Source organism: Scatophagus argus, chromosome 24 (genome assembly GCF_020382885.2).
Source record: "Scatophagus argus isolate fScaArg1 chromosome 24, fScaArg1.pri, whole genome shotgun sequence".
Taxonomy (NCBI): Eukaryota; Metazoa; Chordata; class Actinopteri; family Scatophagidae; genus Scatophagus; species Scatophagus argus.
In genome coordinates this window covers 12,102,431-12,223,646 of record NC_058516.1, presented here as the reverse complement: position 1 = coordinate 12,223,646, position 121,216 = coordinate 12,102,431, and the positions used below count along the sequence as shown (strand labels likewise).

The 121,216-nt window shown below is 39.8% G+C and overlaps 7 protein-coding genes across 10 annotated transcripts; 5 read left to right on the top strand and 2 right to left on the bottom strand.

Annotated features, from left to right (window-relative positions):
• The first annotated feature begins 8,440 nt into the window (after positions 1–8,440).
• LOC124055681 (DDRGK domain-containing protein 1-like) lies at positions 8,441–15,046 on the top strand. The gene is made up of 8 exons (XM_046382721.1): positions 8,441–8,651; positions 9,501–9,650; positions 11,424–11,542; positions 11,980–12,081; positions 12,164–12,286; positions 12,418–12,456; positions 13,425–13,530; positions 14,572–15,046. The coding sequence occupies exons 1-8, from the start codon at positions 8,564–8,566 to the stop codon at positions 14,730–14,732; spliced, it is 888 nt and encodes a 295-aa protein (XP_046238677.1). The 5' UTR covers positions 8,441–8,563; the 3' UTR covers positions 14,733–15,046.
• A 1,071-nt stretch (positions 15,047–16,117) lies between these two features.
• On the bottom strand, positions 16,118–23,851 carry cars2 (cysteinyl-tRNA synthetase 2, mitochondrial). Its single transcript, XM_046382291.1, has 15 exons — positions 23,560–23,851; positions 23,435–23,485; positions 23,234–23,351; positions 22,693–22,764; positions 22,486–22,591; positions 22,291–22,386; positions 21,686–21,815; positions 21,145–21,278; positions 20,304–20,371; positions 20,129–20,195; positions 19,592–19,730; positions 19,229–19,352; positions 18,413–18,511; positions 17,857–18,072; positions 16,118–16,456 (listed from the first exon to the last, which is right to left on the bottom strand). Exons 1-15 carry the CDS (start codon positions 23,790–23,792, stop codon positions 16,361–16,363), a joined length of 1,749 nt encoding a protein of 582 aa, XP_046238247.1. The 5' UTR covers positions 23,793–23,851; the 3' UTR covers positions 16,118–16,360.
• Positions 23,852–24,066: 215 nt separating this feature from the next.
• On the top strand, positions 24,067–33,056 carry atg3 (autophagy related 3). Its single transcript, XM_046382297.1, has 12 exons — positions 24,067–24,209; positions 24,500–24,541; positions 24,647–24,696; positions 25,072–25,142; positions 26,090–26,197; positions 27,029–27,081; positions 27,472–27,562; positions 27,656–27,690; positions 27,778–27,930; positions 28,203–28,330; positions 30,409–30,477; positions 31,083–33,056. Exons 1-12 carry the CDS (start codon positions 24,138–24,140, stop codon positions 31,162–31,164), a joined length of 954 nt encoding a protein of 317 aa, XP_046238253.1. The 5' UTR covers positions 24,067–24,137; the 3' UTR covers positions 31,165–33,056.
• Positions 33,057–33,399: 343 nt separating this feature from the next.
• On the top strand, positions 33,400–41,422 carry slc19a2 (solute carrier family 19 member 2). Its single transcript, XM_046382292.1, has 6 exons — positions 33,400–33,785; positions 34,937–35,497; positions 35,616–35,862; positions 37,050–37,242; positions 38,777–38,918; positions 39,025–41,422. The coding sequence occupies exons 1-6, from the start codon at positions 33,663–33,665 to the stop codon at positions 39,178–39,180; spliced, it is 1,422 nt and encodes a 473-aa protein (XP_046238248.1). The 5' UTR covers positions 33,400–33,662; the 3' UTR covers positions 39,181–41,422.
• A 2,259-nt stretch (positions 41,423–43,681) lies between these two features.
• arl6ip6 (ADP-ribosylation factor-like 6 interacting protein 6) lies at positions 43,682–48,841 on the bottom strand. Its single transcript, XM_046382298.1, has 4 exons — positions 48,259–48,841; positions 46,761–46,814; positions 44,803–44,926; positions 43,682–44,640 (listed from the first exon to the last, which is right to left on the bottom strand). The coding sequence occupies exons 1-4, from the start codon at positions 48,482–48,484 to the stop codon at positions 44,547–44,549; spliced, it is 498 nt and encodes a 165-aa protein (XP_046238254.1). The 5' UTR covers positions 48,485–48,841; the 3' UTR covers positions 43,682–44,546.
• An 84-nt stretch (positions 48,842–48,925) lies between these two features.
• Positions 48,926–70,227, top strand: arhgap1 (Rho GTPase activating protein 1). Of its 4 annotated transcripts, XM_046382294.1 has the most exons (17): positions 48,953–49,054; positions 52,077–52,140; positions 54,333–54,578; positions 54,810–54,908; positions 55,404–55,491; positions 56,410–56,541; positions 57,618–57,704; positions 58,708–58,806; positions 58,958–59,065; positions 59,172–59,248; positions 59,337–59,414; positions 59,771–59,899; positions 60,048–60,151; positions 60,246–64,957; positions 68,743–68,816; positions 69,500–69,622; positions 69,833–70,227. In XM_046382294.1, exons 3-14 carry the CDS (start codon positions 54,455–54,457, stop codon positions 60,411–60,413), a joined length of 1,293 nt encoding a protein of 430 aa, XP_046238250.1. In that variant the 5' UTR covers positions 48,953–49,054; positions 52,077–52,140; positions 54,333–54,454; the 3' UTR covers positions 60,414–64,957; positions 68,743–68,816; positions 69,500–69,622; positions 69,833–70,227. The 4 variants fall into 4 exon arrangements, with proteins under 4 accessions (XP_046238252.1, XP_046238249.1, XP_046238251.1 ...); XM_046382296.1 differs by lacking the exon at positions 52,077–52,140 and having other exon boundaries at positions 48,926–49,054; positions 54,333–54,569; XM_046382293.1 differs by lacking the exon at positions 52,077–52,140 and having other exon boundaries at positions 48,926–49,054.
• Positions 70,228–80,926: 10,699 nt separating this feature from the next.
• anos1a (anosmin 1a) lies at positions 80,927–106,757 on the top strand. The gene is made up of 14 exons (XM_046382290.1): positions 80,927–81,314; positions 83,662–83,709; positions 91,706–91,771; positions 92,610–92,832; positions 94,495–94,679; positions 95,591–95,720; positions 96,986–97,191; positions 98,835–98,961; positions 99,467–99,574; positions 100,464–100,552; positions 100,855–101,026; positions 102,270–102,493; positions 103,069–103,210; positions 106,059–106,757. The coding sequence occupies exons 1-14, from the start codon at positions 81,144–81,146 to the stop codon at positions 106,109–106,111; spliced, it is 1,944 nt and encodes a 647-aa protein (XP_046238246.1). The 5' UTR covers positions 80,927–81,143; the 3' UTR covers positions 106,112–106,757.
• The last annotated feature ends 14,459 nt before the right edge of the window (positions 106,758–121,216 follow it).

Genomic DNA, 121,216 nt, shown 5'->3' with positions numbered 1-121,216 from the left:
CTCCTGAACTGATTTTTAGAACCTGTTTAGATTCTCTGGGTGGTGGAAAATGAAAACTGAAACTGAAACATCTGCAGCTGCATAAGTAAGATGAAGGAACTCACTGTCAGCTACTGCAGGACTAAGCCTCCTCTGACCTCTGTTTCCATCTAGATAAAGGATATCAAGGGAGTTCATTCCTATAATTACCTTCTTCCTCTCCCCTCATCAGATAAAAAAAATATAATTCATTATTTTATGTCACTAACTGTGTGTCCAGTTGTCCTCTTAGTTTTGTGTCTCTCTGTATCTCTGCAGGTCTCTCTCCATCCAGATCTACATGTTGAACTGCATCCAGCCCTCTGACAAACCCAATGTCTGCTGTCAACATCTGCCCATGTTGTTCTTCTATGTAGTGCTATTATAACTAACTTAAACAACATATCAGCTAAAAAACAAATACATACAATACATAGTCTTCAGAATTCCAATTATAACAACCTGTCATGTTTGTCCTTGTAATTTATGATGTTTATTGTATGTATGTCACTTTCTCTCTCTCTCTCTCTCTCTTTCTCATCCTCTCTGTCCTGTCTACCTCTTCTTTCCCCCCCTTCACCCAGCCGACTATCAGCAGGATAGTTCTCCCTTGTGAGCCGGGTCCTGCTCAAGGTTTCTTCCTGTTAAAAGGGAGTTTTTCCTTGCCACTGTCTGCTTGCTCTGGGGTTCAGGCTCTGGGTCTCTGTATAGCATCTAGAGACAATTTTGATTGTATAAGGTGCTATATAAATAAATTGAATTGAACTGAATTGAAGTGTATCTGGATGATAAGCTAGAGTGAGAGGGAAACACAGTGTTCCACTGCAAGAAGGAACAAAGCCGGGGCTACTTTTTGCAGAGACTCAGTGGCTTCAGTGTCTTCAACAAGATGCTGCAGATGTTCCCTGTGGTGGTCAGAGTTACCATTATACTGGAGGACAGGTTTAGCTGGATGCTCTGGAGGCGGTGATGCAGAAGGATGCTGTACAAGTTGATTAGTAGAGAAGTGTCTTTAGTCAAAAATTTATTCCCCCAAGATATTCCACTGAACAGCTCATGATTTCATAATTGCCATCAGTCATTGAATTGTATGACTCATTCACGGTTTGTCATGGTATGGACATTTGTGAACGCGGAGGCTTCTTAATAATGGACTCGCTAATTAGACTATCTATGTTTCTGTTTAACCAACAGAAGAATTCATGAAGATTAAGAGTAGTAGTAAATACCACTTGTTTCTGTGACGACAACAAATTCATTGTCACGGATCACCAGTCAGTTGCATATAGTGTCAACAAAGTATGTTTTCAGAAGAGGACCATCTCCCTCTGGCCTGCACTTCATGTATCGTTTCTCACCATTGGTATAGCTAGAAATGAAATTGCAGCTGGGTCCAAATAAAAGTAATGAGCCACTTAATTCATTCCATAAATCAATAACATTTAAGGATCATTACAAGCCTTAAAGTGTTGTGCTATGCGCTGATCTGCTCATCATACTGACATTCCTTATCAGTCCTAAAAATGTAACCAATCCTCTTTTCAGTTAAGACAACAGTCATCTCTATTTTGGCATAATGCAGAGACATACTTTAGGCTACAACGGCAACAGCCTGACCAACTGACAGCTGATGACCGATGAGTCTGACAGTTCTCGTTTGGTGAAGGTGAAGCTGTTCAGATGAGGCCTTGACATTGATGTTCTCTGTTTAGTTTTTATTCAGTTTGTCTTTGAGAAAAGTCACGCCGCTGTACATGTAGATTTCAATAACCCTTAGCAGTACGTTGATTCTGGGGAAAATCTCTGCTGGACTTTTTTTTTGTTTTTTCCAAGAACTTCCTTTCAAGATGGATATGTCAAAACACTCATTTGGGCTCCTCAGCAGCAAACGATTACCAGATGTCTGACCCATGCAGCAGCAATATGGCCATGGCTGGCATTATTCCATGTATCTTCCCGAAACTTGCAATTCTGCTACATTATGTATGAACAGTATTCCACATTTGCTTTTGTGTTGCTCTTTATACTTGAGTTTTGAAGTGGTCACCGAAGTATCACTCCTTCTCACCAGCATTTTTATGCCTCCACACCAGCAATGCCAATTGTGGCCGGAGTCCACAGAGTCCAGAATCCACATGGACCCCAGGAAGAATTTATTAAATTTTGGTGGTCCAAGTTCCTTGTGATCTTCTGTTGAGGCATACAAATCTGAGGCAATAATTCAAGTTCTTCGATACAAGACATCCCAGTTTCTGATATCACTCATGCTCATCATCTCTTTAACAAAATCACCCTCTGTATTTTCTTTGAAGTGGTGAGGAAAAACTGCCTTTTAGAGGGCAGAAACCTCGGAGCTCAAGGTGGGCGGCCATCTTCCTTGACCGGTTGGGTTGAGAGACACAGAGCAAGAGAGAGAGAAGTGGGGGTGGAGGTTGAGAGAAGAAGCATACAAACAGAGACGCATAGCAACAGCAATAAGACCAGAAGTATTGGAACTATGGATAATGATGAACTATATAGAAGGTATTATGGTGATTATGATAACAATAGCAGTAACAATAATAATTGTAGTAGTTGTAGTCATAGTAGTAATAGTTAAAATTAAAATTAATTATAATTACTATTACTACTACTAAACAGTAGTAATCGCAGTAGGTTTCAAGCAGAACCAAAGCAGGAGCTCCAACCACCATCCACAGGAACAGGAGAAAGCACAAGGACTCCACAGGAGAAAGCACAAGGACTCTGGGGAAGAAGTTGAATTATAACATGCATTAATGGGACATAAATGTGAAGGAGAGGAAGAGGAGGCGAGAGCTCAGTGCATTGTGGGAGATCCCTCAGTAGCCTAAGCCTATAGCAGCATAACTAAGGGCCGGCCTAGGATAGCCCTAACTATAAGCTTTCTAAATCCAGTCACTCTGCCCTCTAATGCAGAGGACATGGTGAGGGCTCTCAAGGAATCCAAAATAAATTCAGCACCTGGGCTAGATAACGCACACTCAGGTTCTGAGAGGCCGTATCTCCTGAGGAAGCTTAACTCATTTGGAGTCAGCAAGTTCATCTTCCAAACGTTATACCACGCCTTCATTGAGAGTGTGCTCACTTTCTCGTTCATCAACTGGTTCCAATCCATCAGCCTCCACAACAGAACTCGCCTGCTGAACGCAGTCAAGGTGTGTTCCAGGATTACTGGACTACCTGTCAGAGCCCTCACCACCCTCTCTGAGCAGCAGACACTGAGACACTGAAATTGGCTAGCAGGAACCCTTCCAAGTCCTGTTCCTCAGTCCTGGACTCAGAGGAGGAGAACAACCGTTGATCCCAAGACTATTCAACTCCTCAACTCACAACCATCCCTGCCCACCCTTCCCCCCTCATCAGAGTTTTTAGCTGCTTGTCACAGTCTTCATGAGTGAATGAAACAAGGTCAAATGTCATCACGTCAATTCGATCACATAATAAGTCAAGTCAAGTCAACTTTTTTTTGTATAGCCCATTTTTACAAGCAGTTTGTCTCAAAGGGCTTAACATACTTAATGTTATCAAAAATGAAAACAAACCAGAGAGAAAACAAACCGGAAAGAAAAAGTGAGAGAGTGGTTTTGGGCTACTTCAGCTGTAGTACATGTTTTCTGACATGGGAAAAGAACTGTTTCCAACATGTTCTGGCTAATATGCTCTGACTGAATGTTTGTGGTAAGGGCTTCGAAACCATACTTATAATATTTCTCCCTCACACTGCAGTAAATCTTCAGCTTTTATCTTCAGCGAGGCCATGCGGTCCTCAAACGTCATCTAACCAAACCACTGAAGCAGACAATAGGAGTGTTTCCTAAGCATGTCATAATGTAATCTTCTGAAAACATGGAGTCTTTGTCTTGGAGGAGAGTCTTTGAGCAGAGTTTTTTTTGTGTGACAAAATGAGACAGCAAAGAGAAGTCAAAGCTAAAGAGCTGGAAATTTCAGTTGGTTTAGTTCGGTGTCGGTATAAGTTTGGTATAAATGAACCATTAAAATTAGAACACTATTTCTGGATCTCCACTGGCTTGTGAATGTTGCAATGTTGTCAGTAAATTCAGTGTAAAGACAAAAGCCATGGATACGCAATCCAGTGGGCTGTTCATTTTTAAACTGTGTGTAAATGTGTGATGTGGACATTCCCTCTGACTTTGCAGAGGCGTGAGGACTTTGTTTAAGGTTCACTCATGAACAGATCTGTCCTGCGAAAGAGTCACCTTGTCCCTGTAGAACATTACAGCCCTTCCTATCTTCCTCTTCCTGCTTCTCTGTCCAGCCCCCTCCTTTCTGCGACTGCCTCTCCTGCACCAACACAGTCCGCCACTGATCCCGGCTCTGCTCTCTATACATGGGACCGAGGCCGCACTGACCTCTGGAGGTTTGACTTAGAAACAAGGGACATCAGTCATAGTCCCACAACTCCTTGTCTGTATGTTGCAGTTTTCCTTTGCAAGGCCATCCCATGACAGGAGACACGGTAATCTCCGCCCTCCTGCAGATCACCTGAGCATTGAACCAGGAAGGAGGACTGCTGCAAGTGTAGCGTCACCTTCGAGTGCTCACCTTCAACTTTAGACTATTTCAGGCCCACATAAATTCTCGACCTACCATAAGATAGCATCGGATTATGAAGAGAATGAGTGGATTGGACAACACAGCCGTGCTTATCTGTAAGCAGAAACACATTTAGAACTCACACAAAAACAAAGAAATAAATAAAGAGCAGGGGTCTGCTGTGGAACAAGAATTGTGTCTCCACATTAATTGTGTCTTTTTCCAAGTAGTAAGTCCGATGACGACCACATCCTGCATAGTAATTGTAATCACTGGAGTAAAGATCCTGCAGTCACAGTCACAGACACATACGCACACACACAAACACACACACACACCACTGCCACCACCAAACACACATACATGTTTTTCAGCCAGCATGTAAAGTGTTATCAGTAGCTACAAAACATTTCCACGTACAATACAGAACATATACACAGAAAAAGAAGATAGGGAGGGAGTGTCAGATTGCAGTGGATGCACCAGAGGAGGATGTGACCTCCAGATGCCGCCAATGATGGAAAAGAACCATCACACCCATTGGAGCCTCAAATCCTTCTGTGGTAAAAGGGATTAAATGATTAGCTCGTCTTCGCTTTCATTTGCGCTCTGCGCTCCTGTTCTTATATTTTGCTGTTCTGGTATAAACTGATAAAACTGCTGAGTGAGACATTCCTTCAGCTCCTGCTGCATGAACAAGGAACAAGTCCACTTCAGTTTAAGTTTGAGTTACTTGTTCTTCAGTGAAGTACTTCCATTTGTGCCACATTGCACCTCACAGGGAAATGTTGCACCTAATGTCATATGGAATAACACATCAGGGCCATTTTAATATAGAACAAGTACTTTTACTTGTACTCATATGCCATGTGTTTAAATGACCCCACAAATTTAGGGCTACTTGTACAATGACTGTGCCTTCACTTAGCTTTATTGCAGTATCTCAGATTGATGCTGAGGTTTTAAGCCAAACTCTAAATTCATTCTCTAAAGAAAGAATTGAAAAGGCTTATGGTTCAGATTCAGACTATTCTAGTCTTTCTTTCTCCAAGGTAACCAAATCTATCCTAGTGTGATTTTATTTCTATGGTTGCGGTTTTGTAATACGACGGTTTCCGTACTTAAATTTTGTGTAATTGCTATAGAGCAGCGGATTGTGCTTTCAGGTGTGAGTTATTATGGAGGGTGCGGTGCTGTGAATGTGACCTTCTTTCTGACTTTACGGGAAGGTGTGTTTGTGAGTGGGAGTGTGTGCCTGAGGGAGAGAGAAAAAAATATACAGGGAGGATGTTAGTGGTTAGTTCACACATACATATATACTATATGGACAAAGGTATTGGGAAAATGACCATTACACCAATAGGGATTTTAATGACATTGCATTCTAAATACATAGACATTAATATGGAGTTGGCTGCCCTTTTATGCTATAACAGCTTACACTCTTCTGAGAAGGCTGACTGTAGAGTGTTTCTGTGGGAATTTTTGCCCATTCATGCAGTAGTGAGGTCAGGCAAAAGGACCTGGCTTGCAATCTCCATTTCAGTACATCCCAAGGTGTTCAGTGGGGTTGAGGTCAGGGCTCTGTGTGGGTCAGTCAAGTTCTTCCACAGCAAACTCATCCAACTATGTCTTTATGGGCCTTACTTTGTGCACTGGAGCACAGTCATGCTGGAATGGAAATGGACCTTCTCCCAAAGAGTCAAATCTGAAATGTCTTTGTATGCTAAAGCATTAAGATTTCCCTTCACTGGAAGTAAGGGGCCCAGCCCAATTTTTTGTCTATATAACGGAAAAAAAAAAAATGATGGAGGAAGAGTTTTATTTTCCTTGCCACTCAGGACCAGCATGTGGCGGTAGTGCATGAAAAAAAGGTTGTTAACCACTAAGAAACAGAAAAAGACTATGGAGCCAAAAATAGGCCGGAAATTTCATTAACTTGTAGGTGATTTCGTGTTTTCAGATTCACCTTTTTATTTATTTATTTATTTTTTACAATTTCAAATCGTATTTTTTCGGGTATGAGATCTTTTTTCATCTTTTCGGTTTCAAACTTTTGACCCGGACCTGGCGTCGGGTACGTGATATTAGCTTAGTGGGGTGTGGAATCATGAGTGACAGCACAACACAAGACTTTCATTGGTGGGAGAAGTATTCAGATCATTTACACATGGTTAAATTAGTCCCCCTTTTAGTTGCTCCTAGAATAAACAAACAAACATAGTTTGAATTATTGAACTGGCTTGATTAAATGATTTAAATTGACTACAGATTCCATTGACAAAAACAGTAATTTAACAGAGCAGAGCTGGTGATACACTGCTGCCTTGGTCTGTTAGTTACCATGTGGTACTTTTACTTGTGTAACTGATCTCAATACTTCTTCCACAACTGAAAGTCTCACAATAACACAAATTAGCTTACCCATTGAGGCAGGGATACTCCAGTAACTTCTGTGTCCAGTAAAATCATAGTTTTTCTCAATGGAGTCTCGCTGTGATTTCCAAGTACTCGTATTCTTCGTCAGTAATTCACAAAATCTTTGTTCCTGTCAATCATTTACATGGGGACAATAAAGGTTATCCTTTCAGTTGTGAACATGTTTTATTCGTCAAACAATAACTGATTTATTTGGCATGTTTTCCACCTGACATTTTGACCCTTTGATGTATTGATCTGCCGGACAACAATGCGTGACACTGGCCAGTAGACGCATATGCCGGCTAACTCAATCTGCTAGTCCTATGCTTCAGAATCAGAATTTCTTTATTTATCCCCGAAGGGAAGTTCTTTAACTAAATATCTTATTTTCCAGCTTTAGCCAATTCCCCTTAAGGTATGCTCCTATGTTACAAAAATTACCCATCATTATAACATTCGGGATAATTTCTCAGAGTATCTATTCAAAAAATAGCCGATTTCGTCAGAGCCGACACCATTGCTAGCCAATACTTCGCTGCGTCCTCAGTTGCATGTGGAAGTGAGAAACATCAGATGTTAAAGTGTGGCTGTTGAACTGCACAATCAGGCACAGTTCATTGCTCTTATATTGCGATTGGTATTGAAGTTCGGTTTAAAAGGGCTTGCTAAACAGAACCTTATCAATGGTGTCAGTTTTTTCATTGCCCATAATGTGAATGTGGTGTAGAGAAAGTGTGGCGTCATACTTCTCACAGTACCTATGTTCCCTGAAGGCAACGTGTTAGAGGAAGGTCCTCAGCCTTCTTTGTTATGCTGTCACTCATGATTCCACGCCCCTCTGTGGTGATACCATGCCCCCCCAATGCCAGTTGTGGGGAAAAGCTTGAAACTCAAAAGATGAACAAAAGAACTCAAAGCAAAAAAAATATCTGAAACCTGAAAAAATAAGATTTGAAACTGTAAAAAAAGAAAACACAAAATCAAAAAAAAAAGACCTCAAATATTGAAATATTTATTATATTGAGATATGATATGTGAAAGGGTGGCATGGTGGTGCAGTGGTTAGCACTGTTGCCTCACAGCAAGAGGGTTCCAGGTTCGAATCCCGGTCTGGCTACTGTGTTACCCTGATGGATAAGTGACATAGAAAATGGATGGATGAAAGTGAAAAATGAAAACAGATCATTTATTCAAAAGAATTTCAGAACTGAATAAAAATTATATTTAAACTGAGAAAAAAACAACTTTTCCTACACTTACTTTTAGTTCAAGCACAATGTTGTATTTTTCTAAGTTCAAGATCTAAATTATTTCTATTTTCAAATTCAAATCATTTTTTTTTTTCAAATTAATGAAACTTTTGGCCTTGATTTGAAACATTTATATTGTTTAATGTCATGAGTACACACTCCGATACAGTAGGTGGCGCCATACATCCTCTCTAACCTTTTGGCAGTAAACACGAAGTAGAGGAATGCTAATGTTATCTCATAGTCAACAGCTGGACATTGCAAGGGACAAACAGTAAAAATATCTTTCCAGAACAGCCATGGATATAGCACTTTATCTGATACCTGCTGCTGTCCTCGTTGTCTTGATTTTGTTTGCGTTGAAGGTGCGGAGGAAAACACAGGAAGGTAAGGAGACCTACAGCTGCTGTTAGACATTGGCAAGAGAGCTAATGCTAAGTGTTAGCATTACATTAGTGTTGTAGCTATAAGAGATCGTCACATCAATGTTTACGACACAGTGTCATATCGTTGACATTTTTGTAAATATACAGGTAGTACGATGACTCAGCGGTGAATCAAGCTTAACATTTTCTGAAATTACCTTTGGTTATGGCGATTTCAAGTAATGTTATCTGCCGTCAGTCCGTCATCAAGTACGTACGTCGCCTGGGATGAGCCACGTTAACTTAGATTATTTCTTCATCCGCCGGTAAAGCAGCTAAAAAAAGTTTTTACCGGAGACACAAAAGTAATTGAATCAATTTTGGTGAATGTTTTCTACATCATCCTCCTATCTATATTTTTATATATCCGTTAAAGTAATTTAAATTTAAATATTGCTCTTGTTTTTTCCACTGTATTTACAATTAGACGTAAATAGGGCGTACTGCACCTTTAACGTGTTTTTAACATAATATAAATTACGTAATTATTTAGTGTCAGATACAAGACTAAGCATTTGAATGAACTATATAAATTGGGTATTGAGATTAGTTGGGTGGCATTGAGATTATTGAAAGTACGGTATCCTTGTCCTCCTCTGCATAAAAATGCTCCCCTGCTCCATTACCTGGCCCTTGAGCAAGGCACTTAACCCCCAATTTGCTCCCTGGGTGCTTGATGCTGCCCACTGCTGTACAATGTAATTTGCCGGGTGTTGCATGTGTGTGTTGGGTTAAATGCAGAAGACAAATTCAATGTGTGTATGTAAAAATATATATACTGTCAATAAAGCTGATTCTTCTTAATGCTCAGCTGATGAGGAGCAGCGGAGGGATGTTATCAGGGCAGCCGGACCCCCGCAGCGGGCAGCAGAAGAGAGAGGAGCCGGTATGCCTCGCAGGAGGAGGAACCTTGCTGCAATGATGGCTAACAGACGACCACAGAGAGAAGCTGTGGAACATGGTAAACAGAGTGACTTTTATGCTACTTTACATAGCATAACTTTTTCTTTTAATAGACACTATCATATAATTATTATTTGTTTTATACGAGCTAGAAACATGAAACTTGACCAAATAACAATGTGCAAATTCAAGATGGATGGTGAAGAAACAAGTTCTCTGCAACAATTCCTTTGCTTTCTGTTGTGAATGTTGCTAGAAGTACAAAATTAAAGTATGAAAACCGGTCAAGGCAGATGGCCGCCCATCTTGAGCCGGGGTCTGCTCCGAGGTTTCTGCCTTCTAAAAGGCAGTTTTTCCTCGCCACTGTCGCCAAGTGCTTGCTCAAGGGGGAATGTTGGGCTCTCTCTATTTACAATTCAAGAGTCTGGTCTAGACCTGCTCAAATTGGAAAGTGTCATGAGATAACTTTTGTTGTGAATTGGCGCTATATATATATAAACTGAATTGAAAATTGAATTGAAAATAGAATAAAAGTTAAGTGCTTCCCAAGAAACATACTCACTGTTATTAAGCTTAAATACTCTTAAAATTGACTACACAGTCTAACATCATGAAGTACAGAAGTAGTATTGTGTTATTGTGCTGTATTGTAGCAGTGATATTACAGTCAAAAGTGGCAGTGACCTCTGCACTGGTAAATATGGCAGAAACTTGGCATAGAAGGAAGCTTGCGACTTCACAATGAAATTTCATGATAAAGTTAACTGAATCTGAAGGGTTGACAACATAACGTAAACTATATATTTTTCTGTCAGGTAGGGGAAACACTGGACCGTACTGAATGGTACACAAGGGTATGGCCTATCACTTATAACTCAGATTGCCAACGAAAATTCCTGTTAAAACTCAATGAAGACAACCTGCATTATCTTCTGAACGTGCATGCTAATTTTGTTCGTTGGAGGGGATGAGTGGCAAAGGTTTGAGTGCACAGTTATTGAAAAGCTGCAGGCTTGGGAATCCAGACTCCCTCTTCCCGCCTTCACTGGACAGCTACAGTCCCCCTGTGCCAAGTCACCTGCAGAATCTTCCAAAGGGTTCTGAGGAGCTCTGGGCAGCACTTATATACCTTGTAGGAATCTGCTGGAGCCATTTTTGCAGTATGGAGGCCACAGCTCCCAGTGCGCTAATTACCAATCGCACTATTGTTGCCTTTACTCACCACATCTTTTCAAGCTTCTCATGTTCCTTAATCTTGATGTCGCTGTCACTTGGAAGTGCTACATCTGTCACCACTGCCTTCTTCTTCCTGTCAACCGCCAAAATGTCCAGCTGGTTCGCCATCACCATCTTATACCCTGCTGTATCCTGCTGAATTGTCACAGGGGCATTTCTGCACAGCCTGCAGATGGGGTCCTGTCCGGTGTGGTAGACCCCAGCCTCTTGGTCTTTTACCGAGTGCCTGTTCTTGTGCTGCCATGATTAGTGCTTCTGTGCTGTCCTTCAGTCCAGCCTTTTTCAGCCATTAGTAAGATTTCTGGATTTCAGTCACCTCTTGTTGGTTGTCATCCTCCTCCTTGTACAGTCTCAGGGTGCTGAACCAGTGGGGTATCTGATGACTAGTAGGGTGTTGATGGGCCTGACCTTGTTCTTCCCATTCAACTGACTTTTAAAGGATCTGTCTCATTCTTTATTTGACTGTGGCTGAATTCCTTGTGGCCTTCTCATGGTTTCTCTGTAAAGCATCTGGAGACAATTTTGATTGTATAAGGTGCTATATAAATAAATTGAAATTTTAAAGAACATGTAAGAAGTGCGCTGTTGATTTCAGATGAGGAGCGTGAAGAGGAAGAGGATGCGGAGCAGCAGAACTTCCAGTCAACAGCAAAGGTTGGAGCGAAGAAGCAGAAAAAGCTGGAGGAGAAACAAGCCAAGAAAGCTCAGAGAGAGGTGAGGCATCTGAACTCCAGACTCAGCTTCAACCTTTGAGCAGCTATGAGGTAGACTCAAAACAGACAGTTTGCAGACTGATTTTATAGATGGACACCTCCACAATGCAGCCTGCAACTGAAATGGATTAGCTGCTCACTCTGCATAAATTCAAATTAATTGTGACTGGTGGTGAGACTACTCCAGAAATATATTGGAAAACACGCACAAAAAAAAGAAATCTCAGGTAAAAGGTTTGATGTCCCTTTCTGAAGTTTCACAGTGCCATTGTAAAGTGATACATGTGTAAATTGAGTACTGTATGTTGAGCATTCAGTCATGTGTGTTTGTTTTGAACATTGAAACTGGATTAGAAATCGTCTGATTTAATTGAAGTGATTGATGCCAACCTCTTACGTCTTAAGCCAACTGCCAAACTTTTCAAACTCCTAAAACAGGCGGAGATGGAGGAGAGAGAAGAGAGGAAGAGGTTGCAGGAGCTCAGAGAGCAGGAGAGACGCCAAGAGGAAGAGAGAGAACGACTGCTGGAGCAGAAACAGGTCGCGCAACTATCGCCAACTGTTTTTCTACCTGTGTGTTTATATGAGGAGGTGCTGAGACTCTGTGCTGATGTTTAAACAGGAGGAGGACAAACGGCTTGCTAAAGAGGAGCAGGAAAGACGGGAGGAGGAGGAGTACTTAAAACTCAAAGCATCCTTCATCGTAGAGGACCAGGGAGAGGAAGAGCAGCTCACTGAAGACCAGGTGACATCCCATCTGAACTCATGTCATTTTAACATTTTATTTTCTCCTTTCTCTGTCTTTTGACAATAATGTTTTTGTTTTTTTTAACAAGAATAATAATAATAATGAGTGTTTGTTTTCTTTACTGTCAGTCACGCAACCTTTTACAAGAATTCATCCAGTACATTGAGGTAAGAGCTGACACTTTCTACACCAGGCCACATTCGGCCTAGAGACAATCTCTGAGTGACCCAGTCCACATAAATCTGATACATGACAATATATGTAAACCGCATATTCAATTCAGTTTCAGTTCAATTCAGTTTAGGCATTTTAGGCATGAGGTTAAAGAGCGTTGGATAGTGCAGTTCACAAACCAGGCAGTGATACAGCTGCTCAGGATGCTCTCTATAATTCAATTCAGTTTATTTATATAGCGCCAATTCACAACAAAAATTATCTCATGACACTTTCCAATTAGAGCAGGTCTGGACCAAACTCTTTAATTAAATTGTAATACAGAGAGCCCAACATTCCCCCTTGAGCAAGCACTTGGCGACAGTGGCGAGGAAAAACTACCTTTTAGAAGGTAGAAACCTCTGAGCAGACCCCGGCTCAAGATGGAGCAGCCATCTGCCTTGACTGGTTGGGTTAAGAGAGAGAGAGAGAGAGAGAGAGAGACGGACAAGGAGTGAGAGGGAGAGGGGGGTGGGGCGTGAGAGAAGGAGCACACAAGCAGAGATGCATAGCAGCAGTAATAATACTAGAAATACTGGAACTGTAGATAATGAAGTATACAGGAGGTACTACGGTGATTATGATAGCAGTATTAGTAACAGTAGTAATACTAGTAGCTGTACAGAGTATATATAGTGTATACACTACATATAGTGTAAATATCCACATATGTATATGCTCACACCATATATCAACACTGATATATATTTTTTAAGCAGTTGCATATGTTTAAAATTTGCTTTTACCAACAGCCAGAAAAGGCTTTTAAATAGGCCGATGAAATGTCTGTCCCATGTATATTTCCTGGTTTTAAAATCTGGCCTAACTTAAATTACAATCGAATAATCCTGCTCTACACACTCCAACCTATACTGAGGTATCCGAACATAGCCTGTTAAACAGTGTCTCTTCTGTCCTGCAGAGCACCAAGGTTGTTCTCTTGGAAGACTTGGCTTCTCATTTTGGGATGAGGACACAGGATGCTATTAGTAGACTACAGGACCTTTTAGCTGAAGGCTCCCTCACAGGTTTGTGTGACCAGGTCTGGTATGGATGAAGCTCTTCTGAGTAAACATTTTTTTTTTTTGAATGAATGGCATACAGAAATATCACTTTGTCTCAGCTTTTTGTCGAGAAATAATCTAACCCCATTCATTACCAGCTTGATGTCTGTGTTGCAGAAACTTTCCAGTGAATACAAGTAAATTTTGAGGAAACAGAGTTGATGAGACATTACAGTTGTGACGCAGCGTACCATTTTTTTTCCTCTTTGGCCACTTACAAGTACAAATACTGTGATTTGGGTACTAGCCAACACCAGGCACCAGGATATGAGAACTCTATCTATGCCCTGTTGCCTAACAAAATAACCCAGTAATGTAAAATAGGGGTCATCAGGTCATTCAGTGTTTGCAGTAGACTCCTGAAAACTTTTTTTAAGTTGCCAGCGCTCTGTTTTTTGCGGTAGTGGGTTGGGGTGGTGGCATAAAAGCTGGAGAGGCCAACAGACCAAACAAGCTGGTGAGGAAAGCGCCAATTCACAACAAGTTATCTCATGACACTTTCCGATGAGAGCAGGTCTAGACCAAACTCTTTAATTAAATTGTAATACAGAGAGCCCAACATTCACCCTTGAGCAAACACTGGAGAGGAAAAACTGCCTTTTAGAAGGCAGAAACCTCAGAGCAGACCCCGGCTCTAGATGGGCGGCCATCTGCCTTGATGATATAGAAGGTCGTCAGGATGGGAGGTGGAAAATGGGCTTTCCTTAGCCTTCTGAGGAAGTAGAGCCGCTGTTGGGCTCTCCTGGTGTTGGAGCTTGTGCTGGCTCTTGAAATATTTTAAATATACAAAGTGGCTTCATGGCCACCTTTCAAATGTGTAGATTAACCAGAAGAAATCACTGTGCCAGTAGTTTGTAGTCGAGGGTAGTTTATTTGATGCTGAACTCTGAACACCGAATTTTTCTAGTGAAGTGACTAAATATCTACCATTGTTAGTTAGGGATTCTTCACATATTAAACTTAATTACGATCGCATCCTCTCTGATATTCTGTATTTTGCTGCAGGAGTGATTGATGACAGAGGGAAGTTTATCTACATCACACCAGAAGAGTTGGACTTAGTGGCTCAGTTCATCATACGGAGAGGCAGAGTGTCCATCACAGAACTGGCTCAGGCCAGCAACTCTCTGATCAACCTGATGCCTGAGAGCCGCAGCGCTGCCTGACACACACACACACACACACCTGGACAGGTTTTCACGTGACCACATGAAGAATAATCACGTTGATCTGTGTGAAGACTTCACTCATCTGCTGGTCAAAAGTACATGCTGTTGGTTGTTATTTGGTGCCAGGTGACATTCTTCTCTCTTTATAAAGACATCATTGCTTAGTAGTCAGTATTCACCAGAGTCAAGCTACTACTAGAGCATTGGTAGTAGAGTAAGTAGCTTATGATATTTAATTAACAAATCCATCAACATGACGTGATTTGTTGTATTAAAAAATAAAATATATATATATATATATTTTTGGCACATCTTTTGAGTTTCATCTTGTTTATTTACATAATTTTACAGCTAACATGCCATGGAGGTGTCCAGCACTTGTCTTGACCCTTTATAACCTTCCGAGTTGGCTCTTAATGTGATGCTTTTAGTTGTTAGTTTTAAGTTTTTAAGTAAAGTTTGCCATTCTAATGGAAAGTCAAGTGTTACCATGGTTTAGTTTAAGTAAATTTTCATTAACTAAAACATCTGATTACCACTGACTACCATCCAGCAACTACTTTATGAAGGCAAAACGTGAATTGGGCTTTACATGTGAAGGATTAAATCATACATTCAGATACAATTGGCTGTTCTAAGAGGGCATGTTCATTCATTAAAAACTCTGGATATGGTCCTTTAAACTGCATGTCGTTCTATTACGTAACAGGTGTTACTTCAGGTGATGTGTCTTACATTGTACAGCGGTAGACATGGTTAAAGAGGAGCAGTCAGACAGTTCATGTGATGATCCACCCCCCAATTAAGTTTTCTGATCATTAACGATTGGGAAAACAGATGTAAAACATCAAACTAATTTGAATATTTCAAATGGCTGGGTGTACTGTAACAAAGCAGTTCCAATGTCTTATCCTCATGTTGGGGTGGCAGAAATTTGTATGCAAGACATTAATTTTTCAATTTTCAATTCAGTTTATTTATATAGCGCCAATTCACAACAAAAGTTATCTCATGACACTTTCCAATTAGAGCAGGTCTAGACCAAACTCTTTAATTAAATTGTAAATAGAGAGAGCCCAACATTCCCCCTTGAGCAAGCACTTGGCGACAGTGGAGAGGAAAAACAGCCCTTTAGAAGGCGGAAACCTTGGAGCAGACCCCGGTTCAAGATGGGCGGCCATCTGCCTTGACCGGTTGGGTTGAGTGAGTGAGTGAGTGAGTGAGAGAGAGAGAGAGATATTAGGGATATAGTCTATTTGTCATGTTTCTCATAATGTCAGAACTGCTAATTTACTGTTCATTTGATTTGACACTTGACATATGTAGCAGCAACATTTTCTTAAGCCAGTCCTTAATAAGAAAAAACAAGGACAAACACATTGTGCCTTTTGTTTTCAACTCAACTTTAATCATTCACAACAAAATCTTCAAAATAATAAAAACACACAACTGATGGCAAATTAACATGAAATGGATTACACAACTGAAATGAGATTTTATTATAATAATCTGCACATCAGCCATTCAACCGAAAGTTAGTTTCTTTTTTTATGAAATCAGGATGGTTTGGTCTCTTGTTTTCTGAAAGTTTTTCAGTTGGTAAAGCAAGCCTAATTTTCAGGCTGTCAGTTAGATGCCTCCTGGTCCATATCCTGAACTCCCTGTCCCTTCAGACTCTGTTGTCCCTGAGTGATCTCCCACGTCGAGGTGGCTCCTCTGTCCTGGAAACATGAAAAATGTATCAGTACAGTTTGAATCATGAATATTTGAGATCAAAATAAATAGGCTTATTCAGGATGAACTGCACCTCGCCTGCAAAGAGGACAAGAGCAGGCAGCAGCAGCAGGGGGGCAGGAACAAAAATCTCAAGTTCAAGTCAGTCAAGATGGCATCCTTCAGTCTGTACAGGAAGTCAAAGAAGCACTCGCATCCTGTTAGATCTGATTCTGATTTATTAAAACATCACATCAGACCCATATCAGTCCCCAGCCTACTAAAATACTATATGGATGATCTGTGACTTTAAAGTTCATGTTTAAACTCTGTTTTACACAAATGTATGTAAATCAGAATTATATCAGACTATTGCTGTATATAAATCACATGAGCAGGCATTCTTCTCAAATGATATACATACAAAATTAAAACTGGTCTAAATATCTGACACATCAGTAATGAAAACTGTTGTGTTTCTTTTCTCTCTCCTCACATCTGCACAGATGTTAATCCACACACCCTACTTACCACTAGTTTATCTGTTTGCAAACACTTCTAAATTAAACCAACCCAATGTTAATACAGACTGCGTTTCGCTGCATTGTACTTGTACATGTGTAATGACAATAAAGTTGAATCTAATCTAATCTAAAACCTGTGTGTACAACTATGATATATTGTATGTAAATTATAATATGAATTTATTTATTCGCTCTCCTATTACTGATGACTAAATGTCACCAAGAGCCACCCAACATGCATTATGTTATCATAATAAGCCTTCAAAATTAGACAAATAAAATCAAAATATCTCCAATTAAACAAAAAAATAAAGGTCTCTATAAAACGTTGTAAGTTGACTTCTAATCCAATCAGCTCTTGGATCAGGCAACATTCAGGCATCATGCCCTGGGTCTTCAGTTCAATTTTATTTATATAGCACCTTATACATTCAAAATCGTCTCTAGGTGCTTTACAGAAACTCAGAGCCTGAACCCCCGAGCAAGCAGACAGTGGCAAGGAAAAACTCCCTTTTAACAGGAAGAAACCTTGAGCAGGACCCGGCTCACAAGGGAGAACTATCCTGCTGATAGGCGGCTGGGTGAAGGGAGGGAAGAAGAGGTAGACAGGGGTCTTGCAGTTGGTGGAGAGCAACTGCAGCTGTCTGGCTCAAAAACTGCATCAATCTCGCAGGATTATCGTTGCCCACGTGCGCGAGGTCAGAGCAAGATGGGATCAATTCGGACAGAAATCTAACTGGCATGCATTGTGTGGCAATTACCATGACGGATTCAGCGCAAATCTGGCTCATCTCCAACAAGCCTAATGCTGCATGTAGCCAGTTTTTCTGTTGTCAAACTATAAAATACCAGTTTTCATTTTGATGTGAGCCAACTTTGCATACCTTTATCACAACACCCAAGGGTGCCAGGTCATTTCTGAGGGTGTCACAGGCTTTGAGGAGAGGGATCCTTTCTGGGTAAAGGCCAGGTTTGCTGGGGGATCCAGTGGTTGGACCATCATGACGAGAGAGCGCGAATGCTCGAACTTCACTTCTAAACCGAGTCAGCTGCTCCACAACGCCCTCCAGAGTTCCACAATGACTCAGTGCACCACCCTCCTGCACATGAAGAGACAGCAGACCCGAGGAAACACTTGAGAAAACTTTCTAATCTGAGCTCTAATATAATTCCACAAATCCCAATTCCAAGTGAACAGTGAATGTAAGTACTATCAAGTACTGTGTGTGTGTAGCCTGATATAGCTTGTTCTTCCTCTGTGCCAGAGAGCTATATTGTTATTCAACAATTAAAAACAATTCCACTGTTGCACTGGGTGAATTGTTCCCTCATTATCATTAACACGTATTCTGTATCCCACGTACACTGTCCTGCTGCCAGTTGAGAATCTAAAAAAAAAAAAAAAAGACAAAAATCTGCATGCAATTCCAAAGTTCTGACCTTTGTCTGAAGCAGCTCGATCCCAAACGTATCCAAGACATCTCTGATGTAGGTGACCATCGCTGCAAACACTGCAGGACTCCGAGCTGCTCTGTCAGGCTGAACAAAGATACAACACACACACACAGGGTTCAGTATTTTACCTCAGTTACTCACTGTCAGTGCTTTGAATGGATCATTTGGATCCTGAGCCCCTATGGTCGTGCCTACTGCACTGATAGTGCTGCTGGATCCAGAACCCTCTCCATGGCCCTGCCTGGATCCTGCTGCTCCTGCTCTGCACTGTTCTCTCTATCCTCCCTGCCTCTCCTCTCTCCATCTCCCCCTCTCCTGTCTCTCTCCACCTCCCTGTCTCTCCTCTCCCCCCTCTCCCTCCCAGACGGTCATAGCAGAAGGCCATCTACACTGAGTCTGGTTCTGCTCGAGGTTTCTGCCTGTTAAAAGGAAGTTTTTTCTCGTCACTGTCACCATATGCTTACACAGTGTGGGATTTTGCCCTGGGACCTGATTCTCTTCTTTTTGGTTGTTTTTTTTTGTTGTTGTTGTTGTTTACACACCTGTAAAGTGTCTTGAGATAACTGTGTTATGAATTGGTACTTTAAATAAAATTGAATTGAATTGAAATCATTTTACATGTGTAACCGCTTGCCATACTGTGTGGGTATGTGTGGTGCCTCATTATTGTGTGAAATAAACCGTTTCCATATGACTGAAATCTGAATCTTTCCAATCACCACTGATACTCTTCACAGAATGTGTGCGTCCAGTGAAATCCCAGGATGTTTCAATGTGCATTTGACACAGTGAGTTAGTTACCTTAGACAAAGGCTGAAGTTGGCAATTTCCATGATAAACCAGATTCATGACAGCACTGATGGCTTGTGGGGTATTAAAGTCATCTGCCAGTGCTTCCACCACTCTGTGCTTAGTCTCAGCCAATCTGAATAAACACAAAAAAGATGAAGATCTCCCAGTCAGCTGGCTGATGAATGAATGTTGAGTGCCACATCCTGTGACAGCACACATCGCTTTCCTGTTCCCCACATCTAACCCACACCCACATGTTAGCTGTTAGCCATATACTGTAACTTCAGCTGATAACACAAACAGAAAATGAAACAAATGTGGTGAAGACAGTTTATCAAGAACATGAATGAACTTATCAATCTGTGTTACTACCTCTCCCAAAGAAAAGCATCTTGTACAGGAGAACACTGCAGCTGACCCTTCATATATGTCTGAGCATCGTGGATGAAGGTGGAGATGGTTCCAAGAGAAGCCCGAGCTGCCAACATGCTGCTATCGCTATAGTCAATACCTGTGGAATCAAAGCAGTAAATCATGAATGTTTTTTCCGTTCACTACTGAAAACTTAACATCTCAACATTCTGCTCCATTATTGTTAGGAATATTGAAGCTCGAATGTGTCACTGGAATAATTTCTCACTAGTAATTTACATTAATTTCCTGATAGATCTAGGGGAAAAAATGAATTAAAAAATTGATTAGTTTTGTTTTTGTTGTGAATTTTGGGCTAGTATGGGACCCGTAATGGGGAACACCTGTTGGATTGTGGGTGAGCTCCCTCTTCTTCTGGTCAGTGTAGCCATGTTGCTATGAGCGTGAATCCTTGTAATACAACAGTTAACGTTCGGTCGTAGTCTGGGTTATGATTGTTACATTCACTAACAGTAACAGTTCATTAATTTTCCCCACCTGATCTGTATTTGGTCAAAAGACAAAACATCCGGAATTCACTGGCAGAGTAGGACTTCAGGAAATCCTGATGGAAGACAAAGAAATACTGACAATTTTCTTCAGTATACAATATAGAAGATATAGGGATTTGTTTAATTACTCAATAATTGATGAATAAATCATGATGACTTACCTTTATGGTGACATAGTTCTTTAAAGATTTAGACATTTTCTCTGCACTGCCTTTTAGGTGTAAATGCCCTAAAAACAATTACAACAAGTCAGAGGGGGTACACTACAAACATATAGCATATAGGCTTTCTTTCTGTGAAGTGGCTTGACAAAACCTACAAACCCAGTGGGAGATCATGGGTATAACCATGGTGGTTATCAACCGTAAAAATATTTAAATAAATAAATAAAATAAAAATCTTAAGAGCACAAAGCCACACACAAAGCAAGAGAGGAATGAGAGAAATCTGTTGGCTGTAAATTTATAAGTTAATATATTTATTTACCACTCAACGCACTCTCAACTCCTCTCATTTATGTCTAACGTAAATATAAAGCATACATTTCATCTGTTAACTGCTGCCTAACTCTGAAAAAAAAAAAATCTTTTTCATGCCTTTTCATGCTTTCAACTTTTCATGCTGATATGTTTTGAACTGAAACAGGGTTCTGTAACAATCATTTCGAAAAGCAGAATGACAGTCACTAAATAAGAGTCAACTCTATGACCTGGTCGGGCAAGCACACACACTCACACCTAGGGGGCAATGTAGAGTCGCCAATTAACCTAATGTGCATGTTGTTGGGATTGTGGGAGGAAGCTGGAGAAAACCCACATAGGAACAGGGAGAACAAGGAAACTCCACATAGAAGGGCCCAGACTGGGATTCTAACCTGGAACCCTCTTGCTATGAGGCGACAGCGCTAACCACTGCACCACTGTGCCGCTCCACACAATTCCTAAATGTTTAAAAACTGGGTCCAATGTGATATTACACTGATTGAACTTTAGGGGGATTTACCTGAGTGGAGGAAGTAATTTGCCCACTGTCCACACTGGTGATAGGCTTCACTCTGGGCGATCTCGTTCTCATGGTGTGGAAAGGCCAGGTCAATGCCTCCAGAGTGGATATCCAGCTGACTCCCAAACACTGAGCTGAAACAACCACAGAAATAATATCAGTATAGACTGAGTGTGAAAAACATAAAATATCCCATAGAGCCCATAGTGATCTCTTACGTTTGCACATTTTGTTTGACCATCGAAAAAAAATATACATCAATCAATCAACACCAATCACTTTATGGGCAAAAATACTGTACTCACGTTTTGTCTTTACCACCTGACATGAACACTTCAGTTTCCCTTGACAACTTGATACATTAGATTATTAGTAAGTTATTAGTAAGTTACTCATGCGCCATTTCAGTCATAAAGACTTTCAGTTAAGTATTCTGTTATTTGAACCCTTTCTTAATTGCACTGAGGGTCTGGCTTTATTGACCTCAGAAAGGCCCAAAGAAAGACATACGGTACGAAGCAAACATCTTGGAAATCCAAACCTAGCAATGGTGGAGCATTCAATATGCCAGCCAGGTCTTCCTCTACTCCATGGAGATTCCCAGGATGGTTCCTGCGGTTTGGACCTCTTCCAAAGAGCAAAATCCCTCAAGTCTCTTTTATCTGTGTTGCCTGGAAAACCACACAGTTTGCTGTCAGTTACTAAAGGTAACATAAAGTCTGCTTAATACAGAACAAGCAGTGACAGTAAATAAAGTGTGTGTGGGTCTCAAAAAGCCACAAATTTAAAATGTTTAATGGTGTACTGAAACATGGGCAGAACTCTGAATGACAACTGCAAAAAATGTGGTAAATTAAAACAGAAGAACGCATGCAGATATTACTCTGTCACTAGTTAGTTATTTAGAGCTGATGCTAAAACTATGAAAACAAGACATAAGCCATCATAAAACGGAAAGACTAGACCGAGTTGTCCTTTAGACACTGAATATAACAGGGTCAGAGATTTCCTTTAATGGGGTAAAATAGTCACATCATAGTATGTCCCATAAAGGTCTCTCAAATCCAGAAAAGATAACAGCACTCTGTCCTCTCTATCAATGAAAAGACCCTTCAGCAATCCGTCTTTTTCTTCAATAATACAAACCTGGTTCTGGGTTACCAGGTTCTTCCTGACAATCCACAGCTGTCACAAACTTGCCATAACGATCGCCAATGGACTGGATGTCAAAATACACATCACCTGCAACCGAGACATTTGACAAATGTTGACTAAGGTACTGTCCATATACAGACCTTAATTTATAAGAGAAATAATAACCAAGAATTCCTAAATATTCACCTTCTTTTGTGACATAAGCGTGTCCATTTTTAATGATCCTCTCAATAAACGCAACAATATGATGCACATTCTCAGTGACTCTTAAATACACTGCAGGAGGAATCACCTCAAAAACAACGACAGAATACAAAGATATGTTTATAGATAAAAGAATTTACCACTATGTCAGCAAATTACATTGAGCTATTAGCTATGAACTCATCAAACCTTTAAAGACAACATATCCTTCTTGAATTCATCCTCATACATTCTGGATATGACTGACGGACAAACATTTTCCTGTAACACAAAGGAAACATTTTCAATTTCACTTCAGTTGATTTATATAGCGCCAATTCACAACAAAAGTTATCTCATGACGCTTTCCAATTAGAGCAGGTCTAGACCAAACTCTTTAATTAAATTGTAATACAGAGAGCCCAACATTCCCCATTGAGCAAGCCCTTGGTGACAGTGGCGAGGAAAAACTGCCTTTTAGAAGGCAGAAACCTCTGAGCAGACCCCGGCTCAAGATGGGCAGGAGAGAGGGTGGGGGGGCGTGAGAGAAGGTGTAGATAATGTTAATGAAGTATACAGGAGGTACTACGGTGATTATGATAGCAGTATTAGTAACAGTAATAATGGTAGTAGCTGTACAGAGTAGTAACAGAATTAAAATAGATTATGACTAAACATGGAAACATGTTTTGAATGAACACATTTTCAATCATCAGCAATCATAACGGCTTCAGCACTCTTGCAATCATACCTCACAACTTCTTTTGATGATTTTGTCATCAATGTCAGTGATGACCATAGCATGGATCACAGTGATCCCAAACAACCTGGACAAAATCCTCTGCAGGATGTCAAACCTGACATAAGAGCTGTAATAAAACAGGCGAAAAGCAATTTAGCTTAACTCTACAGTCTTGGGCTTGTACTTAAAGTAGAATATCTTTATCAATACCATGCGTGACCCAGGTGGGCATGGTCGTACACAGTGGGTCCACAGCTGTACCTGAGACACAACACAATATTGTGTTATTATGCGGTTAAGAATGCATACGGTTCTCGTATGACGATATTTCGTACCAGGTAGCTACTCCCTCTCTTGCCAGAATGAGAGGTTCTTTCTGTTTAGTCAGACTGTTGAAAGTCTTCAAGCCCGTGTCAAACCCGCTGGGTTTTATCCATTTCTTCCCTGAAACACCGCTACAGGATCCGTTTAATCTGGATTTGACAGTGTTGAGTGACTGAGCTCTACTGAGAACCCCACGTAGAACCTCCGCTTTCCGCAACACCGACCTCACCGAGTGTCTCCACATACTGAGACCGCTAGCTTAGCTTAGCTACCCCACTCGCACATCACAGATAATATATATTGTAAATATGTCTGCTTACAGATGAACACAGCCAATAGTCTGCAACGTTACCAAACTGCCTTTAAAAATAAAAGAATACACCCTAGTTCACCCGCTATTATCACGCGCATTCAAGCAACCACCACCACACTTCTCGTGAGAGTTTAATACCGGAAGTATTCAGACGTATCATGTGATTTTTCTCTTGTTGGTACTCTGCTTGAGTAGCTATGTCAAAAAAATCCTAATTTTTAAAGGAAGGATTTAGAAGAACGTCAGCTTTTTATATCCAAAAAGAAACTCAACAGGATGCAGAACGTCATAAACACAGTGAAAGGAACGGCTCTCGGAGTTGCTGAGTTTCTCACTCCAGTGTTGAAGGTAAACTTATATCACATGAGCTAGCTTGTTGATAGGTGGTGGCTACTTTGAGATGACACAAACACAAAACAGATGATCGGCGCTGTCCAATTAGCCTAAAGTGACATGCGTGACGGTGTTGATTTGATGTTTTAAAGCGCTAATTACGCACAAGTTAAACGACCTAATGGAATATCGACACTTCATGAATACGTTTGCACATCTCTGGTGAATGCGCAGTGCTTATATTTAAGGCTGGATGTTCATGATAGCCTTCTGAGATCCAGTTTTGGTTTCATTATTAATCCCAGGAATCGAAGTTCAAAGAAACTGGAGTCATTACCCCAGAGGAGGTGAGACCATACTCGTTAAAGGCTAATCTATACATTTGGATCATATATTCTATTATCTTACCTCTTGCAAATACCCCTGATTCATAAATCCCATGCTTATTGTAGTTTGTAGCAGCTGGAGATCACCTGGTTCATCACTGTCCTACATGGAAATGGTGAGTGTCTGCTTGGAGCTGAATCAAAGATATATGATTTCCTCTTGGTAAGATCCTAGTAAGATTAATGTGATTATTACGCATGGTTGATAACATGTGATAACATGTTGTTTTAAGTGTATGATCTACCACAAAGGTTCACTCATTGTAGAGTAGCGATGGACATTATGGAAAGAAGCACTTTTACCTTTTACCTTTACTCCTTGTCACATAAATTGGATAAAACACATCGCTTTTTAAGTCATTCGGCTTGTGAAATTTGAATTAAAATTGAATGTGAATTAAGTCAAGTTTAAAGAACGTTTTTGAACCGGTGGTTTTTAGCGACAGCGCTAAAATAATATGTTTTATGTTCGTGATTCCGTCTCCTTTCAGGGCCACCGGGGAAGAGGTCAAGGTGAAGCCGTACTTGCCCCAGGATAAACAGTTTCTCTTGACACGCAATGGTAAGAGGTGGATTTAGAGTGGTAACTTCATTTTATGTTTCAGGTTTCTCATTGTTCTTAACTGAATTTTAGCTTCTACTTGACTAAGCTACTCATGGCAACAATTAATTGGTTGCATAATCGCATCGCATTGCATAATGATCCAGTTCCCCATGAAAAGTTCTCTAATGAAGCATCTCTGAAATTCTATGGGTCTGAATTTGCTTTGCAGTGTGACACACTTTTTTTTTTCTTTTGAATTAAAGAGAATCATCTTTGAATGACAGTGTGGATGATGAAGAAAGAATTTTGAGAAAGAATGTAACTGCTTGAACCATAATAAAATTTAAGCATTGATAAGTCAAATGCAATAATCCAAGTTTTTTTTTTTTTTAAAGTGATTTCTAATTGACACAATTTGAGGTCTATTTTAAAGGATCCCTTTCTGAATGTTTTCAGATATTTAAAGTTCTTTAATAATGCCTTATTCATTTTAAGCAAGTTCTGATTCACAGGCAATGCTAATTTAATATCAGTGGAGCCTTCACTAATGAAAATCTGGTTGTGGAGTGCAAATAGACTGGTTGTATTTGTCTTCTATAACACACAAGTAAAATACATATGTATTTGGTATTGTGTAGCAAGCCAGTATTCAAGGAAGTAATAAAATTTTTGTGTTCTGTGTCTGCTTGTCATGTGGTTGATTTTGTACTCAGTTTACTCATAATGCTATTGATTGCAGCTACAAGTGATTGTAATTCAGACTAATTTCTTAAGCTGAAGATCCTCATATATGTATGTGGTCAGCCACCTAAAATATTTTATTCAGACAGTCACACCCTCATTGTGACCATATTTTATTTTGTTGATATTAAACCTCATTACTGGTTGAATTGATGAATAATGAAATGCCCCTGTTTGCCTCCCCACCTCTCTGTGTGTCGATTTTTTTATTTGCTGTCTTTCAGTTCCCTGTTACAAGCGTTGTAAACAGATGGAGTATTCAGATGAGCTGGAAGCCATCATAGAAGAGGATGATGGAGATGGGGGCTGGGTGGACACTTACCACAACACAGGTTGGACACCATCTCCGTATCAACATTGCACGTGTCCTAAACTTGACCACATATACTGTAGTTCTTTTTTTTTGGGGTTTTTTTTTCATGTCAGAAACCCATGTGAGGTAGCAGCTAACGCTAACATGTCTTTAGCATGGACGTTCTTCATTGTGAGTGAAGAAGTCCCAAAGCTACATGTAAGGCCAGAGTAAACTGTGGGGGACTACCACGAAAACATTTGGAACAGCAAATCTAATCAGCAAAATGATATAATTTGTTTTGGTATAAAATATCTGTTGCACCTGCTTTTGTTTGGTAAAGTAAAATATGTCAGATAAAATTGGTTGTACAGCTCATTTTCAGTTGATTGTTATTTGTTGCTCTTTCCAGTTTTTTCTTTTACTTTCAAAGGAAATTGTAAAGTTTAATAATTTCTTCTTTTTTTTTTTTATTAATGAAAGTTAAATTTGGCCTTGAAGAAAAGTTGATTTTTGTTTTTATTATGATGTCAGCTATAGTTCTTAGAAAGAAAATTGGAATCAGCAAAAAATCGGTATCGGCAGATCACACTTAAAGAAAAAAAAAAAAAAAATCATAAATTGGAATTGGCCCAGAAAATTGCAATCAGTTGAGTTGCACTATGACTCATAATAAAGACACACTACCTATTTTAGTGAAGTTGGAGTTTCTTTGTGTGTCGTGTTATATAGTGACTAGCTGACCAATTCCTAAAGCACTTGCTAATGAATTTTAGTTCTTATCATATGACGGATCTGATTAAAATGATACAAAAATAATGATACAGTTTTAGTAAAGAAGATCTGAATTGTTTCTGACTGACTTTTTCAGGAGTGTTAGGAGTCACAGATGCTGTAAGAGAAATTTCACTGGACAATAATAAGGTATGCCTCATGTCTTTTTTAATTTTTTTTTTATTTTTTGGTTTCGTTTTGATTTTTAATCCAATTTGAGATCCAAAAATTACAAAATTATTGTCTAGTACACTAATAGTGGCTGAAATCAATATTTTTTACAATGAATCAAATGACAGTATGACAGTGAAAATGTGATGATGTGGATTCTTAGCTGAAATCGCAGCTTCCTTTGCGTTCAAAGGGAGCTTCAGCTTGTTGTTTAGCTGTCTTCCCCACACTCTCACCTCTCTCATGGTGCCATACTTAGATGCCTCTGTGACCGTAAACTGAATTTCTTTGGGTTGTTGACAAAAACAAAGCAATCGTCAACAGTTGTTGAAGTCGCGAATATATCCTTTTTAATGTGAATTCCACTAGGACAAGAATATGAATGCTAATTCTGCAGCATGTTGTGATGATGATGATGATGAAGACGATGATGAAGATGGAGAAGCAGCAGATATGGAAGGTATTCATATCTTACTCATATCCCACCAGCAATAAAAAGAGTTGTTCTGTTTCCTTCAGACAGCTTATGTTGTTCTTAATGCTGTCTTTTCAGAGTATGAGGAAAGTGGCCTGTTGGAAACAGATGAGGTAGACAGATCACAGGGTTGCAGCATATTATTTATTGTGTGATCTAATATTAGTTATCATTGATGCTTACGCTTTTCCTCTGTCTAGGCTACCCTGGACACCAGTAAAATGGTAGAAACTAAAGCCAAAGCAGAGTCTGGAAGTGAGGATGCCATTCTTCAGACTAGAACATATGACCTGTACATCACATATGATAAATACTACCAGACCCCTCGACTCTGGCTTTTTGGATATGATGAAGTATGTACCTGCCCTAAATGAAATAACATAAGCATGAACGTTTTTTTTTTTGTTTGATAGATGATTTGTCATATAAGTACGTTTAGATAATCTCAAAATTTACACAATTGACTATACCTCTTTGTAACAGTCAAGTGACTCCTATTTTTAGGACAGATACAACATTTTGATAAACCATTGATTTGGATTTGATATTCTTTTGCTTAAAGCTGATTTTTGAGAGCTAGACTCAACAAACTATCACTACATCAAGCTGTTGTGGTGTCTCCCAGGACAGGCGACCGCTGACTGTAGAGCAAATGTATGAGGACATCAGCCAGGACCACGTGAAGAAGACTGTCACCATTGAGAACCACCCACACCTTCCTCCACCTGCTATGTGCTCTGTCCACCCCTGCAGGTGAGAAAGACTAATGTGAAAGAACCTAACCTTCCTTTAGAGGTTGTATCCTTAATCCCTTTAGTGGTAAAAATCATTCAGCTTTTTTTTTTCTTTAAAACCACAGAAGGGTACAAACTAAATACTTTTAGGCTGTACACTGATCAGCCATAATGTTAAGTGAATAATACTGAGTATGGCACCTGGCAGTGGGTGGGATATATTAGACAGCAAGTGAACATTTTGTCCTTGACGTTGATGTCTTGGAAGCAGAAAATATGGGCAAGCATAAAGATTTGAGCGACTTTGTCTGGGGACAATTGTGGTGGCCAGATGACTGGGCTAGAACATCTCCAAAACTGCAGGTCTTGTGGGATCTTCCAGGTCTGCAGTGGTCACAACCTAACAAAAGTGGTCCAAGGAAGAAAAACCGGTGAACCGGGCGACAGGGTCATGGGGGCCCCAGGCTCACTGATGCATGTGGGGCCCGTGTTGTATGATCCAGTAGAAAAGCTAGTGTAGCTCAAATTGCTGAAAAAGTTAATGCTGGTTCAGATAAAAGGGTGTCTGAACACACAGTGCATCACAGTTTGTTGCATTCAGGGCTGCATAGGGTGCACAGGTGCCCATGCTGACCTGTGTCCAACAGCAAAAGCACCTATAGATAATATTTACCTGGGGGTAATACTTACCTGGGGAACACATGGCACCACGATGCACTATGGGAAGAAGGCAAGCTGTTGGAGGGCAGTGTGATGCTTTGGGCAGTATTCTGCTGGAAAACCTTTGGTCCTGCCAATCATGTGAATGTTAATTCATGCACCACCTACCTAAATATTACTGATCCCTTCAACGGTATTGAAGGAGTATACTTGGTCTTGGGTGTACAGTGTTACCATGCCAGTGGCCTCTTTCAGCGGGATAATATACCCTATCACACTCCTTTAATGGTCCAAGAATGGTTTGAGGAACAAGAAGTTTTAGGTGTTGACTTCAGAATTCTCCAGTGGGATGTGCCGGAAAAACAAGCCAGATCCATGGAGTTCCCATCTTGCAACAACAGGACTTAAAGGATCTGCTACTGACAGCTTGGTGCCAGATACCACAGCATACCTTCAGAGGTCTAGTGGAGTCCATGTCTAGTTTGATCAGGGCTGTTTTGATGGCAAAAAGGGGACCTACTCCATATTAGGAGGGTGTTAATAATGTTATGGCTGGTCTGTGTAAACTTTAATATTTAAATGTTGTCCAGTTCCTCTTATCTGTATTCGTATCATTGACATACAGTATGTCAGGATGGAGACTTCTTCTTCTGAAGCTAAAATATCCTGCTTATGGGCTCTGTCATTTTGCACTGGTCATGTCATTTGGAGCCAGAGTGTGCAGTAGTGATTGGCAAGTGGAGCCAATTCCATGTACCATATTCAATTGTAGAAGGGGAGGGGTTTATTACCTACACTGCAGTCAGCTACCAGGGGGGGGCTTTTTAAAACAGTACTCAACAACACTACAAGAATGGGGTTTATTTAATGTTAACAGTCACAGTTTGTTTAGCTGAGGTCATAACGAGGCACATAAAAAAACTTGGTTAGAGTTAGGAAATGATGATGGTTTCAGGTAAAATGCTGTGTTCATTTTCTAATTACATGAGTGGGAAAACACAAGTATGTCAATGTCAACAGTTTGGATGTAAAACTGGTGGATAGTTAGATTAGATGTAGGACTTTCCTACAGGAGGTCAGGGTTCAAACCTCGTGCAGAGCTGTGCTTTTATAACCATATGGTGTCTTAATTCTGCCATAATCACAGGAAACTAAAATATATATATACGTGTGTATACAAGCAATCACATTGCACAGTTATCATGCTTTTGGGGAGCTGTCATTCATTTTTATTTTGCAGTCAGTAGTCTTTACCATTACAATTTTGAGATGCTACAGTCAGTGATTAGCATAGAGTAATATATGAATAAATGTTTCTTGTATTGCAGTGTCCTAAATCATGGATGTTTTTATAGTGTGATTGCATGTTAAAAAATGTTATTTTAGTCCTTTTCACAGACACTTTGATAAGAATCGTATCTATATTTTTCTCTTCAGACACGCTGAAGTGATGAAAAAGATCATTGAGACTGTGGCAGAAGGGGGAGGAGAGCTGGGAGTGCACATGTATCCTTTAATTGTAAAACATGTTACATGTCTTCTTTCACATATGAAACAATTATGTTTGATTATTAGTTAATGTACTCTTAGCACCTAGGAGGATATTTCCTAAGCATCTGAGTTCCATTCTGAGGTACTAAACAGGCAAATTGTGTTTGTCCTAAAGAACCACTGAAAATTGCATGTTTATTTTCATGTAGTGTGTATTTAAAGAAATTGATTGGAACAGTTCAGCTAAATTAACTAATGTTGTAAGATGTCACACTTCTGACTGGTAGCTGAAAGGTTAGAGGTCTCCGGTTAGATGCTAGATGAGTTGTGTTGTATGTCATACCCCTTTCTCCTCTTTACTTCCTGTGTCCCTTTTATCCAATAAAGGCAAGCTTTGTAATAAATTTCCTGAGAATGTCCTACCACTACATACAGTATATATCAATATATCCTGTCTAGGTCGAACCTTGGGTACTCCAGTAGCTTGTGTGGGTCCCTCCCTGTTTTTCCCCGAATGCGACTTTGTTGTTGTATGGGTCTTATAACAACATTAGTACTGTGTTAATGTACTGTAATGTGTTTCCTCACTCCTCTGTATTTTCTTTAACTGAGACTTTCAGGTATCTTCTGATTTTCCTCAAATTCGTCCAGGCTGTCATTCCCACAATAGAATATGACTACACAAGACACTTCACCATGTAGCTTCATAAATCCGCCTCTGCTAATGCAACATGTGTACATGGGAAAAGACCAGCTTTTCTGCCTCTGTGTTAAGATTATATCTGATCTGGTCCGTTCTGAATATAACCGGTTTGTGGAGTGTTTGCATTACTCTGAGACGCTTTGTATTTGTGCAGGACTTGGGCAATGTTGGAGGTATGTGACAAAACTGTTAATGGAACAGTGTGATGTGTTGGGAAACAGGGAAACAGATTTGTTTTTCATGAAACCCAGAGTCAGAGAAGATCAGTATCAGTTGAACCTGTATGATTCCAGTACAGAGATGGATGTAGTCTGTCTAACTGCTGCGAGCTTAGCTATGGTATGGAAAACACAGGTTTCATTGAACTCACAGCAGTCTTATTTTATTTCACCTGTGGAAACTAGAAATATAGAAACAACACACTTGGGTATATTTGTATCTAGCTTGCTAGCTAATACTTGTTTTGCGTTGTTTTTTTGTTTTTCCACTTGTGCTTCCAGTGTTTATGCTAAGCTATCTCTGTACTAGACATACAGCAGTTGAAACTGATATCTGTCTTTTCATCCGACTAAAAGGCATTGATTTGTCTCTAAAGTTGCACTGTTCCTCTAATTGTTTCTCTGCAGGTTAAAGTTGTGACCACAATGTGGTGAGATCTGACTATGGTCTTGTTAAGATAAAATTAAATGCTGTCACTCACCCCATTCCACATTGCTTCGCTGCTTCAAATCTAATAGTTTCTGTCAGAAAATAAATTAAACCTCATTTTGCAAGGTTGTCTGCTCCTCAAATTAGTAAGAATTAGAAAACAGCCCTTCCCTCAGTATCAGACTCAGAAATCAAAGCTCCACTAAGTGATTTTTTGCCACTTTGTAAAGTTGTTACGGCTAACACGTTCCAACACTTACAGAGCAATATTAGTGTTAATTTTTTGGTTTGCTCCTGTTGAATGTATGTTCATTTTCTTTCAGCTTTGCTTCTGGTCTTCTGCCAGTTTGTGAGATAAATATCTGGCTATTTAGCTGATAAATTCACCATTGTGTTCACCAGGCAGTCTCTAACTTGCTCGGTCTGCTGTTTAGCACATTATTTTTTATCCAACTTCAAGTAATATTTCAAAGAAAATATTCCGTCAATGTGGATTTTGACTTGGATAGCTATTGATGAGAAATGTATGGTTCCTTTCTAACATCACTTAATCTGTATCTGACAACAGTTTCCAGATTATTAGTACCGGTAATACTGATCCCATGCCTGAAATGCAATGTTTGCTTCCATTCTAATGCTCTTTGCAGGAGTAATGGCTAAACCTCATTATTTTAAATCATCTATGTATGCCAGTTTTGTCTTAATACTTTGTTCTCTGAATGTGTTGGTGGCCAGGCCCTTTCATTTATTGATGGTTCATGTGGTTAGCTTATAGTTTTTGTCTTTAATTTCAATTTTTTTTTTTTACAATTTTAACTCCTTTGCAATTTACGTCGGAGCCATTAGACTTCCCGTTTTGTGTAAAAGCTAAGGTTGGCTGTGACCTCACTTGTGCAGCATTTTTGAAAAAGAACTTGAGCATTATTTTATTGTGACGAGCCGTTCAGTGTACTTCAGTGAACCTTTCAAAGATTTTCTGGTCTATTTTGTTTCCAACACTCTGAATTATAAATTGTATTTGGCTTATTACAGTAACATGTTTCTGACAGTACTTTAGCAACTTAATGAAGCGTCTGCTTTAGTAATCCTTGCTCAACCTTGTTGTCTGTTGGCCGGATAAAATTTTCACTCTGTACTGCCTGTTGGTCCATTATCCTGATGTAACTTGCTCAGTGGTAAGACTTGAACATTTTAAAGTAGTGTACATTTACCAATAAAGAGTTTCCCCAAACATTGCAAACTGCTTTTTGTGTATTTATCCATTTTGTTGCTGGAGAGGCAGAATTTCAATTACATTTCCATTCAGTTTATTTATATCAAACATAACAAAAATTATCTTATGACACTTTCCAATTTGAGCAGGTCTAGACCAAACTCTTTAATTAAATTGTAATACAGAGAGCCCAACATTCCCCCTTGAGCAAGCACTTAGCGACAGTGGCGAGGAAAAACTGCCTTTTAGAAGGCAGAAACCTCGGAGCAGACCCCGGCTCAAGATGGGCGGCCATCTGCCTTCAAGGGAGATTTCAGATCTTTGATTTCACCACTTCCAAGTTCCTCTTCGGTAGAGAACGACAAAAACACCCGTGCCAATCAAGAAAACCACACAAAGCGAAATTGGATGCCTCACGTGAAAATATCAGACAAACGTATTGTCTTTTACTTTATGGGAGAACCTTGTCAAGTAGCCTGCTCATGGCACGTTTCCCCTCACTCAACAGCATGTTAGACCAGCTGGTGGCGACAGTGTGCCGAAAGAGCGGACATTTAACACCAGAGAAGAAGTCGAATTACGTTAGAGCATTCATGGACTGCAAGCGATGTGTGGAGGTCGTGTTTAGAGTTCACCATGCATGAGGTCTACCCGACTCTTCTGTTATGTGTGTATGGCTTCTTTTCCAACCTCCGGCCGTCGGAGCCTTTCCTCACCGCTTATCTGATGGGACCGGACAAGAACCTGACAGAGACTCAGGTGGGTTTAGCTTTCTGAGCTAAAAGCTACTAGGCGATTAGCATCGAAGAAGAACTTTCATCACGTTTTAACTTTTGACGTAACGTTAATTAACATTTGAGCGGAATTATTATTTTGTTTCTTCTGAGCAAATCTGTTCATTTCTTCCGTAAAGGAATGATAGCCAATTATTTTTATTTGTTTACGTTTTTTTTTAAAAAAAATAAATAAATAATAAAAATTTTTTTACATAGCGTCCCAACCTTTTGTGGATCAGGATATTATACAGACAGGTGATAAAGTTGGGTTTATCCACGTGCTACAAGAACAATTTCAGTGTGCCTTGGCGTTGATTGTACATGTCTCTGAACTCGACTGGAGGGAAGGAACACTATTTTTTTTAAAAAAATAGAGCTTGTTTAACAAATTGAGCGTTCTTTCTCGTTACGCCACCACCTGCTTGCGTCAGAGCTGGAGGGCATACACGCTTTCGTCATGCTGAACAATGTTTTCCTCATCATTTGGCCTCTGTAGTGCTTTTTTTTGTCTCTGCATTTCCGTTTGCTTTATTAGAAATAAAGCCAAACAAATGCTCACTGGTTTTTACATACAACAGGTTGTGATGAGGTGCGCTTAATGTGCTTAATAATTATGTTTTGTCTGTTTTTCGTGCTTGCTCGTGTCAACAGGCCCATAGATATTTGCCTCAGACAAAATAAATCCCTCTTGGGTGGGGGGGGGGGGGGGGGGAATAGCTGAATGCTTTGGAATTTCTGGTTAATCCTAAGCATAATTCCCTTCATCAAGTTGGAGGCTTGCCTGGAAAATTCTGTCCCCAAAACCCCCAAAATTCCAATACACAAATAAAAACCGAATTATGTTCATGATAAAAGATCAAAACATACATCAGAAAATGTCACCATCAAGATCCCTGAACTTGGTGCTGTTGGCTCCAAGCAGTGTCAAAGCCATTTCATTGTGATTCTGTACGCCAATATCAAAATAATCCTTTTATTAGTCCTGCTGTGTGGAAATTTACATTGTCACAGCGGCACAAAGATAGCAAATAAAGATACAGAGAGAAACATACATGCAATAAACAACATAAATTACAAAGGGCAAACATGACAGGTTGTTATAACTGGAATTCTGAATTCATCTGTTATCTGCAGGTTGTCAATGAAATCTATCCAGTATGGACGTATTCCTACCTGGTGTTGCTGTTCCCCATCTTCCTGGCCACAGACTACCTTTGTTATAAGCCTGTATTGATCCTACAGGCCACTGGCTTAGTAGTTACCTATGTTCTGCTGCTGAAGGTCCAGGGCCTTCTGGCCATGCAACTCCTGGAGTTTTTCTTTGGGTTGGCCACAGCCTCAGAAGTGGCGTACTACTCCTACATCTACAGCGTGGTGGAGCCAGCACACTACCAGAGAGTGACTGGTTACTGCCGCAGCGTTACTCTGTTCGGATCAGCTGCTGGATCTCTGACCGGTCAACTCCTGCTCTCTGTGGCCAAAGTTCAGCTGCTCCACCTTGTCATCATCACTCTAACTTCCGCTGCCGTGGCCTTCGTCGCACCCTGGTTTCTACCCATGCCCAAGAGAAGCATGTTCTTCCACAAGAGTCCAGTAGCGGCGCAGGAGAGGCCGCCGAGCACCAGCACAGCCTTGCTGGATAAGGCTGAGGATGCAGACATCAAATTGCCTCTGAAATCCCACAACGCCTCCATGGTGAGTGACAAGCTGCTTTGTTCACGTCACATCAAAATGTGAATATTTAATATTTGACATTATTATTTAACATGCTCAGTCACTTGGCCGCTTTTGACCTTCCCCTCTCCCCATGCAGGTATCGGAGTCCTCTGAGGCCGGAAGTCATAGCAGTGGTTTTGTGGATGTGTTGCTGATGTTGTTTAAGGACCTCCTGCAGTGCTACAGATGTCGCCCTCTGCTGGCCTGGTCGATATGGTGGGCTCTAGCCACCTGCGGCTACTTTCAGGTCATCAACTACGTTCAACCACTGTGGGAGAAAGTTCGTCCATCACATGACTATGAAATCTACAATGGCTATGTAGAAACGCTGTCCACACTGCTAGGTGAGGTTTCCCGATTTATCGGATTTAAAAATGATTTGAAGGCTTTTTTTTTTTTTTAAGATGTAGACACTTTTTCAAATTTGATGATTTGCTTTCTTGGAAGGAATTAACTGTAAATTTTAGAGCATTAATGATCGCACTTTTAACTGCATCTTACAGTCAGCAGATAGAGTTTAAGTTTAGATGAAAGTCACTTTTTGCAATAAACTCCAGGGGCCTTATTTTTTAATTAGTTTTTTTTTTGGCCATTCATGCCCTCCAGGAGCCTCATTTGAAAAACTGCAGAATGTATGCATAGGTTCAAAAGAGGAAATGAGCATGTGCTAAAAACAAAAAAGATTTACAAAGCCCTGGGTTCCCGTGCCAGTGTGCAATCCTTTTATAAGTCCTAAATCCACTTGGAATTGTCTGCATATTGCTCAGCTTCATATCCTACCTCTTCACGCCCACAGTTAACCATTCATGGTCAATGCAACTCTCAACCCAACCGGTCAAGGCAGATGGCCGCCCATCTCGAGCCGGGGTCTGCTCCGAGGTTTCTGCCTTCTAAAAGGCAGTTTTTCCTCGCCACTGTCCCCAAGTGCTTGCTCAAGGGGGAATGTTGGGCTCTCTCTATTTACAATTTAATTAAAGAGTTTGGTCTAGACCTGCTCAAATTGGAAAGTGTCATGAGATAACTTTTGTTGTGAATTGGCACTATATAAATAAACTGAATTGAATTGAATTGAATGCATAGAAATAAACCTGCGGATCACTGGTTGTTTCCGTGAATGATGGCAACGACATCTTTTTAAATCGAAAGGTACTTATGGAATAATTAAGGCTCACTACACATGCAAATATACGTTACACTGCTAGGTTGAATAATAATGTGGATATATAATTAGTGTTTGATAAGAAGTGAAATTGAATGTGTGAGTGGCATCATTACACAATCTGGCTTCGGGTTCACCACTTCACGATCTGTGATGCCAGTTCCCCCCCTGGTTTCAAAATGTTTGTGCACAGAGTTTCTGTAAATGAATGCACATTTCCTCATCAAGTTTTTTTATTTTTTTCTGCATATCCCAGTTTATGCTCAGAAAGTGGAACACGCTTTATTTGTGCATACGCAACAGTCACGAATGAATCCCCCCCCTAGGCGTCTGATGTATAAATGAACAGTCGTGTGTTCTGCTGGTCCACAGGGGCTCTGGCAGCTCTGCTTGTGTCCTACCTTCCTGTGTGCTGGACACTGTGGGGGGAGCTGGCTCTGTGTGTCCTGTCCCTGCTGATGGCCGTGTGTGTGTTCGTCATGGACACGGTGAAGAATATCTGGCTGTGTTACAGCTCATACGTCCTCTTCAGAGCCACGTACATGCTGCTTATTACTGTGGCCTCGTAAGTACATTGTTTATTTCTCTCTCAGTATTCAGTCACTGCACGTAATGGGGTCTTTTTTTGGTAACATGTTAAGTAACGATGTAATATTGTTAGAACCGAAATTACCGTATTTTCCAGACTATAAGCTGCTACTTTTTTTCCCATGCCTTGAACGCTGCGGCCTAAACAACGATGCGGCTAATCTATAGATTTTTACTCGCTAACGGCCTCCAGGGGGCGATCTAAGCAGGTGGAAGAGGTGATGCGAAGAGGAAGACGCTAGCTTTAAGCGTAACTTTTTAACAGTCATATTGCACGTCGTGTACACACCCTCATCATGGAAAACACTCAAAAAAAAATGCTTATGATGCAGCTTTTAAGTTAAAAGCAATCGAACTGGCTGCGCGAGAAGGACGTAAGCTTGGCGTAAGTGAATCAATGGTGAGACGTTGGAGACGGTAGCGTGAAGAACTGACGCAATGCAAAAAGACGACAAAAGCTTTCAGAGGTAATAAAAGCAGATGGCTTAAATAATCTTTCTGTTTACCATCTTTCTGTGTAAATATGTCATGTTACAATGTGGACACCTGGGGCCTATATATGTACAAATATTGTATTTTTTTTACAATTATTTTTTATTTTTTTAAGTTTGGTGGGTTCGGCTTATATTCGGTGTGTTCTATAGTCCAGAAAATACGGTAATTTTTTTATTCAAGTGTAATTTACAGTGCTGGAAAAGTTTGTTAACATGTTCACTGGCCCTTTTTTTCAGGCACATGTTGTTTCTTTTTTTTGTTTATCAGCCGTTGAGTTTGCAAACTGTATTTTAGAGACCGAGCCAATTTACACAGGAACTGGTCTGATCCTGCTGAATCCCAGCTTCCAACAAAAAACCAAAACAAAGAGCTTAAGCAAATAAATAGCTTAAGATTACATAAAAAATTAAACCAAAGTAAGTTTGCTGGATCATTCTGTTCTTTCTAGGTCTCAGGCTTCTGTTTGTACTAGAGTTTTGGCAGTAGGTTGAGGGTGTTTGAGGGAGTTTATTTATATAGCACCTTATACAATCAAAATTGTCTCTAGATGCTTTACAGAAACCCAGAACTTGAGTCCCCGAGCAAGCAGACAGTGGCAAGGAAAAACTCCCTTTTAATAGGAAGAAACCTTGAGCAGGACCCGGCTTGCAAGGGAGAACTATCCTGCTGATAGTCGGCCGGGTGAAGGGGGGGAAAGAAGAGGTAGACAGGACAGAGAGGATGAAAAAGAGAGAGAGAGAGAGAGAGAAACATACATGCAATAAACATCATAAATTACAAGTACAAACATGACAGGTTGTTATAATTGGAATTCTGAAGACTATGTATTGTATGTATTTGTTTTTTAGCTGATATGTTGTTTAAGTTAGTTATAATAGCAGAAATTGAATGTCATTTCTAAGTTTCATCACTGCTGTGTTGTTCATTGCCAAACTCCTGAGTAAACTGAGTACACTTTAGAGCTTCTTCATGGATTTCACCGTATTCTCCATTTGTATGCCCCGCTAACCCATCAGATATCAGATTGCGGCCAGTCTCAGCATGCAGCGCTACGCCCTGGTGTTTGGGATGAACACCTTCATGGCTCTGCTGTTGCAGTCTCTGCTCACTGTGGTGGTGGTGGATACAGCTGGCCTCAGCCTTGATGTTTTCACTCAGGTGAGGAAGTACACCTGCCCTTGGTTGCATATATGCAGGCACCTGTTCTGTTAATCCAACTTCCCATAGTAGTAGATTTGACTGAAAGCTGTCTTGCTTCCCTCAGTTCTTCGTCTATGGTGGCTACTTTGCGGTCATCTGTCTGGTCTTCTTCATCGCTGGGGTTTGTAAACTGGCCACCAGGAGGCGCTCCGAGCCGGCGGTCCTGGCCAACAGTTTGGCAGTAACCGAGTCACTTAGTGCCACCAGCTCCTGCTCATAGCACATAATGACAGGCGTTCATTTCCTTCTCACGTAATAAAGCTGCAAAGGTGAATGAGCACAGGGACTCTCTACAAGGTGAGCTTCAACCTCAAAGTTTCTCTGTTGTGTTAAAGTAAAGACACGGTAGAATGTAGAGGCTAAATCAAGAAGAAGAAGAATGGCTTTATTGGCAGTAATATATATTTTTACATACACACACTGAATTTGTCTTCTGCATTTGACCCATCCTTGGTTGAACACACACATGCAACACCCGGCAAATTACATGCAGTGAAACACACACAGGAGCAGTGGGGAGCAAATTGGGGGGTTAAGTGCCTTGCTCAAAGGCACATCAGCTGGTTAATGAAGGGGGAGGAGCATTTGTCGCATTAATCACTCCATCACTATCAAATTTTTCCTGCCCGTCCGGTGGGAGGAATCGAACCAGCGACCTTCCCATCACATGCCGCTTCTCCAACCTCTAGGCCACGGCTGCCCCCAAAATGGAAATAAATCTATACTTAATGAAACATTTGAGGGTTTGTTAATCCATTTTGGTCAGAAGAACTCCAGAACAAGCTGACAGATACACCCAGACATCACTATATTGTTGTTAGACTTGCACAAAGTGTATTTTTCAAAATTTGCTGGACTGGCAGTGTACAACGTACAGCTGTCTGCTGCTACTGGTAACTTGTTTTGTGATTTTTTTTAAAACATCTGATGAGGCCGCTGAGACTAAATCACGCATAAAATGTGCAATATAACCAAAACAATGAGTGAATAGAGCTTTTAAATTTGCACGGAGCTGCAGAGTTGGGGCGATTATTCTTCACAATACGAGGAAGTCGCTTTTAAGTTGAAGTCTTTTCATTCAGTGTGAACACAAAAGATCAATGCAGCTTTAAAAGACCACACCTCGCTTGTGTAGATTTCACGCAACTTTCCGAGTGTGCAGCACTTCATTTCTGTTTCAAAGCTTATTGAAGCTGATGCCTTAGACTTGATGTAAGTCATTCTTCACTGTATAAAACAGTAGGAATGTTACCTTATTAGCACAGCTACTCCCGTGTAACATTTGACACCAGCCAAAAAGATATGTTTGTATTTTTATATTTATTGTTTCCTCCCGATTGAATAAATCGTGTGTTGCTCACTCATTGATAAGTATTACTACTGGAGTATTGATATCAGGTTAATCAGTATCTAAACACAATGTTGTTGAAGCTTGAGATGTTACATTGTTGACTTGCATCATATTTTTAGGCTGCTTACAAGATGTTCACTACTGCTAAATGGTCCGCTGGTGGATTTGTGTGCCTTAAAAGGTCGAAAAATACTCGGAGCTGCTTCTTCCTTTTAAAGAATGAAGTCCTGAACTTATTCAGGAATAGGTTTCTTTGTTTTCAGCAAATCCCAAGGAGAAGACCGTCAGTCTTTTAGGCCGTCTCACAATACTTTCTCGTCTTCCTGCCCTGTCTGTGGCTCTCAGCTCCAATCCCATTGGATCCAACTGATCTAAATCTGTCTCTGAACAGCTCACAAATACATAGGCTTCTGTGTTTTGCTAAAATATATATTTTCTAAAACAACTGGATTTTTATTTTTTAAACAAATGTTACTCAAACAGGAGGAAAAAGTGTGTTTATTGGGGACTGTTTTCAGAGGCAGATTAATCCAGATGATCCACACTTAATGCTTCAGTGAGTGTGTGTGTGTGTTTGAGATTGAGTCAAAAATAAACTCAAGTGTGTGTGTGTTCATGGCAGTGAAGAAACATGCCACCCAGTGAGACAGTGTGACTCATTAAATAGTTTTTGGACAACAAAAGGTGGTTTGGGGCAAGACTAAACCCAAAATTGTTGAATGGCAAAAATGCACTTGGGGAAATAAAGCACTATATAAATTTACAATTTTTTTTTTTATTTTTTTAAAAAGAATTCCTGTTTCTTTTCTGATGACCAAATGTTAGCCACTGCTTTGGGTGGGGGTGGGGGGTGGACTCATTTCTGACTCATTTGAGTTATGGTTATGTATTGTATGAAGCTTGGTGTTAATCTGAATTTTTGTTAAATTCTTGGCACTGTTTTTTTTTTTTTATACTTGATCTTGTGTTTATTTCTGTTTGTGCAGTTTGGCACCTGCCAAAAAAAATGTAAAGGTGTGTTTTGATAGTACTGTAATTTAAACTGTGACCCACACACACACTTTAAAAACACTCAGAACACAATAAACAGAACTATTAGGCAAAAAAAAAAGTTTGATTTGATTTCTTTGTGATTGCACAGACCCAGCAACTTTGAATTTCTTGTGTGACTTTTCTTGTTTTATAACTATACGTTTGAATAAACAGAAAGTAATTATTTTATCCAGTGCTTTTCCTTTTTCTAGACTTTTTTACTATAGTCTGTACAGTGGTGCTTTTTTTAAAAAATTTAATTTATTTTATTAATCCCAATCACTCCACCACACTCAAATTTTTCCTGCCCGTCCGGTGGGGGAATTGAACCAGCAACCTTCCAATCACAAGCCACTTCTCCAACCTCTAGGCCATTAGCGCAGAGGCTAATGGGAATGTCATTAGTTTTGCAGGTGTTTGACTATAAACCAAAGTATTGGACAAATTGAAATATTTGAAATGTGGATGACATTTTACAATCCATCCTGAGGACAAAGTGAATGTCTGAACCACATTTCATGTCATTTAATAGTTGTTTACTAAACTGTCACCCTCATGGAGAAGCCTCCAAAGTCATAAAGATTCACCCTGTGGAATCCACAAATTCCTGCACCTCGCTCAAATCTGTGAAGTAGATGTTGGAAGATTTTAGTTTGATGTGATGGTAGTCCTGGATAAAAAAGAAAGAGAATGACTAAACTCTTTAGAAATCAGTCTCTGGGCCCCAACAAACTTCTTTCAACAACTCTCATTGTCATGCCTGGAGACACAATGCTAGCATGACTGAGCACTTTCTGTTCCTGGGGAGCTGCCATGGAGGAGGCACTGAACACCTGGAATCTACTATTATTATTATTATTATTATTATTATTATTATTTGAACATGTTGGCAGGATTTAAAATCTTGTATCTGGGATGATATATGTCAGTGGTTTCTGACCTTTCTGGCTATAAAGCAAAGCATTGTATGCTTGAGACCCTTTGTCAATGCAATGATTATCTTAAGCCAGACATGATGGTTTTTGGATGTCCTTGTGATGGACCCTGAGTTTGTTTTTGGGAACCACTTACCAGATAGATATTTTGTACTGATCCCATATAGATGAAACAAAAAAAAAAGTTTACTGTAATTTCCAGACTTTAAGCCTCTACTTTTTTCACATGCTTTGAACCCTGCGGCTTAAACAATGATGTATGAATGAGGTGCACTCAATAGTCTGGAAATTACAGTAATTATCCTTTATGTCATAAATAAACAGCCTTCAACAACTTCACAGAGTCAAAATGAAACTTTTTTGGGTTTTTTTTAAGTGATTTTTAAAGATCAAATGAAATTTCAAAAATTAAAAAAAAAAAAAAAAATTAAATTTCATTCTGTTTTCATTTAATTTTCATTCTGAACCATTCTATTCCAGTCTACCAAGTGCTAACAAACTAAAAGAAGAGCGAGTCCAGTCTGTACACAGCCACAGTCCTGACAATAGATCTAATCTCCTTCTTTTCTTTTCTTTTCACTGGAGAATTAGTTCACCGGATCACGAAATGTGGTAATCGTCACTTGAGGAAGGTGGCATCATAAGCTCATCATAAGTCGTCTGGTGAGTTTACAGGCTAACTATGGGAGAACACTGCCATCTAGTGGCCAAAACAGTCAACTTCCCCTGTAGAGTCTCAGATCTCTTTGTAAACTGATGGGTTATATTGTTGTCAGTATGGTTTATTAATTATGTCTTAAAATTGTATTTCAGTAAGGTGCAGAAATAAAAATGTATTCTTTTCATAATAACCTGATGGTTTTTAATTAGTAACAGGTACGTGCTAATATACCTATTGTATTACTTAGATGTTTTCAAAAATAACCCCAGCTATTAAACTTTAAGTTTTCTTACTTTTAATAGCAACAGTGCTGTCAAAAGTATTCATCATGACTAAATAATTTCGTGCTGCCATAAAATATCTTCCAAGTTGTTTTGAAAAGTGGCATTTAAATAAAGAATACTTGCATGCATGTATAGAAATAACAGACGGAGACAATCAAAACAATGCTGGTGGTGGTTTTTCTAAGCAAAAGTGTTAAATTATTTTCTGTTAATATCACAAATCTACATTTTTTTTTCTTTTTTTCATTTATCTGGTAAGGCCGTGCTTGTAAATTTTTCGATGATCAGAAGTGGTTCTTAAGTAACAAAAAGTTAGAGAATCCCTGGTGATTATATGTAAAACCAAAATCAAAACAGAATGCAATCATTTACAAATGTAACTAGTGATAATGTTAACTGATGGCATCAACTTTGTGTCTTGTGGCCCTATAAACACATAATAAAGAAGTTCAATTGCAGACTTTTTGCAAAACATTTAATAGCGGTAAATCAGATATATTTACACCGTTTAAGGCTGGTCACACTGGTGCACCAGTGACGCCTGGTATAAATGGGCTAATGAGGCTAAGTCCTCCCTACGTTATGGGATAAAGATGAGAAAGTTATTGTTTAAATAACACACAAAAGACTGTTATACGTTTAAGGTTTAGTTTTAGTGAAACCTAAAGTGGTAACGGCACCAAATAGTTAAAAGAATAACACAGGATATCTATAAATGGGCTAATTTTATGCAGCGCGAGCGCATCAAATCTGCTCTGACTTATTTTCCAGGTGGAAATGATTGACGGGTATCATGTCCCGCCCTCCTCACTTACTGACCATTTGGGCTGACTTCATGTAGCCCACAGGCCGAGCGGTTCTGACCAATCAGCAGCCAGCTGGCGCCGGTTAAATGATTGACAGGTGTCGTTTCACGCCCCGCGATTTACTTGTCATTTGGGCTGATTTCATTTAGCCAAACACCGCTGGAAGAAGAAGAAGAAGAAGAAGCAGAAGAAGAAGAAGAAGAAACGAAAAATGGCGGGCGCTAACATGAATTAGGTGGATCATCTTCTTAATAATCCGTTTTCTTCAATGTCCTATGAAGAAAAAAATTGTCAAAACGGTGCGTGTGCGCAAGTATATAAATATATGTATATAAATATAATATAAATATATATATATATAGAGAGAGAGAGAGAGAATGAGAATGTTACTTTAACTTGCAATTCTATGGCTATAATTGTTAGCCCAACCAATCAATTTCAGCACCAGCCGCCACAGCTGTGCACCTCTGAATTTCTACTGAGTGTGTGTGTGTGTGTGTGTGTGTGTGTGTGTGTGTCAGATAAGGCTCCAGATGACGGCGAGCAAGCCCATGATGCCATTAAGAACAGCAACATCATAGCCCACATGGAAACCGTGACCAGACGCATCTCTAAAAAGAAAACACAAAACACAGATTCCCTCTTTTTGAACAAGTTGACTTTATCATCTGCTGGCTGAGATCAAATGTTGTGCTGGACGAGAGTTTTTTTTTTCTCATATTTGCTAAAAGGCAGATGCTAGCGTGATACACGGGTGCAGTGTAGTGTATTACCTGAAGTGGGCCGGTGTTGGGGACACCATGCCAGGCTGGTGTGAGTCCAGGTGAGTGAGAGTCCATGAGAAGACATAGCAGATACATCCTACTAATACTGATAGCACCAGGATAGTCCAGAAACCTGCACATGTACACAAACACACACCTTATGGAATTAAAAAAAAATCTGACATATTAGAGACAATTTATCCAGTAATTGAGACTGAATACTTTGCAGGTGAATTATTTAGAGTCCAACCTGTCAATGAGGATATATATATATATATATATATACACTATCATTCAAAAGTTTGGGGTCACCCAGACAATTTTGTGTTTTCCATGAAAAGTCACATTTATTTACCACCATTTGTTGTAAAATGAACAGAAAATATGGTCAAGACATTGACAAGGTCAGAAATAATGATTTGTGTTTGAAATAATAATTTGTTCCCTTCAAACTTTGCTTTCGTCAAAGAATCCTTCCATTTGCAGCAATTACAGCATTGCAGACCTTTGGCATTCTAGCTGTTAATTTGTTGAGGTAATCTGGAGAAATTTCACCCCACGCTTCTAGAAGCCCCTCCCACAAGTCGGATTGGCTGGATGGGCACTTCTTGCGTACCATACGGTCAAGCTGCTCCCACAATAGCTCAATGGGGTTTAGATCTGGTGACTGCGCTGGCCCCTCCATTACAGATAGAATACCAGCTTCTCTTTAAATAGTTCTTGCACAACATTGAAGTGTGCTTTGGCTCATTGTCCTGCTGTAGGATAAAATTGGCTCCAATCAAGCGCTGTCCACAGGGTATGGCACGGCGTTGCAAAATGGAGTGATAGCCTTCCTTATTCAAAATCCCTTTTACCCTGAACAAATCTCCCACCTTACCAGCACCAAAGCAACCGCAGACCATCACGTTACCCCCCACCATGCTTAACAGATGGCGTCAGGGACTCTTCCAGCATCCTTTCAGTTTTTCTGCATCTCACAAATGTTCTTCTGTGTGATCCAAACACCTCAAACTTCGATTCGCCCGTCCGTAACACTTTTTTCCAATCTTCCACTGTCCAATGCCTGTGTTTTTTTTTTTTTGCCCATATTAATCTTTTTCTTTTATTGGCCAGTTTCAGATATGGCTTTTTCTTTGCCACTCTGCCCTGAAGACCAGCATCCCGGAGTCGCCTCTTCACTGTAGATGTAGACACTGGCGTTTTGCGGGGTACTATTTAATGAAGCTGCCAGTTGAGGACCTGTGAGGCGTCTATTTCTCAAACTAGAGACTCTAATATACTTATGTTCTTGCTCAGTTGTGCAGCAGGGCCTCCCACTTCTCTTTCTACTCTGGTTAGAGCCTGTTTGTGTTCTTCTCTGAAGAGAGTAGTACACACCGTTGTAAGAAATCTTCAGTTTCTTGGCAGTTTCTCGCATGGAATAGCCTTCATTTCTAAGAACAAGAACAGACTGTCGAGTTTCACATGAAAGTTCTCTTTTTCTGGCAATTTTGAGCCTTTAATCGACCCCACAAATATGATGCTCCAGATACTCAACCTGCTCAAAGGAAGGTCGGTTTTATAGCTTATCTAATTAGCTAAACTGTTTTCAGGTGTGCTAACATTTTGCTCACCTGATTGCACAAGGGTTTTCTAATCATCCATTAGCCTTCTGATGCAATGAGCAAACACACTGTACCATTAGAACACTGGAGTGATAGTTGCTGAAAATGGGCCCCTATACACTTATGTAGATATTGCACCAAAAACCATACATTTGCAGGTAGAATAGTCATTTACCACATTAGCAATGTATAGAGTGTATTTGTGATTAGTGTAAAGTTATCTTCACTGAAAAAAAAGTGATTTTCTTTAAAAAAAAGGAAATTTCTAAGTGACCCCAAACTTTTGAACGGTATAAAAAAAAAGGTCCTGATGGAGCAGTGAATATTGGACAAAGAAACAGAAGAGACACTGATACTCACCCAGCATCCTTTCTTCAGTCCCATCCTGTCCTCTCACTCTCTCTGCCTGCAGCTCTGAAACAAGCAACAAGCAATCAGCATCATTACTGACATGTAATGGTAGCATTACATATCAAGAAGAATTGCTTTATTGGCAGTATATATATATTTATACATACACACACTGAATTTGTCTTCTGCATTTAACCCATCCTTGGTGGAACACACATGCAACACCTGGCAAATTACATGCAGTGAACCCAGGGAGCAAATTGGGTGTTAAGTTGGGGGGGTTAGGTGCCTTGCTCAAGGGCACATCAGCTAATGGAGTGGGCAGGGGACATTTTTTCACATTAATCAAATATTGGGGGGAATCGAACCAGCGACCTCCCGATCACCAGCCGCTTCTTCAACCTCTAGGCCACGGCTGCCCCCAGGATCGCCATTTGTTAAACCATTAGTGAAGGTGGATTTCACTACAGTTCGTGATCTGTTTCTGACAGGAGCAGTGTGTTCTAGGAATTGCAAATTGGGTGTTAAGTTGGGGGGTTAGATGCCTTGCTCAAGGGCACATCAGCCAGCCAATGGAGTGGGCTGGGGGCATTTTTCACATTAATCACTCAAATTTTTCCTGCTCATCCGATTGGGGGAATTGAACCAGCGACCTCCCGATCACCAGCCGCTTCTTCAACCCCCAGGGTCGCCATTTGTTAAACCATTAGTGAGGGTGGATTTCACTACAGTTCGTGATCTGTTTCTGACAGGAGCAGTGTGTTCTAGGAATTGTGTTGTTTGGTTATTTACCAACTGTTTAAGAAGGCCTGTAGTTTGACTGTGCTATATGATCCCAGCGACAGTCTGTCCCTGAGTCACATCAGGCGTAAAAAAAAAATCACATTTATTTATTGGACATTTATTCCACTATGCACCTTACCTTATTTGTTTTTTGCACAATTAACCTGCACTTTATTATTTTATTTTATTTTATACACACAGTCAATCTGGTCGACCTGCTTTCTCTGCACTCTGTTGTACTTTATGTAGCATATGTTAGTTTATTTAGTATGTTTAGTCTATTTTTCCTACTAACAGTTAGGCATTGTTTGGTTGTTTGTTTGCTTACTTTTTGACTAACCTACACTGCTGTAATGGCCTACTGAATGCTTGAATTTTCCCTATCTATCTATCTATCTATCTATCTATCTATCTATCTATCTAGTAGTCAAAAATGTGGTAAAACAGAATGTTACTGACTAACTTTTGGCTCAAGGGACTTAGGATAGTGATCCTATGAAATGATATTTAGGCTAGGCCTGATCGTAGGGCCTAATGAAATATTAACAGTAATGTAAACGTCTTGACAAGGATCCAACCAATGTGCTTGTGATCGGAAGGTTGCGGGTTCGATTCCCCCACCGGGCGAGCAGGAAAACAATGAGTGTGATGGAGTGATGTGTCCTTGAGCAAGGCACTTAACCCCCAATTTGCACTTAATGTAGCCCACTGCTCTTCTTCTTACCTTTGAGTACTGGGTAGAGGAGGGCGCAGAAACAACCAACAGTGGCCACAGCAACGGCAGAGCCCAGTATTGACAGCACGACAGCGGACCACAGTTTGGGGTCTTTCCGGTGGGTGAACGGCCGTCCCGCACTGCCAACGTCTCCCTCCCCTGACACGACTGGCGACCCGAGTCTTAAGGAATGAGATTCCGTACGTTCCAGCTTTTCTGTCGCAGTCCTCTGCATTCTGATGCGTATGAAGTTTACAATTTAATGTGTTTACAAATTTTAAAATCTGATAAGACCGTATGTAAGCTGCGTGTGAACAAACTGACCGTACCAGGAACTACTACTACTACTGTTTCTCTTTTTGCCTTGCTCCAACCGCACTTCCGCACACAAGATTGTCCCTCGGGCTCTTCCGTCAGCGTACTTTAATTAAAGCTGATTTATGCTTATTTAACCAGGATAGTCCACTCTTCAAGTTGAGTTTTACCTTTTTAAGTTACACACACTACACATCGGAAAGAAAAATGCACTCTCAAACAACGAAATGAGAAGTTGTAGCAGGTTCGCCAGCTTCACTCAGTGCACCCTACAGTTATAATTCCTATATATTACCACGAGATGGCGCACACAACTTAGCAGCGCTTTTATTTTGACATTTACAAAACAACATAAAGAGAAATGCATACGTTTATTTTGAAAACAACAAACCGGAAGAGGTGTTGCTGTCAACAACACGGACCAAGTCTATAGCGATAACAGACGCCACAAAGCCCATCGGGGTGATTAGGGATCATCTATACGTTTACGGTAATTAAACATGTCACTATGTTGTAGTTAATTTTGATGCTGTCATGTGAAATTCAACAAATAAGGCAGAAGCACAGCAAGCGGGTATGACTTTCGTGGTCGTGGGCTCTTAGTCGTACAGTATCGTTAGGCTAATTTTTTTTTGTGGTGACATTGGTTGGGTGATATGGCGTACGTTTATCTCGTTACGAGCAGTATAAGAACCGTCGTATCAAATGTCCGTGTATCGATATGTGGACATACTGCTAAATGGACCTTAGCGTGCTAAGGCATTTCGCTCACGAGGTTAGCCAGGTTAGCCCACTTAGCTTTGCTAAAGCCACAACAGCTAAGATAAAAACAAACGTTGTACATCAAAATAAAAGTAAAGGAACCGACTGCTCACTTGTTGCTTTTACCAGCGGACACACAGGACCAATAACTTAGCTACACACTAAGCTATACACAGTATTTGACCAAATTAATCAGAAAGTTCCACTTGAAATCTCCGACATAGCCTTAGTTAATAACTTTCTTTTTCTCCATAAAATGATAGGCTAGCTTACATCTTATCAAAGATTATATAAACTGCGCAAAGTGCTCTAGAATCTTCACGCCTTGGATAGGACAGAATGCGTCAGAATGAAAGACATGGCAAATATTAACATTAGCCAAGACAAATAAATCAAGGTGAGAGGAAATAAGTTTAGGTCTGCCAATCAGAATATGAGGAAAAATTAGAAACATAACTAGCACGTTCATCCCCAAAAAATTCCTACTTGGCTACGAGTAGTTTGGCTAGTTGTCTCTAGAAAATTTTTCAGCAGACTACTTTCTGTTTAAAGTCATGTGATTAAGATCTTGGTTATTTCAACTAATGCAATACTTTTACACTGGCTGAAAGTGAATGTCTGTCGAATAGCTTCCGAGAAACACTTGATTTGTTTTTAATGTGAAGCAGCTTAGGTCTCAACATAAAGTTTGTGTTCAAGTGGAATTCCTTATGTAGTTCTTTGATATGGCAAGTGAAAAATAAATGTCTAATGCAATGTTATCTTAAATTAAACTGTGTGCTGTATCAGAAGCGGAGCTTCCACAGCTGACCTCGGTGTGCAGATCTGTCTCACTGTAGAAATGAACGCTTGAGGTCATCATGGTCATGTATGACTTAATGTTAGTAATGGTAAATATCTCTGGAACGCTGCATTTCAGAAGCTTACTTTCTGTTGCTTTATGTCATTTGATTTGCATTGCACAAATGTCACATGCCTGCATCGCTAAAGGAATTGATTAACTCATAGACATGTGAATCAAGTGGTGCAGAGGTTAGCACTGTCGCCTCATAGCAAGAGGGTTCCAGGTTCGAATCCCGGTCTGGGCCCTTCTATGTGTAGTTTGCATGTTCTCCCTGTGCCTGCGTGGGTTTTCTCCGGGTACTCCGGCTTCCTCCCACAATACCAAAAACATGCACATTAGGTTAATTGGCTACTCTACATTGCCCCCTAGGTGTGAGTGTGAGGGTGTGTTGTTGTCTGTCTTTGTGTGTTGGCCCTGCGACTGACTGGCGACCAGTCCAGGGTGTACCCCGCCTCTCGCCCGTAGTCAGCTGGGATAGGCTCCAGCTCCCCCATGACCCTGACGGATAAGCGGTATAGAAAATGGATGGATGGACATATGAATCAGATCAGGAAATTTGGAAATGATTTTTATCTGGAGTTAGTTTTTGATTCCCATCCCTTCCCATCATACAAAACCATCTCTGTGCTTTTCCCTGTGACTTCAGATTTACAAGTTGGTAACTCCAGCCTGCTTACAACATGCTGAAAAAATCCAGAATATTTTTTTCCGTTCTAAGTTTTCTAATTTCTAATTAAAAGTGTTCAGGGTGTAACTTGGGTACACAGCCATTGATGAGCACAGCAGCAGACCTATTTTATTCAATAAATTTGATATTAGCACTGTTGCCTCGCAGCAAGAGGGTTCCAGGTTCGAATCTCGGTCTGGACCCTTTTGTACGGAGTTTGCATGCTCTCCCTGTTCACAGAACCATGGTTACCTACGTAACTTCTGTTCTGTCTCATCCCTCCTTGACTGCCAGCGGCTGTATACTGGTCGGTTGCAGCAGCCAGTGTCAGAATTGCTCATGCGGAGAGGTTGCAAGGTGCTGTCCAGGACTCCATCACACAGATCCCTCATTGGCACTTGTTTAGCCCTTGTCAGCTGCTATTCAGCTGATTAAACATGTTGAATTGACGCTGGAGCTTGTTGGTGAGGGAAATTACTCTCACTGGCTGTTCAGCTAAGTCGGGCAGAGCATGAGAAAAGAAATGGAAGTGAGGAAAGAAAGCAAAAAAGTCAAGAGGGTACCACCAACGGCATCACGTTTTATTTTTACTCTATACACATATTTTCACAACCACATGTAGATGTGAAATGAAGCAGCTGAAGACCAACTGAAACCATCTATGTGGTGAGCGAGAGGGGTGCTAGGTACTTCATGCCAGTTTGGCGTGTTCTTTACCATGAGTGACATAGCTGCCACATGAATTATCGAGGTTAAGGCAGCCTGGTCAGCTTCAAAATGATATGACAAGTAGTGTATGTCCTACAAGCATCAGGAGTCTGACTGCCTTGTTCTGGCACAATGAAGGAAACGCAGCCTTTCATACAGACTTTTCATATACTACACATGTGCAAGGTGGAGGTCAGCTCAGACAGGAGGTTCATTCTCACTGGAAGCTGCCAAGGAACCCCATCCAACTAACTGAAGAGTATGGAGAATTGTGTTACTTACCTTGGATGGCCATTAAGTGGGGTTTGTGTTCTGACAGTCTCACCAAGGTTGTTTGTCAGCCAGTCGGAGGGAATGCATAAAGGAGAGCATCCATTCCAACTGGGCGTTCCGGCCTCCACCGAGGTAAACCACAGAAGACTGTGAGCTGTGCACTCTGATACGAGTATGCCAGCTGAGCACATGCTTGGCCTTCAGCAACAAACAGATAGTCTAGCGTTCCGGGACATTGATGTGCTCTCCTCTCCACAGAGGGCTACAAACCAACCTGCCTGGGCTGACTTCTTCTGGCACTCTGCCTTCTCCCACCTATGAGGTGAGACAACCCTTGTTTCTTCCTCTCACCTCGCTGGAGCTGAGAGGAACACCATGTACCTCCACCATTTGTCATTTGTCAGTTAATCTCAATTACTCTGACCTTGACCCTCCCTGTGAAAACGAGGGTCCATGCGGAGGCTGTTGTACCACCCTCTGCAGGTGGTGTATATGCATCAGCCTCAAGGTGTGTTTGCTGAGGCTGCTGTTAGGATCCTGTAAACAACTCGTATGCACACACACGCTATGTGTGTTTAGTTCTCAAACATGACAACCGCAGACAGGAGTTGGGCAGGGCTGTGTAGAGACCAAATGCCATGCTGCTCCACTGCTGTAAATCCTAGAGGAAGCAAATTTTTTACTATTTTACTGTCTGACTGGTGAGCTGCCTGCTTCATTGTTAATGGGAATGGTAAGGTTAGGTTGACAGAGGAGAAATCATTTTACTGTTGTCAGCCATATCAGATAGCCTTCATCAGAAGATGGCATTTCCTCAGTCATGGAAATGATCTTTTGACACGCGAACTACTGAGCAAGCTCCAGTTGGTGATAAAGACCATGTGACAAAGTTGAAAGCTCTGGGGGGGGATGTTAAATCTGATAGAATCTTGGGGTTAAAGTAAAAATGGCAAGGAAACCGCTGAAAGTGAAACGAAATAACGCTGCATCATTAAGATCTTCTTTTTCTCTTGAACTCGCTCACCGCAATCAGGTGGTGCATCTTTTTGGCTTTCTGCTCTGACTCAGCGCTGAGTTAGCACAACTGAATTCTGTTCCTGTTCCTCTGAACCTCCTGTCCACGCTTTCTAAAATCCGACTCGGTGTTCTCTGTGACAGCTTCTTGCTGAAAACGGCCTGACTGGGGTGCTTCCAGCTGGGTTCCACTTCTTCTGTGTGTGTGTGGTCGCTTAGCAGAAACGCACTGACTGCGTCTGTTGGTTTGTAGCGATATTTATTTAAAGCAACATGCTGTCAGCCGGCATAACATCACACAGTAGAGAGAGAGGACAGGGGAACTGTGTGTGTGTGAGAGAGAAAACAGGGTGTGTAAGTGGGGGTTGGGAGATGAAAGAGGATGTACAGAAAAGGGTGAGAGAGTTAATGTGTGAGAAGAAGAAGAAGAAGAGACTCGGTCATTAATTTGAAGCAGTTTCATTATGCTTCTGGCTCAAACTCATTGAGTTCTGCAGTTTGTTGCTGGGGCTGCTGGAAGAGGGGGGGGCACTCAAATATAAACAAGTTACGTTCAGCATCTTGCACAGTAGAAGAGAGCTTCAACAGAGAGGCATGTATTGTCATCTCTCACTCGGATCAGTTCGGTTTTACTGTGCTTGCACAATGGCGTCCTGCCGTCAGCTAACGCCACAAACGCTCAGATGTCATTGCACGTACATGTTGCGTGTTGGCGTTAATCTGCCAGTATGCTTCCATAGAACTGCCTGAAGAGTTTCATGACCCCACTTCCCCATGTGATGTGATTTTCCTAGGATGGTGAAGGACTGACTGGCTGGTACCTGTACCTGTAGGGTTGGCTAGACTTAGGCATTAGGAGTGATAGTGGTTCAGGTTGGGGTAAGAATGTCAGAATCATGTCTAAACCTAAGCAACCCAACCTATAAAGGTGTTCATGGTAGTTTTTTTTTTTGACAACAATAGAGCTCTTTGGCACAGAGAAACAAACATATATCAGGCTTTGATACACACACAATACTTGTTGGTAAGGTACTTTGACTTTGGTTCACTTCATTCCAACCGGTCAAGGCAGATGGCCACCCATCTTGAGCCGGGGTCTGCTCTGAGGTTTCTGCCTTCTAAAAGGCAGTTTTTCCTCGCCACTGTCGCCAAGTGCTTGCTCAAGGGGGAATGTTGGGCTCTCTGTATTACAATTTAATTAAAGAGTTTGGTCTAGACCTGCTCAAATTGGAAAGTGTCATGAGATAACTTTTGTTGTGAATTGGCGCTATATAAATAAACTGAATTGAATTGAATTCATTGGGTTTACCATTGACACAATGTCCATGGAAATGTCATATTGTTTTATTCAGCTTATATTTAAAATCTAAGATAATACAGTGATGTAAAACACAGAGAAGCAGCAACCCAGTTTTCTGTAAAAGATTATTAAAAAAAAATATTCTTGTTTGATGGCCTGTCAATAGCAAAGCTAACCTGAGCTGTCTCTGTCTCTTGCAGGACTCTGGCTGCTACTCTGTGGAAGTAGCAGCTTTGTGTGTGTGTGTGTGTGTGTGTGTGTGTATCTGACACATCACTGTGCAGTGTGTGTTTGAGCGTAGTGCCATTCTGCAGTGTGAGTGATGTCTTCAGAGTTGCTGGTAGAGCTGGGGGACGACCCTGCGACTGCACAGTTAGGACAGCTGAAGCTGGCCACTATAGAGGACCAGCAGTGGCCTGCTGATGAGTCAACTCTCAGTAAGTCAGGTGAGAGGGGTTTACACACACTGTGGGAAGCAGTACTAAACTTACAAAACAGTGGGGAGTAGTATTAAACTTAATAAACTTAATAAAATGTTATTTTTTTTTTTTACAAACACAGCTACAAACAAATGAAACAAGCTGTGAGGTCAGGAGTCCTCCAGCGATGTCACTATGATATTGTTGTTTTTTTCTTTGCTTTATTTATATGGGTATGTGTGTGTGTGTGTGTTCCAGAGACAGACATCTCACAGCGCTTCGACGCTGGCTCCCCCCACCTGCCCTGGGACCATCCTTTCTATGACATTGCAAGGCATCAGATCATTGAAGTAGCAGGTCAGTCCTCCAATCACAAATGTCTCTTTGTCTCCTATCTTCAGACTAAATTATCAATGGCAAAAAGCCATTGCCAGAGGCATTAGCTTTATGTTTTCTGTCTGTCCATCCAATTCTTGTGAATGTGATATTAGCAACAACTTGAGAGAATGTCTTGGTTCAAACTTCCACTTGGACTCAAGGATGAACTGATTAGATTTTAACAGTCAAATGTCACTGTGACCTCACAAAACACTATTTTAGTCATAACTCCAAGAATTTGCACACTAATAATAATTCATGGAAATGTGTGCAGTGATGACATTTTATATCCAAAAGTTCAAAGGTCAACTTGTCTGTGACATTATAATGTTCTGCCTAAACACTTTTCTGGATATTATTCCACACCATAATTCAGGTATTCTGTATTCTGTACTGCTGGGGGTTATAGATGCATGTGAAGCATTCATGTTTTTGAGTTTTTAGTTTTTTGACTGACTGACTTTGTGTCTGTAGGTGATGATAACTTTGGCAGGAAGGTGATAGTGTTTAATGCCTGCAGGATGCCCCCACAGCACCAACTGGACCACCACAAGCTGCTGATGTAAGTACTAATGATTTAAGAAGGTGTGGAATTATTGACATGGCATTTTTTTTTCTCCTTTATTTAGAATAGGGTAAGAATAGAGCAGGGTAACACTGGCCTCTGGTTCCTTATTCAAGAGTAGGATATTTACAGTTCTACATTTTAACTCATGGCCAGATGACGTTATTCTAAGGCACCCTGGGTGAGAGCAAATTTACTGATTGAGTGCCAGTGTAGCACCGCTTTTTCTATGTGGAATAATCACTGGTCACCACCAAAGGGAATATTAAGGTTAGAAGAATTGTCACTTAATTGTGTGATTCTTGGTACAGTGATGATTATGTGATTTGTCGGGTCCGGCTCAAGGTTTCTTCCTGTTAAAAGGGAGTTTTTCCTTGCCACTGTCTGCTTGCTCGGGGGTTCAGGCTCTGGGTCTTTGTAAAGCATCTAGAGACAATTTTGATTGTATAAGGTGCTATATAAATAAATAAATTGAAATGAAATAAATTGATTTGTAAGGTTCTAAATAGAACAAGCTGCTATGGATGTTTAAAAATTTTTTTTTTTGTCTCACAAGTACCAGAGGTACTAAGGATGGCAGTGATATTTGGTCAGTTTAAGAGTGTGAAAATGTATTATTGAACCTTGGAGAGCTGGTCTTGAACGCTAGCTTGCTCACAGAACAGACTAGCTTTCCTTTTGGATAGCTGCGGCTTTCAACACAGCTAGACTTGTGTTGGGATTTTCATTTTTGATTGGGCCTTTCCTCTAGCGGCAACTATAAATTCAACATTTTAGCCCGACCACTTGAAAAGCGTGCTGTGCTGAACTACTGGTGAAGATGTGTTTCCTTGGTAAACCTGGAATATTGAGTCCAGTGGATGTACGTACTTATCTATTTAAATGACAAGGAATTTCTTTTATTTTTTTTTGCAGGTATCTCAAAGGAACACTTGATCAATATGTTGAAAGTGACTACACTCTGATCTATTTCCATCATGGACTTACCAGCGAAAACAAACCGTCTCTGAGCTGGCTGCGAGATGCGTACAGGGAGTTTGACAGAAAGTAAGCTCAAAAACCCCAAAAAAACGTTGTTTTTTTTTTTTTTTTTTTTTTTTTTTTTTTGCAGAACGACATCATTGTGCTGCCACTTTAGGTGATTTGATTTCATAAATATAAACAAGCACAAATGCAACAATAATGCTTAAAACATAGAAACACCTAAATTAATTTTCAGATTCCCTAGTAAATAGATGCATTCAAATTAATGTTTAATGTAGGTAAAACAAGAGTTGCTATTTGACTTTGAGTTAGTGACACAACAATCTGACATGTGATATAGTGCAGGGGTCCCCAACCCCCGGGCCATGGCCCGGTACCGGTTCATGGATCATTTGGTACTGGGTCGCACAGAAAGAATAAGTAACTTACATTATTTCCATTTTATTCATTATCTGAGTCTGAACGATGTTTTATTTTGAAAAATGACCGGATTCTCTCCGTTATGTCCGTCTATGACGCATATCAAGACGCTTGTCTCGATCACGTGATACGTTACCGCTAAAAATAAACCCACAAGCTAGCAAAATGAGTAAAAAAGAAACATCTGGAAAGGGGAAAGGCCCTAGATGGGACCGTCTTGTTACAAACAGGCTCAGGGCTCCCACTGATTCAGCGTTATGGTGAGTTGTATTTTTCATGCACTTTTTTTTTTTTTGCGGTGTATCTTATTTTGAAGGCATGTTTAAACGTTACCATAGCGACCAGAGAGGATGATACTAATGTTATGTTGTTGCCGCGATGCCACGAAGACGCTGCCAATAAAGCTGCGAGTACACATTGGATTCACATTTATTGTTTTATTTAAAAAAATACCCCAGTTTTTATGCCGGTCTTATCATTTTATTTTATTGTATTTATCCGCCAAAACGTAAAGGCCGGTCCGTGAAAATATACTCTGATATTAAACCGGTCCGTGGCGCCAAAAAGGTTGGGGGCCGCTGATATAGAGCGCTGAAATATCTGCATTTTTGCTAACTGATTTTTGTGCTCCAGAGGTCTAATCTAATATCTAATCTAACCAACTGTACAGTACTTTTGCTTTTTTGTGTGTTTATATGTGTGTGTGTGTGTGATTTCAGGTATAAGAAGAACATCAAAGCTCTGTATATTGTCCATCCCACCATGTTCATCAAGACTCTGCTGATCCTCTTCAAACCAATCATCAGGTTCTTTTTTAAACATTAGGTTTTCTTAACACTTTTTAATTGTTTTACACTTTTGCTAATAGTAAAAAAGTCCCAGCCCCCCGTCATGCTCCTTATCCTAAACCATAAGGTGGTTGGCCCTTGGTATTTGCTACACATGACATAAATTATGTTACACTGGATATTTGGACTGACATACAGTATAGTATTACTGAACTTACTACAGTATTACTCTATAGTCACATTAGTCCTGCATATGGGCAAGACTTGCATATTTATAAAATGTGACGTAGCAATTATAAGCTCCATGCTTATCTGTTCAACAAATACTGTATAGTGCCACTTATATATCATTAATTCTATACTTCAGAGTAGTACTTCAGAGCTTTTTCCATAAGCAAAATGTGAACTTTGTCTAAAATAAAATGCAGAAATGAATTAAATGAATTTGGCTGTTGTCCAAAAAAAAAAAAAAAAAAAAAAAAAATTTAAAAATTTAAATTTTAAAGCATTACCCATCTTATCAACATATAGTATAATTTGAAAAGATTATAAATTCTAAGCCACTTTCAGTTCACTTGATGGTCGGTGCTACAAACACATTTCAGTCGGCAGCAAAAACATATTGAGGTTCAGTGGTTTCACTGGAGATTTCACTGTTTTCATATCAGTTATTCAAGTGTATTGTTTTCTTCTACTGTAATGTAAGACAAGAAAGTGCATCACCATCACCATTTTGGAAACTAGCAAGTAACTTTATTATTTGTTGGTTCATTTCCTGTTGAAAGACCAGTTATTGCAGCTCTGGAGTCTGAAAATTTCCCAACAGTTGCACAGATGCACAGGCCCTAAAAAGACAAAAGACAGTTTAAACTGATACTTTTCGATGTATTTTGTCTTCATTGTTATGGTAGCAGAAAAAAATAAATAGAATATACAGCCCAGTTTTGATCCATCTTTAGGTGACGTTGAGGTGGAATTGTTCGGAGCTGATTTGTCGTTTTTCGTTTATGTCTCTCCGAAGCTTTAAGTTTGGCAGGAAGATCAACTATGTGAGCTATCTGAGTGAGCTGGAGGATGTGGTGAAGTGTGAGCAGCTGCTCATTCCTACCCGTGTTAAAGAGTAAGAGCTGATGTTTCAAAAATCCACTTTGAAATTATACCCAGTAGATACCTGCATTTGTTTTCCTACTGCTTACTCCTACTATTCAGTTGTACTTTGTTAACTTTTAAAGTCCACAGCGGTTGATAATATGCCATTATTTCTGTGGCAGGTATGACAACAAGTTGAGAGCATCTATGAAACCGACCGCCCAGCCTCCCGTTTCTCCTCCTCGCAGCCCCCCCCTCCCCAACCAGGTGTTTGGGGTGCCACTTTCATTGTAAGCCATTGTCTCTTCTATACTAAAGCCTTCTTCAACTTGTAATAATAGTGGCTATACTGGAAACATTTGGTCCAAACTTGTTATCCTCACCACTGTGTGTCAGGCTCAGACAGAGGAGTCCAGATGATGACTGTGTTCCTGTAGTGATGAGAGACACCATTAGCTTCCTTTCAGAGCAAGGTAACTCTTTTCTTTGTGCTGGTAAAACAAACCTAATGCACTAATGAACTTTGACTTAGTTTACTCTGTGTGTGTGTGTGTTTCTGAGGTTTGGAGATCGAGGGGATCTTCAGACGGTCTGCCAATGTGACTCTGGTGAAGGAGGTCCAGCTCAGATACAACTCAGGTAGGGGGGGTTAGGGTTACAAGAGTAATAAGGTAGGGGGGGTTAGGGGTTAGGGTTAGGCTGGTAAGGGTTAGGGTTTGATTATTAGCATTGGAGGGTTATTTTGGTACAATTGCCAATAAAATAAATTCATTTTAAAATGTGCCACTTTGATGCAGCATCCGTCATGCGTCATTACTCGATATCCTGCCTACATTAAATTACATGTAGTTGCTAAAATCACTGAATAATGTGAATCTGCAAAGTACCAAATAACTAAGGGTAGGGGTGAGGTATTTGATCTGCAGTGATTTCTGGAACCCAGGGTTTGAACGTTGGCAGGAAGATTATTTTCTCACTGCTCGTGTGTTTTGTAGGTGCAACAGTGAATTTCAGAGAGCTTGAAGACGTCCACTTGGCAGCTGTGATTCTGAAAACATTCCTGAGGGAGCTACCTGAGCCCCTCTTGACCTATCAGCTCTACAACGACATTGTCAACTTCACCTGTATGTTGAAACAATCAGTACTGGTTTTTTTTTTGCTTTTTTTTTAAAGAATTCCTAGAACCCTCAATCTTCTTTGCAATAGACTTATATGGTAACTACTGAGGAACAAAATTAATTCAAAATGGTGTTTATGTTTGGTAACTCGCAGCTGTATCCAGTGACAGCCATGTGACCATTATGAAGGCACTGGTCGAGTCACTGCCAGAGGAAAACTACGCATCACTGCGATACCTCTTCACATTCCTGGCACAGGTACAACTGATATACTCTTCCATCTGATTACCTTTCATAAACCTTGTACCAGTCTGACACTTACCAGCGCTAACTTGTGGGTGTGTTTGTTCAGGTATCGGCCAACAGTGAAGTGAATAAGATGACCAACAGTAACCTGGCTGTGGTTTTTGGTCCTAACTTGCTCTGGGGGCGGGACAACGCCATGTCACTCAGTGCCATTGGGCCAATCAACAACTTCACCAGAACCCTACTGGACCAACAGCATCTAGTCTTTACCTAAACCTTCATCCTGCAGTCTCTCTTTTAGGCAGAAACGCCAATCTTCCCCTACAGCATTTAGCTCAACCCCTGCTCTTGACCATTCAGGAGCTTCAACAGGGTACTTCCCTGCTAACACTTAGACAAGTCAGCTTCACCCGTTTCCGTTAAAACAACCTAAACTTTAAAAAGACTGTGTGGACCAATGGCATTTGATTTTTGTCTCCCGCTAGTCTTAGCATTCTGGCATATTAGCAATGTCTTGTTGTTATGTAAAGTGGTCTGGTCTACTTCTTAGCCTGCATTTCCATTTCCATGCACATTTCCATGGAGATGTTACATAGTGCAGCCAAATAACCTTCTATAAACAACTTACAGCACAAAATTCAAAAGCTAATAAGTAGTTGACTTAACCATCCATTCACACCGGGGTCCCTTTGGTCTGACTGTGGAGTCCAGATGCACCAATTTCATCCCTGTTGGAGACAAGTGTGCCAGCAAGTACATGTTTTTTGCTGTTTTGGTGTTGCCTTTTGTGCTCTATGAAGTGCTCTAACATAATCATGATTATGACTGCAGGGAGTGTGTCTTTCAAGACATAAATGCACTTAAGCGAAATATTTATTGATTATATTGGTCCCAGTGTGAATGCATGGTTAGTATCACGCAACCACTGGCTGCAGTACAGGCAAACTGTAGTACTTTTCTGACTCTTCTACCACCCCATTATCCCAAAAAAAACCCTTCAGAAATTCCAGTCCTAACTCCATATGTTTATACCTGTATTTAAGTGTGTCTCAGGCCCGTACCTGAACACCATCTGGTTATCATCTCTGATCTCTACAGGGAGATTAATAGCAGACTTAGCCATCCCCAGTCTTTCTCTGTGTACATGTACTGTGCTTTTGTCAGCCGTGCCAAAAAAAAAAAAATGGCCTCCAGTTTTCACAGAAAGAAACAGAAAGAGATGGGTGACAGTAATAAATATACATATGATGAAGAAGTGCAGTTACTGAACGCCCCCTCTAGAATTATGATCTAAAATAGGAGAAATTAAGAGAATGGAGGTGTGAGTTTGCATCTCCGTGAAAGTCTCAGGTTAAATTACAGATGGTAAACTTGGTACTAGATGTTGACAATCTATGAAATGCTGTAATTAATGTAAGCAGTAGAATAGGAGCTTTGTGATTCTACTTGCAGATCATTAAGTGTTAAAACCTAAACTCTCCCTAAGCTCCGCATGTGGATGAAGTGAGGGCTGCAGCTGGGTCTGGTTTAAGTTTTAGACCGAGGACTTGCGACTCTGTAATATACTGTGCTCAATCGTTTCTGCATGATTTTTTTAAATATATTTGATTTAAATATTGTAATATCTTGACACTTTCAGATGTTTTCCCCCACCACGACGTTCTAATTAATTTCTCATTGTTGCTCATCAGAGTAGCAGTTTTTTTTTTTTATGGTACAAGATAAACAGCAAGCAAACAGAAATTGTTCAGCATGTTATTCCTGTCAGTTCTTAAATAGTGCCCACGGCTCTTGTTTACCTCAGTGCCAGAGAGCACCAGTTCTTTATTTTGTATTGTAGTTTTTGTGTTGGGTACTTTTAATTTGGCATTCATTGCATGAATCCATGTGGCATTATCTCTGTTTGCATTCTGGCTTCATGTAGTTTGTGTCATAGTGCCAACCTGTGCCCTCTAGGTTGCCTAGTGGCCAAACACATTGAGTTTCTGCAGTTCTACTGGTATTATAGCTCTGTAGTTACTGTTGTGTAGGTAATTTTGGGTAATTTGAATATGAAATTTAGCACTCAATTCATTTAACAATGCATTCAGTTTAAATTCATCTATTGATATATATTCAACTTTAATTAACCAGTGTTAATTGTGTTTGTTGCATGAACTCCCATTAATATTAGTTGCTGGTCATGTGTCCAAACTGCCAAACAAGCAATGAGAGCATCCAATGGGTTTTATAGTAGAGAAAACTGTGCTATGTTGTGCGCAGTTGTTTTGAAGTACCCTAAATAAACCTATATTGTTGATATTTTTTTTGTTAGGACATTTAGAATAAAGGTCAGAAATTAATTTTATTGTTTTTGCATAGAAATGTTATTAGTTAGTCTTAATTAATAATGAGCTAAGTTTGAGTTAGAGGCTCCTTGAGGGAGTTCATGGTTGTGGTTGGAAGTTGTTTCTGTTCTAGCTGTGAGCCAAACCTTTTTTTTTTCTTTTTTTCTTTTTTTTTTTGACTGATGAATTTGTTTAGCAGAATTTTTTTTTTTCCCCTCCGTCACTGTCTTTCACCACTTGGCCAATCCTTTTACAGAAAGCAACACGTCTGTTATTTACATAGATTCCGTCCACATATTGCTCAGAATATCCCTTTAAACAAGTATTGATGCTGTTGTAGTGTGAGTATTTCTGTCTTTAGTTGATGTATACCACTAATGGAGTTTATCCAAGTTACATGTTGGTTTATGGGGTCTGCCCTGTCTTTATCATACGGGATCTGTTAGTGAAGCATAATCCACAACAAGCTGTGCAGTTATTAAAAAGATAGAGAAAAATCAGTCTTTTATTTTTATTGACTGGCTTGGGGGAAAAAACAAAATCAAAAGAAGACTTGCTGGTAGATAATGGTGGAAGATAAGCCTTTTGTCTTGGAATTGCTTAGTATCCTCCCTAAACCCAAAGATAAAACATTCTGTTATGAAAGTGTCAGCCGATCAGCTGTCAGTTTAAATCAAGACTTCAAAGCCAAGACTTAGTACTTGTGTGTCCTTGTCCCACCTCTGCTTGTTGAGTTTTTTACTGCGTGCTTGTGTTTAAATGTCGCTTAAGGCAGTAGCTAATAGCTTGAGGGTTGGGATCCCACAAAGGCTCCCAAGAAAAAAAAAAAGAAGACAAAACATTGCTTTTTTCTGTTTATTTTTTTCTGGTTTATCTTGAATATTTGATAGCCCGCCTTTGTCAAGGGTTTGTCTGGTTGTTAAGGGTTACAGGCCAAAATGTTTGGAACCATTGAAAGGTACAGTTGTGATATGCAGGGCAGCTTTCTGGGCAGGAAGTAGTCCAGTACTGGTGGAAAGCCATTGTTGTTTAAAGCTCCGTGTAGACCCAGTGTAGCTCCACTATCTCTCCACACTAACGGCGTTGTGACCTAGAGTTTAAATTTAGCAAAAAAAAAATAGAAGAACTGTGTGAGCAGAGCAGTTTATTTTTGAACATGTGGGACTGTTATTTTCATTTATCGTTAACTCATTTCCCCTCAAGTATTGATCACATGTAATTCACAGGTCAAACAGTATTTCTGTACTGCCTGTACCTCCCTTACTGTACTTGCCTTTTGTCTCCAAATTCAGCTTATCTAAATAATTAAATTTGAAATTGTGTGTGTGTGTGAGAGGTTTCACAACCATTATCTCCAAACCTCATTAAAAAAAAAAAAGCCAAAAATAAGACAAATGAATCCGAAGCAGTTTCTTTAACTTATATAAAAAAAAATTAACATCTTAGAGATACATGTTTTCATTAGACAGCAGCAATATGTATGTTTGTGTGTGCATGTTCGTGCCTTATTTGTTTTCCCCAAGTGATCATGTGATTAGCCATCAAAGTGCCAGTGTGCCCTTTGTGCCATAGATTAAAACAATGCGAGCTGCGTTCAACAAGTTTGGCGTTGCATGTTAGACAGTGTCCAAAACGCCATGTGGGCAGGAAGGCAGGAAATGCCATAACAACACAAAAAAGGGGACAACGGAGCTCCTGCCCATCTCGGCTTGAACACTGCTCAGCTGTAATAGATGATCACAGACTTGAGAAATGTAATCTTATAAATATGAAATCCAGGTTTACTGCAAAGGAAAATCTCAAAGATTTCTACACTATCCAGTCAACCAAATAATTTATAATTAACAAAATATATTCAAATTATTACCATGCTAGTACAACTAGGATCAACTGTTTCAGATGTAAAAAAAAAAAAAATATGTTGCACAAACAAATTTTTACACTAATTTTAACCAAGCACAATGTACCAAGCACTAATATCTTTCATTTACATAATCATGCTGTTTCTCCTCAACTCTCCTGATCAATTACAGGCCTCTCAAATCTATGGATCTTTGTACTGTATCTGTTGTCATGGTGACAGTGAACAGTATTTCTCTGTGGGAGAAATGATTCAGTTTCCATGCCGATACATTGATATTGAATGATCTTATTTTCTTAACTCGTTTTTCCTCCTTTACTTTTGATATGTTGTGGTCTTATATGTATGATATAATTGTGACATACTGTAATATCAATGTGTGCAAAACAATAAACAAGTGGTGAAAAATGTAGGTTTTCCTGGATTACAAAGAAGTCTGGACAAAGTTTGGGGAAGTTTTGTTTAGATGAGATTGCACATAGACAAGATGTTGCAACCTACTGAAGCTGTGGTAAAAAGGGGACTTCCGCTGTTTGTTCAAAAGCTGAACTGACCAGGGTATAAACTGATCTGCAAAAACACTTGCCACCCATGGAGCTTCACAAACACAAGGAAAGGAAACACAAGCAGGTACTTATCAGGTATTAATCACTGTCATTAGATTTCACAATAGTGCACGAATCAAACTGCAAGAAGTGTTGATCAAACACGAATCAAGGTTTTGTTGCTACGTGGTATATTTCTCTTTTAAAATGTTTTCGCAGCTGTGCTTTACTGTGCTGCTCTAAAATGAAAAGGTTTATGAGGAATCGGTGAGCAAGTGTCAAATTACGACACTCAAAAGAAGTGTTTGTTATTGCTCTTTGGGAATCTAAAAGAGTTGTGTAAGGTTTTGGGGTTTTTTTTAACCTTAGACAACCTCATTTTTCAACCTCATAACCTAATTTGTCTAATGATATAAATTAGCTGCCAAATAAATGAAAGAAAATAAATAAATTTAAACAACCTTAACAAAATGTAGATAAATATTGAAAAACATCTACTTTCATTTGAATTGAATCACAGTTTTGTGGTCTGTCAGTGGTGTTAGAAATTCTTTCACTTAACAGTACCAGAAATGCTCCTGTGAGCAGTCAGTGTTGGAATTCATTTTAATTTTGGAATAAATTTTATGGTCTTGGATATGCTCAGAACCTATGCGATAAATTTGCAAGATCGATCTCTGGCCCAATTCTAGACAATCTAACCTTCACATGAGATAACTAGTAAAAAGGTGAGCTCAGAGAATGTCGAAAATAAGCCATCAGTGCTAGCTAATCTAAATGTTTATCATCCTGTTTCAGACAGGCTATCAGAACTTAGCTTATCGAGGTCTCTTCCAGATTCCCAGATATTTGAACTTTCTAATGTTGATATTAAAAGGTAGGTTAAAGGAGATTTTGAAGGTTTGCTTATGATGTTATGCCAAATTTCTTTGCTACATTTAGCACTCTACAAAGATTAATGTTGTTCTTCTATCTGACTCTCAGCAGGATAGTTCTCCCTTGAGAGCCGGGTCCCGCGCAAGGTTTCTTCCTGTTAAAAGGGAGTTTTTCCTTGCCACTGTCTGCTTGCTCAGGGGTTCAGGCTCTGGGTCTCTTTAAAGCATCCAGAGACAATTTTGATTGTATAAGTTGCTATATAAATAAATTGAATTGAATTGAATTGAATTAACAGAGGATCCAACAGGTGCTGCACAACACTCTTGACCAACTTGCTGATTTTTTTATTAATATCCTACTATATAGCTAGTGCTATGTCGCAGTTCAGTGGAAAAGGCAGACAAAAGATGGTACCTCTTCGCAGATTAAAGTAAGCAGGTGGGTTATTGTTGGTATACACTGCAGCCATTGGGGAGGAATAGATAAACCAAATTTTTTTTGAGCATGAAAAAAGGTAATCCCACTCCATCCCATCAAAAGCTTTCTCAGAATCAAGTGATACCGGTGTGTCAGATGGAGATGAATTGTAAAGAATATTTTAGAAGGCACTAAATATTAAAGAATTCAACTCTCAGTGAAGCCCATTTGGTCTGTCGAAATGATCAAAGAGAGCCAAGAGCTTTGCAAGAAGCTTTACTTCGAGGTATTGCGCAGCATGAGTTTACACAAGGGGGATTTTTTGTCCTTCCTTAAAATGAGTGAAATGGATACCTTGTCCATATTTGGAGAGTATTTGAGGAAGTGTTTCTTTTAAAACAAAAGGATTAACAGGAGTGAGCTTTCCAGAGAATGTTTTAAAGAATTCGACAGCCACCAAACCCTGGAGACTTTATGCTTATACCTGCATCTACAACCTCTTTTCAGGGGAGATCATCTTCCTCTACCTCAGCAGACCCCTGCTGGGACCTTGACTGAAATTATATCCTCCATTTGATACAGTGAACATGTTTGCATTTTTGTGAAGGAAGACACACATATCCATATCAAAGCAGTGAAATGATAGATCATGCAGTGACATGGTTAGGTAGATTCATCCTTTGCATCACTGATGAAGAATCAGTTATGTTCTAGTCCATTCCGCTAACTGCCTGTCAACTGAAGCAGACTCAAATACCTGCTCTGGGGAACTCAAAATTAGCCCTGGTCCGATACTCAACTCCTAACAAAATGTAGATTTATTATGAACGTGCAGTATCTAAGTATAATAGAAATTATAATGCAAAAGGTTTTAAGACTAGATTTCGTAACACATCTGTAAAATCAGTTATGATGCAATCAATCCTGACCAATCAGAGCACAGCAGCACATACAAAGTGTAGGTTCTTGCGGTTAATAAAGCAAGTCTGTGGTGAACACCGGGACACACATTTCAGACTGAGCACTTGAGTTGAAGGTAACAATCCATCCCTGTTACTTTATCTGTTTTGTCAATGTGCTTTTCTTTTTAATGAAATGCTGTCTTAGGGATTGTAAAATTATTTCATGTTTCTGACTTGTGTGATCTATAATGTTTATGAGAAAAAGAATATTGTTTTGTTTTGCCACTTCCTCTCTTCTTGCTAGACCAGCAGGCCGCATGTCTGTAGAAAGACCTGAATGTGGAGTTACATTGCTGAGTTAGCGGATTAGATTAGTTGGAACTTCATCCTTGGTCAGTTGTTTAAAGTTTAGAACCTTTTTATTCACATTATGCGTCGACCAGTTATGCTGCTACTTACACAAACACACAAACCTGTAGCAGACATGAGGCAATGCTGACAGGGTGAAAGAAAGGAAACAATTGAATCATGTTTACAATGGAGTCCTGTTTTGAAACGCTCGCACTTATGAAAGACAACCGTTCAAACTTTGTGGTTTCATCCTCCCATGTAAATGAAGTTCCTGGTTTGCTCAAATTTCTGACGGTTACAATGGATTCCAGTGTGGAAACTCAACACTTTCACTTTTTCCCCTAACTATGTCAAACTGTCCTACCAGGAAAATGGATATGAAAACCATTCTTATGTTTATCTGATAGGGGACCTCTTGTAGTCTTGTGAATTATTAGCATAGCAAAAAAAGTTGCATAAAGTCCTAGGGAGGAAGTCAGATAGAATAATTATCTGAAGACAATGGCTGACATTGGCATATCGCAATTTTCGTTTCAGTAATCATGCACACAGGCTACTACTTTTTTTTAAACTAAAATACAACTGAATACATTTGCTTCTGCAAAATAATGACCACTGTAAGCCAAGCTGTTACCACCCTAAAATGTGGAAACATTTGTTTCCAGTTTTATTCTCTGCTATCAGGTGCCTAATTGAATATACTATGCTGACAAATAATGAATGTTCACTAATAATGTTCAATTCAATTCAATTTAAAGTGCCACTTCATAACACAGTTATCTCAAGACACTTTACAGGTGTGTAAACAACAACAAGAAAAAACAACAAAAAAGAAGAGAATCAGAGAGAAACAGGTCCCAGGGAAAAACCCCACACTGAGTAAGCATTTGGCGACAGTGGCGAGGAAAAACTTCCTTTTAACAGGCAGAAACCTTGAGCAGAACCAGACTCAGTGTAGACGGCCTTCTGCTGTGACCGCCTGGGAGGGAGAGGGGGGAGAGGAGAGACAGGGAGATGGAGAGAACAGTGCAGAGCAGGAGCAGCAGGATCCGGGCAGGGCCATGGAGAGGGTTCTGGATCCAGCAACACTATCAGTGCAGTAGGCAGGGCCATAGAGGGCTCAGGATCCAGCGCGGTACCAGGCCTCAGGAGGGCGGGGTAGGAGTGTTTTACTGTTAAAAGAGACATTTTAAACTACGCTGTTTTTGAACCCATGTGAACTGTGTGACACGTACCCACATGCTATGGGCTAAAAGAGTTATCTTAGTAAATTAATAAAGTAGAGACACAAGGATGAGTTTGGTATCTTTGTTGTTTTTGTCAGTTAACAGATAAGATCACAATTGAAAATGAGAGCTGCAGCGTGTGTCATCCTTCTCTTGCTGGCTATATATCAAGGTATGTTTACTCTCATATATACAATACTAGTCTTTATTCCGATAAGATATTAGAGAATTAGAGCAGCCAAATTATACATTAATGACAAACAATGACAGCTATGAGGACATACCCAGAAGTTGATAAGAATGTGACCCATGCAAAAATAAATAATTAGAAAATAAACACTAGAAAACAGTGTAATATACACTATATACACAATACAATCTGCATCCTCACTGCTAGTCACTGAATGCTCTATTGTATTAAAAACAATGCAATTAATCAAATAAAAAGCAAAATATTGAATGCAATAATCATTAAGGCCTATAATCGGTCGACCTTTAGTATACAGTATATACATACATGTAAATCTACGTGTGATTTACTGTTACTTGTTCTTTTGATGCTTAAGTATGTTTAATATCAAAAACTTTGGTGTGTTTTACAACTGTGACTTCAAAACACTGAAACGCTCTATTTCCCATCATGCAACATGCAGCATTTTTTTCATAAGCCTCTTGCTGCCTTGGAAACATCCACATCTTTCAAACTACATCGTATTCAGTGTACAGACCATGTTCATGTTTGTCTTCTTTTGCTCCATTATGTTCCACTGGTGTATGTTTTCATTTGTGCTTGCAAACACTAATGGTCTTATTTGTTGTGTTATTACTTCCTATGTGTGTGCGTGTTGTCCGCAGGTGAGGCACTGAAGTGTAATTTTTGTAACTCAGTGGGGAGTACCTTGTGCACCCCTACCAGTGTCCAGATCTGTTCAAGATCAGCAAATGCCTGCGGTGCCGTCATATTGACAGGACCATTCAGTAAGTCCACCACCACATAGATAATTACCTTTTCCTGTGTTAACTAGTTTTTTTTAAATTTATTAACATTAAGTCATTCAGACAATTAATATTAAAAAGACAGAACACAAAACACCCATCTAGGGTGTGTCTGTCAATCATCGTCAATCTGTTCATAAACATGTCCACATCCAGAGTGTAATTAGATCCCTTTCGTTTTTTTCGTTGTAGACCGTTCTTTCCGCCAGTGCATGAACATGGCAGTGTGTCAAGGCTTCATCTCAACACCTGGGGCATTTGCCACCTGCTGCAGCACTGACCTCTGCAACTGAGCCTCTTCGCTTCGGCTCAGGACCGTCTGATCTCGGATCACAGATTTCTACCGTACAAGCTGTTGGTTTCATGTTACTGCAAACCAAAGTCTGCCTGATTTCTTTAAATGGATGAAAATGATGGATGCTATTTGTACACAGTTATAATCACACTGAACCATTTGCATGAGAACAAATTTAAACCGAGCAGGATCAGTACTGCATGGTGACACTAGACAGCAGTAGAGCACTGTGCAGAACAATGTTTTTAAAGAGCCTTATTGAAATACAAATAAAGAAACTGTGACAATTTGATGAGTTCTGATGCTCTTTCTTTCACATATGATGAATTTAACTTATCATTTATTAAAGGCAATTCATATCACCTACAGTTTAATAATTATATAATAATAATTATTAATAATGGTAAGCAAATTCAGTGCATTTTTCAGTCACAGGCAAAGATCAACAAAAACAGAGTTGGATGTGTCCTCCATTGTGAGGTTATGGCTTGGCTTATCACTTCTAAGAGTAATTTAAGATCCAAAGGTTGTTGCACATTAATCGGTACCAGATACAGTGCCAGCCAGAAATCATGTAGGAAAGAGGGGCTTTCTGCTGCAAAAAAGTTTATGAAAATCAATGAAAAAAATGTCTAAGCAATTTTAAATTATGGGTAATGTAAATGTCTGAATAGCTGACCAAATAAATAGGACTTGAAGTCAGGTTCACTTCAGGTGTTTTGTTTTTTCTGCAATACAAAATGAAAGTTGCTTTCCAGCAACCCCTGTGGCAACCAGCCGGTTCAATATATGGAAATGATGACTCTCTTCATGGGCACATAATTTAAAACAAGAGAATGACTATCTGTTCTGTCAGTCAAAGTTTATTAATGCAAGAAGGAAAGTAAGGGATTGACTAGCAATCAAATATTGAAATTAAAATGTTGATTAGCAATGCATACTGGACAATATGAATCTCTTTCTAACTATCAAATAGGCCTATTCATCCAAACCATGGTACAATAATATTTTATATTTGAAAATGTATAAAAGGAAATCTAAAGGAGCCGGTTTGAATGTTTCTGAAGCAGCTGATTAAATAATAGTATTGTCATTTATAATTTACATATGATATGCTTAACATCGTCAATAGAGGAGATGCTAGATCTCACTGGGCCTACTTACAAAAGGGCCATACTGTTAATTTTGCCTTCTTACATCATGTTTTAATAGACAGTGTACTATGCAGAAGGTGACTAGTCCAGGGTGAACCCCGCCTCTCACCCGTAGTTCGATGGGATAGGCCCCCCGCAACCCTGACAGATAAGTGGTATAGAAAATGGATGGATGTATTATACAGATGTGTTGGTGTATCTGACCACAAATGCATAATGTTCACATTTTGGGTTTAATATAATTTTTCCTATATGTATGCTCTCACATTTTTAATAATTCTTCTGCATAACAGCATCCATCCATCCATTTTCTATACCGCTTATCCGTCAGGGTCGCGAGGGAGCTGGAGCCTATCCCAGCTGACTACGGGCGAGAGGCGGGGTTCACCCTGGACTGGTCGCCAGTCAATCGCAGGGCCAACACACAAAGACAAACAACCACACACTCTCACACTCTCACCTAGGGGGCAATGTAGAGTAGCCAATTAACCTAATGTGCATGGTTTTGGTATTGTGGGAGGAAGCCGGAGTACCCGGAGAAAACCCACGCAGGCACAGGGAGAACATGCAAACTCCACATAGAAGGGCCCAGACCAGGATTCGAACCTGGAACCCTCTTGCTATGAGGTGACAGTGCTAACCACTGCACCACCGTGCCGCCCGCATAACAGTATATTTTGATATTTTAAGAGAGCCTTAAAAAACTTTTGATAGAGGCTAAATATACCACACTTCAGTTCAGTATTTGGCTCTTACACAACAACAGGAGTTTGTTCAATATAGTTGAAGTGATGGAAGCGAAAACAACCAGATATCTATAGGTTGTTGAAGATGTTCCACCTCTCATCTGAAAGGTTTCTTCAGTTCTGAGCATAATAAAAATGCTTTGGACCAAACAGTATTTTCAGACCCTGGACAACTTTAGACAAATTTCTAAACTGCCCTATTTTGAGGTCTTAGAAGACATTTACTGGTGAACAACAGATTGCCTTTTTGAATAGAAACGGTGTATTTGAAACATATCAGTCTGGATTTTGGGCAAACCACTATATAGAGACTGCACTCTTCAAAATGATGATCTGTCTGTTGCTGCTGGTTTTGGAAAAGTTTTTATTTTATTTTTTTTCCGATTTGAGTGCTGCTTTTGAAAGTGTTGACCATTCTATTACTTTAAAATTGAACCAGTGTTCGAGATGGTCCAACGTTTATTCATATTTGCAAGACAGATCAGTTTTCAGTGTTGCCATTGGCAATTCCATGAAAATGATCAGGGGTCTTCCCTTGGGCCACTCTAATTTTCCCTCTGCATGTTAACTGCTATGTTTAGAACTATCCACAGCCCACCCTATGGACATGTTTTTGTTTGTGCAAGTCAAATGTATATATCTTGTGGTTTAACCACAGGTGATCACTACTCTTTCAGCACATTTCTCCCAGTCAAGCATGGCAATCAGCAGATTTATTGATCTCACCGAGGCCTCTGATGTATGTCTACCAGTGCAAGTACACATGATACAGCCGTGGATGACTAAAAAATATTTTTCTCTGTTTTTCCTAGTGATATACTCTGTTTCCCTTGCCTGCCTTGTCTATCCCTGTTTGCTTCTCCTCCTGTTCCTGTGTTTGTGTCTGGAGGTGGGTAGCCACTACCTGATCTCTTCCTACCAACTCACTTGCATAGATGAATCAACTGATCAACTCATCTAATCCACCTCTTTCCTGCTACATAAAAGGACCAGTTCATTCATCCACTCTGCACCAGGTTGTACCGTTCCCTCCTTGAAAACCTCTGTCAGCTAAGGAGTCATACATCAGTAATTTTTAGGAAATTAAAGACTTTATTCCTTTTCAATCCTCTGTCTCTTTGTGGTGTATTCTGCATTGTGGGTCTTCAGAACAATTGCTCTAAAAACCTAACAGCCCCTTGCAAAAAGAGACACAGAGAGCATCTCACAACTGCATTATTTCCTGAATTAAATATAGAATTGGAGGGTATTAATTGGTATGTTTATACTGTAAATATAATGATGGAAGAGTTAAGCCATGTGGAGGTACTCATGGAAACAGCAGTCTTGATGGCAGGCCGATGTAAGTCTGTCAAATACTGGAAACTACTTCCCTCCGTTGTTTGCTCAGACTTCGGCCAGTCTAGCTTTCCAGAGATGCTTGATGCATTACAATGGGGCAGTGCCAAAGGTCTGGAAATATGTTATATTGATGCAGATTGTTACATCAGATAAGGTTTTTTTTTCTGCGTTTGTGAAGATAGGGAGAGTGTGATTGGAAGCAGATGTGAAGAATTGACTAAGCTCTCTTTGCAGAGACCACCACTGGATAAAGAAAAAGTTTTAGATCATATTCTGGGAGGTGTGATGATCTCAGTGAAATTAACAAAAAGAGATAGAATTCAATGCTTGTTTGTAAGTAATTCTTTTTTTGTTTTTAAATATTGTTGGTCATTTGGTCCAGTTGGAACAATGATTACGTAGTATCAAACACTTCAAAAACTACAATAGATGATGACACCAGTGACCAAACATCTGCTGCAGATCTGGCTGAAAAGAAGGAGTCTGGAAGAGAATAGGGCCCAACAAGAGAAGAAGTGGATTCTATTAAGGTACTCTTAGTCCATTCAATTCAATTCAATTTTATTTAAAGTGCCAATTCATAACACAGCTATCTCAAGACACTTTACAGGTGTGTAAACAACACATTCAAAAAAAAAAGAAGAGAGTCAGAGATAAACAGGGCAGGTCCCAGGGCAAAACCCCACACTGAGTAAGCATTTGGCAACAGTGGCGTGGAAAAACTTCCTTTTAACAGGCAGAAACCTCGAGCAGAACCAGACAATTGTATGTGCTATTTTGCTTGGCATGACAGGCATGAATTAGCCTTGTGCAATGCATTCATTGTATACCTTACTGGCCTTTATATAGCAACAAATTGCAACAAAAGTTATCTCATGACACTTTCCAGAAAGAGCTCGCCATGGGAAGACCCCCGGCAGTCCAAGTCTATAGCAGCATAACTAGGGGCTGGCCTAGGCCAGCCCTAACTATAAGCTTTATCAAACCGGAAAATTTTTAGTCTACTCTCAAATGTAGAGAGGGTCTTTCTGTTCTTTCTTTTTACCCTTGCCTGCCTGACTGAAATAATAAGTCTATAAGCATTCAGCTGGGTTTTGGGGTACATCTTTTGAAGAAGGGTAAAGATCTTAGATGTCCTAGAAGCCTAGCCCACAGAGGAGGTTGAGGTATCTGATCAGGACACTTTTCTGTGCAGGTAATCAGGAAACATCCACTGAATACATATCCCATCTGGCCTGTGTATGCCTCAGGATTAATCAGGAGCAGCTGGTGGATGTGACTGGGGGATATACACATCTGGTCTATGCTGTTTTGTTTTCTGCTACTGTGAAAAAGGACAAAAATTGAGATATGGATGGACAATCTGGCAACATTTTCATGGTGACATGACTTGTAATGGAGTATTTTTATGATTTGAATTGCTACTGTAGTTCAATGCCAAAGTTTAGTTTCAATAAAGGATATAAATACCTCCTCCACCACAGCAATTTAAGAGGGAAATAAACAGTTGTTGCCACAAAACAACTAAAATCTTGGACAATGTAACTGTAATTTCACACTGAATAATCTGGTGTAATTTCTTAGTGTGCCACAACAAACAGATAATCCTGTGTTGTACAGCATACAAACAAACTTCTACCAGAAATGTTGTTTGTAAAAACCACAGAGAAACCCCCACCATGGACGCAGTAAAACCACGGGGAATTGACCAACCTCATCCTTTACGATGTGTACCACATTAAGTGGGGTTCCCTTTAGTAACAAGTGCATGGAGCACTGTGGAAATACCATCCAGCTGTTTGTGGAGAGCCTGAAGGACCCTGCACATGCTGAGAGGAACATACGCACACAAACGCTGACTGAAGCAATGGAAAACGTGATAGGAAATCCACAACAGAGCTCGGTTCCTCTGGACTTTGTAGGCAGATACCGATACAGATATTTCTTTGGACCGATTTCAGTCTGACATTCATTGTTTGGTTTACCCTGTGTAAAGGTATGAGCACTCCTCACTGCACTTTACCTCATATACAGTGTTGTTTAGTGTAATGCTGGGTTTGATGTGTGTCGAGATGTTGTGCTTTGAGAAAATCCTTCTTTCTCAGACAACCCTGTCACATAGGGAACAACAACATTTCTCTCTCCATTCTGTTCATCACTGATTGAAGGTTGGTGTTGTTTTCCATGTCTCCTAGTCAAGACAAGACAACTTTATTTGTATAGCCCATTTTTATAAGCAGTTTGTCTCAAACCCTCTCCTAGTTGATTTGACAAAGGCCCAGTTTGGATAGCCACACATTTTTAATGCGCCCCATCTCTCTTCCCTCTTCCTTTTAAGGAACAATCTGCCCGGTGGTGTAGAGTCAAAGTTTGACTCCAAGTTTGTGTTCCAATGGGTGGTGGGAGTCAAAAACTAGTCGCTGGTCTGTGTGTGTGTGGGTTTCCAATGGACCTCAGTGTTCAACTTTCCATCGTCCTCAGTTGTAGAGCATACAACAGCTCTTGAATTGCTAGATCGACACTAGGATGTGGCAGGCAGCAGGTTTCAGGAAGGTCTGCCAGGTCTTTCCCTGATTATTAAGTGTGAATTCTTTTCACCTCAACCTCATTAACAAGGCTAACTGATGAAATTATCATCATCAGTTTTAGAAATCCAGTATAACATCGAACAGACTTGGTGTGTACATGACTGCAGTGAACACGACTTTGCATTCGGGCGTACAGAGGTCACTTGAGACAGCAAGGTGGCTGCTTGAGTATACAGGCTATTCATCGTACCAGTGGTTGCAGCTCTGGTGTGGCCTTGCCCCCGCCATTTGCAGACTCAGTCTTTGGGTCAACCACTTTTTTTCAGGAGGGCCTACTGTCCTGTTGAATTAGCTCACTGTATTAACTGGAGCAGCAACATGTTGCTACTTGATGTATTTTCTTTTTGTTGTGATCTGCTGAAACCACCAGATCTCACCTCCATCTCACCCACAAGGATTCCAGGTCACGAATATAAAAAATTCTTTGCTTGGTCTTCCTCTTGGTTAGAAAGAGTTAGAAAGCAATGAACACACAAGGATGAAAAAAGACAGTCAAGGAACAAGAAAAACAAGGAATTATATATATAGGTTCCAACTGCTTTTCTTTTCTTTACATTGAAACAAACCAAGCCTGTCTCCTATAAATTATATTTATATATAACTCACTTGCAACAGCAGATAAATGTAGTCACTGCATTCAATCAGATAAATTTTATAATTGACTTTATTTGGGGATGAATAAAGTCATCTATCTATCTTTCTATCTATTATACCTAAATTAATACTAATTTATATTCTTTATAGTTAATTACAAAGAAGTTAATCTCCAGAAGATGGTTTTCAGGAAGCACAAGATCACATGTAACAGAATCTATCCCATTCTATTGTCTCACCCATGAAACAGATGTCGATTTGTTACTACCTGCACTACCAGCAGAAAAGGCAGAACAAGCAATGCAACTCAGTTCAATGTTTTTATATTTTATACAGAACGGGAGACAGAATCACAGCGCAACATTCCCACACTTAAAAAGCTGCGTAAAAGTGGCCACCGCCAGTATCGAGAGCCTTTCTGTGGCTCCCTGGGGATATCCCTGATTGGTCGCTTTTTATAGGGCTCTATCTCTACAGATCTATCTAATCGATGGGGTCAACAAAAAGTCTCTGCATTTTTATTAACTTGTGTATTTTTTGATTGAGCTATATTTTGCATTTTGAAGACAAGGGTAATATTAGCCCCAGCAAACTGGCATAAACAACTGCACACACAATGAGTTAATTACTCTGTCATAGTGAGTTGCCAAGCCCTCAGTAGGGAGCTCACATTGATTTTCCTTCCTTCATGCTGTGGATGGACCACCCGAGCATCAGCTCCAAACAGAGCTAAATACACTCACGTCATTAAAAACATATTTTAGGAATACAACTGACAGATGTAAAACAAAGCAGAAACAACACAACACACAACACAGAGGTTTATTTGTGGGATCCACATCAGTTTCTCCAGCGGGTATACTGAGAAGAATTAGGTTAGGGTTAGGGTTAGGGGGTTAGCTAAGGTTAGGTAAAGCGCATGAAATTCTATTGACTGCTGAAACAGTTCATGACACTTCTGGTCTACGAGACTGTATGTGTAGAAGTGTAATGAACCTGACTCTGAATCAGAGGTAAAAACTCTCAGCTGCAAAGACTCATTAGGCTAAAGACGCAGATCTATAAACCCTGAGAGAGAGAGCACCACACTATGAGAGTAAGGAGTGCAAGAGGGGGGGAAAAATAGTCATCTTGTTAACACTGCAGGATACTCCAACAGTGCAAACGGGGCCCCTTGTGCCAGGCATGAGAGAACCGACAACCCGAGGAAGATCTCTTCAGAGTTTCCAACACGTCATGCTCTCTACTTTCCCTGGGCAAGGAAACCAGCAGTGTCCTGCCTTCTTATGTATGATATGTTTGTGGTTAATTTAATAGAAAAGCCCATAAAAAAATACTGTTGTTTTGCAGCTACTAGTGAACATTCCAGCTGGGATTCCCCCGAAAAATACATTGCCTGTGTCCTTCTAAAATTGGCTACGCTGATAATAGAACACTCACTTTCTGGGAAAAAATTCTACCTGTGTGTGTTTAAAATCACAGTTTCACCAACATAAAAGATAGATCAGATACTTTAAAAGCTCCCTCTGAATGAGAAACTGAAGCTTGGTCATAAGTAGGGACATATCATAACTTTGGTTAGGATGGTCTTTGGTGATCTTTGAGGAGACATCAGCAGAGACAAGAACATCATACCACTGAGGAGGAGGTTAGTGACAAGGAGCCTCAGGGGTCAGGTCTGGGGCAACTCCAAAAAACAGTAAGATGAAAGATGAGAATCACAAGACCTCGACCAAGACCAGGAGAGACTCTGCTAAATCAGCTGAAACTTGCACTGTTGGAACATTTAAATCTGTGCTGGTACTTGTGATATGTAATAATACTTATTCCTTTTCTAATCCAATACAAAGTACAACCCACGCTGGTATCAACCACTGCCAATATCAAACTGATACTTTGTACAAATCTTATAATAAAATCACAATCCACAGTTTTAAGAAAGCAGGGAACTTCTGTTGTTTGAACATGAAAACACAAACTGAAGCCTACACAGATGCAAAATTATTTTCCCACAGTAAGTGACAGTGATAAATGTCACCAATAGCTACATTAGCCTCTCTCTTCCTGTTAGCGCCAAAGCATTCAGCCCTTTCTTGCACCTTTTTCGTCATCTTCAGACCGCCTCTGCATAATATCATCATGTTCTGCATTGTGATTAAATCTCAGATGTTTAACAAGGTTTTGTGGTGTTGCCCCAGTACCTTACAGTCCTCCCACACACATCATACACAGCATTATTGCGGTTCTGAGAACTGAAAAAGCTCCACACGATTGCATTTGCAGTTGAGTCATCATCATTGTCAGCTCTTATCACAGGTGCTTTGCAAGTTTATAGGACTGCAATACACATATTACTGTGACAGATGGAAGGAAAAGTAGATCTTATCAACCATGTATTATTTAGAATAACATAACATAGTTAGTTCCTACTATGTACTACACATTTACTGAAAATTAATTAATTAATTAATTTATATAGCACTAACAGGACACCCTGAGAAGAAGACTAGGACTACTTTCTGGACTATTAAGTACTACTTTCTGGACTACCTCATACTGCACACACTTGCACATGCATACTTAGGCTGCTATATGTTAAAACCGGCTTCTTATTTAAGGTTTAACTTATTTAAATGTTTAGTTTTATATTCTTTTATATTCTATTTTCTGTTTAGCTTATATTCTATTCGTACTTTATATTTTTATATTTTTATAGTCACTTACTGCTCCCGCGACCTGAGTCCTAATTTCGTACCATAAACATGTGAATGTGAGCTGGTATGACAATAAAGTTCCTTGAATCCTTGAATCCTTGAATCAGATGGAGACAAAGTTCATTGACAAAAGGATCAAGGAGTACGTTCACATCTGATACCAGTGATCATCTTTGAGACACGGGTTAGCTTCCCACTCTCCCAACCGCAGGTTTATGATTATTAACCACCAAAATGAGCCTTGTTTGGTTTTGCAAATCTGCAAAAACTACTGTATGTTTGTAATGTGCTTGTGGGCAACTGGTCCGATATCGCAACACTTGTGTTCATCATTCATGAAATGTTTGATGAGATAATTTGCCTGCATGTTTCATCATGCAAGGCGGAGGTCTTTAAAATATTAGGTATGTTACTGTTTTGTAACATACTTCAGAGGTGGAAAAAAGATAGAAAAATGTTGAAATGTTGTAGTTCGTAATTTAGGTGCTAGAGACAAGATATGTAAAGCGGATTAGGCAACATGTCTTCAGTTGTGTCAGAATATACTAATTGTCTTACAAAATGACAACAGTGGAGAATAATAGCTACAGGCATACAGCTACCTTCATTGTACTTGATCTTGGTCAATATGTGGTTAACGCTGTGAAATGGTTGTAGTTTGGTTGGGTTTAGGAACCAAAACTACTTGGTTAGGTTTAAGAGAATATCATGGTTTGTGTTGTGGTTGCATGACATAAGTTAAGCACATTTTGTGGGTTAAAATAAGTCAGTGTTGACTTGGTTTCACATGTAACATGAACAGTGGTCTCCTGGGTTAAAATGTGTGTGGGGTGTTTGATTCATCCATTCATTCATTCGATTGCATCCATTCATACAATGGTGTCATCTGGGGCAAAATGCCTTTGTTATATTCTGCTTTAACTGGTCTCAGTCCTATATATATCCTATATATCCTGCACATAGTTTTATTATACCTGCTTTCATTACTTCTAGGCTGGACTACTGCAACTCACTATTGTCAGGATGTCCAAATTACTCTATTAATAGCCTGCAGCTGATCCAGAATCCAGAATCTCGACCTTTGAACTAGAGTAGGTCAAAGTTCACCTAAACTTAAATAAAAAAAATCTATAATGAACATATTTTTAAGATACTGTTATTTTAAAATCTATATAAATGCAAGTGTGATTAAAAAAGAATAGCTACAGAATAAAATTAAATTTTAGACGCAGCTCACTAGTGAGTTGTACTATTTTTGGAACAGGCCTGCGGGCGACTCATGTGGTTCTTGGGGGTGACCTGGTGCCCGCAGGCACCGTCTTGGTGACCCCTGCTCTAGAGGGAATGAGTTCCAATCAGCGCAGGACTGGTGCTCCACTGTGTGTTTAGACTCTGATTATTTTTTGGTCTAGCAACAGTTATGCAATCCAGAGTCAATTCAATTCAATTCAATTTCATTTATATAGCACCTTATACCATCAAAATTGTCTCTAGGTGCTTTACAAAAACCCAGAGCCTGAACCCACGGAGCAAGCAGACAGTGGAAAGGAAAAACTCCCTTTTAACAGGAAGAAACCTTGAGCAGGACCCGGCTTGCAAGGGAGAACCATCCTGCTGATAGTGAAGGGGGGGGGAGGTAGACAGGACAGAGAGAATGAAAGAGAGAGAGAGAAACATAAACATCATACATTACAAAAGACAAACATGACAGGTTGTTATAATTGGAATTCTGAAGATTATGTATTGAGTCACTGAACAACTTATCTGTGCTAACACCTGTTTATGAGACTAAGCAAATATTATTGACTAAACAATACATGTATATATATATATATATATATATATATATATATTCTTTTCAATATATAGAAAGATTTATACCATAATCACAGAAGATGCTTTGGTACAGGTTAACAGTTCCTATTAAAACACCCTGACCCTAACTGTGTACGCCTAGAATTCATAGCTCCTCCCTTAGCTATACACCTCTATTTAAAGTGGACCCTCATCAGATCACTCTCCACCGCATCATCTTGTTTCACATCTTCCAGCCTCACCGCTGGACAACACGATGAGCCTGCCCGTGTGGATTACTTTCCTTTTCATCTCCGGTGTTTGCGCCAGGAAGCAGCACGACGATACCGACGATGAAGAGTTATGGTCGGACAGCGTTTCCAGGGCGAGGTGCGTGTCCCGTTGCCTCAGTTTGCACAGCGTGGCGGCGCTTTCCACGTCGCTGCAGGTAAGTTTCCCTGCCAATAGTGATTTTGTGTTTAAAATATAACCGCTACTACCTGTCGTGCAAAATATATATTATGCTGGCCCTATTTCAGAGGCATAATAATAATAATAATCAGTATGTTTGAGGGACACCAGCGACTTTTCATTTAATTACAAATCAACTTATGTTGTTGACTTTTTTTTTTTCATGATGTTTTGCATGTTGGAATGTGTTTTTATTTTTCCTTAGTGATGTTTTCAATGAAATATTGTCATTGTGTTAATGAGAGACGCAATGTTGTGCAAATAACACAGATGTTTGGCCATGTTAATCATGTGGTGAAAATCTGATCTCATGACGGTTCTGTTTCACTCACTCACTCTTATAAAGAATAAGTTATATATATTAAATAAGTCTGTATTGAACACACACACACACACACACACATACATAGGCAATGCTGGGAGTCTCTTTCACCAGGCTTCAGAGTGATGTTGATATTATTTCTGTACACTCAACCTAAACCAATCATAACACCACAGAATGATGGTCCAGTTCACAAAAAAAAAAAGCAGAAATCTGATGAAGTCAGGAATACCGCTAATATTTTGCCCTTTTTTTCTTCACCCAGCCAAGAGGTAGAGCGCTTTAGATCCTCAAAACTGCACCTCTGACATGCCGTTACCTGATCCATCGCTCTCAAAAGGATCATTAGGATAGGATATGATGGATTAATGTAGATTAAACAACTCAACGGTATGTAACATAGTTAAAATGAGCTCAGCTTTAAACATCTAAAGCAATAAAATGCAATATACAAACTAATGCAGCAGTAGTATGAATCCAAAACCATCAGGCTGTATATAATGAAACTGACAGGGACATTTTATGTAATAATTTTAAAACATTTTGTTGATAATACTTTAATACTTTTTCTTTAGTAATGAATGATTTTGAATTTTGACTTTCACTTGTAGTGGAATACTTTTGTACTAAATGTATTAACTGTAAATGTACTAATTTGAACACTTCTTCCACCTCTGAACAGCCGACTTCTGTTTTTGTTGACATTGTCAGAAAGGTGGTAATGATAATGATGATGTTTTTAATATTTTGTCCACCTGAGGGGGTTCAAATCCTGCTTTTATTCACTGAAACACTGAAACTGAAACCTCTCATTCACTCTCTGCCGTTCACTCTTGCATTTGCTCAACTACACATTTACTTCAGGTGGCACAAATACTCACTAGAGCACAAAATACGGAACAATCCACTACTGAAACAGTCCCAGACAAATCACTATTTCCTTCTGTTTGAGCAGGGTTTGATAAGCTACAGTTACTTGCCGTTTTGGGGGAAATTAGTAAGCATTTTTAGTAGTGAAGATATTATATTTTTTAATTTTTTATTTACTTTATTAATCCCAAGCTGGGAAATTACTCTGCATTTAACCTGTCACTGATTGAAACACACACAGGAGCAGTGGGCTGCAACTATCAAGCGCCCAGGGAGCAAATTGGGAGTTAAGTGCCTTGCTCAAGGGCACATCAGCCAGCTAATGGAGGGGGGGGCATTTTCCCATTAATCACTCCACCACAACCAAACTTTTCCTGCCCGTCCGTTGGGGGAATCGAACCAGCAACCTTTCGATCACAAGCCGCTTCTCCAACCTTTGGCCACAGCTGCCCCCACACAATCAGTAGGAGCCAATATGCTTGGAGTTGAGCCAGAGACACACAAACACATTGGTGGTTTTGTTGTTTTGTGGGATTTGTTAATAATAATAATAATAAAAAAAAAAGTAGAATAACTCCAGCCTTATCCTTTCACACGGGGGAAAAAGTTGTCTGGGTTAAGAAATTCAATCCTGTCTAATAGCCATTTTTAATATTTTTCATAAATGTCTACTGATTAGGCTAGGAGTACACCGCTGTTTGTTGATTTAACGCCTTAACAAATCCAAGAGATCAGAAAAACGTGGTGGCTGATTAGATACCTGCTTGCCTCTCAAGTCACAAAAAAATAAATCTTTTGTTGTAACGCTGTTTCATGTAACCTGACAAGTGTTCCTTGGTCTGCATTCATTATTTTTCAGCAAAACTGCCTCAGGCTCACAACATTGAAGCCATGAAGGACACCAATCAAATGGAAAGAAAAACAGTCATTTGTTGTGCTATATAATGTGTGAACTCTGGAGCTCTGTAATGCTCTTTACAAACTGTAATTATATTTGCTCCTTCCGAGCTGTGATAGCACTGTAACCTATAATTAGGGCATTTAAAGGGCATTTATTCCTCTGCACTTAATTCAGTGAGACAGACTTACTAATTTTTGCCTCTCTTTGTCTCTCTATTATTTTCCTTTACAGAATAACGGATCCTTGGGCTGGTGTCATGATAATAAACATTGCGCAAAGGTTGGTAACTAGTGGTTTCCAAACTTTTTTTAGTCACAGCCCCCATTTCTTGTGATTTTTCATTAAGACATCAAGGATTCTGTTTTTCATTTAGGCCTACCTCACTTAGTTCTTTAAGTATTCAGATTGTCCTCCTAAGACAAGGTAAGAGATAAGATAAGATGAACTTAATTGATCCCACAGCGGGGAAATTCACTTGTCATGGCGACTCACAAGAACCGCAATGACAAGTAAATTTCCTGACGGCATGAGTCATCTCAAAAAATGTCCCAACACATTTTCTTATATCGTAATGACAATGCACAAACAATATTACAGAAAAGCAAAAGCATGCATGTGGTGTGTGTAAGAGAGAGAGAGAAAGAGAGAGGGAAAGGGAGAAAGCAAAGATGGCAGACGAGGTCACATGAGTATCTCATCGGGTTCAATATGGCGGCTATGCCATGATGGTTTGAACCAAGAGAGTGGGGAACAAAGTGATCTAACACGTGTTCAACAGAGAGATGGAGCAAACCTGAGTTACACTACCATGTGATCCCCACACTCAGATGGTTGTAGATGCCTGAAGTGTGTGTAAGAGGGTTCTTCTATCAGGATGGTTCTCACTTGTGAGCCGGGTCCTGCTCAAGGTTTCTTCCTGTTAAAAGAGTTGTTCTTTACCACTTTCTGCTTGCTCGGGGGTTCAGGCTCTGGGTTTCTGTAAAGCATCTAGAGACAATTTTGATTGTATAAGGTGCTATATAAATAAAACTGAATGAAGAAGCAGATAAAACAGGGAGGATCTTAACTATGACTGAGGCATAATAAACTGGTTTATTTTACCACATGGTAACAAGGCTTTACAACGGGCCTTCAACGGGTAAAATATCAAGTTTAAAAAATAAAAAATATCAGTTTGCTGGCTGGCGGCGATAAGCTCAACAAGGAAGACACTCCTGCAGAGTGTAAACAAGCAACAAACAAGCAAATCGAATTAAATTTAGCAAACAATTGACATGGCAGTCCCTAATAATAAAACAACAGCAACGTAGCACAGTTGGCAGTACAGTTAACAGAAATTAACACGCCAAATAAGTTTCTGCTCAGACAAAAGCGTCTCACTTTGCGTTACTCCAATCTTTACGAATCAATCTTTACGAAATCTGTTTGTGCTTCTGTTAATGGGCAAAAACGCAGCGAGAAATAAATGGAATGCACTTCCGCCTGTAGCTTCCCCTTGTAATATTATGTTCATATCATAAAAGTTTAATGAAGTCATGCTCAAATCATTTTATTTCACATCTACTGTATGACAACTTAGCCAAGAACTAAGTGTTTTTAGATATTTAAAAACTCCCACAAGAAATACTCAGTGATGGGTAATTGCGATGACATGACAAGAGAATTAGACATCTCCCCAGCTGCATTATTAAGACCTTTTAAAGTGATAAAGTGAGATATCCTGGATCTTTAAAGAATGATCACAGGGGGAAAATGTTTTTATTGCAGTATTAAGTAGTTCATGATAGAAAGAGCTCCTATCATGTGCAATGTGCATCAACAGCAATGCTTTTTAATCGGGATATTCTCTTTTAATTAATGGTTGATACATGGGTATGATCATTCATGATGATATGTGAATACATAAATACATATAAATAACCTAAATAACATCTTATTATTATATTACCGTAATTTCAGGACTATAAGACGTTACTTTTTTCACATGCTTTGAACCCTGCGGCTTAAACAATGATGCAGCTAATTTATGGATTTTGCCTCAAGACGAAAGTGACATTGAGAGCGACAACGAAAGAGACTGACAACGTGGACACCTGCGGCTTATAGACAATTGCGGCCTATATATGTACGAGTTTTTTTTCTTTTTAAATTTAGTGGGTGTGGCTTATATTCAGGTGCGCTCAATAGTCCGGAAATTACAATATATTGCAGTCAATACCAATCTCCTCTGACATCCTGTCATGTGCACGTTATGCTTTGTGATATGTGATGAAAAAATGGATGCAGGATTAAATTCAGTAGTATTGCACATTTCATACACAAGTAAGCTCAATGTGATTTACGGGAAAAGGTTCAAAACATCAATCAAATAAGATTTAAAATATGTATAAATACTCCACATAAACAAAATAACATTTTAGCCACCCATTTCAAAAGTCGTTGTGATTAAATGCACCTTTACCTGAATTAGTTTTGATTCAAATTAATTTTGCACATTTTTAATGCTTTTATCTGGATTAAGCTTATCTGTTTCACATCATGAAAGCAAAGTTTTGGTAATGTATTTAATGCAACTTCTGTATGTTTTTTTGAAATATTTGTTTATTTTATAATAAGGCAGATGATGGAAGATTCACTGCAGATGCCTGGTTCATGTGTTTACATAGGGAAAATAGGATCCAATTTAAGCTTGCTCTAAGTTAGCGCATCGACAGCCACCAATTAAGTCAGTGTATACTTGTATTTACATAAAGCCCCTGTCACTGACAAACATGCATGTATACATATACATATGTATACATATACAATAGATGCAACATAATTATGATGACAATAATTTCTTAATAATATATGTGTCAAAATGGGTCGGCGTCACTGACGCAGAAATATACTGGACCCCGATGCAGAGTCAGAAGTCTTTATTAAAGAAAACAAAACCTAACTAAACAAGCTCACACTTACTGTGACTCGGAAACTATGACTAACTGTGGGGAAAAACTCCTGGCATGGCATGGCATGGCATGGCATGGCATGGCATGGCATGGCATGGCATGGCATGGCATGGCAAGACAAGGCAAAAAACAAAAAAAAGCTCCTGTCATGACACATAAGACATTCAACGCTCGGACAAAGGTGACTGGGAAGACAAGGACTAAATAGACATGACAACGAGACACAGGTGACACACATCAGGAGGGAGAAAGCAATCAGGAAAACTAAAGCAAAGCTACATGAAAACAGGGCACACAGGGGAAGTGACGCTTTTCAAAATAAAACAGGACATGACAAAAACCATAACATAAATACCAAACCAAACATAATACATGGAAACACATGACAAGACAAACATGAAACATGGCACATGGACAGAAATCAAAAGACAAAGCATAACAAAAAACACCAGGCATGACAATATGTAGTTTATTGATTTCATGGAATTTCATAAAATATATGAAAAAATGAAATAACAAAATATATGTTACTGTAGCAGTGAAACATCTAATTTACCTGATTCATCTTGGGAGACAGCTTTGAATGAGAAAGCTGTTGACAAAAATACCTTACACAACAACACATTCAAAAAAAAAAAAAGAAAAAAAGAAAAAAAAGAAGAGAAACAGGTCCCAGGGCAAAACCCCACACTTAGCAACCTTACTTTGCAGAATATGTGATTATAACACATTGTGGTGAACCAAAAAAAGTGAAAAGCTTATTTTTGATCTCCAGTGAGAGAGAGCCAGACATTCATTTATTTATTTCAATACCAAAGATTATAAAAGAATTTATGTTTGCATGGGTTTTGATGATGTATGAATGAAGAAATGAAGAAAAATCTGAGTCCCAAACTTATTTTTACAAGTTGGATTTAGTTAGATTAGGACTTGCTCTCTCACCTTAAATTTGGTTTAGTTGAGCTATTATTGTTCTAGTGACTGACCTTTCTGTAACAGGTCACAACCAAATAACTCATCACTAACAGTAATAGTGTAAACTGCAACATAATGACATAAGTCATTATGTGTTTAATGAGGAACTGATAAAATACAGGAAGGACACAACACACTTATGGAGGTCTCTTTCTTGATAGTTCATGGTAAGCAGATGGATTTTATTTCAATTTCAATTTAATTCAATTTATTTATATAGCACCTTATACAGTCAAAATTGTCTCTAGATGCTTTACAGAGACCCAGAGCCTGAACCCCTGAGCAAGCAGACAGTGGCAAGGAAAAACTCCCTTTTAACAGGAAGAAACCTTGAGCAGGACCCGGTATCACTGATAGAGACATCACAGTTTATTTTAAACAGAACCAAACAGGTTAGGGGTGAAACCATGTATGTTGTGGGGACACCCAGCAGGTGACAAAGTAGGACAAAGTCCAGATCCTACCTTGTAAAGTTCAACATACTCAGCATGCTGTCATTCAGATTTTTATCTGCCCTTTGTGTGTATCATGCTGGCTATATTTTCCCTCCAAATTACACTTGTTTAATGGCAGTTAACTGTGAAATGAGAAGCTCTTATATGATGATGTAAAATCAGTGTGAGAACCAAAAGCTGTCAGAACTACTCTGTCATGACAGGTACTCACTGAAGGATTACCACTGAATTCAAAGCTCTTTCATCATGTCTGCAGCTTCTTGATCAAAGGCCAATATGTATTAGAACTACATCAGGGCTGTGGCTGACTTTATTCACACGTATTGTTTGCTTGGTGTTTTCAATGGTTAATTAGTCAACATTAAATATAATTCTGGTTTAAATCCTGATGAACTACTTTTATAATATTTGATTTGTTTTTTGTGTGAAGTAGTATTTTGGATTATTTAAAACCCCTGCAATTTGTATGCTTAACATTTAGTTTTAGTGACAGAGTGATACCTCTTCATTCAGAAGAATGATTTTCATCTTGGAGTTCAGAGTACCCAGTTCCCATAATACATCCATGTCTAGGGAATCCCAGTATTGATACATCCCTGTGCTCTTAAGCTCAGAGAGGCCTGATGAGAAGCTTGTTGAGGCTTGTTGCTGTGAGTCAGCCCATCAATTTGGCTCATGACCATTTGGCCCTTTGTCATCCTCACAGACCCTAGTAGTAATGAGTGCTTGTTAATCCTTCTGTCACTATCTTCTCTAGGCAGACAGCCATTTGCAAGTGCCAGAGTTGATTAGCAACACACTCCCACACAGTCCAGTTGAATTCAGCTTGTTATGCATTGGAGCCATGGAGGCACATCATGTGTATGCACTGACACTTGTGTCTTAGTTCACATCTTAGACAACTGGCACTAAGTTTGTTGTAGTGACCTTCTTTCAGGAGCACTTGACAGCTATAAGTGAACTTCAGTGCTCCCTACAGCTTTGGTGTGATGTTTGATAGAAAGCCAGATATCTTTTTCTTTCACTCCTCCTCCTCACAACTCATATTTTCAAATGAATAAAAGTACTTGCAAAATAATTTGCTTTGCAGTTTTGTTCCTTGGGAATAGCCGAGCTCTTGTCTGTGGATGTTTAAAGGTCTGGAACACTTTCAAAGACAATGCGAATTGTTGAAACAGGAAGCCACAGACAAACACAGGGCTTGTTCGCTCTTCGAGGGGTTTGTCTGGGCAGTGAATCAAACAGTGTTGAGCGCTAAAGAACAGCGTTTTGCACGGTCAGCAGAGAAGTTGTTCACTCCATTATCTCTGGTAGGTCATGGGGGAGTGGTGCACACAAAGTGCCAAAACAGACACACACACACACACAGCTTTATACTGCAGCCAAATAAACACAAGTCACGTTTTGTGACCTAAAAGAGCAACTTGGATTCCAATTTGGTGCTAAATTCTGCAGCCTAGACAAAAAAAAATGGCTCTGTCTTCAACACCAGTGGAGACGAAGGTGTTTTCTCAAATCTCTCTCAGCCACATCATAAAGTTCCCTCGGGTCAGCTTTATTTGTGTTATAGTGAAATGGAATGCTTGATTTAACCTTGAAATGGAGCAGAAAACGAACTCACGCTGATGTGATCCCAGGAATGGCATGGGGGTGGGTATGTCAGTCTAGATTATTGGATGAGTTCTTCTGTGTATACCAGGGAAGGGAGATGGAAAATGGCAAGCCTTGTACAGAGCTATCAGACATGCTTCAAGGAGTCTTCATTACATAGCAGAAAGTATCAGTATTCAAGTATCTTAGAAACAAATGGGAGGTTGAATATCGGTCTATAGATTTCTAGATGTCTGGGTCAAGTGAAGGCTTTTTAAATAATGGTCTGTTTTAAATGCCTGTGGTACAATAATTTGTTATGCTTGTTATGCAATAATAAGCCAGTATTAAACTGCACTGTCTGTAGTTCAATTCAATTCAATTCAATTCAGTTCAATTTAATTCAGTTCAATTCAGTTAAATTCAAGGGCATATAGAACAGTTGTACACATACACAGTCAGTAGTACTGCCAGAACAAAACAGATTCTAGCAGTATTAGGTGTAAATCTATTTTGAGGTTTAAAGTTAGTGCAATGGCTGTCAGAGAGAGAGAGAGAGAGAGAGAAAACAGATCACACAGGCATTAAAAAATAATAACAAATCATATGTGTTTTAGATGCAGAATTTGTACGGAATATCAACTTATGATATCATATTGTTTTAAACACATAATAAAACCCACTTACCAGCACATTCAGACCAGTCATCATCACCATGACTGTTAAAACAGTAACATAATAAGCTGATCCCAGAGCTGTAGGAGAACTCAAGGCAGCAATTAAGGTATATTTTCAAGGATAAACCTTGGCCACAATATCTTACCTTCATGTAGCAATGCATACATTTTGTTCATTTGATTATGGTTATGGTTGTACATTCTCTTGTCCTAATCTCGCCATTACATAGAATGAAACTAAAAAAAATAATAAAGAGAAAACAGAGAAATGTAACACACTGCTACATCTACACCTTCTAAAAGGCAGTTTTTTCCTCGCCACTGTCGCCAAGTGTTTGCTCATGGGGGAATGTTGGGTTCTCTGTATTACAAAATTTAATTAAAGAGTTTGGTGTAGACCTGCTCTAATTGGAACGTGTCATGAGATAACTTTTGTTGTGAATTGGCACGATATAAATAAACTGATTTACTGATCAGAAAACTGATCTAATCAGCACTGCAATTAGCAGTCAATGTCTGTCTATCAATGTCTATTTCCTTCTATAAGATCATACATATGAGTATATAAACACCTGAGACATTTTCTCTGCAGACCTGAGTGTCAACACAAGAATGTTCAGAGTTTTCAGTGCATCCCTAACTTTCAAACAACTTGCCACGTCCTTCTGATGCTGGTGTATATTGCTTGCTTCCCTACTGTTCCTCACCACAGCATGAAATTATAGTCAGTATACACTCACCCCTCCCCCTGGGTTGCCTCTGCTTACTGGTGCAGGATACAGCTTTATGGGACAGAGGGCAATACTGTTAATTGGTGACATGCTCCAGAAACAGCCTGAGAATGCAGGACAACATTCATTAGCTTTTACATTTTGATATGACAACTAACAAGAATAAGATAGCAGGCTGTTTGTTGAACTAATTCTTTCAATTGTATTTCCTACAAAATATGATTAAATGCTGCTGATTAGCTTTTTTCAACTATATTTTGGAGGAAATGTAATTGAAACTTAGAATATATGCTCAGGCAATGTTTTCTCCAGTTCAAGAAGCGCTACATTCTTAGGCAGAAGTCGTACCAGGTGGACGCTTGTACATTAAAATTTACAGGACCTTAACTCTGGAGACCAGAATTTATATACATGGCTGGAATCTAGCTACAGTATTTCGATCAATTTAGAAACATCTGCCTGAGGAGGTTGCATTTTATGATTGCAAAATGATTAAACAAATATTTAAATGATTAAATATTTTTAGACTGTTTTAAAATTTGGCAATTTTTAGGCACAATATATAAAGCCTATGTATAAAACCTACTCATCACATCAACTTGCATATAATGATAGATAAGTTCATTTATCAATCCAAACAACAGTATCATCAGCACATAAGGGAAGAAAAAAAATAAAGACATGTTTTTAAGATGCCTCAACAGAAGGGTAAGAATGTTAATAATGCTTTAGTTGGTATTTTTACAAAAAATATTTAAATAATTAGAAAATGAATAGTTGATAAATTCAAAATTTCTATATGTTTTAATGATCAATTCTTTTCAACATAGCATCTCCTCATTTATATCTTATTGTATCTGTATCATTGCTCACATTTGTTGCTTTCACTTCCACAGTGCCTGGAGCCCTGCAAAGAATCCTGGGAGAAGCAGAGAAAAAGCAATTGCAGAGAGCTATGTGAGGTACACTGTAACACACAGTCACACTGAACGCTTTCTGAGCACTAAAATCAGAATTGGGCAGGTCAAGAAGAAAATATCACTAAAATATTCTATGTCTTTGTCCTGCCATGTAATACTTTTGGGAAGAGTAGCCAGCCAGTTCCACTTTGCCCTAGGCAGTACTAGAATTCCAACAGTGACAGAGAAACTAGTCAAAAGCCTGGGAGAGATCTCTCTCAATGACGCAGCAGCACTTCAATATATGAGTTGCAATTTATCAGCATTGACAAGTCTGGGCTAAAGGCTCGTATTCATATCAAGGATAGAGGAAGCCAATGAGAGGAAGAGAGCTAAATACATAGAACTTGTTGTCCTTCCAAATACTATTTCAATCTTATTTAAATATTTTCATTAATGTTTTTATGTTGTTTGGATGTTTGGATGTTGCATTATGCTGATTTGAAATCCCGGAATGATGACTACCACCTTTTTTGTTTTTGTGTGATCATTCAATTTAAATGCACAAAATTCTCTGTTCTCTGTATTTTGTTTGTGATATTGTGATATTTCTATGGAAAATATTAGACTGCAGGCAATCACAAACACCTAGGCAAGGATAGATTGTCTTTGCATATATAAAATGCATATATAGTGAACACGTTAGTATCTTGCACATTCGTAGCCTGTATCATTAAAAGAAAAACTTGTTTGAGTCAAAAATTCTAAATCATTCAATTTTGATTTGAGTAAAATTGAACAACAACAACAAAAAACAAGCAAACAAAACAGAGCTTAGTGACTTAGCTTTTCCAACCAGGTAAAAAAAAATAAGTTAACTGGTCTCCCCCAACCTATTTAGTACGTGTTTCCCAACAAGCCCTGGGAGTGTGTGACCAGCTGTGAGTTCCTTCAGTCAGTGTTGGCTGTAAAGCAGGGCAGCTGTCCACCTCCAGAGAGAGCCACTGGCTTTGCAGCAGCCTGCGTGGAGAGCTGCGATCATGACCGAGAATGCTCCTCTCAGAAGAAGTGCTGCTCTAATGGCTGTGGCCACACCTGCCAGTCCCCCAAAGACCTTTTCAAGGGTAAGCAGAGAACCATTTATTTAGCATCTGATGAGGAGAAAGTCAATGTAATTATTACAATCTAGTTGCAGTACTGCATGTAATCACTGACAGGATTCCACTACAGGAGTGATGTGACTTGATCATTGTCAACACTATGGTTGAGGTTTGATTAAGTCTAGGCAGAAAATGGTTAAGATGTGGAAAGAATCAGTGTTTGTGTAAAGAAAATGGTTAGGGAGGTTAGGGAAAGCACAAGCAAAATATCTCTGTGCAAACACAGCTGGCAAAAACCAACACACTTTTGTAAACTGCTGTAAACCAAGCTCTGTAGAGTGGAGCATATGGAAGGGATGCTGAATACATTATTTAGAAAGAACACATAATGATCAGGTGGAATCAGGCAAGTTTCAGTTTTGATCTGTTATTCCCTTTAAAACCAGACAGGTGAAATGAAACTAAGAAAGTTGAAGACTCATCCCAATGAAGCACCTGAAATTTCAAATAAAAGTACACAATACCCCAAATATGTTGTCTCTAGTAAAATGACCAGATACCTGTTTGTTTGTATGTCTTCAATACATAAAGTCATATCCAAAAATATCACCCCTCCAACTCCACCTAATTAAAAAGAATGGATACACTTCCATGATCTTTGATCATTATTTTATTATTAATTATTGTTATTATGGGTGGCATGGTGGAGCAGTGGTTAGCAAAGTCGCCTCATGGGTTCACGCAAGAGGGTTCCAGGTTCGAATCCCGGTTTGGACACTTCTGTGTGGAGTTTGCATGTTCTTTTGTGTGTGTGTGTGTGGCTTTGTGTGTCAGCTATGCTATTGACTAGCAACCAGGATGTACATGCAAACTCATGCACAGAAGGGCCCAGACCCAGACTGGAACCTGGATCCCTCTCGTTGTGAAGCAATGGCGCTACATAAACTGTCAACTTTTGTCAACTGAAAAAAGATGTTATCCAAGCCTAAGGTAATTTCAGGTTCAAAATTTCTTGCTAACAAACTGTGCAGCTGTGCTGCTGGGAGCCAGGTAGAGCTTACCCTACTTAGGCCTCCATTGTCAGAAGAGGCATCAAAGAGAGCTGTGGAGATCCTGTGAGCTTGCAGCAGTATGTACAGGCTTTAATGATGGTAACACACAGGATAGGAATAATGTGGGGAAACTCATTTCGCCTTTTTACTCAGTACTACTGAGTGAAGATGTATATCCCTGCAGCTCTGGTTGATACTGATTGACCTGAATTGGAATTTAATGCGTGCTGAGAATTACAGATGAGATGGTGGTACCTGGGAGAGATAGGGGACAAGACTAATTCTAGTTACAAGACCTATGATTCAATTCAATTCAATTCAGTTTATTTATATAGCACCAATTCACAACAAAAGTTATCTCATGACACTTTCCAATTCGAGAAGGTCCAGACCAAACTCTTTAATTAAATTGTAATACATCAGTCTGCTGGCTCACTAGGCTGACCTTTTATAAAAGATCAGATTCATTCTGATCTCATTTCTGAGAACAAATTATTGCCAAGCAGAATTACATCAGAAGTACATGTATGAACTGAACGAATATCTACTGCAAACTTTCAGATTATCCCCTCAGGTTTTTTTTGGAGGATGTATATTTCATGTTTTCATAACAGGATGATGTGGGTTTCCCAAGGTGCACCTTTGAAGCCAAAGAAGGAGCTGAGCTTTGAAGAACTCTCCTCTGGTCAGCTGAAGGTGCGTTGGTCCTCCCGCTTCAACATCTCAGCTGAGCCTGTTGTCTACATTCTGCAGCGGAGATGGAACTTTGGCATCCAACCCAGTGAGGACACTGCAACATCCTGGCAGATGGTTACACAGGTTAGTTTACTGTGTTAAATCAGATGGGATAAAATCTTATTCAAAATGGCACTCTTTGTACTATAGCTTCTACCTTGAGAAACTAACTAAAAATAATTGATATGTCAGTCCTTATGACTTCTCAAGACTTTTACTACAGTTTCTGTCAAAACTTCAGAAAATGTTCTGGACATCACAAATAGTGTTTTTGTAAGAGGTTTAAGTTTATCGCTAGGTTTATTGGTGTATTTATGCTGCACTGATTAATCGAGAAGGTGTCTGTAGGTTATACAGAATTTCAAAACGACTAAGACCTCATTGTCTCAAATTACCCCACACGGAAAGAAAATATATGAACATATATGTTTTTTTTATCTGTACCACATATATTTTCCAACATATATGCACATATTCGAAATTGGCCCCCTACATATATGTCTTTCAACTATATATATCCATATATGCACACATATATGTACATATATGCTATACATATGTATGCATTAACCACAAAGATTAAATCAAGATCATTTCACATTTCTGCTTCATGATGAAATGTAGGTAGAAGGAGTAGGGATGACAGGTAGCAAAAGGTCCCCATGGTCCACCAGGTGAGCTACTGGAGCGCCCCACCTAATATCAGAACAATGTCCAAATAATTCCTTCATTAAAATATAAGATATGTTTGCCTTAAAAACACAGGAGCCCTTTGTTGGAAGGCACAGAAGCACTGTCAGGATGAAACTCTAAATTTCTGTATTCATCCACATTAAAACACGTTTTTTCCTTTTTTCCACATTTATCCTTATTTTTGTCTCATGTTCACACTAAATCACTCCTCACACATCCTCATTGTAAGATTATTATCCAAAATTCTTTCCTGAGACATCACTTGTCTTGTTTTCTCCAACACCCTGCCTTGCCCCTCATAGACCACAGAGCAGGGAACAAGGCTCTCTGACATCCGGCCGGGTCGCTGGTACCAGTTTAGGGTGGCAGCTGTCAACACCCATGGGACCAGAGGCTTCACCACTCCCAGCAAACACATCTATTCCAGAAGAGGTCAGATGGATACCATCAGTGTGTGTCCATGCATGAGTGTTCTTATCTATCTGTCTATATGCAATGTCTCAGAGGGTGGTGTATGTGAAAGAAGATCCACATGATCTGCATCTGCACTATAGACTGCTGCTATCCAGTTATTTTAATTTCATCAGACAGCCAAGCAGATGGGCTGTTATAGGAAGAGCAGCATAGAATTGACTTTTAAAGCAATGGTTCTAAAATTGGGGAAAGGCTCTGTTCCGCTCACAGAATTTGGCCGCCCATCTTGAGCCGGGGTCTGCTCCGAGGTTTCTGCCTTCTAAAAGGCAGTTTTTCCTCGCCACTGTCGCCAAGTGCTTGCTCAAGGGGGAATGTTGGGTTCTCTGTATTAAAATTTAATTAAAGAGTTTGGTCTAGACCTGCTTTAATTGGAAAGTGTCATGAGATAACTTTTGTTGTGAATTGGCCCTATATAAATAAACTGAACTGAACTGAATTGAAGAGAATTTATTGTTTTCCTGTGTGGCTTCTGTAGTTGCCATGGGGAGCTGCCTGACTGCCAGAATAAATGTTGCTGTTGTACATTTTTGCAAACCAAAAATTATGTTGAAATTTTACATTTCTTCATATTTCATTTTTTAGTTTTATGTTGTGACAGTGCTTATGGTCTGTTTAGGTTTAGGCACAAAGAAAAAGTTATGTCACCAGAAACATGCCTAGAAACTCTGCCAGCGTTCTAAGATGTCACACCACTGTCAACCCCTGCAAATAATAACAAGAAAATCAGCTCATTTACATGTATGTGATGTGTCACATATTGTAAAAATTGTTATGTGACACATATGAAACATATCTGTAGTTTACAGAAACATACAGTGCCAACATGTTATTGTGGAAATGTGAAACTAATTCTGAAGGCCTCTGACCTACATGATATATCAGGATATATTTCTAGCTATGGATCTACATATAATGCAACCTCTATGCTTTACTTAAACTGTTAACTGATAGCCCTTCAGAATTAATCATTCCCAGCACTCTGTGTCTTTTGCGCTTTCTGTATAAATAAAAATGTACACATACACATATCTCATGTGCACTATGTAATCAAGAGCAAATTGTATCTCATGTGCATGCCATAGCATATTGTGTGCTTGAGGGTGTGTAGTTTTGTTGAATTACTAAAATGTACAATTTATTAGTATTTAATGTTTAATGTTGTTTATTGTTGTTCTGCAGCTGCATGTGAATGAATATTAACAACATCCTTCCAACACCCTCAGAACCCTCCAATCCACCAGCTCCCACGGAGCTGAGAGTGGCAAATATGAGCTTTGGCCCTGGCAGGGCAGTGTCTGCTAGACTCCAATGGAGCATGCCTGCTGACCTGGATGTTCCCATCCACCACTACAAGGTCAGCTGGAGCTCGACTGCAGTTGGACAGCCCTCTGCTTCACCCATGACCAAAAGAAGGAAGACAGTCAGAGAGGTAAGGAATACTCTGAGGTTACTTGATTCATCTTATTTTCTCTTCTAACAGTATGTATGCAGCAAGTCCTATAGACTGAGTTCCATATGACTAAATTCCCTTCCTGCTTAAATTGTAGTGTGTAAAAGTCTTCTGGCAAGACAAATGAAAAAAAATGAGTAGTTTAAATGCATTACTATTATTGAAGACCTGGCACTGGAGTACTTAATACATGAAGTAAAATGCTGGACTTTTAGTTGTAACAGTGTGGTATTTTTATCCGACTATCAGCAGGATAGTTCTCCCTTGCAAGTCGGGTCCTGCTTAAGGTTTCTTCCTGTTAAAAGGGAGTTTTTCCTTGCCACTGTCTGCTTGCTCAGGGGTTCAGGCTCTGGGTCTCTGTAAAGCATCTAGAGACAATTTTGATTGTATAAGGTGCTATATAAATAAATTGAAATTGAAAATTGAAATTGAATTGGTATTGCAACTTACAATCAGAGTATACCCACTTCTCCATTGTACCACGGGTATAGAAACACTTCTGAGGGTCGTGGGTCTTATAGCACTTAGTGGACTCTACCTTACTAAACTGAAAGAAATAAAAGTGTAATATTAGGAATAAAAAATTGTAAACAGTCATTGCGAAGCTGTATATGAGACTATATGTCTTTGAGGTGTTAAAAATCTTTTTCACATGCAAGACTGATCAGTTCTTGAAGACTGATGTAGACAGTAGCATACTGAGCCAGTGGCCTTTTTTACAAGAGGGCTACAGCGCCACCTGCTGTAAAAATCAATGAAATGACTCAAAAAAAGATTCGTTCAATTTACTGTTCGAGAGTGAATGATTTGATTCAGTAAAAAGAGTTGAACTTGCCACCACTAGTGTATATCTCCTATACAACCATATATATATATATATATTTTTTACTTTTAAAGTAACTTTGTATTTTTTATAATATTTTATATTTTTTGTACTTTTCCAGTGCTGTTGGCTGCTGTAACGACTAAGTTTCCCCTTGGGGATCAATAAAGTCTTAAGTTATCCTATCTTATGTTGAACTTTCTTAAAATAAGTTACAAATTCTAAAATACGGATGCTTCACACAAATGTTAAACTTGGCTGAACAAAAGATCGATACAAAAAGAACAGTTTCAAGATGGGCTTTCAAGATTAGTGATTAGTGGGGCAGTCGTGGATCAGCGGTTAGGGTGTCTGACCCGTAACCGGTGGTTCGCTGGTTCGATTCCCCGTCCCGGTGTCCATGGCTGAGGTACCCTTGAGCAAGATACCTAACCCCCACTGCTCCCCGGGCGCTGCACGCGGTCGCCCACTGCCCCGGGTTTGCTGTGTGTGTGTGCACGTCACTTGGGTGGGTTAAATGCAGAGAACAAATTTCGTTGGAGTGAGTTCCCTCCAATGACAAGATATGTCACTTTCCTACTTTCCTTTATTAATGTCACCATTTCAGTGTCTGAAAAGGAAAGTGCTCTTGCAGAACAATATGAAGTTGATGCCATGGCTTTTGATTTCATGGTGGCATAACTACAGATGAGAATATAGCTTCTATATTCTTTTCTGTTGTGTCAGCTTTCTTTTGTGTGTATATGATCCTGGTCACTTGTGTGGTTGTGTGTGTCTGTCTGTGTGTGTGTGTGTGCAGAGACAAATGGAACTGGACAGCATGCAGTGTAACAGGAGCTACAATGTGGAGGTCCAGGCTGTGTCTTACTGGGGACAAAGTCAGCTCAAAGGACCCAGAGCCATCCTCCACTTCACTACTCAGCGCAGTATGTTTTTATACTTATTCAAAACAGAGAGTTTGGCAATCTCCGTGGTTTGTGAAGGGCCATTGTGAAGCTCAGTGTGTCAGCTCTAGCTGCTGCCATCTTGGCAGTGCCTGACTCTTCCCTAACTCCTGGCTAACAGCTTGCAGCAGGCTGTTACTGAAAGCAGTCACACCTTTAAAATAAATAACAAGCGAGATATATAAAAATTCAGACCCCCGTACAGTTGTACATTTTAATATTGGGGTCTATGGGAACCAAATTGCTTTTGGAGCCAGTGTCAAGAGGCCATTTGAGGAACTGCAGTTTTAGGTTCATCCTTTAGACCCTGTAGGTTGAGTTTTATTGTTCCCAAACACTGAAATTTTGAATATCCATATTTATTATTTTTTACTTGCTTCATTCCTGTTAATTGTAAATGGGGGTATTAAATTCTCTGTTGTTATAAGACTATACTGTAGTATAGAGCAGTTCCCATCTGTGAGGTTATATTTTCTCTGTTTCCAAGCCACCACTGCTGCTCCAGGAAAACCTACTGGTGATATTCTGGATGTGGGGAAACCTTTCTACCATGACGGTCAGCTGCAGGTTCATGTTTACTGGCAGAGAAGCATGGGTATGTATATGGGTGTGTTGTTGTAAGTTTTCTCAATCAGCCACAACATTAGAGCCACTGGCAGGTGAAGTGAAAAGGCCTCACATCCTCAATGCACAAGACCCAAAGGATCCAACATTCCGATGCTACTGACCACAAAATACCACCTGTGGGGCATCCTGGTTGGTGGGATGTATTTGGTCTTCAATGTTTAGGTGAGTGGTGTGTAATCAAAGAAAATTCACATGATTGCCAGAACCCAAGGTTGTAAACAAATAGTTAATTTTATTCACTTCACCTGTCAATAGTTTTAATGTTGTGGCTAATTGGCGTATTTCTCTTCTCTATTACCCCCTCTTTAAATTTAGACTACTTAGGAATCTGTATAGCCTAAAACCTATTAAACCCTACACTATGTATAGCAGCCACCATGAGTTTGACTTTTTTTGTAATTGCTGTAGTTGTTTCTTTGTTGTTGTAGTTGACCGGAGAATGACACTGAGGTCTGTAAGCCATCATTGGATAATGAAAGTTAGGCTTAGACAAAATTACTCAATTCTGTTTTGTTTCTGGCAAAGACAGAATAAAGACATTGAGCTTCAGACAACTGCATACACATTTGACCTGTATTAATGTAAATTATTTTGTTGCCAATTAAAGTGAGAGTTAGTTTGGGGGAAAATATGTTTTTTTGTTCTTTTTTTTAGAGTTGGTCTTTCAAGGTACATGTCCAACATCTCCAACCTAAAACAACAATAATGATGTCAACCTTTTTATTTTTTCCTGACTGATAAAGATGGTACAGAAAACATCATTTTGAAACTGTTAGATTCCTCCTTTAGGAAGATCCATTTATTGTTATCGACCTGCTGTTACAGGATAGTGCTGTAAGCTCTTGTTGCTCCTTTAGATCCTTCAGTTCAATTCTATAGAGTCCGCTGGGGACCAGATTATTGTGGACACAACCAGACCAGAACTGTGGAGAAGATCAGCACACGGGTAAAAACATTGTCATTGTAAATATGAATTTAATTTGAAACATATGATGGCGATGAAAATGCCACAAGACACATAATAGACTTGACAGACCTTTTAGGAATTGTGATTGTGATTATCTTGGGTTTGGAATTTTTGTGAACCTGCCTCCAAAGTTTCTTTTTTTGCAAGACTCAGGCTGTTGAAAAATGAATTTCCATTCTATTTCACCTAATAACTAAATGTAAACCTCAAGTTCTACAGGTTGACAGGGGATATAATACATGTAGTGAGCTGATCTTATGTCCGTTGTCCGTCTGATTTAGGAGAACTTTGTCAGCCTGCAGGGCTTGCTATTCTCATGTAAGTACAAAGTCCTTCTGCAGCCAGTCAGCAAGAACAGTCATCCTCTGACAGAGTCTGCCAGCTTCTTCACTCCTTCCTGTGTCAGCATCCAGGCCAAGAGTCAAAAACCCATTACCTGCCCTGGAGAAAAAGGTGAGATAACTGAAAACTCAGGTATCGTGATACAAATACATGATCAAGTCAAAGTGATGGATTATTTTATTTCTGCACTCCTGGGCACTTTCTAGGCTTTCCCCTCTGAAAGTCTGCTGTTGTCAATATCAACATATCAATACCCAGTGCCACTATGGTGGTTTAATCCGTTGTCATATCATATGATACAGACTGAGCATCCAAGTTAGAAAAAATGTTCACATTGGTTAGTTGTAGTTTTTGGAATTTCTAACTTAGTAAAACAAACAGAATAGAGAACATACAGAAATGTTAACAAAACAGCTGTGAAGCCTCCACTGCAGAAGTATAAAGTCAATAAAATTAAAGCAGCCACTGTAAAGACAGTTATTATATCTTGTGTGACTTGCTAATAAACCATTACATATATGTAACATGGGCTTTATTTCTAGTCATCTGAATTGGAGTTGAATCTTTAACAATGTGTGAATGCACTATTCTAAAGTCAGTTATAACCTGAGCATTTCAAAATGCAAAATTAGGCCTTGAGCACTGCGAATAATATGATTTCCCAAAAGACCTTGCACCTATGTCCCTACTTATTACTCACATTCTTATTTTGAAGCATGCTCAAACATATAATATGCGTAATGATAGATAGATAGATAGATACTTTATTGATCCCAAGGGAAAGTCAAGATAATAAACACATTGTACACATTTATGTTTATTATTTTTTGTAACTTAAGAGAATATGTGTAGGCCAAATCCAGTATGTGCAGTAACTATAGAACTAAAAATTAAGTAAATGAAAAAACTAAAATTAGTTCAACCAGCTCCGCTGACAGTGGTTTCAGTGTTCTCATCTTTCATCTCAAGTTACTCTTTAGAGTGATGTAAAGAATGAAAATTGATTTTTGCTAAAATATCTGTCAAAAATCTTTGCTAAACAAATAAATGTATTTAAATTGTTTTTTTCTTTATTTGTTTTTTTTAAATGTGTAATTTCAGTAGAACAAGAGTAAGAAATAGAAAATAATACAAATTATGTTGAAATGGAACATGGTTTTTGGAAAAATACATAAATGTGCAAAATGGTCAAAATTTGTTGAGAAACAAACCAGTATGTTCTAGTTTGTCTTTGTCATGCTCCTTATGGGACCCTTTGACCTCAAACCACTTACTCCCTATATAGATCATGAACATGCCATAAGAACACTAGTACCTGTCTTTATTTAACCACTAGTTGTGATTCCTCCAGCAGCATCCCATCAGAAGGTTCTGATGAAGGCCGCCAACCTGACAGCATCCTTTGAGGTCCAGGGTGGCAACATGACAGCCATCTTTAGTTGGGATTTGTCCACAGTCCTTCCCCATGAGCATCTGAATGGTTACCAAGTGACCTGGGCAGAGGTCATCCCCACCAGTCATCACAACAACGACAAGTTGCCTCACAGCCTCATATCCCAATCCCAGATTATACCCCCGGTCAGTGCTATTATAAACTGCAGCAACATAAATACTGACTTGGGTTAAGGTTCTTCAAACTTCAAACTTTATTTGTCAGTATATTTTTACATACTGAAATTCTTATCTGCCTTTAACCCATCACTAACTGAACACACACATGCAACATGCAGTGAAACACACAGGAGCAGTGGGCAGTTGGGGGGTTAAGTGCCTTGCGTTGATTAATCACTCCACCCACACCCAAGTTTTTTCCTGCTTGTCCCGGAGGGGAATCAAACTGGTGACTCTCTGGTCACAAGCCACTTCTCCAACCTTTAGGCCCCAGCTGCCTACAGAACATATGAAATTCATCTACAGGCAAGCATACGAAAATTTCTGAGTTTTAATCCATACCTCATGTGAGAGTCCACTTCAATTTCAATTCAATTTTATTTATATAGCACCTTATACAATCAATTCAGTGCGTTGACAAACACTTTCAGAACCTTTAGCTGAGCAGCTTTCCCACAGTTTAACACATCTTGAGCACTTCAAACATTGTCTTCTAATTTCTACTCCTTTCCTCTCAGTTTGTCTTTTCTCTTCCTTTTCAGGATAGTAATGTTCTGGTGGTGACCGGCCTGCACCCTGCCAGTCTGTACAGACTGGAGGTCCAGGCCATCACAACAGAAGGTGAAGGTCCTGCAACCACCCGAACCTTCCAAACTCCTGGACACCAAAGAACCCTGAAGCGCAGTAAGGAATGAGAGAAAAGAAAAAAAAAACTCTTTGCAGGGACAGAAGTGGATGCATGAAGCAAACTTTACCTGATAGGTATTCCGTATCACACAACAAAAGAGAGACAGTAGAGACACACAAGTAGCCACATTGGCTATTTAAACCTGGGTGGTGTAAATCCCCCACAACTTCAAACATATACACCAATCAACCACAACATTAAAACAACTGACAGGTGAAGTGAATTTCAGAATTTCTTCAAGGCCGACCAAAAGTCTTTCTCTATGGTCTCATTGAAGTCCGCCCACATCCGGGATTTTGCTTCTGTGACTGTCCGAGCCACAGCACCAGTGACCTTCTGACTGCAGCACTTGTCCTTATTCTTCTTCTTCATAATGGTGTTTGTGAACTGAGCTTTGTCTCCCAGGACCACTTTTCCTTGGGAGGCCCTATCAGGGGCAAACAGTCCTCAACAACATAGGATCATTAGGGTGCTCAGACCCCTCCATGTAAGGTGGCAGTTCATGGAGGGGATTCATGGAGGGGACCAGAGGGTGCGTTCCAACTATCCTCAGCCTCCCTGGGAAAGTCTACACCATGATGATGGAAAATAGACTCCATCAATTCTAGAGGAGCAGTGTGGTTTTTGCCCTGGCCATGGAACGCTGGACCAGCTCTACAGTCTCACAGGGATACTGGAGAGGTCATGGGAATTCGCCAACCAGTCCACATGTGTTTGGTGGACTGGTAAATGCTTACGACCGTGTCCCTCAAAACATCCTGTGGGGTGGATGGCTCATTCCTGTGGGCCATCCAGTCTCTGTGTATGCAGGGCTGCTTTTAGTCAGCAGTTCTGTTCATAATCTTCATGGGCAGAATTTCTAGGCACAGCCAAGTTGCAGAGGGTGTCAGTTTTGATGACCTTAGAATTCCATCTCTGCTTTTTGCAGATGACATGGTCCTATTGGCATCACTGAACAGTAATCTCCAGCCTCCAGCCAAATGGAGGATTTCAAGTGTCTTATTCATGAGTGAGGGAAAAAATGGAGTGGGAGGTTGACAGTGGGATTGGGGCAGCTTCTGCTGTGCTCAGCAGGACACTGTACCGGTCTGTTGTGGTGAAGATTTACCAGTTGATTTACCAGTCCATGTGGATGTTCTGTGACACAGGAGGGTGGATGCACAGGACCCAAAGGATCCAACATTCCGATGCCAGTGATCACAAAATACCCCCAGAGGTCCCATGTTCCTTCCACTGACAGGTCAAATCTGTTTTGGCACACAAAGTCAACTTTCAAAATATTAAGCAGGTGGTTTTAATGTTGTGGCTGATCAGTCTATATATCCCAGTAGGCAATATCTAAATCTGGTTAGTCATTTTGGTGCTCCCATACTTGTTATTACAGCTGAAGTTAGCAGTCATGGTAATGGTCTTCTGTTAGTGTCCCTATTAGTAGAGAGCTACACACCCATATGTGTAGCCAACCAGATGTAACCTGAAAATATTGCAGGTTTCACAACTAAACCTATTATCTCCTGTTAAACACTGTCAATTGCCTGTAGATGTGAACTACTATGTATATGTCAGCACTGTGACACATTGTTGACCTGTTCAATGGGTACCACTACCTCTCAGTTAGCTGGTACAGGCTCCAGCACTCAATAACCTTTCAACCCATGAGCACTTGTGATGGTTTTATGCCAAGAAAAAGCACTACAGATGCAATATTTGCCTTGAGAATGCTGATGGAGAAGTACAGAGAAGGTCAGAAGGAGCTGCATTGTGCCTTTGTAGATCTAGAGAAAGCGTATGATAGGGTGCCAAGAGAGGAGCTGTGGTATTGTATGAGCAAGTCTGGAGTGGCAGAGACGTATATTAGAGTGGTGTAGGATATGTATGAAAGTAGAAAGACGGTGGTGAGGCATGTTGTAGGTGCGACAGAGGAGTTCACGGTGAAGATGGGACTGCATCAAGAATTGGCTCTGAGCCCCTTCTTGCTTGCTGTGGTGATGGACAGGTTGACAGATGATGCTTTGGAAAGAGTAAAGGTTAGCCGAGGCAAGACTGAATTCATGTGTGTGAATGAGAGGTACCCCAGTGGAACGGTAAGGTCACAGGGAGCAGAGCTACAGAAGTTGCAGGATTTCAGGTACGTAGGTTTAACAGTCCAGAGCAATGGGGACTGTGGCAAAGAAATGAAGAGGCATGTGCAGGCAGGATGGAATGGGTATAGAAAGATGTCAGGTGTGTAGCATGATAGAAGAGTACCAGCAAGAATGAAAGGAAAGGTTTACAGGACAGTGATGTTGTATGGTTAAGATACAATGGCTTTGAGGATAAGACATGAGGAAGCTGAAGTTTTCTTTTGGCGTAACCAGGATGGATAGGATCAGGAATGAGTACATTAAAGGGACAAATCATGCAAGATGTTTCATAGATAAAGTTAGAGATGGGGTTGAGATGGTTTGGACATGTTCATAGGAGGGATACTGAATATATCGGTTGAAGGATTCTGAGGTTAGAGCTGCCACGCAGGTGGCCTAAAGGAAGACCAAAGAGGAGGTTTATGGTTGTAGTGAAGGAGGACATGAAGGTAGTGGGTATGAGGGAAGAGGAGACAGAGGATATGGCGAGATGGAAGCAAATGATTCACTGAGGCAATGCCTGAAGGGAATAGCTGAAAGGAAAAGAAGAATCCGAATCTTCAGTAGCCAAATTATTTGGCAGTTTTGTCTTCAAAGTTTCTTCCCCAGGAGTACATTGATTTCTTAAAAAATTAACTGATAAATTAATTTTTTTGTTTAACAACAAACATCTCTCGCTCCCCCCTCCCCCCACCCCACCTCATCCCCACCCCTCATTTAGGACCCAGGCTGAGGAAGCATCACCTTAAACAGGCAATCATTGAGAGGCACTGAGTCCAGCAACGATTTTAATCCCTCCTCGCAATATCCTAATGGTGTAAAAACAACTGCCAGACTGTTATCGACAAATGAAACACAGATTCACAGTTACAGTACCAACATTTTGACAAACCTCCATTCATCAAACATGGTTTCATGGATTTACATTACAGTACAAAGGTCTCACAGTTAATCTGATATTTAGATTTAATATATCAACACAATAGAAGATCAAATACTCTGCTGCAGTTCATTTAATCCATTACTCTGAAAGTACAGTTCCCTACAGTCCCTTTGACTCCCAGTTAAGAGATAAATCTCAGTACTTTTGTGATAGGTGGTTACACATCATAATAGCATGAGGATAGTGTAACTATACCAATTTTATTACCTGTAGGGCTGGGTATGGTTGGAACATTTTATTAAAATAATAAGCCAGCACCTAAAGAATGACATTTTATACAAAAAGGTGTTTTCTTATCATAAAATGTCAAACTTTAAAAGTTTAAAACCCTTTACTGGATTCACACTTTGCACAGTTAGTGATCCAGTCTTGATGAACCTGCCTGAAGAACAATGTGTTTCTGTCTCAGTCCGTGGAGATGAGGACAGCAGCAGCCATTATCCTTTAGTGCTTGTTTGGGTTTTCACACAATTAGCTGAACAAGAAAATTAGAGTTTCAAGTTAATGAATTTCAATTTCAATTTATTTATTTAGCACCTTATACAATCAAAATTGTCTTTAGATGCTTTACAGAGACCCAGAGCCTGAACCCCTAAGCAAGCAGACAGTGTCAAGGAAAAACTCCCATTTAACAGGAAGAAACCTTGAGCAGGACCCGGCTCGCAAGGGAGAACTGTCTATCGGCCGGGTGAAGGGGAGGAAGAAGAGGTAGACAGGACCCAACCGTAGAGTCAGAGATTAATTAAGTAATGTAATGAGTGAAGTATTTAGGTTTGATACCCAGCTCTAATTCTCTGCTGTACCATTACAAGATCCTTTTGATGCATGCAGATACCCAAAATGTTATTAGTGTCACTGAGTGGTACCTTCAGTATATTTGAAGACCTGATTTCCTGCGACTGATTTACTGATAAGACTTGTTGTTTAATAAATAACATGTAGTTCCCCTGTACTATGTAAATGCTATATAAAATGTTTGTATTTATTAGTTGTGGTTTATTAGTGTCTATTGTAAACATAATACATCTGTACTGTGTGTGTACTCAGACATTTGTAGACCTCTTTGGTCCCTGTACAAAGCTGTTTTTTTTAAAATAAAGATAAATTCCATGTCAATATGTGTACAGAATTTTTTATTATTTGAGCTTTTTCTCTTTGTCTCTTCATGGGCATTTTTTTCCCTTGTATCAGGTGCTCACCTTTGTCTGTTGAGAGAATTTATAATGATGGTGTTCCCAAGGCTGTATTCCTGTGGGGGGAAACAAAGCCATGGAGTATTCCTGTACTCTAATTCTACCTCCATTATTCTTGAGTTGGTGTGCAAACAAAAGGTTTGACGAGGCCTCTGGGGGATACAGTGTGTGGCAATAAAGATGTGAGAACTTTTACACACACACAACACACACAAACACAATGCTGAGAAATCTTCAGGGCTCAGCAATGATTGCATCATTCCTCATATTCACGCGCTTATGGTCTTTTTCATGTTTTGTGTATGTGTGTGTGTCACAGGTACAGGTAGACAAGTTAATATTCATCACGCACTACACCAAATGTTTTCTGTGTGCTTCTCATAGACATAAAGAAAAGTGTTTTCAGTTGCTGTTGTACCCAGGTCCACATATCAGAGTGTCAGGAGCAGCTGTGTTTAGTCTTCCAAATGCTCTACATATTATAATGAAGCTCCGATGGTGTGTATGGCCATGATTAAGTATTATCTGAATCACTTCCCTGCAACATGACAGAGGATGCAAATTCTGCTGGAGAACTAAAACAGGAGCTTTAAATATTGGCATCAAATAGAACCACCTGTATTGGAAAGTAATTGTAGTGTGTGAGGGACCAGAGTGGTCTCCCCGAATAATGGGATCTCGGCAAGATCGGATTCAGGCAGAAGAGATTGAAAGTAGGAGGCAGCAAAGCGTCAGGTGCCAGGAAAAGCCCTTTTATTCTCCTGCAACACAAGGTTTTCACCGACAGGAACAATGCAGGAACCAAAAACACCGACAACAAACTCTCACAACAGCACATAGTAGTTCTCCCAAGGAACAACAAGTGCAAAATGAGGCTCCTTTAAATAGGGCTGCTTGTTGAGCCCAAACGGTCCAAACCATTATGGAGGGGACTACCAACAAACATAATGGTCCATTCAATACACTAATCATAATAAATAAATACAAAAATAAATAAATAATGCATTATTCAATTTATCCACACACCAAATATTTACACACCATATAATAATTTTTCACAAACACCACATAGCCAATACCATAAGAAAATATAAACCCCCTGAGTGCAATGGGCCGTGCCCCCTTGCCCTGTGCCCAATAAAGTCCGCCCCTGCAGCGGCGCGCGCTTCCGCAGAGGAGCAGTGGAGTCGGACCGGGAGTGCAGGTGACTGTGAGTGTATGACAAACCAGAGTCTTTACAAACTGAAATGAAGAGGTGGACGAGTAGTGGGTAGTAGTTCCCATGCCTCAGCTACTTGCAGTTTCTTTTTCCTTAGCTGCTCCTGCTTTTCATTTTGAAGTGTGTCCAAATGTATGGATGGTATCCAGTCTGGAGCTCCATCATGTTGACCTGCAAGGCATGACATTTTTAGAAATTTTAGAAGAAAATAATCTTCATCTTCTTAGAATACATCTCAGTCTCAATACATCTCATGCATGGTGTGAGCTCAGAGTGTTCAGAAGTGCCCCTTCCCCTCCCTCGACACTCACAGAAGTTGGCTATGGTCGAGAGGAGTCATTCCGTTGGATTTTTGATGTGTTAAACATCAAAGGCAATGTGTTTTTTTTCCCCCTTGAAATAGACCATATGAAACAGGATTTTAAAAGATTTGGAATGAGATGGTGATCTGCTGTGCCAGGGCCGACAAGGGGCTGAGCAAGAAATCTTTTATGTCTATGATGTTTGCTAGAAATGCATTGTTTTTTATTATGTCTTTGCACTTGCTGTTAACTGCTTTTTTGCCTGCACAACATCCTTTGCACGTCTGCCTGTCCTGGGTGAGGGATCCCTCCTCCGTTGCTCACCCTGAGGTTTCTCCCATTTTTACCTTGTTAAAGGTTTTTTTCTGGGAGTTTTTCCTTAGTTAGTATGAGGGTCTAAGGGCAGAGGATGTTGCTATGATGTTATGTAAAGCCCTTTGAGACAAACTGCTTGTAAAATGTCTTGTCTTGTCACTTTAATGTAATTGCGCACATCTATTCAAGACACATTTAATGACAACAAAATCCAAAATGTTACTCTAACTCTTGTTATTCTGGGAGGAATTTTTTTGTGCTCCACACATCTTGGAACTATTGATTCCATGACAAGCGGGCACTGCCTTGGAACTAATGTTCTTTTTCTGTCTTTACTTATTTAGTAGTAGCGTGAGCAATTTACAAGGGCAAAACAGGACAAAAATATTTTATTTGACTTCTAGAGTCATAATAAGCAAGAAGACCTTGAAATGAAAATGAAATTTGTGAAGTCCTCTCCTGTGTTGTTTATCTGTTTCTTTGTCTCTCTGTACATATCCACTTACATAAGAACACTTAGATAATCAGACAGACTTAAGTAGTCTTTAGAATCAGAAAAGAATCAGAATCAGAATTTATAAACTGTATCTACACTGATGATTTGTTTTATGTGTCAGTGTTTAAGGCCCTACAATATACTAGAAAAAAATATTATGGCAAAGTTCTTGTTGTCTTAATGTATATAATTTACTTTTGTAGTGTTCCACGGTGTCTGTTTAAACACTTTGTTTAAGAAATCCCTTTTTCTAATTAATTTCAATTCAGTTTCAGTTTATTTATATAACGCCAATTCACAACAAAAGTTATCTCATGACACTTTCCAATTAGAGCAGGTCTAGACCAAACTCTTTAATTAAATTGTAATATAGAGAACCTAACATTCCCCCTTGAGCAAACACTTGGTGACAGTGACGAGGAAAAACTGCCTTTTAGAAGGCAGAAACCTTGGAGCAGACCCCGGCTCAAGATGGGCGAAAAAGCAAACAACAAAAGCAAAGTATAGCAAAGTCTTTACTAGAAAAATTGTCTTGATAACAAACAGCTTCATCAGTACTTCCAGAAAAGTTCAAATGAAAAACAACCCAGAGCCAGACGATGTTTGAGTACACAAGAATATCCAGAAAATATTACTCTGTTGTTGAGATATACACTATCAGAAATGATTAACTCATCTGGCAGTGTTAATCAGAATCAGAATCATTGCCATGTAAGTGAAGAGGTTTCACATTACCAGGAATTTGTCTTGGTGATTGGTGCATACATAAAACATAAAAACTAGTAACATATAATAATGGCATAAAATAGCATAGAATAAAGTAAAATAAAATAAAATAAAGTAAAATAAATATGGTTCTGGAGGTAGTACAGAGTGGAAGTAGTACACGTAGGTGAAGTAAACACTGCAAATGGTCAGCAGTAGTAGCTGAAGTAGCTAAAGTGCAGAGCAGCATGTTAACCAGTTAACAGCAGGCCTGAAGGGAGTTTCTCAAAGAGTCCATGTCCAGGGTGAGAAGGGTCAGCTGTGATCTGACCTGCTTTCACTCAACCGGAAGATTTCAGTACATCATTGGTTCTGTTCACTGGGGAGACTGCATACTCCAGACTTACAGGAGTATTTTATAGCAGAATAAACAACAGTGCACATAAAGAAGCTATGAAGATGCAAACAAAGAATAAATGGTGACACTCAATTCTTCATTTTCTCTCCTCCTCACTACCTCCACACTGAAGTATGAAGTAAATGGTCTGTGAAAAATAACTAAGTGTGAAGTACATACCAAGAGAAGTTTAATGACATGCATGTGCAAATGTGCATGCACTGGGACACACACACACACACACACACAGATATACGCACACAGTTGTGTTTCCATCACTGGGGACATAAACTTACATTCATTTCCTCGAGGCTTAACCACCACCTTACCATAACAATAAACATCACTTGCCTAATCCAAACCCTTAACCTAACCCTAACATCAACCTAACCATAATCCATTAGTAGTATTTAATGATTTACATTGCATTTTGTCCCCATAAGTAAGGTGGGTCTTCACAGTGTGACTGTGTAAACAGATTTTTGTCTCCACAACTACAGCAATACGTGTTCACACACACAAATAAAAACACACCACAGTTGTGTGCGGTAATCCCCCCCAAGATCCAAATGATGGGGGCTTTGAAGAAGTGCTGTCTGGCAGTTTTTTTCTTAATGCTGATTTGTGTTCTGTGGCTGATCCAACACAGCTTCAGGTCCTATGGGATCCAGGATCTCACTATCCAGCAGTAAGAAAGAGGCCTCACAAAGGAGACTGATAATGAAATCAGTCTTTTTCAGGCTGGTTTCTACTGCAGTCACTGCCTTCCAAACATACTCCAGTGTACTATAGTTAGGCAGGACAGGAGCTGCACGATTTGTTCTTTTTTTTAATGAAATACCGAGCAGAACAATCCACAGGAAATACTGCTTACTTCAACCATGAAGGAGATGTAGACAATAACAATGACCGCCAACTACAGCAATTATTTTTGGCCTGCCCACCTCCTCCTTACATGTTTTCCTCACACGCAGGTTTTTGTCTTTGGAAGAGTACAAATATTTGGGGGTGTACTTGGACCACAAACTGGACTGGTGCAAGAACGTGGACACTGTCTACAGAAAGGGCCAGAGCCGCCTCTATTTTCTGAGGCGGCTGAGGTCCTTCAACATCTGCAGGACGATGCTGAGGATGTTCTGTGAGTCGGTGGTGTCCAGTGCCATCACATATGCTGTTGCCTGCTGGGTCAGCTGCCTGAGGGTGAGGGACACTAACAGACTCAATAGAATCATCAAGAAGAGAGGGAGAGGAACTGGACTCTCTGACTGTGGTGTCTGAGAGGAGGATGTTGTCCAAAATAAGAACTATACTGGACTTTCCCTCTCACCCTCTCCACAATGTGCTGATCAGCTACAGGAGCTCATTCAGCAACAGACTTTTACTCCCACAATGCACCACAGAGCGACACAGGAAATCATTCCTGCCTGTCGCCATCTAACTGTTAAACTCTGATGGACACACATACTTTTATATATACAATGTATATATGTTACACATGTAAATACCTATATTTTTAGATTTATACTTATCCTATTTTATATCTTTCACTTTCTTTCTTGGTCGGGAAAACTGCAAGTGCAATGTCAGTACGAAAAAGAATAAGGAATTCTGATTCTGATCTGATCTGTCTTCAAGGCCCCTACAACATTTTAGGTCCCGAGCCCTATTTTGTGCCTTGTGTCACAAAGCTCGGCTTCCGTTTTTCTGAAAGATAAATCTCTGATAATCCTTTTGAAAACACTGATTTTCAAAATCCTCAAAGAATTTTCTGTAAAGCCTGACAAATGTCATGCAAAGTATATCCATGTGTCCCAAATCGAAACTGCCAACGACCTGGCCGCCTAAATCTGAAATTATAGCGTCAAGTTGTGCCAGTACTCTCTCCATATTTCCTGTTGTGTTCCTTTGCTGCACCTCCCTAGTGTTTTGGTTTGTTCCTGTTTGTCTGCCTTGTCTGAGTGTGCACATGTGTGTCTAGGTCTGGGTGTGGTGACCTACTTTCTTTTCCACCTTCCAACCTACACATCCGCTCCATCTCCACCAGATCGTTCAGTCACATCTGAGGTCTGTTCCAAGCTCTTCCCTTTCCACCACGCTCACCTCTGCTTAATGCTTCCACTACTTTGTCTGGCGTTCAACTTAACACACTTAAGTCTTGCTGTAGTCTACAGGATAATCGCATTTGGGGCGGCACGGTGGTGCAGTGGTTAGTACTGTCGCCTCATAGCAAGAGGTTCGAATCCCGGTCTGGGCCTTTCTATGTGGAGTTTGCACTACCAGGAGGAGAAGGACACCTACCCTAATTTCCCAGGTTCTGTCCCCAAAATGTTAACACTGTGCTCTTCTGTAGATCCAGATTTTAAACAGTCAGCTTCATTTAGCCTTCCACGGGCTGTATTGCTGGGATTAAAACATCAGAGCTGGCACACATCTCAGCAGCGGAGATTTAATCAGCTCTCACGATGACTAAAAAGAAAAAGCTAAACATGGCAAGCCGTATTATTGTTGTCTCTTAGTTACTGATTAAAAGCTCACTGGTTCTTCTACATGATAATGATGGAAAATGAATCATCAGTGATTAAAATTTCTGACAAACACTATACATCAGCTATGTTTCCAGGGGAATGTTAAGTCATGTCCTCATTGCTTAATGATCAGCTGCAATACTGGCAAAACCTAAATTCACCTCCAGCATTTCGACTCCATCCAACTGTCCATTTTCTTGCTTTCATCCAAAGCCAACATCTACGCTAATAAAGAGTACATGTTGGTTTTCGAAGCATTCATATATCCAACATCTATGCCAACAAAGAGTGTTAGCGTAGTGTTCTAACAGTGTTCCAGCATTCGCAAACTGTTATCACAACTAGAGAACAATGAAGGGAGCCAGGACGACAGGACACGAGGGTGGCTGAACTGAGAATGAATATAATGACCAAAGATGCATTTATTCAATTCAATTCAATTCAGTTTATTTATATAGCACCAATTAACAACAAAAGTTATCTCAAGACACTTTCCAATTTGAGCAGGTCTAGACCAAAGTCCAAACCAAAATTGTAAATAGAGAGAGCCCAACATTCCCCCTTGAGCAAGCACTTGGTCGACAGTGGCGAGGAAAAACTGCCTTTTAGAAGGCAGAAACCTCGGAGCAGACCCCGGCTCAAGATGGGCGGCCATCTGCCTTGACTGGTTGGAGACTGCATGTGTATTGTGTATTTAATTACTTTTTATTTATGCAATTATTTACGTTTATATTAAGTTTATACTTATGTCATTTTTTTGTCCTCCGCACACTTTAACTACTAAAGTGGAAAAGGTAGTGAAATGTCATTTCATTCTTCATTCACTGTTTTAAAGGTTTCTTTATTTGCTTCTTTTGCATTTGCAAAGAAAGATTACAAAACAACCAATAACCATATTGTTATTAATAATTTTTGTGCTGGTTCAGTTATGTTGCTTTTATTAACTTAGGCAAGAGCTACATAAAATTTATTACTGTCAATATAAAAAGTGCAAAAGTGAAGGAGAAATACAGCAAACAACAAAACCGTGTATCCTATAAACTACATTTATATACTAAATTCTAACAGAAATAAAAAAAATTGAGAAGTAATACAATGAATTATGTTTTTAATCAAAATGATTAGAAAATAAAAGGGACGGCAAGGGCTTGTTAGGTTAACTGCCAACTCTGTATTGACCCATAAGTGTAAATGTGTGGAAGAATTGAAGATCTGACCCTTGAGAATACTGCCTACACAGCACAATACACAGTTATCTCTGCTGTGTCATTTTCAGTTCTTGAATAAGTTGATAATAATCACTGAAAAATTTATGATAGCATCACTTCTTTCCTCCACAAAACACATCTGTGATGGCACGTGTAAATTAAATGTTGTCTGCTGATGTTTAACAGTTTAAAATAGCCCCAGGCTGCATAGGAATTGATGAGGTGCAGGATTACCTCTTCAGTTGTAAAGTTGGTTGGATTGTGGAAATTGACTGCAGCCGCTGAACTCCATCGGTGCTGGTCAGGGAGCTGAGCCTCGAAATGAATGCTCCTGACCCTTGCAAGTCCTTCATACAGCCAAATAAATTCAATGTCAGTTAAAATGTCAATTCTGAGCATCACTCAAATTAGAGTGATTCTTGCTTCCCATTGTGATCAACAAATACATGCAGGTATAAAACTGCATTAAATGCAGATAAGCATGCCATAAATCTAATCAGAGAAAACAAACCATTGAGAGGAATTACTTTATTTGGGAATCAAAAGAAATATACTTTGATTTGCAGCGAAGCTTCATTGTAAGACAGAATTCAAACTGTTTCTCTTTGCATAACTGAAAAACTCAGAGGGCCAGGAGTTTTGATTATGTCTGTCTTGTTTATTTCTTTCTTTCTTTATTCATTTTGTTTCGTTTTGTATTTGTGTTACTGCAGTGATGTATTGATTCATGTGCATGTGCATCTACCTGCTGTCACATGCACGCTTTGCCCTAATTCTGCTGTCAGAGTCGGGTACATGTGAGCTCCCAAAACCTGCTGCAGGCTGCAGGTGCCTTTCATGGTTCTGACCTGGACTCTGTGTGAGAGACAGAGAGAGAGGTGTCATCACTACAGTAATAAAGTGGCAAAAGCCACAGTATGGCCTCAGATATCGCCCTGAAAAGTAGAGTTTCTAATGGTATATGTAACTGAACGGCAATGTAAAACTGATACTGCCGACTCTTTAGAAATGCTGTCTCATAATTCCAGTTGGAAAGTATCAGGTCAATAAAAGAATTTTAATTTCAGCCATTACATATGTCACCTGTCTTCTTATCCTTTTACCCCCTGTCTTTGTTTGCTGTGAAATTGTCAGGAACATTTAAAAAGTACTGATTCTTTGATGGGGATGGGGGTCAGAGTAAAAAGGTCACAACCTGACTGGTTGTTTTTATGCAGCTGTGTTAAATAAAACACAGTGCACAAAGAATAATTTTTTTTGTGTGTTAATGCATTCAAATTTGCATCATAATGAGTGTGAAAATGTTATGCTGCTGCAATAGTGTCAGCAGGGGTTAGGCTTTCATATTCAGCTGGGTTTTACTGTTCAGGTGTATGAACCTGGAAGAACGAAACATTTTTATGATATAGTTTTATGCCCTATGTTTTTTTACCAACTTGGCCTTGTCTGTGAAGATTCTCAGATATGTTATTTATATAGTGCCAAATCACAACAGAAATTGTCTCATGACACTTTCCAATTAGAGCAAGTCCCCCTGAGCAAGCACCTGGAGACAGTGGTGAGGAAAAACTTTGTTTCAGAAGGGAGAAACCTTGGGACAGACCCATGGATCATGTTCTGTCCTCCTGGTGTCCGACTGTCATTACCACCCGTCATAGTTCTGCATGATTATTATTACTACTATTACCACTACTACTACTTAATGTTTTTTTATATTTATGTAGTGTTGTTTTATATTTTAGTGATGATTTAGTGTTTAATGATCAACAGTATCAAATGCAGCGCTGAGGTCTAACAATATGAGTACAGACCCTCTGATCTGATTCTAGTAGAAGGTCATTTGTGATTGAGCTCTAAAATCTGACTGGAAATCCATCCATCTTCTATACCGCTTATCCGTCAGGGTCGGGGGAAAGGGGGGGCTGGAGCCTATCCCAGCTGACTACGGGCGAGAGGCGGGGTTCATCCTGGACTGGTCGCCAGTCAGTCGCAGGGCCAACACACAAAGACAAACAACCACACACTCTCACACTCACACCTAGGGGCAATTTAGAGTAGTCAATTAACCTAATTTGCATGTTTTTGGTATTGTGGGAGGAAGCCGGAGTACCCGGAGAAAACCCACGCAGGCACAGGGAGAACATGCAAACTCCGCATAGAAGGGCCCAGACCGGGATTCAAACCTACAACCCTCTTGCTATGAGGCGACAGCGCTAACCACTGCACCACCATGCCGCCCCTGACTGGAAATCCTCAAATAAATTCTTATTATGTAGAAAGTCACATAGCTGATTAGCAACTGCTTTTTCAAGGATCTTAGGGAGGAGTAAAGGTTAGATATCGGTCTATAGTTGCCCAAAACCTCTGGATCAAGTGTAGGCTTTTCAAGGAGAAGTTTGATTACAGCTATTTTAAAGGACTGTTGTACATAGCATAGTGATTATAGAAAGATTTATCATATCTAGTAAGGAAGTGCTTAGTAGGGGTAAAACTTCTTTGAGCAGCTTAGTTGAGATGGGGTTTAAAATGCTGTTGGTTTAGATGAAGAGATCTATGAATTCAGTTGGTGTGGGTTAATGGGACAAAAGCAGTCTAGATAATTACCTGCTCCTGCAGCTGTTTCCAAGGCTTCTGTGTTTGAGGGTAGGTCAGTACCAGTTGAGGTTAGGAGGTGATGAATTTTGCCTCTAATGACTACAGTTTTGTCATTGAAAAATAGAACCATTACTCCTAAGGGTTACAGGACTAGAGGGCTTGTTACCACTATGACTCAGTCATTTAATTATGCTGAGTAATAGGCTGCTCTGGTTTTCCATAGGGCCTTTCTGTATGATTTGAGAGTTTTGTACCAGATAAGGCAAAATTCCTCTCAATTAGTAGAACACAATTTCTTTTTGTGTTTTTGTGTTTTTTGCTTTAATTTGCGGCTCTCAGGGTTGTACCATGGTTATAATCTCTTTTGCTTTATCATTTACTTTTTTAGGGGGTCAGTAGAATCAAGCGTTGTTCTCCTTAGCATCAGCATGTTCAGTTATACTGAGATGTGATACTGAAGTAAATGCCAATAGCATCCATCCATCCATCCATTTTCTATCTTGCTTATCTGTCAGGGTTGCAGGGAGCTGGAGCCTATCCCAGCTAACTACGGGCGAGAGGCGGGGTTCACCCTGGACTGGTCACCAGTCAATTGCAGGGCTGACACACAAAGATAGACAACTACACACTCTCACACTCACACCTAGGGGCAATATGGAGTAGTTATCGCCACGCAGGCACAGGGAGAACATGCAAACTCCATACAGAAGGGCCCAGACCAGGATTTGAACCTGGAACCCTCTTGCTAGAGAGATGGAGAGAGACAGGACAGGGGGAGATAGAGAGAAAAAGGAGAGGGAGAGAGGAGAGACAGGGAGGATAGAGAGAACAGTGCAGAGCAGGAACAGCAGGATCCAGGCAGGGCCATGGAGAGGGTTCTGGATCCAGCAGCACTACCAGTGCAGTAGGCAGGGCCATAGAGGTCTCAGGATCCAGCAGCAGGACACGAGCAGGAGGGCGGGGTAGGAGATTCTGGATCCAGCAACATAATGTTGCAAATTTGTTGTATATATAAATGTAATTTCTAACAGACAGGGCTGCAGGTACTACATTTTCTGTATTATTTTTTTGAGTCCCCCAACATACCCTCTTGCTTGTAGTGCTGTTTTAATTCAAAGTGCTTCACAACAAATGGCTCTTATTGACATGTGTTTGATGCCCGAGTCCTCTGTCAGGTCCTCAGGTTGTCAAAGCAGCCCAACCTGCAGGAGGCTGTGTTCTCAAGTCTTTGTGTTAGAGAAGGCTGACAATGAAGCAGTCTTTGAAGAGGCCTTGAAAGTAGAAAAGGTTTTTATGGGTAAGATAGTACAGACAAGAGAACAGTGTTTCTTGAGAGCCATGGTCAGCAGCAGCTGCAGGGTAATGACATGGCTGCTCATGACGATGCCTAATGGTTGGATCTGTGGCAGATTTATAACAGCGTTGTAAAGTACGGATGGTCTGTTGTCTGTACTGCAAGCTATCAAATGGTCAACCTCATCACAGTGCACTCATTAAAGAAACAGACATATGCAGACATGCAGCAGTGCAAGATTATCTGAATTCACAGCTAAGTATATCATTCCTGCTGTATTATCTCTCCATCCAGATCTACATGTTGAACTGCATCCAGCCCTCTGACAAACCCAATGTCTACTGTCAACATCTGCCCATGTTGTTCTTCTATGTAGTGCTATTATAACTAACTTTGTATCAGCTAAAAACATAGCAATAGAATTATACATATATATGTATTATACATTTATACATAATACATAGTCTTCAGAATTCCAATTATAACAACCTGTCATGTTTGTCCTTTGTAATTTATGATGTTTATTCCATGTATGTTTCTCTCTCTCTCTCTCTCTCTCTCTCTCTCTTTCATCCTCTCTGTCCTGTTTAACTTTTCTTCCCCACCCGTCACCCAGCCGACTATCAGCAGGATAGTTCTCCCTTGTGAGCCTGGTCCTGCTCAAGGTTTCTTCCTGTTAAAAGGGAGTTTTTCCTTCCCACTGTCTGCTTGCTCGGGGGTTCAGGCTCTGGGTCTCTGTAAAGCATCTAGAGGCAATTTTGAATTTATAAGGTGCTATATAAATAAATCGAAATTAATTGAAATTGAAATTAAATTATTACAAAGATCTTCAGGGGCAGTGGTCATATATGTGCCACTTCAAAATTGCGTTGAGTTGCTTTTTATGTTGATGTTGTTTGCTTTTATGTTTTTGTTCCATTATCAAAAGCAAAGTTATTTAAATTTGAAATAAAAAAAATCACATTAATTGAGTGAGAAGTGGGGGTTTTTCGTGATATCATCTGAGTGACAAAGTGACATATTTTCACTTGTGGAATAATCTGCATTTGTTGCTCTATGGTGAGTATTTGTAGCAGCACAAATGTCCATGTGAGGCTGAGTCAAAATAATTGTATGTGTTCATGGTAATAAATAAGAATAAAAAATAAGAACCTGTCAGGAAGTGCAACAGTGTGGCTCAATAATGTGGTTTTAATAGTTTTTGGACAACAATGGAGCTGTGAGTACAACAGTGGATGAGTACACCATTATCTGTATCCAGTTCTGTACTCAAAATGGATAGTGCTTAAACTTGAAGTGGTTGGTACTTAATCAAAGAGTGGATAGGACTAACCTGAAGCTGTTCATCTTGGTCTGAAATTGATATGGGTTGATCAGAAGTTACTATTATTATTTAGAAAACTATTTACAGAACAGGCTCAGAACTAAGCTCCAGAACAATGTTTTCCTTATAAACTTCACTGAATAAATTTCAGTCAGCTGCCCACTGATGATTTTCCTTCCTACTCGAATGATACTAGTATGTAAAAAATACATTGTGTGCACTGTGTGCTCTATTCAGCCGAGTTCTTGTTCAGTCTTACTTACCAGCTCAGCTTGCTAAAATTAGCACTGATTCTGATTAAGCACTAGTACTAACACTATTTAAGAAGAAGAGAAGAACAACTTTATTTTTGCCCAGGGGAGCAAACTGGGGGTTAAGTGCCTCACTCAAGGGCACATCAGCCAGCTAATGGGGGGGGGGGCATTAATCACTCAACCACACCCAAGCCGCTTCTCTAACCTAGTGGCCTGAAATGACTATTTTTGTGCATAGTAATTTCAAGCAACACAACATAAGTCGCAACACTTGGTAATGCATTTGTGTTTGCTGACTCTCTTTTATGGGTCCCAATGTAGTGAAATTATGTAGTAGGAGGTGGTCCAATAACTTCAGCACAGCACTTATAATTTTTTTTTTTTTTTCTTGCAGAGATTGCTTGCACCAGTCAAATTTAATTACCAGTACCAAAAGGTACAGGCTACTGGAGAACAGCAATATAGGGAGTGTTGCATAAAATAAATAACACTGAACTGATGAGGTTAAATCTCAATTTCTTAATCTATTTTTATTTTTTTATTTATTTTTTTTTGAGTTGGGATAATCTCTACTGAGGTAATATGTTGTTGAAATTGAAAATGATTCATGTGTAGATTCTGCAATGTTTGACCCAAACAACAGATGCCAGTATTTCTCCACGCTTCCACTGCTTCTTAAATTCATCAGAGCACATCAGGTGCAGGGAAAGAAAAAAGCATCAAAAGCAAGGACATCTGGTAGTTGCGTGGATTGAAAGCAAGCAGAGGCTGAGTGTGACACGACCATGAATTTGAAAATTAATTTGAAAAGCTACAGCAGTTTACAATTGTGGTGGTTGTATAACATGATGTGCGGAGATAACTAACACACATTTAAAAACTAGGAAAAGATTGTATGACAACTTCCAGTGAGAGAAATTACAAAGTTAACTACAAGCAATATGTTATATAAATGAGTATCTCAATATATATTAAATCTTTAATGTGTGTGTGAAAAAACAACACCAGCCACTGGAACATTATTTTAGTGGAAAGTGGAATGTAACTTCATGTGTTGTCAGTTGCTATTTGTAAACATGCCATAAAGTAATTCTGGGGAAAGATAGTTG

Coding starts and splice junctions, on each gene's coding strand:
- LOC124055681 (XM_046382721.1), top strand. CDS start 8,564: ATGGATATAGCACTTTATCTGATACCTGCTGCTGTCCTCGTTGTCTTG. Junction 12,457..13,424: donor AATTCATCCAGTACATTGAG/GTAAGAGCTGAC, acceptor TCTGTCCTGCAG/AGCACCAAGGTTGTTCTCTT. Junction 13,531..14,571: donor AGCTGAAGGCTCCCTCACAG/GTTTGTGTGACC, acceptor ATTTTGCTGCAG/GAGTGATTGATGACAGAGGG.
- cars2 (XM_046382291.1), bottom strand. CDS start 23,792: ATGTGGAGACACTCGGTGAGGTCGGTGTTGCGGAAAGCGGAGGTTCTA. Junction 22,765..23,233: donor TCATCAAAAGAAGTTGTGAG/GTATGATTGCAA, acceptor TTTGTGTTACAG/GAAAATGTTTGTCCGTCAGT. Junction 18,073..18,412: donor TCGAGCTGCTTCAGACAAAG/GTCAGAACTTTG, acceptor CTTCATGTGCAG/GAGGGTGGTGCACTGAGTCA.
- atg3 (XM_046382297.1), top strand. CDS start 24,138: ATGCAGAACGTCATAAACACAGTGAAAGGAACGGCTCTCGGAGTTGCT. Junction 28,331..30,408: donor TGCTCTGTCCACCCCTGCAG/GTGAGAAAGACT, acceptor TTTTCTCTTCAG/ACACGCTGAAGTGATGAAAA. Junction 30,478..31,082: donor GGAGAGCTGGGAGTGCACAT/GTATCCTTTAAT, acceptor TGAGACTTTCAG/GTATCTTCTGATTTTCCTCA.
- slc19a2 (XM_046382292.1), top strand. CDS start 33,663: ATGCATGAGGTCTACCCGACTCTTCTGTTATGTGTGTATGGCTTCTTT. Junction 33,786..34,936: donor AGAACCTGACAGAGACTCAG/GTGGGTTTAGCT, acceptor TGTTATCTGCAG/GTTGTCAATGAAATCTATCC. Junction 37,243..38,776: donor CTGCTTATTACTGTGGCCTC/GTAAGTACATTG, acceptor CTAACCCATCAG/ATATCAGATTGCGGCCAGTC.
- arl6ip6 (XM_046382298.1), bottom strand. CDS start 48,484: ATGCAGAGGACTGCGACAGAAAAGCTGGAACGTACGGAATCTCATTCC. Junction 46,815..48,258: donor CCTCTACCCAGTACTCAAAG/GTAAGAAGAAGA, acceptor TGCTTGTTTCAG/AGCTGCAGGCAGAGAGAGTG. Junction 44,927..46,760: donor GACTGAAGAAAGGATGCTGG/GTGAGTATCAGT, acceptor GTACATGTGCAG/GTTTCTGGACTATCCTGGTG.
- arhgap1 (XM_046382293.1), top strand. CDS start 54,455: ATGTCTTCAGAGTTGCTGGTAGAGCTGGGGGACGACCCTGCGACTGCA. Junction 56,542..57,617: donor TACAGGGAGTTTGACAGAAA/GTAAGCTCAAAA, acceptor GTGTGATTTCAG/GTATAAGAAGAACATCAAAG. Junction 59,415..59,770: donor CCAGCTCAGATACAACTCAG/GTAGGGGGGGTT, acceptor TGTGTTTTGTAG/GTGCAACAGTGAATTTCAGA.
- anos1a (XM_046382290.1), top strand. CDS start 81,144: ATGAGCCTGCCCGTGTGGATTACTTTCCTTTTCATCTCCGGTGTTTGC. Junction 100,553..100,854: donor TGGAGAAGATCAGCACACGG/GTAAAAACATTG, acceptor CGTCTGATTTAG/GAGAACTTTGTCAGCCTGCA. Junction 102,494..103,068: donor AATCCCAGATTATACCCCCG/GTCAGTGCTATT, acceptor CTTCCTTTTCAG/GATAGTAATGTTCTGGTGGT.